At 34.2% G+C, this 112234-nt stretch overlaps 3 protein-coding genes across 6 annotated transcripts; 1 reads left to right on the top strand and 2 right to left on the bottom strand.

Moving 5' to 3' along the window:
- Positions 1-28314: 28314 nt before the first annotated feature.
- LOC128997014 (glucose dehydrogenase [FAD, quinone]-like) lies at positions 28315-38473 on the bottom strand. The gene is made up of 2 exons (XM_054422591.1): positions 38359-38473; positions 28315-30899 (listed from the first exon to the last, which is right to left on the bottom strand). The coding sequence occupies exons 1-2, from the start codon at positions 38400-38402 to the stop codon at positions 29012-29014; spliced, it is 1932 nt and encodes a 643-aa protein (XP_054278566.1). The 5' UTR covers positions 38403-38473; the 3' UTR covers positions 28315-29011.
- A 10232-nt stretch (positions 38474-48705) lies between these two features.
- On the top strand, positions 48706-78474 carry LOC128997085 (trafficking protein particle complex subunit 13-like). The gene is made up of 10 exons (XM_054422663.1): positions 48706-48913; positions 50355-50523; positions 51821-51905; positions 52757-52890; positions 65359-65482; positions 69651-69747; positions 71003-71229; positions 73646-73746; positions 76489-76636; positions 78243-78474. The coding sequence occupies exons 1-10, from the start codon at positions 48871-48873 to the stop codon at positions 78348-78350; spliced, it is 1236 nt and encodes a 411-aa protein (XP_054278638.1). The 5' UTR covers positions 48706-48870; the 3' UTR covers positions 78351-78474.
- A 3606-nt stretch (positions 78475-82080) lies between these two features.
- Positions 82081-100805, bottom strand: LOC128996456 (1-acylglycerol-3-phosphate O-acyltransferase ABHD5-like). 4 transcript variants are annotated; one of them, XM_054421795.1, is made up of 9 exons: positions 100629-100805; positions 99055-99156; positions 96412-96491; positions 94330-94536; positions 93247-93421; positions 89323-89480; positions 88737-88854; positions 88054-88243; positions 82081-84977 (listed from the first exon to the last, which is right to left on the bottom strand). In XM_054421795.1, exons 2-9 carry the CDS (start codon positions 99153-99155, stop codon positions 84723-84725), a joined length of 1284 nt encoding a protein of 427 aa, XP_054277770.1. In that variant the 5' UTR covers position 99156; positions 100629-100805; the 3' UTR covers positions 82081-84722. The 4 variants fall into 4 exon arrangements, with proteins under 4 accessions (XP_054277770.1, XP_054277774.1, XP_054277772.1 ...); XM_054421799.1 differs by lacking the exons at positions 99055-99156; positions 100629-100805 and adding an exon at positions 98566-98588; XM_054421797.1 differs by lacking the exons at positions 99055-99156; positions 100629-100805 and adding an exon at positions 98434-98574.
- Between the last annotated feature and the right edge of the window lie 11429 nt (positions 100806-112234).

Here is a 112234-nt window from a genome sequence, read left to right as displayed (position 1 = left end):
GGTTCCGACTTAAATTACCCAGAGGCATGACCATCCCGAATACAACCCACCGATACTACATAATTCGTGATCGGTCTTCGGGATGGGCATCTGTAACATTATAAATTGGTTTAGTTTCAAATTGATCTTAATTATCCTCTAAATTCTCCTTTAGTATGCAAAAATTGGGAACGCATTTGTTATAGCCTAACAAATGCGTTCCCAATTTTTGCATTTAAAGAGTGACCTTGAGATTTTAGAAATAGATTATTTTAATCAGAGATTTCCATCTAATTTATTCATAAAACATTAGAAACAAATTTGTTATATCCTAACAATGTGTTCGCAAAGTTTCATGTATAATATTTTGATAAAGTTATTTTAGAAAACATATTGATTGTTCAAGTTGTCCAATATTACATCAACATTTTTCTATATTGTAAAATTAACTATTCTAAGGACATTTAAAAGATATATTATGTTTATCTCGTGTTTTGCAAAAAGATCTTCATTGCCATTGTGTATAAATTAAGTGTAACACTTTATGATATAACTCAATATATTTTCATAATCCTCAAAGGCATCTAGGCATACAAACACAAAATTTATTTGCATTAACTGTTTAAGGTTAATTCCTTTACATTTCATCTTTGTTAACAGGTTTACTTGAATAGTAGTTGTACATTTTATACTTAAGTAGTGTTGAACTTTACAAGACATAGAAAACAAACATATAAATGGTTAGCAACCATAATACTTTGTTACCATTCGTTTTTTAGTATGGAAATAAATATGATAGAAGTTTCTATGTTTGGTTTTTCTTATTAAAACCCCTACTGATCCATTTTTAATATTGCAAATTACTAAGACGTAAAGATGTATCGTTTTTATGATCAATACAGTTGCGGAAATTTTATTAGCTTAATAACTTTGTCCAACAATTAGGTCAAGGTTAAACTGAAGAGTTTTTAAAAAATAATAAAATCAGCTACATATCTTCTGATTCACTCTCTGAACTAAAGGATAAACTTCTTCGAAAATTACCACAAAACTTTTTAGTTGTTGTCAAATTTATACTTAAGTAGTGTTGAATTTTATTAGACATAGCCAATGAATATATAAATTATTAGTAGCCATAATACTTTGTCTACATTCGTTTTGTAGCAAGAATAGGAATAAATATACCAGAATTTTATGTTTTTAACATTGCAAATAGTTTGTTCTGCTACGTCACCATGACTTAAAAATTGCTAAGATGTAATATGTAATGATGCTATTAGCTTGATTAACTGTGTCCAACAATTAGGTCAAGGTTAAACTGAAGAGTTTTTAAAAAATGGTAAAAAGCTACATATTTTCAGATTCACTCTCTGAACTAAAGGATAATCTTCTTCGAACATTGCCACAAAACTGTAATACTCGACAAAGTTTATTTTCTCCATTTTCAACTTCATCTGCTTGAACTGGAATCTTTGGTGTTTCACAGTAGTCCGAATGAAATTCATTGTTCGGTGTGGGTTGACCTTGTTCGTTGTTCACATCCTCGTCCAGTTGTTCTTCCTCTAGCATCTCTTGCAAGTCCTCGTCGTTTTCTGTATCACTTTCATTTTGTGCTTCATCAAAATCAGTCTCCCAGATTCGAGGCTCTACTCCAGTAAGGTTCGTGTGGTCCGTAGGAGGCATTGCGAATATGTAAGCTATAATGCTGCTTCCTGCGTTATTATAAAATCCCGCCCACGACCCCCACCACCACCATAAAATACTTATGCCATTGGTGGAAAGGGTTGGGGTCTAATCCCCTCCCCCTTATTGAATAAATAGAGTGGGGGGTTATACACTGTGTTATATATATAAGTCACGCACGCAACTGATATCATTCCTATGAACACAACCATGCAGTGTGTAATGTAGCTAGTTTCCTTAGTAGTGTCTTAAACTACGAAAATGTATCAATGTGAAAATTGTCATGAGTCTTTTGAGGATGAATTTCTCCTCAATATTCATAATGAACTATTACATATGTCTAATGAATCTTCAACACCTATGGAATATGAAGATTTGATTGAAGACCCCTTCTTACAACAGAACAGACCAACAGTTATACAGTATGCACCACCAAACCAACAATTATCAGTAGAAATATTAGCCCAAGCATTTCCTAAAGCCATAGTAAACCATTTCAAAATTTCTAATACAAATTATGATTTGTCAGATTTTATTTTAAAAGCTAAACCCCTTATCATAAAAACACTACAACAGGAACTAACCAGACTTAATTTTATCAAATTTGGCTTGCTCTTGGACACTAGATTTACAAATGTACAAAATGAGGTGTCCCCTCGGGGGTTTATAACACGAAATAAATCCATCATGGTAACCACTGATCTGGAGGCTGAAGTCGACAGTTGCTTGGAAGAAATTGTTGTTAAAATATCTGAACATGAAGGAAGAGGATCTGGGTGGTCTTTGTTAAGCGTAGACAGCTTAGATATACGTGTACATAAACATGGGTATGGTGATAGAGGTAGTAGTTTCATCCCACTGCCCAAAAAGATTGCTAATACAAGAACTTGCATAAATGTTCAAAATGAAGACAATGAGTGTTTTAAGTATGCTGTTTTAGCAAAGTTTGTTGAAGACAGGCACGCCTATAGACCAAGCCGTTATTATAGTGAAGTGGCTCATAAATATAATTTTACAGGTTTGGTTTACCCAGTGTCTTTAAAAGATATCAAGAAATTCGAAAAACAAAATCTTAATTCATCCGTTAATGTGTATGGATTGGATGAGTCTAATAATGTGTTTCCTATTCAGATTACATCTCATGAACGTAGAGACCATACAGATCTTTTACTTCTTACAAATGGTAAAATCTCACATTATGTTTACATAAAAAACTTTTACGCACTTTTATCAAGACAGTTATCCAAAAGGAAGATGAGTCTCACCATTTGCAAACGGTGTTTTTGCTACGCTGCCAAACCATTTCATTTGGGGGGTAAGGAATGGTTACTTGACCACCAACGTCTCTGCAATAGTAAGGACGAAGTAAGGGTTAAATTACCTCACCCTAATAGAGCTTTTATTAAATTCAACAAAACGGCTCAACAATATCGAATACCAATTGTTATATATGCAGACTTTGAGTCATCGTTAGTTCCTTTAGTTTTAGATGAGTGTGATCAAAGCAAAATTAAAAAAATTCAATTTCATGAACCAAACAGCTTTTGTTTAATGCTTAAATCAACTTTGGATGAAGATCATTTACGTCAGTACGGGTTGACAACCCAACCACTTGTATATCGCGGTGAAAATGCTGCTAAGTCATTTGTAGATAACCTTTATGATATAGCTAATAAGGTGGAAAAACTGTATAGTTATGTAGTTCCAATGATTAATCTTACACATGATGAATTGACATTCCATGAAAGTGCGGATAGATGTTACCTTTGTGACTGTAGTTTTACAGAAGACAACAGGCGTGTTCGGGATCATGATCACCTGACTGGTTTTTACAAAGGCCCTGCTTGCAACAGTTGTAACATTAATTTTAAATTACCAAAGTTTATCCCAATAGTGTTCCACAATTTAAGTGGATATGACTCTCATTTCATAATTCCTGAATTAGGTAGAGACAAAGGGGCGATTGATGTTTTAGCTACAAGTACGGAGAAATTTATTAGTTTTTCGAAAAAAGTGGGTAAAATAAAATTAAGGTTTGTAGACTCTTTCAGATTCATGGCTTCTAGTTTAGAGAAATTGACAGCTAATTTGCAAAGAGAACATTTTATTGAAACTCAAAAGATTGTCGCATCTGATCACATGGATTTGGTTCTTCGTAAAGGAGTGTACCCTTATGATTATATTGATAATCCTGAAAGATTTAACGAGACCTCACTACCACCCATTGAGGCATTTTACAGTCAGTTAAATGATTCTAATATTGACCCTGAAGACTATCAACATGCTTGTCAGGTATGGAGTGAGTTAAACATGAACACCTTAGGCGAGTATAGTGACTTTTATGTGAAGTTAGATGTAACACTTCTTTGTGATATAATGGAGGAATTCCGTAACACCTGTATAGCGGCCTACGGATTAGACCCTCTACATTCATACACCTCGCCTGGATTAGCTTGGCAAGCTATGTTAAAAGAAACAAAATGTACATTACAGCTGTTAACAGACATTGATATGGTGCTTATGATTGAATCTAGTATCCGTGGGGGACTTACCCAGAGTGTAACAAGGCATGTCAAAGCAAATAATAAACACATTCCAAACTTCAAGAAGGAGGACCCATCAGTTTATTTAGGGTATTTTGACGCCAATAACTTATATGGGTGGGCAATGTCAAACCCACTTCCATATGGTAATTTTCAATGGATTGATCCAATATTATTAGGTGATGTAACAAGTATCCCAAAAAATGGAGACACCGGATTCATAATGGAGTGTGATTTTGAATACCCATCCACACTTCATGATCATCACTATGATTTACCTCTATTAGCTAAATCTGAAATACCACCAGACGGAAAACATCCTAAGCTGATGATGACGCTTAACGACAAGGAACGCTATGTTGCCCATTTTTGGGTTGTCCAACAAGCCATCGAACTTGGTCTAAAATTAAAAAAGGTTCACCGTGTTTTACAGTTTAATCAATCATGTTGGTTAAAAACATACATTGACTCAAACACAAAAAGAAGAGCTGCAGCATCATCGGCTTTCCAAAAAGACTTTTTTAAGCTGATGAATAATGCAATATTTGGAAAGACCCTAGAAAATAAAAGAAAACATAAAAATGTTAAGTTAGTGTCGGATCCCAAAAAGGTAGAAAAACTTGTAAGACAACCAAATTTTAAATCATCTATTATCATAAATGAAAATCTTGTTTGTGTGTCAATGGACAAAACTACTATTAAAATGGATAGACCTATGTATGTTGGTATGTGTATACTTGACATTTCAAAAACACACATGTACGACTTTCATTATAACAAGATGGTTTCATTTTACGGAAGAGACAATATTGGAATTATATATATGGATACCGACGCATATCTTTATTGGATCAAAACTCATGATATGTATGAAGATTTACGAACATTTATGTATAAAGACGATTTCGACTTTTCCGACTACCCGGTAGATCACCCTAACTATGACAATGGTAAACACAAAAAGGTGTTAGGAAAATTTAAAGACGAAACAAACGGAATCCCATTAGAAGAAGTAGTAGCACTAATGTCAAAACTATACTCATTAAAATTATACACTGAAAGCACCGACAGCGATATTGGTGTAATAAAAAAGGCGAAAGGAATTAAAAGTTCATATTTGAAGAAGAAACTCAAGTTTGAACATTTTAAAAAGTGTTTATTTGAAAACCAAGTTCATATTGCAACTTTCAAAACCATTAGAAGCTTCAACCATAGACTATATACGATTGTGCAAGAGAAGATTGCAATAACATCCAATGATAACAAAAGATACATACTGGAAAATGGTATTGACACACTTCCTTTTGGACATTATTCAATCGTAACTAATTAACCTAATAAATCCAAGCTGTTTCTTAGCTTATCCTATATATCACATTTCTCTGTCCCAATATCCTCCCCGTAAAGAAGAGGGGGGGGGGGTTTATTCCCCCCCCCCTCTTTTTTACACATTTTAAAATGACCTTGACCAATATAAATAATTGATAAATATCAGAGATATCCATTACTCCGACTGAGCCGTACGACGGATGTTATGATTGAATATGGTTTCTAAATGGCAAATTGTATCTGAAATTCATAAACCTGCAAGGAAAAACTTTCCAAGGAGGAATACAGTTCTAAAAGGAATTAATGACTTATACCAAGCAGATCTAATTGAAATGATACCTTACAGTAAATTTAACAAGGGATTTAAATATATACTGACCGTGATAAACTGCTTCACAAAAGTTGCTGATGCCATGCCTTTGAAGGATAAAACCGGAAAAAGTGTGACCAAGGCTATGGAGACTGTTATCCAGAGGGATAATAACGTTATCAAACATTTGCAAACTGACGATGGAAAAGAATATTTCAATAAGGACTTTTCAGTGTTAATGAAAAAATATAATATAAATCATTATTCAACAAAATCTGAAAAAAAGGCCGCAATTATCGAAAGATTTAATAGAACGATAAAAGGAGATTTGTTTAAGGAATTTTCAAATAGAGGTTCTTACGTGTGGATTGATATTCTTGGAAAATTGTTGAACAACTACAACAATAGGTTTCACAGAACGATAGGTATGACCCCAAGTGAAGTAAATGAAAATAATTCAGAACAAGTTTTGAACAACATTAAAAGAAGCACACGTCCAAAGGTTGAAAAGATTTTACCACATAAATTTGTTGAAGGTGACAAAGTCCGTATAAGTAAATATAAGGGGATATTTAGTAAGAAATACCTACCTAACTGGACGAACGAAGTTTTCACTGTTTATAGAGTGCAACCAACGTACCCAGAAACATATATTTTGAAGGACAATAAAGGCCAAATTTTACATGGAGGTTTTTATGGTCATGAGATGTTAAAATCTTCTACAGGAAATATTTACCTTGTTGAAAAAGTTTTAAAACGTAAAAAAGATAAGGTTTTGGTTCGTTGGCTTGGTTTTGATAAAAGTGAAGACTCTTGGGTGTCTAAAGAAAATATTATATAAAAAACGTCATTTATGAAACAACCTTCACAGAGTGATGTCATGGACATTATACACAATGGATATTCTTTTGAAATTGAAAATATAGACAATTTAACTGTGGATAATGTAAAACTCAAAGAAGGTAAACATGGTAAATTATTACCAGACAGTGTAAGGTCTATAGTAAGTGGACCGTCCAATTGTGGGAAAACTAATGTTGTATTTAACTTGTTAACAAACCCACATGGTTTGCGGTTTAATAATGTGTATATATTTTCCAAATCATTGGCTCAACCTAAATACCAGCTACTAGATAAAATAATATCGGACGTTAAAGAGGTATCTTTATTTAAATTCGATGCAAGCAGTGAAATACTACAACCTGGTGAAGCTAAACCTCATTCAGTATTCATATTCGATGATGTGTCATGTGAAAACCATGACACGATAAGAAACTATTTTTCCATGGGGAGACACAACAGTATAGACTGTATATATATTGGTCAAACATATAGCAAAATTCCAAAACAATTAATAAGGGATAATGCAAATGTAATTATAATTTTTAAACAAGATGAGATGAATTTAAAACATATATATAATGACCATGTTGGTGTTGATATGTCATTTGAAATGTTTAAAAAAATATGTTGTAAGGCTTGGGATGAAAAATATGGATTTGTTGTAATTGATAAGGATGAAAGTATTAAAAACGGGCGATACCGAATAGGGTTTGATAGGTTCGTTATAATGCACCAGCAGTAACACATTTTATCTATTAGTAGATTGAATTTCATGATGAGAACATGGGTAGCCAAGAAAAGCTTGTAAAGGAAATAAAAACATTAAGTGATTCCATTAGAAGAAAAAACAGGGCTCTAAGAATGGGTATAAGTGAAAGAGATAGGTATTTAGAAACAACATTTAAACCTATTATTGAACCCATAAAAGACCTGTCACACACGTTTTCTAAATCAATTCAACCTACAGATAGTGAAATGTTACTACCTGTATCGAAATCAGAAGTACAAGATGGTTTAGAACCATTAACGACCTATAATGACTACGAAGATTCAGAAGAATTTGAGGACGCTGAGGAGACTGATGAATCAGATCAAGATTCCAGAGAAGGGGACAAAACTTTGGAAATTCCTCAAGAATATGAAAGTATTAAGAATGCGGATATTAATCCATCTGAAATAAGTAAATTGGGAGAAGATATAACTTCAAAATCTGTGCTTGGAAGGAAGTACTTATTAAAAATGTTACATTCTACAAATGCTAACAGAAAATACCATGTTTATGGTGCTAGACTTGAAGACAACGGGCTAATGATTGGAAATAGTAAGCTAGACATTGATGAAAATGATGTTATACACGTAGGAAACAAAAAATATAAGGGGACACCTGGTTTATTCGAACTTATATTTAAAAACAAGCCTGGTAAATATAATAAAAAAGATTTAGTTTTATTTAAAAACATTTGTGCTAAAACAAACCTTCATAGAAAAGGTTACAACTCAAATTTACCAATACATAGAAACCAATCTGTTAAATACACAACTATCATATCAGAACTATTCCCGTCACAAGTCAGAAGAGTTAAAAGAAGGGCAATCTCATCAATCGACATTGATACAATTCATAAGAGAAAAAGGAAAGATGATATATCAACTTATTCTGGAGAAGGACTATTTAAAGACTGCTCCAACACTAACGTAATATATTACAACAATGCAAACAAATTAATCGATAGAATGAAATTGATACGTGAAGCTATTGAAGCTGGTCATTCAGGTTTAGAAAACGAATGGGTAGCTTTGGTTGATGAACTGCGCAATCGAGGGATAATTGATTAATACTAATAAATGCTATATATTTATTAAAATTACAAAGAAGTATTTGTTGTGTTACTACACTGTATTTTTTGCGTAAGGAGCTTTCATATACAATTACCAGTGTTTATTAAACAAATCGTATAAATTAAAAGGAAAAACTATTTATTAGTCATTCGTTGAAACATATTTATAGAGTGCACTCTTCATTTGTGATTTTACTATAAAAACAAATGTTATACAACAACCGTGCCATTCGCAATCGAGAGACCTTCAAGAGAGGAAGGGGAATAACATCGACGGCACTTTCTATATTGACTAAACCAGTTGGAGCATTAGTCAACAAAGCGATTGATTTACTGCCTGTGGAATTGCATTTAATTGGTGGTTATCAGTACTGTGGTCCTGGAACAAAATTAAAAAAACGCCTTGCTAGAGGAGATCCGGGAATAAATAAGCTCGATCAAGCTTGTAAAGAACACGATATAGCGTATTCAAAATTTGGTAATTTAAAAGACCGATCAGTAGCAGACAAAATACTTGCTGAGAAAGCTTGGCAACGTGTAAAAGCAAGTGATAGTAGTATTGGAGAGAAAGCAGCAGCGTTAGCAGTAGCGGCAGCAATGAAAGGAAAAACAGCTTTTGGTGGAGGAAAAAGGAGAAAAGGAAGACGTAGTAATGTTAAGAAACGTGGAGGAAATATAAGAAGGAAAAAAAACAGAACTTCTCATAGAAAAAAAAAGAACAAACCTACAATTTGGTCTATGATAAAGAACGGAGGAGGGTTATACCTAAAGCCATACCGTGTTTATTAAACAAGAGGAATAAGTTGATAATTCCAGATAAAGCCTTAAGCAATATTGAACTTTTACGATACGCTAGCTGTTTACGCATACCTTTCTTCAGAGGTGTTTTTATGAAGGATGAACTACCATCCGTAGTAAATAATAACGAGACTGGTATAGTGAATCTTGATAATGCTAACGGTCCTGGCACTCATTGGGTTTGTTACAAAAAACTCGGTGAAATAGTTTACTACTTTGACAGTTTTGGAAACTTACCGCCTCCGAAGGAACTTCTTGAATACTTCAAATCTTCAAAAATTGTATACTTTAACTATGATGGACAACAACCAGAAGATACATCAATATGCGGCCATTTGTGTTTAGAATTTTTAAAGAAAAGCATTAGTTGTCTATAAATAAGTGGTAATTAACCTATGAGCATTCAGTTATGTCTCAGACCCTAACACTATCAGGTAGGAGCTCTGTGCTCTCTATCGATTATTTCCCGCCTATTGAGTTGAGTTCTCTTGATGAGTATGAAATCGGTCTTCTCAGTTTTGAATCGTACAACTCAATACCAAACGTTGATGAAACAAACAACCTGTTTCATTTCGATAAAGATAAAGTAATAACTATTCCGAAAGGTGCGTATGAGGTGCAGGACATAAGAGACTATATACAAGAAAAATTCCAAAAAATAACAACAAAGGAAAAGAAATACTATATCCAACTAGGAACCAACAACAATACTTTAAAATCTATGTTAAAGTGTACTGTGGAAGTAGATTTTTCTAAGCCTAATTCCATCGGAAAACTATTAGGATTCGGTAGTATTAAAGCCGAACCTGGAATCAGTTATTACTCAGAAAACGTTGTAGACATCTTTAAAGTAAACACAGTAAGAATAGACTGTAATATAGCCACCGGATCATTCATTAACAACAAACAAGGTCATATGATTTTCCAATTCTTTCCCGCTGTACCACCTGGTTATAAACTGGTAGAGATACCTAATCCTGTAATTTACTTGCCAATCACTACCCGGACAATCAGCAACATTACACTAAAAATCATGGACCAAGACAATAGACTGGTAGATTTCAGAAATGAAAGAATTACAGTTTGTTTACACTTAAAGAAAAATAAGTAGTGTGAAAAAAAACCTTTTTCAATTGTGTTTTAATATATAAGTAAATTTCTTTTGGAAAATCATTATTATGTTTGTACACGTTGAAAGTTGAACACCTGAAATGATAAGGCACCACATAATTGATAAATTCGGCCACTCTTTGTATACACAAAAACGTGAGAGACAAGTAGAGCTAGAAGATGATAACGATGAAGAAGATACTAAAAGATTTAGGGTTGCATCTGATTATGAAACAGCACGTCAACCGGTAACAAAAGGTTATTTAAACCGTTACTATGTTAATAAACTAGATTTAAAAAGTGTGGAAGAAAAACTTGTTCACATAGATGAAAAGTTGGACAAATTGAAAGAATTAAGCGATCGATTTTCCACATTAACACAAAACTTGAAATCTTCTAATGATGGTCTTGAGGAAGCGGTAAAAGAAGTAAAAAAGACAATTTCTCCTCCTGAAGGATGTTGCTTTGATGCTAAAAATAGGAGAATCACTAATGTTGCTCAAGGAATCAACAAAGATGATGTAAGCACTGTTAGCCAAACATTGACATACGATCAGGAAAAAGACATCTTTAAATGCGGTGATAAGGAATTCGACTTGGTTGTAAATAATCCATTAACTCCTGTAATAATAGCTAAAGATAGTAGTATAAGTGGATTTGCATCTTATCGTGGTGGAGATTACAAATTTCGCACACATGTATATCGGGTAAAAGATCGGCTTATAACATACATGGGATCAAAGTTTGTTTGGAATGAAGAAGAACGCATGATCAAACCTGAATATGATGGTCAACAAACTAAAAATATATCGAAATATCATTCTGAACCCTCGATATCAAATTAGGGAAACTCTTGACATATCCTGATAATAAGTAGAAAAAATCAGATACTTTACAGAATGAATAGTAGTTATATTATATCAAACATCTTCATTTATATTTTAGATGAAACCAGGACCCCTTTGACTCTAGAGGGTAAGAAAAACTTCTGTTCATTTTCTTATGTTAACCCAGTTTATGAATAATGGGATTATCCTTTAAAAAGAAGAGCACTGGTGATTTAAGAGTTAGTAGGCCACCTGCATCAGAAGAGTTAACAGTTGAAAACATTAAATTTCTACAGGATATTGGTCTGCATGTAAATAATAATGGATATACTGGATATAACGCACGGTCCAACTTTCGACGAGACTCTATGGGAAAAAGAGTATCACACCCACAACCCCTACGCTTCATCGAAATTAAACAATAACGATGAAATTAGAATTCCAATCCAACAGCAAGATGTCTACACCCTTCCTTCTGAGAGTTGTTTGTACATCGAAGGAACAGTAACAAAAAAGGATGGCACTATTGGAACAACCATTCCTTTCGTTAGTAACCCGATGGCGTTTCTTTTTGATGAAATAAGGTATGAAATTTCAGGAGTTACCATAGACTCTACAAAAAGGGTAGGGATATCTAGTACACTGAAAGGACTATGCTCATTATCACCAAACGCAAGAAATCTACTAGCGGTTGCTGGGTGGGTTAATCCCAGTTCAGATTCCATAAAACCCAATGCAAATGGTAATTTTGATTTTTCTGTGCCGTTAAGGTTGTTACTAGGTTTTGCGGAGGATTACAATAAGATATTGATAAACGTAAAACAAGAATTGGTTCTGTTGCGATCTTCAAATGACAAAGACCTTATTATAGCACCCCAATCAACGACTGAAGAAGCTCTGGAATGGAAATTATACTTGAATAAGATAGTTTGGAGAGTCCCACACTTGAAACTGGCAGATGAACACAGGATTACACTTTTAAGGCAGTTGAAAGCTGATCGTGATATCGTTCTACCATTCAGAAGCTGGGAATTGCATGAATACCCTATTCTACCGGAGACAGAAAGACATACATGGACTGTAAAGACTTCTAATCATTTGGAAAAACCTAGATATGTGATAGTTGGACTGCAAACGGACAGAAGAAGTAACATAACTGCTGATGCAACATTATTCGATCATTGTAAACTTAAAAACTGTAAACTGTACCTTAACTCTCAATTCTTTCCATACGACAATTTAAATGTTTCTTTTGAAAAGAAGCGGTATAGTATTTTATACGACATGTATGCAAGATTTCAATCTTCATATTATGGCAAGGCAAACACACCATTACTATCACCAACTGAATTTAGTTCAAAAGCACCTATCGTGGTTATTGATTGTTCAAAACAAAATGAATCCGTTAAATCTTCTAGCGTGGATATTAAATTAGAAATGGAGTTTGAATCCAACATACCTTCTAATACAAGTGCGTACTGTTTGATTCTTCATGACAAAATTGTAACGTACACACCTTTAACCGGTATAGTAAAGATGGTTTTATAAGCCTCAGCAAGACAAGGTATAAATAGCAGTCACTTAAGCAAGGATTCAGTTTATATTTGTCAGTGGTTGAAGCAACATATGATACTGTAGACATGAATTCTTTAACGGACAAAGATAAAAGCAGTACCAAAGTGGAAGAAGAGGTGGTTGTTAGAGAAGAAGAATATGACGCAAAAGTTAAGCTTTGTGAAGATGAATTATCAGAGTTTCTAAAATTCCATACACAAGATAACAATGATATGGACAGTTGTGAAAACAGTGTTTTTGTAACTAACTCAGCGCTAAAGAGGAAGAAAACCCCCGAAGACGACCTTCCTCTTAATATGTTAACGGATATTTTCCTCCGTATATTTTACCCCATTTCAAGATGTATGTCTAAAGGCATTGCAATCGGATTAGTGAAGGACCTATCATACGCACCTAACGCAATTTTAAATCATGGAGCAAAAATGTTGTTTTTTTCGGAGCATGCTTGGGACTCATTCATAAAACATTTGCACTTAATCGAATGTTATTTGGCTAAAAACATGTTTGGTAAAAAAACGGCTGTTCGGTTATTGGATTGTGACATAGAAATAGATATTTATAAGTATCGTGGAGGACAGCAAATACGTTTCAGAGACCTATCAAAACACGATATTAAGATTCAACTAACAAGAGAAGAATTTTATGTTTTGGGTTGTGCCGCTTCACCTGTAACTAGATACATGAAACAACTAACATTTTCAAGCTCTGTAATAAAAGAATATTTAGTGGATGCTATGGATCAATACCCTGACTCCCAGATTCTACACGGACCGATCGATACATCAATTTTTAATCGAATCCCCTATGAGGTTGAAATGTGGCGGAGTATAAAAGACTACGAGATCAATAAGACTACAACGGATGACGTAAAAGAAAATATTGAAGAAACACAGCCAATCTAAGTGTGTTTTAGTTTGAAATAAAAAAAACTAATTTAAACTCGTGGGGTAGGCCTACTTGGGGATGATGCCCACGTTAAATATACATCAACGCGCCTTAACTGTACGGCCTGGTATAAATATAAAACCTACCGTGGTGTGGAAATCAGTTACTTGACATTCTTACCATGGAGCAGAGGGTATGGTTCTCAGACAAAGTTAAAACAATAGAAGAGAAACCCTGTGTGATTGAGTTCCAAGCTTTTCGTGGAAATACAAATGAATATGTTGTTAAGGAGTTAGTAATTTTAGATTTATTAACGTACGTTGTCTATCCCTTTATGTTTAAACCACCACATTCTTTTAAAAAACTAAATTCTAAAGCCAAGTTAACTAATAAGTGGGTTACTAGGAATTTTCATCACATTGCATGGAATGAAGGATTTTTAGATTACAACACTGTAGATGATGTAATGTATCACTTTTGTGCGAAATTCAACCGTATTTACACTAAAGGTTTGGAAAAACGAAGCTGGATTCAAAAATATACCATTGGTAACGTGATTGATGTAACGATTGACTCAAATTTTAAAGTGTGTTATGACGGTATTTGTCTTGCAGGCAAAAACAAATGTCATCGTCAAGGTCAATGTGCTTTAAAAAATGCATACCGTATAGCATCATTCCTAAACCAAAAGGAGAGCTGCGGTAGTGGGGGAATCGATGGGTATAAATATGAGGAAAGTGTGCAGACAACACATCAGTATTGTTCCAACCTAGGACAGGAAAACACCTACAGCTTGACCAATAAAGATGGCATCTCAACTCCAGAACCTTGTTGATCAGTTCAACACTCATTCAAAGTCAAGTGTTTTAATTACTAAAAAGTGTTCAGAACTTAAGGAACTAAAACATTATATTGTGCATAGAATGAAGAAAATGGAAACATCTATTGGGGACGCTATTCTAGTCTCCTTAAGCGATGCACCTTTTACTCCAGGAGATGAACCAAAGTTCCAAATGTTTCTTCCAAAACGGTTTGTCAGCATGTTACAAAATGAGGATCTACGCAGCATCGAACCGGGCTCTCTCTATTTGGTATCTCATGGAGTTAGTGGGAACAACTCTACAGAACTCTCTTTGCACTGTTGTTAGAATAAGAATATTGTACAAATGATTGTATATAAATAAAATATTATAAATTATCATGTTAGTATTTTGTCTAAAATACTAACATGATATTTTTTAAAAACTGATATGGATGACCTTGACCTAAATCAGAAACAACATTTTTACAATCGATTACAAACTAGCTAACCCCCACCCCTCTTCTTTGCGTATAAAACGTTGCTAACAGTTGGGTTTTAATCATTTGGATTGCAGCGAGCCATCTACTCTCTTAATATGTCCGCAACCATTTTGAAGATTAAAATTGCCTTTCCGAACTATACTCACTTTCAAACTAGGCTAAATTCTTTTGAAAAAAGTTTACATAACTCTGTCGTAAACAATTCCAAATGGGAATTATCCGAAGCAGGGTTTTTTTACACTGGGAAGAATGATGAAACTATATGTTACTACTGTGGAGGAGGATTAAAGGATTGGCAAGAAGAAGATGATCCGTGGCAAGAACATGCACGATGGTTTCCAAGATGCCCCTTTGTGGTTGTTAACAAGGGGCAAGACTTTGTGAACAAATATTCCAAGCGAATAAATAAAAATGTGATAGTTAAAAAGAGAAGCTCAACCAAAGGCGTAGGAACAAACGAACCTGTGCAAAAACAAGGATCGGAGTGCATAGTATGTTTGTCCGCAGAGAGGGAAATTGTGTTTTTACCTTGCAAACATTTTTGCAGCTGCATCATGTGCGGCCTAAGTGTTGACAATTGCGTTTATTGTAGAACCCCTATTATTTCTGTGATGAAAATATTTATGGTGTAATACGAGGCCCTTTAAAAAGATTAGTGGTGGGGGTAGCTAGGAGGGGGGGGGGATGGACTTTACCTATAAATACAAGAAGATAGTCCTATGCCTTCAATCGTTCTGCAGACTTCCTAGAGGCAACTACAGCTCAATACAACAATTATGTCTCTCAAGGTGAAGTTTGTCCAGTACGACGATGTTCAACTTTCAACCTACCATGATATAGATGTTTTTGCTGAAGAGTTGAGAGTTCTACTTGCAAGTGGGTATGCAGTTACAGTAACAACAACAGCCAACAGCACTCTGCTTCCAGACTACGGAGCTTACAAACCACCATGCCCCAATCGAAGAAAATTTGAAACCGACCATTCAGCATTCAACATATATGGAAGCAGCAGCTCTACGACGAAGAACGATTCCAACACTTCTTAGATTTAACTTAGATTTAACTACTTTACATTATTATTACTATTGTTGATTGTAAAAAAAATAAATGAATAAATAAAAAATATTCTGCACTATTTATCCATTAGTGCAGAATATTTTTTAAAAACAGATTCAGATGACCTTGACCTAATAACAATACCAACCAATCCACAACATACATCGCCAGAGTCGCTGCGTAATTCACGCTGCTCCACAATCACAAAATACTTACCAATTACCTAATTATGACGTCACGGGATCACCCCCGTGTTTTATACTACTTACCCTAACCTAACTAACCAAACGATATATCGAATTAAACAAATTTTAAACTTGGTATTGGATAATAGCATCTGTTGGGTGGATTAGGGGGGAAGTAAATAGCTTTAATGTCTACAACACTTTTTTGTTATTTTAAGGATTTCGTCTAATCATGGTGCTTTTTTAATTCAGATGCGCCACGTTGTAGAAATTAATATTTTTGACATAATGAGAATATTAAAAATTATGAATTGAAACACGCACAAAGATTACGCTTTAGATTAAGTTCTTCCATGAAAAAATAGGCTTCTCAGGTGTGGTGAATTTCCTTCAAAAAGTGCTTCCTACACTAACAGCTATCCTACGATCATCTGTGATATATAAGATTATGTTGTTATATATATAAGAGGTAATATATAGATATATAAGATTATGTATAAGAGATGATATATATATATATATATATACAAGATCTACCGTGACACCCGTGTTACAAGTGTTCACCACATTCATGATCACTATCCCTCCTCACATTCAGTTATCATTATGTTAATTTGTAGCCTGTTATTTTATGTTGGATCCATTCCAAGTTTCAGATATTTATGTAAAAGTTAAATTACACTACTAATGAAATTTACTCTCACATAGTTTTAGGGTTATTTTACTTAGCCACAAGATTTATATATCCGAAGATTACCCAAATTCGGAGTTTATTAGCTAATAACGATGTTGTGGAAGTCACGCCTGAAAGAACTTTTAACAAAGTAACAAAGCAGTTAAGGCTCAAAAGTTGATCCTTGAAGACAAATTGAATCACCACAGATGGGGAAGTTTGATGGCTCTGAGGCCTGAGTTGGTTGTTTTGAACATGTCATCTCTTATAACAAAGCTTTAGATAGCAATTACATCTATTTCAGTGACACTTGATTCCTTCTTCATTTCAAGCATATCTGACTTGCTTATGATGCTTATCTTCTGAACTTTATACCGACATATTATTACCATTGTTATTATAACATTTAGAATTTATACAATTAATTAATGAATGTTTTCATAGAGAAATAAGCTAGCTATTAGTTTGAATCACTATCAAAATTCTAAACTGTTACATTTAAGTTACATTTATGGCTACTGGCAACTTCATATCCAAATGTCATAAATATGTTTGTGTATTTGTGGGTTTCCATTGTGATCCCAGACTTCTACGTTCAGACTTTCTTTTTAAAATATCAAGGACAAGTGGTCGAGAAATGATCTAATTGACGTAACATTTCTGACAATATAGGCCCAAATGAAGCTGATAATTTTTTAAGTAGTATACAAACTAATACAAGAACCACAAGATTTTTGAACCGATATTTATTACATTTTGTATACACGCTTGATTCTAACATATGATTTTTTTACTGAATGTCCCATTAGTAAGTGCTGTACTAAATATTCAAAACAAGATTTAATGGGTAAAAGTAAAAATAAAATAAAGTACAAAATCTTTTCATAAAAAGTCTCGTTAGTGAGATATTTGGCGTTTTTTTTTTATATTTTTATTATTAAATTGATACATCAAAAACTATTTAAGCCGTGCGATATTCAAAATCCATAAGCTGTGTGAATAATAAATAATTACTAATAAATATTGTTGGTTTCAAAATTCCGATCATTTTAATGTTGTTAACTTAAATTACCAAGAAATGGCTGATTTTATGGAAATTGTTTGTATCATTACTAATAATTAAGTTTTGAATGTCACCGTGTTTCACAAATTAAAGATGAGTATTTTTTATGTAAATGCATTTGAACGTATGCAAGATAAAATATTGAATATTTATGCTTTCACTAACATCACTTAACTATCACAGGAATATCAATAGGAAGAAATTATGTGCCTCCATCTTGTGAAAATAGGACATTTTTCTAATAATTTATCATTTTAAACATGATTTACCTATAAAATTATTTAAAATTATTATAGTGTATTTAATTAACATTTATGTATGTTTGCTTTGCAATGTAACAATTTATAAATTAATGAATATCTTTGCTAAATCTTAACAAACTAAACAGGTCATAAAAATTCTTACCAAACATTTGCCAATATGGTGGTCATTTTTAAATTGCTAGTAACAAATTGTAGGTGTGCAAAAGTAACCTAACCATTGCAATGAACATTGTGTGTTTAACTAGTTTAAATAATCTAAATGTATTACAAAGTCGTTTAAAGTCATTTTTTTACAAAGTTTAAAATTACAAAGTTAGTTCTTGCCATCACTTATGATATATTTGGGATTGATTAGTGTTATATTTGGATAGAATGAGAGGAGTGTTACCACTCATGCGTTAATGATGATTTCCCCTTAAATCGCAAATAGCCAGTTCTGATTTCGCCTCTGGTGGTGCAAATTCTGATGTTTTTGCCTCTGGGGACATTAAAATGAAAAGTCAATCGATCTAGGTCTTGAGACATGCGGCAATTACTATGGCCTAAATAGGTAATTCGCTAAGATAAAAGCAAATAAAATAAATCTGCCATAAACGCAATAAATACAAATATAAATGTTTACGTTCACTATCAGCCTTGAACAGCTGTATTCTGATTCTCCAGGTTTATTCGCTATTGTTGTGTGTTCAAGGTGTTAACCTTTCAACTTGAGAGTTCCGTGTAGTGTATCAGAAAACCTTCGAACAGTTGGCGACTGTCCCGTAAGTCTAGGAAAACAATGTCTATTCATGCTGGACTCAGGTAGAACCAAACAGTTAGTTACTGCATTGTCAATGTACATGTACAGGTCGAACAACTTTGAACACAACGTTACAGTTTGGACAACTAACTATCATCATTCTTGTGTATAACCGTAGTACAGGTTGTCCCGTATTACGTAATCAGCCAAACACCGGGAAATGGTTCTATGGGTCAAAATTAAGAGAAAATAAAGATTAAACGTTTTCCAAAATCGCTTAGTTGACCAAATATCAATAATTTTGTATTTTTACATAAATATGTTTCAGTTTAAAATTCCCGTGTTATTCATTCAGAAACTAAGTAAACCGTTGTAGTTTGCTTGTTTATAGATATATTTTTATCAAACTGTGGCAACTCTCCTTAACTAAGCAAATGACATTTTACTAAAATAACATACTTTATTACACTCCCTCTACCAGCAAACCTAAGCAATCTTTATCCTTATATTATTTAAATAGAGAATGAATCCGACTGCTTTATTGAAATGCTTTAGTATAATTTCAATCATTCAAATGGAAATTTGCTTGGTCTCTAATTTTGCTGCGGCGTGGTTATTTTATATTGTACTGTAGTTTCATGTTAGTTCTTTACTTCTTAAAATAATTATTCTTCGTAATGAAAAACTTTACAAATATAAAAGCTACACAGATGATTACTTCAATAAACTCAATCTTACTAATATTATAAACTAGGTGAAACCCGTCGAAATCGACGGTTGGGGGCCTCCTCGTTTATATGGTCGTGTGGCTTCATTGGCAACAAATAATGCAAATCAAATAGCAATATGGCATTTCCAAAGAGAAAAACATACTGTAAATTGGCTGTTATGTAAATATTGACGTTTACATGCATTGTTAATCAACTTATAAAGGATAATGTGATCTAGTTTAAAAGAAATATGACCTTTCTGTCATGACAGTAGCTGCTTAAATAGTATTTACTCTCCCAGCCAAAAATATCGTGTTACTTTCAATGATGTTACCAACCCAGTGGGCCACGGTCCGTAATATAGGCCACTGCAAATAATGTGTCAAGATAGGTACCATTTTAGGCAAGGTTTTTGTGTTTGGATGTTATTAGACACCATAAGAGCACACTGAACTTCTTCTGCAGATGAATAACTGTTGGAGAAATATAAGCCAATTCACAAATTAATGTCACAATGCGAGTTTGAGCATTTTGAAAGAATGAATGAATGAATTAAATAATATTTTTATTTTCCACATAATATACAGAATACAAAATACATACTTATGAAAGTTACAATTACAAAATATAAACTAAAACTAAAATATAAAGAACAATTTCTGTACTACATAATTGATTTTGTTTTTAGGAAATCAGCAGACATAGGCAAGTGCTGTCTGTGCGTCCGCTGGGTTGCTATAAAAAATAGTAAATTGTAAAAATAGTAATTTGTAACTATATGAGAAAGTTGCATAGTATTTTTTAGACTGCTGCTCAGTGCACTTTAAGAATATGTTTTTTAGAGATAAATTAAATTATTTTTGTTGCTGAGTAGCGCTAGTAAACATGCACAACGCTTTTTCGTTAGCCTAATAACATTCAAAGGCTCTCTAAGAGTTCAAGAAAATAACATTGCAAATACTTCCTGGACAATTCAGTAACTCTCAATAAATGTGTGTTAAATACTATTTAAAAATGAACAGCTGTTTAATTAAAAAGTATTATTACCACCATGGCCAAAATGTAAACAGATCTGTGGAGGTATCTTTTAAAGGCTTCTGGGGCAGAGCCCTAAGGAAATTTACTTCGTTTTTCTTTTGATTACTCATCTACAGACCAAGGCATTTCTTTTGACACCTCTACTAAGTTTCTACGCCCAGTCGTTCTCTTAAATTAGTGGAGACAAAGTTTCCAATTAAATATTTAGATTCCCCCATGTTAATCTTATGGGAGAAACCCCAACTTTGATGGAAGATCCAGCCCGAACTAATAAAGATTTCCAAAAAATAAAAACACTTTGCATAACTACAGATCAGGGCCATTCTTTTGACACTTTAATCATAAAAATCGGTCCAAAAATGAGGGAGGAGTTATGTTTACCAAAAACCGGCTTAGCGTATTATATATACTAGTGGAACCCCGTCGAAATCGACGGTTAATCTTGAGGTTTTATGTAAATTCAGCTAACTGCGTTGGATAGAGTGAAGTCATTAAAATCTTAGTTATAAGAAGGGAGGATAAGCAATAATAAGTATGACGGTTGTGTTCCCTAAAAAACGTGATTGATGAATTCGTTTAACACAATATTTCCTACCTTTCTTTTTATCGGCTTTAGGTTGCCCAAAAGATTTTTTAGGAGTCTTATAATTGTTTGTTCATGAGTTTGTTTCATACCAAAGCCACTTTCACTATATGGGAGAATGAGTTCATATAATTAGTCTATCATGTTACGGAAAGAGTCAATATTTATTACTAACCACTAATTCCATCTGCTTTAGGAAAATCATTCAGATTGTATCCGGATTTATAAATAAATCTTCATCTTTTTTTGATAAAAATATCTGATTCTCCAGAAAGCAGTAACATTCTTACTTCGATCTCAGCAATTTTAAATCCTTCTCTTGCCACATCGACCCATGTATTTAATCATCCTGTTCTTACTTGATAATTCATTAACTTATGGGGTAGTTTTGCCTTGGCCACATAGATCACATAAAGCTGTGCATGTATTTCGTGGATTGGAATGAACCATAATTGTAGGAAATTTTATCACAAATCTTGAACATTTGCGGAACCAAATCCATAACCTAGTCCAGCATTGGTAACAAATTATGCAAATGCGATGAGATGTGATGACACTGTTGTGTTCCGAATGTTTTGTATGTTATAGGTTTAGATGTGTTGTTCAACCTAGCTACATGTGTACATCAAAGTAAAAACTGTGTACACATTTTTTTTAAATACCTGAATTGACATTAGTTCACCTACTTTACCAAAACCATAGACTCCGTAGTTAGTCTATTCCAAAACTTGAACACAGCTCTCATCCTTTAACGTACTCATCTATGACACAATTTTCAACCCGATTATCAAAAACTGTTATACCAATAAATGAATCTCAGGTGTTCTTTCTTGAATTTAAAAATAAATGGTGATTGAAAGTAGGAAAAAAAGGCAAGTGCCAACCTTACAATATGTATAAGCTAACCCGATAAGGAATAGTTATATGTTCCTTTGAAATTGATAAGTCACACTTATTTCATAATTTAAAATTTTCTAAGAGCAATAAAGCATAGATTTTTGAACAAAACATTTCAAATGTATCATATATTCATCATTTTGTTGAAACTATAAATAACTTGCCATGCAGTGGAGAATCCATTTAAAATCATAAATAATAATGTAAACATTTAATTTTGACAGTTTCAATAGACCTTTGAATACAATTTTAATATTAACAGCTGGTTCATTAAAAGTAGTGTAAAATTATCCATATGGTCGAAATGTAAACAAAATTGCAAAGTGAACTTTAAAGGCCTCTGGGGCAGAGCCCCAAGGAAATTTACATCGTTTCTCTTTTGAGGGCTCACCTACAGACCAATACCTTTCTTTAGACACCCCTACCAAGTTTCTACGCCCAGCCGTTCTCTCAAATTAGCTGTGACAAAAACCTCGTTTTCCTCCATAAGAATAACATGGGATGGGAATTTAAAGGCCATTGGGGCAGAGCCCCGAGGGAATTCTTCATGTTTCTCTTTTGATGGCTCATCTACAGACCAGGACCTTTCTTTAGACACCCCTACCGAGTTTCTACGCCCAGCCGTTCTCTCAAAATAGCTGTCACAAAGAAAAACAGTTTCAAATTAATATATAGATAGATGTGAAAGTTTGTGTGTTTGTTTGTGTTTAAAGTTTAATCACGCATAAACCACTGGACGGATTGGGCTGAAATTTGGCATGATGATAGTTTACATTCCCGATTAACATATAGGCATATTCTTATCTCAAAAATCCTTTCGGGCTCCACCCCAGTGGCTCTATAATTCCCCATGTTAACCTTATGAGTATTCATATTTAAAGGGAATTAAAGAACTTAGTCAGCTGTTTCAACTAAAAAAGATGGTTCTATGATATGGAAAAGCAATAAAAAGTTATAAGATTTACCAACAGGGTGCAGAACTATATTTTTTTGCATTTATGAAAACGGCTAATTTGAACTACGCAGCAACAAAAAACTGTGATACGCAATGAGAACTGTCAAAGTAGGATTGCTTACAGTTATGTTTATGTTTTTTATTTCATAAATAATTTGTGATAGCCTATTTTGCGAATTGTTGATAGGCTAATTTATTTTTCTCTATTGTTTAGGTGAAGTGGTAGAACATTATGGCTATGGTAGATGTGTAATACTATAGAATACTGTAAATTTAAAATACCCCCGCCGCAGCAAACCTGCCGACTAAGCGAATTTCCATTTGTCTGAATTATTTTCAGTTAAATATATTTTAATAACGTTAGGTTTAACGAGTACCTAGGTTTGCTGCTATAAGGAACCTAATAAAGTGTGTTTTTGAGTAAAATATTGATAGCTTAGTACAAAATAAATAAATTTGCCAAGTTTGATCAAAATATATCCATAAACAAGCAAACTACAACATTTGACAATATTCTCCATAAGACATGGGAATTTTAAATTTACAATTTTTTAATTTTCTCCGTTACTAATAATCGAACAAAAATACTTTTATATACTAAATTATTTGTTTTTTAAGCTCTTTAAAAAGGTCTAAAGAGAAATTGGGAAATTTTGTGTTTTGAGGGTCAAAAGTGAGAAAAACCAATTTTTACCCCATAAAACCCCCCCTAAAGCCCCGTTTCTATGGTCCGATCATGCTGGTTCGCGAACTCATTCAAGTTTATCTCGCTTTACACCTTTAAACCAAATTTCATCAAAATCGGACCAAAATTACTCAAGTTATCGCGTTCACGGACGTATATATATATATATATATATATATATAAATCTATATATATATATACATATATAAAAATTTGAACGAATGGTGTTTTTGGCCTCTGGGGACATCAAAATGAAAAAGTAAATCGGTCCCGGGTCTAGGTCTTACCGTGCCACCTACGGTAATAGCTACTTCCCTATAGGGAAATTCGCTAAAAGCAAATTTTATCAAACTGTGTCCTCCCTTATTGCAATCGCAAAGTTTGAGTATAACTGCAATAAGCATTTTATACTTATATTCCAACCCCGTACGAAGGACGGGTACTCTGCTAGTAACAAATAAAGGAAAGGTTAGCCTACACAAGATTTAAAATTAATCAAAACCAAAATGGTGGTATCCACTACTTACCAGTTTTAAAAGTAATAACTTAAACGTTTCTGTTAAGGCCATAACAGTTTAATATCGTTTCTAAAAGCGTTGGCGGATGTGTAACTATTATATGCAACAGATGTAAAAATTAATATGTTTCTATCTTGTGTCCTCTTCCCGTTGCAAAGCACGGGTACAACAGCTAGTAACAAATAAAGGAAAGGTTAAGCTGCACTCAATGAATTCAAATGAGCAAACCTTTATAATAATCACAAATGATTTATCAGTCATCATCATTCTCCATTCAAAGATACCACTCTACTGATTTTCTTTCTTGTACCTGTAATAAGATTTATCCTATTAGGTTACATCAGATTTTCAAATTCTATTACTGTATATGTTATAGCAGTAGTTGCAACACAAGTATAACCTTGGTCTTGACCTTTTGTTCAGGTCTGTAGAGCCCGAACAGAGATCAACAAAACAACAATGCGAGCGGCTGACTAGTTGAGATAATTATGGAAGGCAAACAACCCATCAATAGTGTAAAAATCCCACTAAAATAGATTAATCAGTGTGGTGCAAAAATCTTAACTTCTTCGAATCCGACGACATATTACGTGCAATTTGGCCAAATTTTTTAAACATGTTATATTTTTATTCATCTTAGGAAATCGGATTCATATACGATAAAATATATATTTTCAAACCCTATAGAACCGCAAGACTAACCATAACATTTTAACTATGTTGAGAAAAGATTGCTAGCAAGTAAGACTATCTATAAATACTCAGGTTTAGACTTTTGAATCTTCTATTTAGACCAGCTGTAGTCTGTATTCGGTAAAAAAAGAATATGGTTGTTTTAAACTCTTAGAGTATGTAATGTTAGTCTTTTTTATTTATTATTTATTTATTGCCTTCCCAGTAACGATAAACTTAAGTGCGTGTTAAACCTAATTGCGGAAAAAACGTTAATAAAGATATAATCAGACAAAGGGGAATTCACTTAGTCCGCAGGATTGCTGCAGCAGAGATATTTTTATAAGATAGAATATAGTACTGTAAAATTAATTTAAGCACTAATAGGTATAATTAATATAATTTTAAAAACAATTAAAAACTGTACTTCCATGATCAGTTATTTTCTTGTAATGTCACAATCGACAGCAGCTACTCTATATATATATATATACACTCGGAGACAATTCAAACCAATAATCGAATAGTATTTTGGACATTCTTTGAGGAATCAGGTGTGTCACAACAACTCAAAATTCACCTGAGGACTTTGTTTTTTCTGTTCCCTAGGCTCTATATCAACGATTTAGCATTGCTTAGTCATTGTTTAAGGACACTGGTTCAAAGATTTGTTCAAAGACTCGTTCAAGGACTTGTTCATTGAGTCATTCAAGGACTTGTGCTCTCATATCATAATCTCTCCGTTTTCCAATCTAAGAAACTTTAAAAATCAAACGCACCTACTCTAGATAAATATGCATGTACATAAAATGTTTATCAGTCGTTGAAACATTTAAGCTATTTTTTAAGCCTATCATGTTTGAATTGTGGTAATCTATAAATATATATAATACTTAATAATACTAATACTAATAATACTAATACTACTATATACAGGGTGAGTTTTAAATGAGTTCCCCCCCTACGTTTTTCTACATTTCTTAAGATATCAACTCCGGACCACGTCAGATCATTGTACAGTAGTAAGTGCTTCATTTTGACTGGGTATAAATTTTTGGCCGCCATCTTGGATCCGCCATATTGGATACAAAGTTTTTTTTCAAATGTAAAGGTAGGGTTGTGACCCATTGTTTTAAACTAGATTTTTATGCTAAATACGATGCTGCAATTCGTTTTTAAAAATCTTGATCCATTCTAAAGTTATGAGAACATTTATAACATTATTTTTAGCCGATTTTAACATTGTGCATTTAGAAACTAAGAGCATAATAGCAAAATAGTGCTAGATAAAGATTTATGTATATTATGTGGTGTATACTTATCTTTATCTAGCACTATTTTGCGATTATGTTCTTAGTTTCTAAATGCAAAATGTTAAAATGGGCTAAACTAATGTTCTAAAAAGTTCTCATAACTTTAGAATGGATCAAGATTTTTAAAAACGAATTGCAGCATCGTATTTAGCATAAAAATCTAGTTTAAAACAATGGGTCACAACCCTACCTTTACATTTGAAAAAAAACTTTGTATCCAATATGGCGGATCCAAGATGGCGGCCAAAAATTTATACCCAGTCAAAATGAAGCACTTACTACTCTACAATGATCTGACGTGGTCCGGAGTTGATATCTTAAGAAATGTAGAAAAAAGTAGGGGGGGAACTCATTTAAAAATCACCCTGTATAATACTAATAATAATACTAATAATAATACTAATAATACTATATATAATACTTGAAGCCGAATTTGTTAACGCAACTCCTCCCTTAATTTGTGGACCAATGTCAACGTTTAAGGTGTCAAAAGATTTGTCTGAATATGTAGTTTAGCAATAAGGTTTTAGAATTTTAAAATTCCTACTCTTAAAGGCGTGAGACCCTCTCAAAGGTCGGGGTTTCCCCATAAGATTTGTGTAGGTCTTATTGAGTTTGGCATGGGTCAGTATTTGGTCACATTGCACGTAAATGTCGTCGGACTCGAAGGACTTAAGATTTTTGCACCACTCAATTTTAAAATACCACCAAATGGTTTTTTAAGCTAAAGATTTATAGTGACAACTATAAAATATATTAAAAATAAGGGAGGTATCCTTTAGTATACTTTAGTGTGTTGATTATAATCAGACATGAATCACACCAGATCTAGCGTCAGATATTACTATGATAATAAATCTAGTTGTAGTATCCAAACTCAATTACCACACATAGCTAATATTTGTTATTATACTTATTATTATTTTGTTTTTTATTTTCGAAAAATAAATGTTTAATCGTTATTTTCGTGGGCTATTTATTTCTATACTTATATAAGAAAAAGCCAATTATTGTAAATCTTCCCAAAGTACAAAAATTTATTTAATTTGTTCGAACTATTGGATATTTTTATTTATAATAAACACATTTATAATATTAGTAAGATATTTAAGCAAAAACTTTCCCGATTATTTTCGGGTTTTATTTCCCGATAATCGTTGAACAGGTCACCATGAATGATAATCGATTTTCTATCATGACGTCACTTGTTAATATCCATTAATGTTATTGTTATGTATAATGAAATGTCTTGTTTCAGAATACAAGATGTGACGATGTCTTGGGATTTGTTTCATTTGAAGAATTCTCGCAAAGTTCAGTGCCACGTCCATTTCTTGAAACAAGTTGAAGAGTTTTTCAGAGGCCGCGCCATGCAATTTGGCTAACATGAAAGGTTCCTAAATATGAGAATTGTAAAGTGTGTTGCGGCGTAGCGGCAGTATTAATTTTAGAACTTAGTTTATTGTATAAGTTTTGTACCGATAGTTTGTATGTAATAACTGCATTGTATGATAAATTATTCCTTTAAAAAAATGAATTCGTTATTACCCAACCAGTACACGATACATTTTTAGAAAAGGCATTGAAAAATATGCATTTTTAGAAAAGGCATTGAAAAATATGTATGCCTATTTTAAATGTTTATACTTTATAAAATAGTGTTAAAATGTAGAAGGTTGAGTATAAATAGAAATATTTTTAGATTTTTTGTAAAATGTGAAGAAAAAAAAGGAAAACATTTACTGGCAGAAACAATATGATTAAATATAGTTGTCCTTTTGCCTAGCAAAGTAAAAAAATATATATTTGTTATTGTTCTGTTACACTGTTAGGCCTATATAATATTGTTATTCGTCTGAAATAACAATAATTAATGAGGATATATTCTACAAAGAGTAATAGGTGTTTACAGATGATATGGGTTCATTAAATCATTTTATAATCACATTTTGTGTACTTTATATTTATACAAAAGTAAAAGTAAAATTATTCACAATTTTACACATCATAAATAATACAAAACTTCCCATAATGTTTTTTTTTCGTGTAATTATGATCAAAAGATTAATTAGTTTTTAAACTGCGGTTCACATAAACGCTTGAAGGAACTGAACAACATTCGTGGCTCTGCAGTATTATAAGAGAAGCCTTATGGCAATGTAAAATAGCTTTATAACCTGCAAATAAACCAAAAGGAAGACTTTGTCAAAGGCACTTTCCCCGTTTATTTTACGGGTAAGCATAAAGAAAACAGTTATATAATTTACGTGTTTTAGAGTTTTTTTATTTTTTTATTTATGTAAACAAAGAACCCTGATTGTCTAAAGTTAAACAAATTAAAATGGTTAATCATAATTTACATTTACCCAGTCAAAATGTGTTCGTAAAATACTGATAGTCTTCATGTTGTTTTGTAAGAACATAATTTATACAACAGAGCCAATTATAGCATATGCAATAAGCAATAAGACCCAACAAAGATTTAACAGTAGTTTATGTTGCAAAGTAAAACACGTATAAACCTCTACTTTTCTACAGTACTAGCCTAAGCATAATGTCAACTGTCAAGATAAATGGTAAATACTTAAATTACTTTTAATCTCTAGAACCAAACACGGCTTATCACTAGTTATCACAGCTCAGTGCGGGAAGGGCGGGAGATGGTGATCATTGACAGTTCTGTGATGATTGATATCATCATGATGTTCCCAGTCCTCCTTGATCATGTCTGCCGCTTTCTCCCCGATCATGATGGCAGCGATGTTGGTGTTCCCTGAGATACCGTTGGGAGCGATACTCATGTCAGCCACTCGGAGATGTTTGAGTCCGTAAACCTTCAGCCTTGGACTGACCACAGCGTGATCGTCAGACTCCGGTCCCATCTTGCAGGTTCCGCTGGGATGATGAGAAGTGAGAGCGATGTGCTTCAAGGCACACACGAGGTACTCGGGAGTCGGAGGTTTGTGGTCATGACACGCAGGAATGTCCGCGTAGTGTAGCTTAGCACCCAGATCTGTCATTCCTTTAGTCTCTGAGAGCTTAGCTGCAAACGCGATACCGTTCAAGAGCTTTTCAACGTCCTCCTCATGGTTCAGGATGTTCGGAAGGATTTCAACGTCATCTTTCGGGTGAGCACTGTGAAGTTCAACTTTACCTCGGCCTTTCGGACGAAGGAGAGCTGCTGTGATGATTAGAACCGGGGAGTGAGAGTTGACTTTTAAGTAATACTCTTGAATTTCTGGGATGATTCTTCTTGAGTTTAAAAACCCGTGGATTGCAGAAGAGTTCCTTCCGAAAAAGGCAGGTAGGAGCGCGATGTCGGGCCAGTCGTCTTTGTCGGCGTTTATGAATCCAATAGTTCTAACCGGGCCGGAGTGGGAGAGCGGTCCTGTGAAGTGTGTTAGGTACTCAACCAGGTTCTTCGTCATATGAGGATCTTCGTCATGGGCGTGTGGAAAAGAGTAGAAAATTCCAGGGTATTGGATATGGTTTTGAAGATTCTTACCGACTTCTAAAAGACAAATGGGCTCGATAACATGTTTCTGTAAGGCTTCTTGCTCTCCAATACCTGAAAGAAGAAGTAGTTTCGGTGTGTTTATAGCTCCAGCAGCCAATATAACTTCCCTGTTGGCTCTTACTCGAATATGCTCTCCATCGTGTCGAAGAAGTTCCACACCATAAGCTGATTTATTCCGGTTTTGAATCAATATTTGAGTAACCAAAGTATGCTTTGCAATTTTGAGATTAGGTTTTTTCTCTGAAAGAAACGCTTTGGCAGCGCTGCATCTTCTCTTGTGACGAAGAGTGCCTTGAATCACAAACAACCCATCGTGAGCGTCAGCGTTCACATCGGTGTGAGTGTGATAACCCAGCTCGTCCATGGCTTTAGACAAAGCTGCTTCTAAGGTCGACAGACCGTCGTCTCTGATAGATTCTACAGTCAGTGGACCGTCCTTACCGTGATACTTCGCTACTTTAGGATCACTAACGATTTCTTTGGCTCTGATTCCTTCAGACCTTTTAAAGTAAGGAAGAACGTCGTGGTAGCCCCATCCTTCATTTCCTTCCTCCTTCCAATGGTCATAGTCCTTCGGACTCCCTCTGACGTAGTCGTAGTACTGCAGAGTGTTTGAACCACCCAAGACCTTTCCACGTGATATCGCACTCCTCTTGTCTGCCAAACCTTGGAACATGCCGTCCTGAGGGTGTGTCTTGAACTGCCAGTCGATCTCGGTGTCCTGGGAGGCGCCGAAGAGTCCTGGTATCTCAGAGGTCATGGTGGGGTCTCCGCCCGCCTCCACCAGTAGGATGTTCCAGTGAGGATTCTCGGCTAGACGACTCGCCACCACGGAACCTGAGGACCCTCCACCGACTACGATGAAGTCGAAGGCTTCTCCCTTGCCCGGGACATAGCTGTCGTAGTGGGTCTGGTGGGCCAAGTCACATTCTCCCTGATGTATCTCATCATACAGCTGTTTTACAAGGTGGGATCCTACGTCCTTACCTTCGCCAGAGCACGGGCCATGCCTGGAACGTACAAAAACTTGATTAGAACATGTGTTTTGTATTATGAGTCATTTTTTCTTCAATTATAATCACTAGATAATTAGACCAATTCGTATATACCAAGGAAAAAATGTGGTTCGGATTCCACTATAAACTGTAGGTCCCTTAGTTGCCATTAGCTGTTTGGGCTATTAATTAACAGCTGTGTCTAAGGAATGTCGGCCTTAGTCACTAACAAGACTACAAGATCGCGCCACTCATCCTACACTCATCTCCATTCATACTTGGCTTAAAATACCTACATTGTATGGTCGCCATTTCATAAGAAAGTATTAAAAGTATTAAAATATTACAATGGTTGTTGTCTGCCAGTGGTGTAATAATTATTTCTTTCTGTTCTATTTATGTATGATAGTAGTTAAGAAATTAGAATAAGTTACATACAGAAATGTGTCATACAATGATTACAATCAATACGCTTTTTTTCTCCTGGCAGGTGTGATGTAATTGATAACTAGACTCTTAATGTGAGGTCCTTTTGAAAATATTTCTGTGACTTTTCAGCCTATGAACGAAATACAAAATAATATTCACTTAGCGAGAGTGTGGCACGACATTGTTACGATTTATACAACGTCATAGAATGTTGAGGTTTCCACCACACACTAATTTAGATGAATACTATGGTTTTTTAGGGCTTTGTACGAATCTTATTTTAAAGTTTATATAGTTTGACCATTGCATTTATGTGTCAAATTTGTAACTGTATCATGAATGCAGTTTTTAAATCGAAAGGAAGCGTGGTTATTTTCAAGCTGTATACCAAATGTTGCTATAACGTCACTATTTTTATAATACATTGATATAAAAATTGATATCTCCATGATATCATTATGGGTATAACAATGTTCATATTAATATCAAATTTTATATATTCGTGCCAATGCTACAAAAAATATTACTTGAGTAAAATTTAAATTTTTAAATATTTTAAATTTGCCAAACAATTAAAAGCGAATCAATTAAATGTAATTAGTAATGTAATAGTAAATACATATCAATGTACATGAAAATAGAAAGAGCCACGAGTATTTTATCTAGAGTTATTTAACCTCTCGATGTAATTTAAAGCTTACAAAAATCTGTTTTACTTTCTTCAACCGGTGAATTAAATCAAATAAGGGTAATACGAAACAAGAACGTAACCTCACAAATAGTCGTAGGTAAAATTCCACACACAAGAAACCTTCATTATCATAACCAGGTTCCTTTTAGGTTCAGGAAATGTGTTGGAATATCACACCTGGATGTCCGTATATGGCTTAATCAGCCAGTGCCAACATAATCGCTGGATCTGCAATCGCCAATGATATCAAGTCACCTTGGACGTTGTGCTGTACCGTCATAGTCCACCGGTCCCTGTCCACTACATTGCAAGTCCAGTGTTCCGTTCCAAGGTCCAAACAACGCCATTGCCAGTCCGTAATGGCAGCATCATGAAGAATGTAACGTGTTAATGGTAAATAGATGTGACATTGCTTTCCTTGCTGATGGGAAATAAATGTACCTCCATTTGTGCCTGTTCCAATAAAATGTTACGCGAGTGTTACTCACACTGCATTAGGTTGCAGTAGACATTTCAATGTGCATCTGATGTAGAAATAACGCCGTAAACCTCTTATTATTAACAAGATTTCCCAATTTCTCTCTAGATCTTTTTAAGGAGCTTAAAAACAAATAATTCCGTTTTGTTCAAAGTGTTTTTGTATGGTTATTATACGGAGAAAAAAATTTTTGTGTTTATGGATACATTTTTATCATACTTGGCAATTTTATTTATTTTAAACTAAGATATTAAAATTTTACCAAAAACACTCTTTATAAGTTTCCCTGTAACAGCAAACCTAGGTACTCGTTAAACCTTTATTTAAATAGATTTATTGAAAATCAATTCAGGCAAATGGAAATTCGCTTAGACGGCAGGTTTGCTGCGGCGGAGGTATTTTTGTAGCATCGTCGTTTGTTAAATCAAAAGAGCTTAGACCTTCGGATGAACTAACTCAAGCATTACCCAATTTGAAAGACATAGTTTGAAATTGCGTTTGAAAGAATCAATCTGTACAACATTATTTTTAAAACTTTTCCAAGAAATTGTAGCAGTTTTGTTAAAACCACGATGCTTCACTAACTTATGCTGACATTTGTTTTTACTTGGGTTTACTTTTGACAGTGTATTGCAGGCTGGGCTTTAAAGTATAAATAGTTATCAGTAAAGGTTCCAACTGAAGAGCTTATACAAACTTTATATACAACCGTTTTTCCTTAATCAGTTTCTGTACATATTTTATTTGTGTATGTTTTACATTCAACCTGTTTAGCCTACAATAGTTTATATTTTTATAGTATCTTAATCTGTTATAAGTATAAAAAAATTAGAAAGAGGTCACTAACCTCCATTTAAATCAAACAATCTTTAAAAATTATTAAGATCGGCTAGCATTTAAAATTAGAAACAAGATTTTAAAATAATCAAGGTTTAAACAACACCCACTCCTAATATAAATAAGAATATGCTCTATGACCACTTGGGTTTTCTGCCAAGCGACAATAAAAAGAGTATTAAAAGTCTACTGTGATTTAGCGTAATTTAACAAACGTTATGTTAGAATTTCCTTAAACTACCAATCTTTTTACAATATTAATATTTTTCGGTTGTTGTTTAATTAGGGATTCAGTGAAGCAACTAATATAATGGACAGTAGAAGCACTAATGGCTTTATTGCCTGTATCAATTGTAGTACAGCCTTTGATGTAAATTACTAAATTTAAAATAATTAATTATTTAACAACCCTAATTAAACATCTAGTATTACTTTTTTTTATCCGTTTATCTCCCCCTAATATTACATAATGTTAAAACTGTATTACTTAAAGTATAGTGATTCAATTGTTCATTTTCGACGTCTTTGAGAAATAACTAAACTAACTTTAGTTTTTTTTTCGTTGGATGTTACAATATAATGTTTAAGGTATAAATATTATATTAATTCTAGAAGAAAAAGTTAAATTAAATTTCCGCTTTAAGGCAGTTGAAATTGGAAAATCCATATTTAACTGTTAAGAGGTTATTCCCCGGGATTTAATCTCCATTCATTCATTTATCATTTTACGGAGCAGAAAATAACTATTTTTTTATTTATTGTTTATTCATAATATTAGTTATGAATCAAGATTAGGAGTGTTGCCAAGTAAAATATTAAATACCCCGCTGCAGCAAGCCTGCAGACTAAGCGAATTTTCATTTGTCCGAATTCATTTGCAATTAAATCTATTTAAATAACATTAGGTTAAACAAGTACCTAGGTTTTGATGATACAAGGAAACTAATAAAACGTGTTTTAGTAAAATATTAATAGCTTAGCATAAAATAAATAAATTTGCCAAGTTTTATAAAAATATATCCATAAACAAGCAAACTATAACATTTTACAATATTCTCACTAAGAATAACATGTTATTTTTTATTTACAATTTTTCTCTATCACCACTAACCGTACAAAAACACTTTTATGTACTAAATGAATTGTTTTTTGAAGTTCTTTAAAAAGGTCTAAAGATAAATTGGGGAATTTTGTGTTTTGAGGGTAAAAATGAGAAAACCCATTTTTTTACCCATAAAACCCCTCGTAAAACCCCGTTCCCATGGTCCGATCACGCTGGTTCGCAAACTCATTTAACGTTATCCCACCTTACTAACTTTAACCATACACCTTTAAACCAAATTTCATAAAAATCGGACAAAAATTACTCAAGTTCACGGACCATGCCTACGGTAATAGCTACTTCACTATAGGGAAATTCGCTAAAAGAGATTAAGTAGATCCCTTATAAGAAGCATTAGGTTTATAGTTTTACGCGTTTACTTTGTATTATGCGTGTTTATTTTTTACCATAAAAATGTTATATTTTTGCAAGAGAAATTTAAATAGTTTTATGGCACACTGTTAGATACTGTTACTGTTAGACACTGTTCAATGAAATGGCGACCATACATAGTAGGTATTTTAAGCCAAGTATGAATGAAGATGAGTGTAGGATGAGTGGCGCGATCTTGTAGTCTTGTTAGTAAGACCGACATTCCTTAGACACAGCTGTTAATTAATAGCACATACAGCTAATGGCAAGTAAGGGACCTACAGTTTATAGTGGAATCCGAACCACATTTTTCCTTGGTATATACGAATTGGTCTAATTATCAGGATAGTACTGCGGATAGTCGTAGTACTCACCCGTGCGGACGTTAATCCACACCAGGGAGTATCGCACACATGCTTAAGAGCAATCCCCTCAAAATGATGCAGTTATATTTGTACATAGTGTTTCAGATTCCACAACTAAACATTTAACGTACACAGTCAAGCCCAAGCATTTTAGTATGTGATAAGTATACGTTATAACTTACCTTAACTTCACAAAGATTATCTCGTTCGCATGGCTCAATCACGTCCTGGTTGAAGTTTGTTCGCTACGCTCACTCACCTCTTATTTAAATCTCAATAAACGCTGGTTTGTTTACATTATAACATGGCTTTAGAGACTTTGAGAATATATTTCGTCTAATTCAATAACAATGGTTCGAACTATGTCTACGGGATATATTGTGCAAATTAAAACTTAACGTTGATCATAGTCGGAATAAATGTTTGAAATGTGTTAATATGTATGTTTTGAACAATTTGCCGTTCATGGCATGAGGGATTTCTAAGAGGACTCTTTAGTATATATTACACACTTAGAATCGCAAGGAAAGAGGTACTCTTAACCTCAAACTTAGATTTGTCATTATACAACCGATAAATATTACACGTCATAGACTTATTTCTACTATTTATCTCATGACTAGTAGATCAGATGAATCGTTTTGAAATTGCATCCTCTTTAACCAACTATGAATTATTTTAGGTTTAATTGTATTTTAATTTTAAAATTTAACTTTTTCACAGAAAATACTGTCAGTTATTATTTATGTGCAATCAAACGCCCGATTTGTATGACTATTGTTGTTGTTAAACATTTTACAAAAAAAGTTAACTGTTGTACTTGCATTACATGCGCTACAAGTTGTTAAGACAGATTCAAGTTAAGTTGTTAATCCCGGGCTATATAAGTTGGCAAAGGTTTAGGAGTTCATGACTTATATTGTCTTCTGTCAACATTGTGGAGTTTCTGAGGATTATGTTGACAGTTTTGCAAATCAATCGTTCACCATTAAAGCAAGTTCAACTCATAACTGCATTCATTTAGGTAACTCATTAAATTTTTGTAATCAGGTTAAGATGATCATTCAACTAATCCGTTCGTGCAGTTATAGATAGTTTTCGAATATACACATTTATACGGACCATTCATATTTAATTGAATACAATCAACCAACTAGTTGTAAGGCTACTTTGTGTTTTTTTTAATGATGCCAACTACGGTTTTCGGGGTTAAAAAAGTGTTTCTTTTGCTCCAGTTATTTGTGCGTAAAGTGTTGTGTGTGATGTTGTAAATTTAAAAATTATTAAAAACCAACCCCACTTCAAATTGCACAAATAGGGTTTCAGAGAAAATACATGTTTTAACAACAATATGGTTTTTTTTATAAATACTTTCAATGGTTTCAAGAGTGTCATATGTAACAAATGAAGTTTTGCAAAAGAACCGAAAGATCAAGAAATTGATAAACAAATTCCTTTTTTTTATTTATCTGCTTGATTGTTAAAGGTAGATTTTATGAAATCATTTAGTTGAGTTATTGTGAAAGTACAGTATAATATTTTGATACAGTATAACAATACCCTAGAATTTGTTTTCAGTGACGGAAATATCGAATATCTTGTAGTCAAATCAATAACGAAAACATTGAATTAAACTACGCCTAGTTTATAACCGTCATCTTTTCAATAGTTAATTATTATAGTTATTATTGTAAAATATACAGTATATGTTTGAAAAAAGCTTAATTAAACAGTCTAAAACTCTACACGTTACTTGAAAACGATTAAAATACTTTATTTAAAAAACAATTCCAAATAAATGTATTGTGAATTTCAACGCAACCAAAACTATTAGTTGGGATATAGATTAGTTCTTTATTAAATACATGCTGTTTTTAGTATGTATAGGCCTACATTATTGTGTTTATGATGTTATCTATAATGCAATAACTGTGTACTGTGCATAATGTCTGCCATATTGGCACGGCTTTTATTTAATATTAGCCCCAGATAGCTCTCTAGTTAGAGCACTGCAAACAAACCCCAAAATAAATCTCTAGTTAGAGCACTACAATCAGACCCCAAATAACTCTCTAGTTAGAGCACTACTGTACAAACAAACCCCAAATAACACTCTAGTTAGAGCACTACAATCAGACCCCAAATTACTCTCTAGTTAGAGCACTACAATCAGACCACAAATAAATCTCTAGTTAGAGCACTACAATCAGACCACAAATTAGTCTCTAGTTAGGGCACTACAAACAAACACGAAATAAATCTCTAGTTAGAGCACTACAATCAGACCCCAAATTAGTCTCTAGTTAGAGCATTACAAACAAACCCCAAATAACACATTAGTTAGAGCACTACAAACAAACCCCAAAATAAATCTCTAGTTAGAGCACTACAAACAAACCCCAAATAACACCCTAGTTAGAGCACTACAAACAAACCCCAAATAACACCCTAGTTAGAGCACTACAAACAAACCCCAAATAACACCCTAGTTAGAGCACTACAAACAAACCCCAAATAACTCTCTAGAGCACTACAAGCAAACCCCAAATAACTCTCTAGTTAGAGCACTACAAACAAACCCCAAATAACACTCTAGTTAGAGCACTACAAACAAATCCCAAATAACACTCTAGTTAGAGCACTACAAACAAACCCCAAATAACACTCTAGTTAGAGCACTACAAACAAACCCCAAATAACTCTCTAGTTAGAGCACTACAAACAAACCCCAAATAACACTCTAGTTAGAGCACTACAAACAAACACCATATAAATCTCTAGTTAGAGCACTACAAACAAACAAACCCCAAATAACATTCTAGTTAGAGCACTACAAACAAACACCAAATAACACTCTAGTTAGAGCACTACAAACAAACAACAGAATTCGTATTTGAGTTTATTATAATCTATTTTCAACCCAGCCGTAAGCATAACACGTCAGCCTAGTAAAAGATAATTAATTATATTTCGTAGCAAAATTTTATTAACTAAATCAATTGAAATCTTTAATGTTTCGGTAAAAAATAAGTAAACCATTCTACAGTCTTACATTTAACATTTAAAGTTTTTATTCCTTAATTTTCTATTTATTTATTCAGGTATATTCAAATCTTTAAGGATGTATTAGTTAGATACCGTGTTTTGACGGACAGTTGAAATAGGCTAGTTGAGAACAAAAGCAAACAAACATAACCTACCCGTTCACAAGGGACGACAGGAGCAAGGGCCACAGCAGGATCATATCCAGAGAACGAGTGAGACCAGAACCAGGATCAGTGAAAGTTAAACCCTAAGTTCAAGGTTGTCCCAAGGTTTGCAGACTTCCTTCATCCTTCGTTAATTGCCCTTTATTCCCCACACTCGTTCCAGCGCTTTGGGCACTTGTGTCGGTGGTGTAATCAACCAATTTTCGATTGTTCGAGAATAATCATGCAATTACGAAGAAGCGTTAGGTAATTGGAGGTAATTATTAACATACGAGGGTACCCATGCGCAAATGGTGCATTAATAGGGTTTAAAACTTAAATTCAGAAATAAATATGCAATACCCTTGTACTTTTCAAACACTTGTAAATTTGTAATCCGTCCTTACATTTTTTTTATTCCCTTGTGCTCTGCTCCAGTTGCTTTTAAAGGTCTCATGTTATCCTCATGAAGAACATATTTGTTTACAAGATCAGCTGGATAATTTAATTGCTGTTAATATTTTAGTTGCAATTTAAGGAAACATGTGCTACAAACATTTAATGGCTCGGTTGAAATGAAATATGTACTGGGTTGGTGTCAATCCTACTAATCCTACTAATATTATAAATGAGAAAGTTTGGATGTATGGATGGATGTATGGATGTATGGATGTATGTTTGTGACAAGTGAACGCGAAAAATACTGGTCGGATTGGGCTGAAATTTGGCATGATGATAGCTCACATTCCCGATTAACATATAGGCATATTCTTATTTCAAAAATCCTTTCGGGCTCCGCCCCAGTGGCTCTGGAGTTTCCCATGTTAACCTTATGAGAAATGAAATTATTGAATCTTAACAGCTGTTTCAATTAAACAAGTTGGTTCTGTTCTGTGATGTTCAATAGCATTAAAGTTACAAAAATTACCAACAGGGTGCAGCACTATTATTTCTTTTACATTTTATGACAACAGCTAATTTGCAACCAAAAGGTGAGTGAGCGTAGCGAACGAACTTCAACCTGGAGGCGAGTTAGCGTAGCGAACGAGCTAACCTGAAGGCAAGTGAGCGCAGCGAACGAGCTCCAACCTAAAGGTGAGTGAGCGTAGCGAACGAGCTCCAACCTAAAGGTGACTGAGCGTAGCGAACAAACTTCAACCAGGACGTGATTGAGCCATGCGAACGAGATAATCTTGAAAATTAAGAAGTTAAACGGGGCAAAGCCCGCGGGTTACAGCTAGTAATACAATAAATAAACGGTATCAGCATTCTGACACATACTTTCTCCCATAAGTTTGTCAACAACCTTTATCATATGTAAGCGGTGAGAGTAAATATACGGAAATGGGATTAGTACAATTTTGATCAGAATTTAAATGACTATAACATACTAAATTTTATCAAAATCGTTTGGGCCATTTTTGTGAACAATAAGAAAGCGATAAAGCATGGACAATTTGATATACTAAAAATAAAACTGAATTAACACTGTGCTGCATTTCTTGAGCAATCATTGAAAGAGTCGATTTGCAAACTATAGAAACATAGGAAAGTCATAGAACACTACCAACGAGAAGAAATAGAAAATATGTCTTTTCTAGAATTTATATTCGTTATTATGGACAACCTAATGCGGCCATGTTTGGGAAATATTTGTAGAAAACACTTAAAAACAAGATCAGCTTTTGAAAAATTATAGGATGTTTACAAGAAATGTTTATTATATAGGTTATGTAGGTACATCGTGAGATTTCCATAATCTCTTTTTAAAAGTCATCGGAAATTATGCCTGTTATTGTTTTAAAATAACGCCTGTAATACTTCGCAATTGCTCGAATTCGAGCAACAGGTGCACTTGTAAACTTAAGAATGACACCTCAATCGTGAACATTGGTTAAGTAAGACAGCAGAAAAGGGATAGAGAAAGTCGCTACTGTGTTAAGTACTGTACATGTAGATAATTCTAGGAAATCGTCAAATGTTCATTCCTGATTCATGTTGTATCTTAGGGAATAAGCAAAACCAGGCAGTGGGTTGAGACTTCGTGGATTGTAAGCAACTTTTAGTGGTTTGTAATCATCCAGTGTTTTTTAATTAAAATACTAGCTGTAACCCGCGGGCTTTGCCCCGTTTAACTTCTTAATTTTCAAGATTATCTCGTTCGCATGGCTCAATCACGTCCTGGTTGAAGTTTGTTCGCTACGCTCACTCACCTTTAGGTTGGAGATCGTTCGCTACGCTCACTCACCTTTAGGTTGGAGCTCGTTCGCTACGCTCACTCACCTTTAGGTTTGAGCTCGTTCGCTGCGCTCACTTGCCTTCAGGTTAGCTCGTTCGCTACGCTCACTCACCTTTTGGTTGCAAATTAGCTGTTGTCATAAATGTAAAAGAAATAATAGTGCTGCACCCTGTTGGTAATCCTTGTAACTTTAATGCTATTGAACATCATAGAACAGAACCAACTTGTTTAATTGAAACAGCTGTTAAGATTCAATAATTCCATTTCTCACTAGCTGTGTGCCCGTTCTACGCACGGGGATCTTATTGTAGTCAGTTATTGAAACCTTTTTATTAAGAACAGAATTTGGTTTGCATATTTTCAGATATGCTGGCAAAACTATTATATAAATAACTTCTTGATCAGCATTAAGAACAATTTATACACAAAGAATCTCTGGTTCCTGAACTGGATGATGACTAGTTATTTAATTTCATTTACACGGTTACACTAATACACTATATTATTGCACTTTCGATTAATTAAATCCGTTATGTAAGAAAAACGTTTTTAATCACTTGGGATTTACATTCAAAATGTGATTGAAAAAGGTTGCGGTATTTGTAAACAACATTTGTAAACATATCAGTGACAGCTAGGAAAAATAATCTTGATCCGAACAGCTGTTCATTATTTCATAGATGATTATGCAATAAAAATTGGACGAAAACTTGACATAAATCGCACAAAACTACATTTTTGAACGTTCGTAATATTATTTACAAAGTAGTGAGGCCATATTTTAATGGCTAAAGACAATCTCGCCAATCCAGTGAATACATTAAAATGACTTGGATCTTGATAGGTACTCTCGTTTTCCAGGAGAAGATAGCGTAAAATAACAATTTGAGTGTTACAGGCAAAGGGAAAGACAGACAGACAGACAGACAGACAGAAATTGAGATAAGACTCGTTTCTGCTTATTTAATGTATAAGACGTAAAAATAACCTAAACATATATAATTCTGAGCAATGTACAGACAAAACTCTAATTTTATTTATATAGATAAGGTTAACATGGGAAACTCCAGAGCCACTGGGGCGGAGCCCGAAAGGATTTTTGAAATAAGAATATGCCTATATGTTAATCGGGAATGTGAGCTATCATCATGCCAAATTTCAGCCCAATCCGACCAGTATTTTTCGAGTTTACTTTTCCCATACACACATACACACATACAGCAACCACCTCTTTTTTATAATATTATAGATAATCATGTGATTACGAAGAAGCGTTAGGTAATTTAAGGTTATTAACGTATTATTCCCGGAAAATGTCAATATTGTACTACTGGTTCAGCTTTAACTTTGGGTATTTAAAAAAAATCACAATAACGATTAATCGACGTTCCATGCAATAATTTTAACAGTGAATTATACGTTAATACAGTAAATTACAATGTAATTGTTGAAACTACTGTATTTTAATAATCTATGCTACATGGATATTACATTTTTGCTTACTATTTGAGAATATTGCATCTATGCTTAACGATGATTACATTTGCACTCCATAATAATAAATTATTTCATTAGTTTGTTGTTTCTTAATGATCAATTTGAATTTCATTTTCAGTAATAATCGATCTTAAAGTAAAATAAACTAAAATGTAAAATAATGAATTTCAATCGTACACGCGAAGTAGAACGAGATGGAGACTATATTTTCAGGTGAATAGGGCCTAATTAGGACGCCTGTGCGCTGGCATGAATAATTAAACAGGATCGGATTCCGGTTTTAATCATGCTTTAACAATCTTTTGGAAATTATTTTTAATCTATTTTGTTAAGCTCAACGCAATAATTTTACACGTAATGTTTAATTTTCAGCATGATATAAATCGTTTGTATGAGTTGTATCACCTTTTTGTTTTTTGTTGATTTAGTGCTAATTTTTATGAAAACATGTATCTTTAAGTTATATATGTATGTATGGATGTTATACAGGGTGATCAACTCAAGGAGGCCACCATTGGGATATCGGAAACGGTAAGAATTAGAGAAAACTTTAAATGGGGGACATTCCTTTATTTTTTGTGGCAGTTAAAAATATGATTTCATTTTTTTGAAATTCAGCCGCCATTTTCCAAAATGGCGGCCAACTTTGAAAGTTCTTATGGAACACCCTATATTTTATCACGTTTTCGGATAGAACAGGCAATTTAAAAACTTTTTTATTCTTGACATTTTTTCGATAAACCCACTCGTTTAGGAGTTACAGCCTATGGAAAAACTACTTCCGGTGTACATTTTACATCATGTAGCTCCTAAACAAGTAGGTTTATAGCGAAAATGCGAAGAGTAAATCAGGGGTGCCCACAAGGGGGGGCTGTGACGCAGACTGCGTCATTGAAATTCTTGGGGGGGGGGCTCAAAAAACTCAAATGGGGGGGGGGGGGGGTGAATAAAGTTAGTTGCAACAGTGTTCAACGTGACGACTATATTACGAAGTCGCCAGATAGAAAGTCGATTAATGACAATAGTTATATTAATGAATTCAATTAGTTAAAATAGGATTTTAGGATAGTTTAGGATTCGAGTATGAAATTATTATTCAAGATTAGCAAGATGTGAGATATAAGAGGGAGGGCACGGGATGGCTCAACTACTGTGATAGATACAGATGACAAACCCATTAAAACGTTGTAAACAGCCATTAACGTCACGATTTGCATTTTTATAAACGAAATTCAATATTGCACAATCATTATTATTGTGCAATAACATTATTATTGTACATTTCAAATAATTTATCTTGGTTCAGTTGTACAAACGGCAACGTTTAAAATTATAGCTAATCCAAACTCAATTAATAACCATGCCAAACACTGGATTGCTATAAATAACGTTAATATTAAAGGAATCTTTAAAAGTATTACAGTATAAGGTACTGCTATGATAGACAGATAGGCTACCGGTAGGTGCTGTACACAGCATAGGAATTGATAGATAAGTAATAAAAAAGTGTAAAATTATATTTAGAGATAATAAAAACACTCTTAAAAAAGAATGTAACGAGAACAATCTTTATTGGGTTTATCTTCAATTCATACACAAATTCAACAAGTCGCCATATTTAGGCCGACTCATTGGCCAATCACAGCCTTACTAAAGTTACCATGGTTACTTATCACTCAATCACAGTTTACTAAGCATTTATATCGTCATCATTCCCCAGCTGTTTTATCTGAAATTTGTTGTAACATAGCGCCTTTGTTTCCCCTTGTCTGTGATAGCGCACAGCAGACAGTGAAGTGTAAAACGGAGCAGACGATTGTTGGCGCAAGCGTCGTTTCATTTTCATCAAAGGAGCTGTGATGTTTCCAAAGGGAGGGAGAGGGGATCGTTATATCAAGAGAAAGGCTGACAATTCGTTAAGCAGAGGTTACATACGCTATATAGATATTCTAGCATTAAAAATTCCTTAAATTGAGGTGACTTATAAAACTCTAATTTTATTTATATAGAAAGATAAGTTTTCCAGTCCTGTACAACACTGATTCACGGTCTTTTCCCGGTAACCAAAACTCAAGTACAACTTGATACACACAGAATCTCCGGTTCCCGACCTGGATGATGGCTAGTTATTTAATTTAATTTACAGTTACATATTAGTACCCCGTGGTAAATCAAACCCGTTATGTAAGCCAAAGCCACACGGTTATTAATCTCACTTGGTTTTGGATTTGCTTACAAACGTGATCGGAAGTGGTTAGAGCCTAAACAGTATTCGTAAACAACATTTAAACGATGTTCCTAGTGCAACCTTTCATCTTGGTGAAGCAACTGAGAACAGGAGGCTACGTCGAAGGCTCCTTCAAGATCTATTCGAGGAATGATGCCTAAAGAAGATTAAATTATTCTCTAAATTAATTATGTTACAGGGTGACTCAGGTTTGGGCGAACCCACGATGTTAATTATAGTTCATTTCTTATTAATTTTGTTAACACTTCTGTGTATAATGTCTACATTGAACCAGAAATAAATTATGCTGTAAAAAAAATGTAAACATACCAGTGACAGCTAGAAAAAGGAATCTTTATAAAAACAGCTGTTCGTAATTTCATATAATGACGTGTTCTCTTAACAGATTATTAGTATTTCATAAATGACGTATGTAGTAAACATGGAGAAAAAACTAGAAAAATCACACAAAATTGGGTTTTTGATCGTCCGTTATTTTATTTCCAAAATAGTGAGGCCATATTTTAATGGCTATAAGGACACTCTCGCCAATCTTGTGAATACAATTAAACCATTAGAATCATAATCGGTACTCTAGTTTTCTTTAGAGTAGGCTGCGTAAAATGCCTTCTGGGCCGTGACAGACAGACGTAAATTGAGATAAGACATGTTTCAACTTCTTCAATGTATAAAACGTAAAAATAACCCAAAATATGTATAGTTCTGAGCAATGTACAGACAAAACTATAACTTTATTTATATAGATTAACTGGGTTTGAATTTTAAATATCTAAGAAAAATGTATAAAACTTCTTTTAGTTTTACAAATCGTACTGGGTGGGGGAATAATGTTTCTCATTTGTTGTGTACCTCATTTATGGTGGTGGGGGGCTGTTGCTCAATTGGCGGGGGGGGGGGTGCGTCATGAGTCTAGGGGGGGATGGGCACCCCTGAGTAAATAAGTCAAAGAAGTCTTAATATTGCATCCACATTCCATAAAGACCATAAAATACACAGTTTTTCTCTTTTCTGGTTTGCCGCCATTTTGGAAAATGGCCGCCATTTTTGAAATAATAGATTTAATAGTTTTAACAAATTTTATGGTCTTTTTGGAATGTGGATGCAATTTTAAGACTTATTTACTTTTCGCATTTTCGCTATAAACCTACTTGTTTAAGAGCTACATGATGTAAAATGTACACCGGAAGTAGTTTTTCCATAGGCTGTAACTCCTAAACGAGTGGGTTTATCGAAAAAATGTCAAGAATAAAAAAGTTTTTAAATTGCCTGTTCTATCCGAAAACGTGATAAAATATAGGGTGTTCCATAAGAACTTTCAAAGTTGGCCGCCATTTTGGAAAATGGCGGCTGAATTTCAAAAAAATGAAATCATATTTTTAACTGCTACAAAAAATAAAGGAATGTCCCCCATTTAAAGTTTTCTCTAATTCTTACCGTTTCCGATATCCCAATGGTGGCCTCCTTGAGTTGATCACCCTGTATATGTTATATATATATATATATATATATATATATATATATATATATATATATTAATGTCCGTTAGCTCGGACACGATAACTCGAGCAAAAATGATCCGATTTTGATTAAATGTTGTATAAACGTGTAAACCTGCATTTATTCTAACGAGTTCGCAAACCAGCATGATCGGGCTATGGGAACGGGGCTTTATGGGGTAAAAATGGGTATTCCTTATTTTTAACAAAAAAAAAACATAAAATGTAGCAATTTCTTTTCACATCATTTCATAGAGCTTAAACACAAATAATTTAGTATATTGAAGCTTTATTATGCGCCAAATGGTTACGGGGAAAATTCCAAAAAAATTTTAAATTAAAAATTCCTATGTTACCATATTCTTATGGAGAATAAGTAAACTGTTGTAGTTTGCTTGTTTATGCACGTATTTTTATCAAATTTAGAAGATGTATTTATTTCTTACTAAACTATTAACATTTTACAAAAAGAACACTTTTACCCTCCCTGTTGCTGCAAACCTAAGTACTCGTTAAACTAATTCTATTTAAATGGGGAATAAATTTGACATTTTTAAGGCGAAATGCTAGTGTAAATCCAATCAGACAAAATGGAAATTCGCTTAGTCTGCAGGTTTGCTACGGTGGGGGTGTTTTTAATACATGACTGCTATCAGTAACTAAATGTCTAATATGACAACGGTCCTAATTTGTCTGTGTGTTCCATTAGCCTTAAAAAATATTATTGAGCGGAGCGAAGCTTATGAGTTGTAATTTATCAGATATTATGAATTTTGTGTACTAGCCTACACTCCTGATTTGGTTTTACAAATTAATACTCCTCCTGAACGGCTGAAGTGATCTGCACGAAATTTAGCACAATCATAGTAACCAACCATGGGAAGGCTGGGAAGGTAAAAAGACGTACCTTTGACTTTGGATATTGCAAGTAGACTTCTCATTTGTGTGAAACAGGTGTACCATTGATTAAGGATACTGCAAGTAGACTATTCATTTACCTGAACCGCTGAACCAAATGTACTATTAAGTTTGGATACTGCAAATAAACAATTCGTTTACGTGAACCAGACGTACCATTCACTTTAGAACCTGTAAATAGGCATTCCGAGGCGTTGCAAATATGCATTGCATTTTATGTATGCGAACCAAATATAACATTGACTCATTGACGATACTGCAAGTAGACATTTAATTTATTAGAACCAGATGCAAATAGACTTTGGTTCCATCAAGTACACAATTAATTCATTTACGTGAACCAGACTTATAATAATTAACTTTGAATACTGCAAATAGACATTCCATTTGCGTGAACGAAATATGCAATTGACATTGGATACTCCAAGTATATACATATATCATTTACGAGAAACATATGTACCGGTAGCATTGACTTTAGAAAATTGTTGGATTAATATTCTAGCTCCGCTCAATATTGCAAGCAGACAATTGCATTGTACAGTTATGTATGTCTAGTTTATTGTTAAGTAAGTGTCTAGGCTATTGTCTTCGTCTGACAATATCCAGTGACTTAAAATGGCAGAATCAAGTGAATGCCACAGCAGCAAGACTGAAAGCTGTGTGCCACATGGTACGTAGGCTGCAACTGATAGTTGATCAAGCTGTACTGTTGAAAGTTTATTTTGGATGCTTCCATAGCATAATGAATTATGGTGTGATATTTTGGGGGAATAATAGTCCTTTGGTGGAGCGTATATTTTTGCTTAAAAAACGCATAGTAAGAACAATTGTGAGAGAACCTTACTTATCACATTGTAAACCAATTTTTATACAACTGAAAATACTCACACTGCATGCTCTGATCATCCTTAAGTCTGCAGTGACAGTTAAAAGGAAGCCAGAACATTTTCCGAAAAATCAAATCCATAACTATTCAACGAGGCAGAAGGAAATTTTACATGTACCACAAGTTTCATCGAGTTTAGTGAGAGATGGACCAAGACCTGCAGTACATGCATAGAAATATACAATAAAATTCCAGCAGGCTTATGGGAAATTGAAGATACGGAGAAGTTTAAATCCAAGCTTAAAGAATATTTAACAACTAGGCCTTACAACTCAGTAGAAGAGTTTTTAGAATACGCCAAAACTTTGACGACCATGGCACACCCGTGCTACTAATGGGATACCTACAAGTATCAACAAATCAAGTCTCTAAAACCACGCCCCACCCCCTCACCATGGTACGGCGGCGGTGCACGGCCGGGCTGGGATGGCTTCAACCTTTACCTTTACCGGTCCTTCATCGTTGCCCAGCAGCCATAGCTGGATAAATTGCGCTATAAACCACATTTAAAACACTTTATACTCTATATACAAGGTGGTGGATCGCCAAACTGAGTAAGGTGTTTCAAAAACATCCGTGATGGAGATGGAGTAAAGGGGCCTAGTCGTCTTCTACTCCCTAGACATGTGCGCTACGAACGCTTCAACTATTCAAGTCACTTGAAAGCCTGAATAACAAACTATTATCCTTCCATTGGTTATGGGTTACCACCATAACAATAACCAAAGCTCACAACTGGAGTTGTATGATAATGTCAGTCAAATGTGACTATTTTAGTTTCGGTGTGACTATTTCAGTTTCGGTCATTTGAGATGTCGATCACATTGGACCCTACAATCACAGACAAGGGAAACAAAGTTACAGAACATTAGGAATTCAGTGGGGCTTCGGGTTCGGCTCCCTGGACTTAAAACATCTCAAAACTAACTATACTCAATGCTAACTCTACCTGTCCGTGACCACTGCCCAAGCCTAACCACTGGATTCAGCGATTCAGTAGCAGGACAGCTGTTTTTCTTGGTTTTACGTTTGACGTTTCGTGTTGTTTTGTTTTGTTTGTTTGTCGTCTTCATCTTCTGTCTATGTCAACATATTTAACCTGCCTTAACTCTGCCTAATATTTGTATAATAATTATTGAGTTGGTAGCCTAAAACAAATGATCAAAGAAGTTGTAGAGTGTGAAATTGTGCATATTTTTTAATTTCTTATTTACAACAATAAATACAATCTTGCAAAATGGAAGGAAGAGAAAAACCTGAACACTTGTTAGCACTCAAAGGTTAGTCCTAGTTTACATTATTCTTCTAGTAAAGATTTACATTTTCAATAAAACATAATCTCGTTTTAAGTAAAACTAATATCATACCAATGCATCAGTGTTATTTAGTCACTAGCACACCCCATCTGTGGCTTCACTAACGAAAATGTATATTTAAAAGTTAAATGTTTAATATCTCATGAGGGACTTACTATTTTTATAATTCATGATGTAGCCCCTGAACTGTTGAATTAGACAAATATAAGGTACATACCTTTACGTCGACAGTTCAAATGTTGTTGTAGATAAACTCACAACATGTTTTGCCTATTCAGGTATCGTCAGGTGATTTCCTACCAAGAATGTTTGATCTTCATCCATTATAGAGTCGTTAAAAAAACATTCAAACAAATAGGCCTACATAAACATAGGTAACGCAAAAAAAACAGTTAGGCCTAAGTTAAAGGTTTTTTGTGCGTTAACTTATGTTTGTCTTTTATAGCCACTTTATTCTGCTATGTCATCATAACCTAAAAACAAAATCACCATCCAAAATTTTCCGACCAGAATATTAACAAGACATAATACTAGGCCTAATGAGGAAATAGACCTTCCCTCCCTTTTGCAGTCTCTCCAAGACCAAAAATGCTTTCCCGACCATAGTGCTTAAGATTTATATAACAATTTGCCCCAAGACATAAAAAACCTGGAAACAAGGAAATTTAACACTGCCTTGACGACATGGCTAGTTAGAAAGCCACTCTATAGCCTGAACAAGTTTTTCAAAAGACTAAACTAAATTGAGGTTAGATACACCACCATGTAAAATGTAAATGTACATAATATGTAAATAAGATAGGTACAAAAGTATCAGTAGCCTAAGTATTTTTATCTTTATTTAATTCCAAACGACACAACCTATCCGGCATATCTGGGCTTGGTGAAGAAGAAAGGAATGAGGTAGGCCTAATCAAGATAAACTAAGAGAAAACTTCTTCATTTACAATTAATTAACTGTCCTTCCACCAAGAGGTTCTAATGGAATTTGTTGATGTATTCCATTAGCCTAGCCTTAAAAGCTTTATTATTTATGCCTCTAAACACCATGCCCCCCCCCCTTCCATGGCAGTACACGGTCGGGTTGCGCTGGATTCAACCTCTACCGGTTATAAATATCAATTTTTATATCAATATGCATATTTCATTTAATAACTTGTATAGGCCTACTAAATATAGATTTTTTGTGTGTCATCTCAAGAAGAGAACCTTCTGCTAACCATTCATAACGCAACTACATTCCAACCTCATTGTGTTTTAAAATGCTGTTCTCCTAGCTTGTTTTTCAATATACTTTCAAATAAGTAGGCTGGATTACTAAATATAATTTTTCTCTTGGTTTAGCCTATCTATTATTGGAAGGCTACTTTTCTATGACATGAAATGCAGTTTTAATTTTTTTTAGTTATGCGACTAACAAGACCAACATTAGCAAGTCCAGTTTGTGTACAAACAGAGTCTACTGATCTCCTTGGAATGGTTTTGAACAACCAGTTAAAAAACGACATAACTGCAGTTCCTGGAGCTGAGTCATTTGCCATAGGACAATTCTTACTACTACCACAAAGTTTTGGGTAGGTTTATCGTTTAAAACACTCTTTTCTTAATTCATCCTCATGCTTGTACAATTTTTACCATTATAATGCTATTTTCATCACAACAGTTTGAGAATAGGCCTCAACCTGTTTCATAGGGATTTTCATGTTTAAAATATTTATACATGAAAACTCCTATCATAAGACATACACAAACATGATAAGATATTACATTGGAGGACAAACAGGCAGACAAATCAAGATCTACCGGTAATTTGTGGAACCTCGATAACGAGACCCTCCAAAACAAATCACCCTTGATAACAAGTGCCATTTGTAAATTCCCTTGAATTCATTTTACCCCTGATCACATGTTGTTGTAAATCTCGATAAGAAGTAAATCTTGATTTAACAAGTCTTATAATACCCATGAGAGTCTTGTTATCGAGGTTCTAATTTACTGTAGACTACTTACATGACGACCAACACCACTGCTGAGGAAATAACTTTTTAACAAAGTTATTTATATATATTTCTATTTACTCGTAATTTCATATCTTTAATTTAGAAAAAGCCAGTTATGTGGCCTGACAACAAAGTAATTTGTTGAGCAACAGATCGGCCCTTGTTACAAAGGCCTTTACCTCAAGAAATAATACAGATGTTTTTGTACTTACGTATTATACCAATAACATCACCAATAAATTGATTTCCAAATTTTAAGATTTATGAAATGCCAAGATTTCAATAATTTTGTTTTAAATCAAAAATCCTCCTAACCTAACCTAACCACCCTTAGGTTAGGTTACGTTACATTATTAGATGTGGTCGGTATAATTTGTAAGTACCGATTTTTCTAGGTTACATTCTCATTCCTCAAATATAGAAGCTGGTTTTACTCTGTTTACACTTTAAATTACCATTAGACTCAGGCTGTTGATATAATTAAATTTAGGATATTTTACAGGGGGCGGCATATTATTTCTGCCTAAATCTAATTGGTCGCTCTACTATTATGCTCATCCATCTGATTGGACGACCTACTGGCTATGTGAGGTCTTACCTCTTATCTTTTTAACCAATGTTGTCGAATTGTAACTTGTGTCACAGAAAACATACTATAGTTCGGCCGCTTAGAAAACGACCTGCGTGCTAATGCTAAACAAATGCTGGAGGAGGTCGCTTTCTAAGCGGCCGAACTATACTATCTCTGTGACAAGTTTTCCATCAGAGATTTGTCTTGTTATCAGATGTAATATTGTTTTTTTTATTTAATATTTTACTTATTTTAAAAATGTGTTGGCTAAAAGTGATGTAATGCTGTCTTTGATTTCAGAAACATTTACTTGGGTGAGACATTCTCAAGCTATATTTGTGTACACAACGATAGCACTCAATCTGCCAAAGATGTTACATTGAAGGTAATAAAGGATTATCTATTATGTTGTAGAAAAATAAAATATAGCAAAGTGGTACTTGGAATCATACACATCAAAATTATTAACCCTTTCGCTTTTTGAGTAAAAGGATGGTATGACAAGGCATGTATTGTTTGGTTTGAAGACGTGGGTTTTCTATAAATACTAAAGTTTAGTTTACTATTATCCTTCTCAATAGTCATATCTAGAAAATTTAAATATCTTCTTGATTCATCATCAGACCCAATAGGCGAATTCGCCCTTTCGCCTATTGGGTCTGATGATGATTGGAGTGTCCAATCAAAATCGATCATCACTTACCATCTTGTGAGTATCAGTATAAGCGTAAATATATGTTTTAGGTGTTATAAGAGGTTTCTTTTATTTACTTTCCGCTAGAAAATGTATCTTATTATTGACTTATGTTTCTACTGTAAACTGAAAGTTTAGATTGTAAGCTGCAAGTTGTGTCATTCTGTTCATAAATGATGCCAGAAAGTGGTGAGGAACCTCGTTGCGACTTACAAGCAAACTTACTTAAATGGCCCTTACTTAAAAAACACTACGCAATGGCGTACAAACTGCCACCGACAAAAGCCGTCAGGAACCGGAAATTAAACTGGAACAGAGTCATAAGGGTGCACATGGTCATAGTAGACAAATAGTTATTCTTGTAGACATTTGAGTAGCGGACATTAAATTTGTGATTGCCACCCGATTTAATTTGTTTAATTCTCTCTTCCTTTTTGTTATCTGTTGTTTCGGATGGATAATTGGATAATTCATGCTCTACTGTATTATTTTACATTAGATTAGTAAGGTTGATATTAAAGTTAAAAATGTTTTGCTGGCAGGCTGATCTTCAGACAAGTTCTCTCCGTATCCCACTTACTGGACACCAAGGAGACTCAGTAGCCAGAGACTTGGAGCCTGGTCACAATCTGGACGAGGTCATACATCACGAAGTCAAGGAGATCGGAACTCACATGTAAGTCACTTAACACAGTAGATGTATGGAGAAAGTATTATTTCCCTTTGAATTTTAGTTTTGGTACCCTAACCCTAAATAGTGTTTTTCTGGGGCGATGTCTACTTGTACCGGCGTCTAGTTGTACCTGCTGCATTTTGGTGACAGGCGTCTAGTTGTACCCCGTCCAAAGCTGTAGAGACAACTTGACGATGGTGCGGACGTCTAGTTGTCTCTACGTCTAGTTGTACCTCTTAAAAATCTACAGGTACAACTAGTCGGGAACGTCACCGTCTACTTGTACCTCATACGTCTGCGTCTACTTGTACCTACGACTACTTGTACCTACGACTACTTGTACCTACGACTACTTGTACCTACGACTACTTGTACCTACGACTACTTGTACCTACGACTAGTTGTACCTACGCCCACTTGTACCTACGTCTAGTTGTACCTGCGGCTAGTTGTATCTCCCCTTCAACTTGTCACCGGTTTAAGAGATTTATTTTATTTCTTTAAAAATCATACAATCTTACAACAATTTATTATAAACAACTTGCTACAAAAGCCAGGAAAGTTTTGGCTTGTCTGCAGCTCATTGAGAAACAGTTTGTTATTAGTCTTTCTTTGCTTTTGTTGACGTTATTTTTAATAAATAATTTATATCACTCCAGAGGTTTAACTCTACTACTAAAGGCAGCAAACATGTTTGTGAATAAATATTGGTTTACTAAGGTAGCTTTGGTCTTGTGTTTGATGATAATGATAATAAAAAGGCTTCCCTGATTGAAAGATTGGAAATCGTCTTCGTCAAAAATGAAAAGGCAAATAAAGGTGTGTTGAGATAAGCTTAGTTCTTGGTCAAAACCGCTAAATTAGCATCCCTACGAAGTTATTATTTCTACGTTTATGCTCCTTTTGGAAAGGTTTAACAAAATTAGTGTAAAGTAAAAGCATCCCATTGACCAAACGTATCGCTAGATTTGTTTCTGATCAACATAAAAACTACTATTAGCCTAGTGTAAGATTATGTGGTGGTATTCCTCCTAAAGGTGCGATTGATTTTAAATATTCTATCAAAAAGGGGTCTATTCAACGGCTGATTCCTAACTATTTTGCGACTGGTTAGGTTTCCATTACCCAGTTAAAAAACAATTAATTACTTTTCATCAGAATCTTCGACATGCATATTTTTGGTTGGTTTTAAGAAACGGAAACTACCTCTAGGTTTTACTGTTATATATGGATGCTTCCTTTAAAACCGTACATGCTGGGCTATATTATTTGAACCTTTTTTGGAGTACCTGGTTAAAATCTCCTCTAAAAAATTATGTGTTTCCGCCCATTGGAACTTGTCATAGTACTTACTTGATGATTAATGAACAAATATATTGCCTGTCCTGAACGAACCTATTTCATCTTTATTCCCAGGTTGATTTCCAAGAGTGGCCGTTGAGGTTTATCCCTTTATACAATAATTGATTAAACACCACAATAAATTAATCTAAAATTAAAATTGGTAAAATAAAATATAAAAATAAACGGTATCAGCATTCTGACACATACTTTCTCCCGTAAGTTTGTCAACAACCTTTATCATGTGTAAGCGGTGAGAGTAAATATACGGAAATGGGATTTGTACAATTTTGTTCAGAATTTAAAGGAGTATGACATGCTAAATTTGTATCAAAATCGTTCGGGCCATTTTTGGGAAAATCCGATTTTTCTGTTATTTTATGGAGGTTTTATGGGAAAATGACATAATTTATAATAACTTTTGAACCGTAATTTTTACAGAAATGGGATTTGTACCATTTTGTTCAGAATATAAAGGACTATAACATACTAAATTTTTATAAAAATCGGTCGGGCCATTTTTGGGAAAATCATATTTTCTGTTATTTTATGGGGTTTTATGGGAAAATCCCCATTAAAAATAAAAATTTCTAAAAAATTAAAAAAAGACTATCAAAACTGTAAGGACTATAACATACAATGTTAAATCAAAGCTGGATTTTTTTCTGTAATCCTATTTTTCATTTTTTATGGGGTTTTATGGGAAAATCCCCATAAAAAATCAAAATTAAAAAAAATGAAAAAAACGCCTGGAGATACCATGGATTAGAACCTACATACCAAATTTCATCGAAATCGGACCACAGGTGTAGTCTCTAGCTCTGTACACATCCAGACACACAGACACACACACACACACACACACACACACACACACACACACACACACACACATACACACAGACATCACTTCGAAAACCACTTTTTTGGGTCCAGGGGGACCCAAAACGAATATATCCACTCAAAACTCAAACTCGAAAATTTTGATGAAAACAATACTTTCTCCATATACTATGGTATAGGGGGAGAAAGTAAAATTGAATAAATCTTGAACATATGTTTTGAAATTAAAACAAAGCAAAAGTTTTCCATTAAATCCTGAATCATTTATTTTTTAATTATAATTATCAATACATTTTCAAAGGAGAAACAAACGTCCGATTATTTCTAGGCAGCCACAACAGATGCCACAATCGTTCTACGATTTCCCAGTCTCTCACCACAATTTTGACGCAAAGAATCGGCTTACGTAATTAATATATAGATAGAATAGATAGAGTGTAGATGTAACAGTCGCTCATACATTACTAGACAAATTTTACTTAAGCCAAATTCAAGTCTGGAAATGTATGAAGCAGCCTTTTGGTCTTTTCAGTTGTATTCCTATATGCTGTTCTTACCATGTACATTCTTAGCGGCCACTATTTACATCAACGTTATTAGTAATGTACAATATTTACAGTTTCTTAATTACAATTAATTATTTATCGCTCAGTTCTGTTAGGGTTGAAGGTTTAACTAACCTGTTTTACATGGCTAAATGTAGTAACCATCCAACGCGGAATACAACGTCCCAATCCCTTGTTAAATATCTTTAACTGTAAAAGTTATAGTAACATATAAATACTATTTTTAACATACACAAATCTGGGTTTCAATCAATGTTGCTTCAGATAATAACGTTGAGCTACCATTAAACATTATTAGTTTTAGGAGACACTTTATTTTGGCTACGTTATGATTTCTGGTCACTATCTTATGCTGGACCAAAGGATCGAAAGAATACGCAAACAATACCGGTATTATTACAATAGAGACATAGCTCCGTGTTTAAAGCGATATTATACCTCCACAAACTTGGGCAGTAACTATATTTAACTATATATAAGTTTGTTAAGACCAAAAGAACTGACTAATGTAAATAGTTTTAATTTAGAAACTGTACTATTGTAGATTACTAATAACGTTAATTGTAATAGTAGCCGCTAAGTATTTACATAATCAGAACTGTAAATATGAATAAAACCGTCAAGGCCGAAAGACCGCTTATACATTTCCATACGTGACAATTCTGTCTAGTGTATGAGCGGCTGTTACATCCAACAATCACATAAGACCAAGTTACATATACATTTATTTATCTAGATAGTAATTTAAAAGCGGTATATTTTTATTACTACTTAATATAGTTAGTAAGTTTTATTTGATCAGTGAGAACTGATTGGTTGCTTTAGTCAAATAGTCAACACCTAGCCGTGGTTCTTGGTGGTGTACGCAAACTTCGCTTGTCAAATTCCACTGACACAAAGGCCAGGCCTTGTAGTCCAGGAGCTGAGGGGGTTTGAGCATGCATAAAGGAGTACGCAATGTTATTGCTGATTATTGTAATATGGACTGTGGTGATCAAAATTACGTATGTCACCTATTTAAGAAACTGACATCCCCCATGTCAAGAAATTCCAGCTTCAACAGTAACCTCAAAATAAATTTCTCAAAAGTAAGCTAGAGGGTGCATTCGTTGGCACAGAAGTAAGATATGAACTGACGCGACGTGACGAAGGAAAAATCAAACTTACACTGTAACGGATATACCTCCCTTTGAATATGTCTTCCCAAAAAAAGTTTTCTTTTCAAATAAAATCATATTACACTGATGAAATCACGGAAGTGTTTAACTACAAAAGATCCACCAATACGATTTTAATACTATTTAAAGGTTCTTCCAAAGGAAGAGATACCAGATAACATACTAATAATAACTCCGATGACGTATGGTAAGGGACGTATGGTAATGTTCCAGATTTTATTCATTGAATGATCAACCGAATTTGGCGACTAACGCAATTAATATCAATATTGTTTTTACACTTATTATTCTTTAAACAATGCTAAATGCTCAAAATATGTAGCCTATATTTCATCCAATTTATCGCAGTTAGGTGAATTAACGTAATCCTTGAAAGTAACCGTCGATTTCTACGGGTTTCACCTAGTTACTATTAAATAGTATTAGTTAATATATCGATGTTCACATGACCGGATGTGTCATCAGCTCTATCCCTAGTCCGTCGGTCATTACCCCTCGAGGCACCGGCCGATGGACCAGGGAACAGCTATGATTTACACTATCACCCTCTACTACGACATTTTTTTTAGGTAAACATTCCAACGCTCATGATGACATCGAACACTCATGCATATTTGTATATAGGCCTAGCCAGTCCAAAACCTGAATACACTGTAGGTATGAATCAGACCGCTTATATCATAAACAACTAAATATTAAGGCTAGTTTCCTAACCAGAGAACACACAAGAATGGCACTTTACAAGACTTTTTATACCAAGCCTTCATAAACTAAGAGTATTTCATAAGTTACGTTGCCTGTGTAGATTTAGACTTAAAATCAGTATAAAATCAGTAATGGATTGAAAATCTAAGTGTTATTTACGTTTTGTTTGCACTATAATGTAGTGTACCTGTTTCTCGAAATCGACTAATTTTTAAGCTATGTGTATTACCAGGAATTATTTCAAAACTAATAAATAAATAACGTCTTTGTTGGGCAGCGTACATCAGATTATAGATCTGTTTTACATTAAAACTTTTGTCATTCAAGGAGTTTAAAATACTCAACTAAAAGCTTATGTTATTAATAAAAAAATCACACTGTTCATAACAGTTTGATATAATCAACATTTTTTTGAAAATGTTTAATACTGTGAGTGAAAGAGTTTTTTTTTAGCAACTACCACAGTACTACGTAAAATCAAAACAATATTTAGGTTGATTGGAGGTCAATCACTTTCTCGCAACTACGCGATAGAGGGCTGACCCAACACCCCAATAACTGGAATGGATTGTTGTGAAAGGAAACTCTAAGAATTTGCAAATGAAGTCCATTCTGAGTAACGTGTGGGGATTAACGGGACATTCTGTACGCTGTTTACAAAATATTTCCTTTGCCTTTCCAAGTACTGAATCTATATGGTTTTGCTTATATTAAACAATAAGTCAAATACGTTGTAGCAGATGTCTTTGGCTGCATTTTACAACAGGTATTTCGTTCACCTTTCTCAGAAATAGCTGTTCATGGCGTGTTCCTGAATCAACAATAAGGTATATTGTGTTATTGTCCTAATAAACACGAGAGACATTCGCCAATCTTTATGGTCGTATTATATAAATAACATTGAACTGATTAATTTAACAAATGATCATTGTTAATTTATTGTAACACTTAGGATATTTATGTACTGTACATTTATGTTTTATGTTTTACATTTATGTTTGTTTTGTACTGTATTTATGTTTTAGTATATTAGATCAGGCCCATAATTATAAAATCCCTCTCTATAACGTGCAAGAAGCATTTCATGTAACAATTGGGGAAACAACGGTTTTAGGGTATTTCGACCCTGCTGAGTACGAATCTGCCTGTTGCCAACGCGAAATTTGAACCGGAAGTGCGGTATCCAAGATGGCGGCCAAAACTCTTTTTGCCCCATATCTCCCTTGTTAGTTGGCCTAAAATAATGGTTTAAACGTGTATATAGGGGTTTTTTAGATGCCAAACACATTACAACACTCAAAATTGACTTAAATTAAGTTTTGAGGGCATATCTTCCAAAATGGCGCCCAAGATGGCCACCAAAAACTCTAATTTCCGCATATCTCCCTTGTTTTTTTGGCTGAAAATAATTATTTAGACATAGGGCATAGGGGTTTTCTCTGATGCCAAACACATTGCAACACCCAAAATTTACTTACATTAAGTTTTAGGGGCATATATTCCAAGATGGCACCCGAGATGGCCGCCAAACACTCTTATTTCCGTATATATATATATCCCTTGTTTGTTTGTTTAAATTAATTATTTAAACGTCTACAACGGTATTTTCTTCGGATTTTAATCACATTGCAACACTCATTATTTACTTCCTTTGAGTTTAGATGACATATGTTTCTAAGATGGCAATAAAAACTTTATTGTGCTTACGTGAGCTCCGTGCGTATTATTGTATTTATTGTTTAAAACCAGTCAGGTATCTATTAGTATGGCTGAATATGTGCTACTATTTTTTAAATACCAATTGAAATTTAGCAATGTTAAAGTAGAAGGCAAATTGTTTAATGTAGGCTACTCTGGTGGCACCGTAGATAACGCTAGTACAACAGAACCGTTAATTAACGATTTTTTAGAATTAAGTGTGTATGATGTTGACGAATTTATCACTTATTTAAGGTGTCCAGTTATGTAAATAGATATTTATTGTAAAATATGACGATACCATACGTATTTTTTTATGTTTTACAGCAATAAATAATTTCATTTGATCTGAACGTGTAGTCCATCAGAACCTGTAAAAATTATTTTTTAGACCATCCCTAAAATCTGCAAGAGGTGGTGCATGTAAATTAAATTAAACAAAGGTACTTTATAACACATTAATAAATAATAATAAACAATTTGGTTATAATATTAACAATGATACTGTACTGTTATATTGCATTGATCTTGTGGTACCACCCATCAATGGAGGTTTGTTTACCATGGGTCTCAATGGATAAAATATATTGTTAAAGGGTTTTTTTATGGCAGCATGTTGGCCAAGCGTATATAAAAGTTAGTTTATGAAGAGTAAGTAAACAATTGTATACATGTGTACAAAATAATTGTTAATAAGTTTAAACCTTTTGTTTTCCAACCGTCTATAAAAGTTTGTTTGTAAAGAGAAAGTAAACATTTATATGCATTTCTACGAAATAATTATTTAAGGTAAGTACAATTTGTATTAAATCCTTAGTTTATTCAAACTTAGCAATAGGGACGCAATACGTTATTTTCACATTTAACAAACGAGAAAACATAACAAATAGCGTTTACCGTGATTATTTAACGAATTGTTCAAACACTCTCTATTTGCTAAGTTTAAATAAATTAAGAATTACATACAATTTGTACTTACCTTAAATAATTATTTCGTAGAAATGCATATAAATGTTTACTTTCTCTTTACAAACAAACTTTTATAGACGGTTGGAAAACAAAAGGTTTAAACTTATTAACAATTATTTTGTACACATGTATACAATTGTTTACTTACTCTTCATAAACTAACTTTTATATACGCTTGGCCAACATGCTGCCATAAAAAAACCCTTTAACAATATATTTTATCCATTGAGACCCATGGTAAACAAACCTCCATTGATGGGTGGTACCACAAGATCAATGCAATATAACAGTACAGTATCATTGTTAATATTATAACCAAATTGTTTATTATTATTTATTAATGTGTTATAAAGTACCTTTGTTTAATTTAATTTACATGCACCACCTCTTGCAGATTTTAGGGATGGTCTAAAAAATAATTTTTACAGGTTCTGATGGACTACACGTTCAGATCAAATGAAATTATTTATTGCTGTAAAACATAAAAAAATACGTATGGTATCGTCATATTTTACAATAAATATCTATTTACATAACTGGACACCTTAAATAAGTGATAAATTCGTCAACATCATACACACTTAATTCTAAAAAATCGTTAATTAACGGTTCTGTTGTACTAGCGTTATCTACGGTGCCACCAGAGTAGCCTACATTAAACAATTTGCCTTCTACTTTAACATTGCTAAATTTCAATTGGTATTTAAAAAATAGTAGCACATATTCAGCCATACTAATAGATACCTGACTGGTTTTAAACAATAAATACAATAATACGCACGGAGCTCACGTAAGCACAATAAAGTTTTTATTGCCATCTTAGAAACATATGTCATCTAAACTCAAAGGAAGTAAATAATGAGTGTTGCAATGTGATTAAAATCCGAAGAAAATACCGTTGTAGACGTTTAAATAATTAATTTAAACAAACAAACAAGGGATATATATATATACGGAAATAAGAGTGTTTGGCGGCCATCTCGGGTGCCATCTTGGAATATATGCCCCTAAAACTTAATGTAAGTAAATTTTGGGTGTTGCAATGTGTTTGGCATCAGAGAAAACCCCTATGCCCTATGTCTAAATAATTATTTTCAGCCAAAAAAACAAGGGAGATATGCGGAAATTAGAGTTTTTGGTGGCCATCTTGGGCGCCATTTTGGAAGATATGCCCTCAAAACTTAATTTAAGTCAATTTTGAGTGTTGTAATGTGTTTGGCATCTAAAAAACCCCTATATACACGTTTAAACCATTATTTTAGGCCAACTAACAAGGGAGATATGGGGCAAAAAGAGTTTTGGCCGCCATCTTGGATACCGCACTTCCGGTTCAAATTTCGCGTTGGCAACAGGCAGATTCGTACTCAGCAGGGTCGAAATACCCTAAAAACGTTGTTTCCCCAATTGTTACATGAAATGCTTCTTGCATTGCCTTTTTTTGAAAACGGGCCTAGTCTATATATACTGTTTAAATATTTATTTATTCAATCAATGTCCTGACTAATCAATACACAACCTAAACGATATTAAATAGAGATTTGATCATATTGTCATAGCATCTCTTTATAAGAAATCTGTCCGGAGTATGTGCAATTTTGGTTTATTAAACTTATTGGTAAATTGGTGTAAGATTGTTTTAGGTTTATTCGTAATCCGGACGCATACGAAGTTGAAGCTTTTGCTTTGGTATTAACAGTCAAGTAAAATAAATAAATAATTAAAATAAATAAATAATTAAATAATCTTATAAATTTAAGAAAATGGGTTATTCGTTTGGCTCTGCTACCCGACCATTTTTATTATTGAGGTCTCAAATTAAAGGTATGCACGCACAGATTTGCCATCAAGCATCGGCGTATATTTTTCTATTATCTCACTCGGCTTATACGTAAACGAAATTGCTCCCCATGTTTTTCTTATGGGAGTTAAATTTGGTTTTCATGATTTTCTTCGTTAGGCTAAACAAATCATGTTAACAATTTAATTTTTGAGTTGTTCTAATTCTTATAACGTAGTTTTCTAAAGTTATCTGTTGTGGCTGCCTAGAAATAATCGGACGTTTGTTTCTCCTTTGAAAATGTATTGATAATTATAGTAGTGGTAGTTAATTATGTTACAAGACTATGACAAATTGCCAATTATTGAGTCAACTTGGTCCCCACGCACAGGCTTCGCATATGTGGGCCCTGTCGATTTTCAGAAATTACGTTCATTCTGTATCTATTATTCTTTTGTTATGAATTGCTTTTGATTTTATTTATTTGATTTAATTTTACTATGGTATTTTTCCGGACAAACTCCATTAAACATATAGCACGGGTCGAGGTTAATTTAACAACTTAAAACTAATTCATTCAACAATAGTTTACCTGAAAACTATTTTACTAATATTTGTTTAAAGTTTTACAGAATACACTTACACATGATGCTATTGTATGTTTTTATTTATACATGATATAGGTACTTACAACAGAACTTGTGAATTTTTGTGTTTATTTATACATTTATTGTATGGCAACAACGTAAACTTAAAGATAGGAGCGAGTGTATGCAATTCCAAGATAGAGTTTAGTATTCACCGATCCTACGATAGTTTAAGAGTATATTTCGTACCTAGGGCCGAAAATGACTTTTTTCAGCTCGGGATCATTTTTAAGTTCGAGACGAAGATGAAATCGGTCCGTGGTACGATTGCTGTTTTTCACCAAACTATACAAAACTGAGAAAATATATCAATAATGTAGGCAAGCATGTTTCTTTACAACCTTTTTATCAGCTCGTGAACATCACAGAGAAAATATCCGCATTTCGGTGGAAATGTATTTTCCTGTCGATCTACAGAATGCCTTTATAAATTAAAATAGGCTAAAAAGACATAAAAAAAAGAATTACAAATGTTTAAAACTAACATGGGTTTAACGGGTTGCTATGCTGGTGACGAAATAACAACTAATTATGAAAATAAAATCAAAACAAATGGAACATATTCCAATCACATTTATTATTTACAGTGTATGTTAATACCCCCGCCGCAGCAAACCTGCAGACTTAGCGAATTTCCATTTGCCTGATTGGATTTAAACTAAAATGTCTCCTTAAAAATATCACATTTATTCCCTATTTAAACAGAATTAGTTTAATGAGTACTTAGGTTTGCTGCAACAGGGAGGGTAAACAAGTTTTTTTTATGTAAAATGTTAAAAGGTACTGTGGTTTAGTAAGAAGTTAATGTATTTTCCAAATTTGATTAAAATATTTTCATAAACAAGCAAACTACAACAGTTGACTTCTGCTCCATAAGAATAACATGGGAATTTTAAAATTACAATTTTTTTGAATTTTCTCCGTAACAATTAGGCGCATAATAACGCTTCAATATACTAAATTATTTGTTTTTTTAAGCTCTACAAAATGGTTTGAAAAGAAATTTAGAAATTTGGTGTTTTTAGAGTCAAAAATGGGAAAAACCTATTTTTACCCCATAAAACCCCCCATAAACCCCCGTTCCCATAGTCCGATCATGCTGGTTCGCGAACTCATTCAAGTTTATCCCGCCTTACACCTTCAAACCAAATTTCATCAAAATCGGACAAAAATTACTCAAGTTATCGTGCGGATGGACACACACACACACATATATATATATATATATATATATATATCTATATATAGATATATAAAAATTTGAACGAATGGTGTTTTTGGCCTCTGGGGACATCAAAATGAAAAAGTAAATCGGTCCCGGGCTTAGGTCTTACCATGAGACCTACGGTAATAGCTACTTCCCTATAGGGGAATTCGCTAAAAGGAGAAGTATGTGTAGTACATTGCATAGTTTTTGTCGAGTTTTCAACCGCTGGACCTCAACTTCATTGTACACTTCATTGTTCATTGATCACTGGGAAATCCATTGTAAACTATAAGATATGCACACTAAACAATGCAAATACTTTAAGGTTATGTGAAAAAATATTTAAAGGAATCAGCAAAAATAGTAATACATAATTGCTGGGCAGCGGTCTATTGCAATTCATTAGGGATATACTGCTTGTATATTTAATGATATATATATAAATGTTTTAATTAAATAAGCGATTTTCGGTACTAGGGCTGGAAAATTTTAATCACAACTATAGCTGCCATTTCGACCCTGGACAGCAATGCGTAGCTTTCAGCCTCCAATTAACGTCTGTAAAACTACTAAAACATCGTATTGCGGTGAAAAATATTTGCCAATCATACTCAATCGACTGCAGTTCCTGATTTAATTAAGGGTATTATTAAAAAGTACTCGTGCAGTAATCAATTAAACAGGGTAACGAATTGAAGGATGGGTACAACTAGACTATAAGGACGCAAAACACGCTTAGGTACAACTAGACGTAGGGACTACTAGACGGAGGGACCACTAGTCGTAGAGACTACTAGTCGTAGAGACTACTAGTCGTAGGGACAACTGGTCGCATCCGTACAAGCTAGGTGATACTACTTGTCGGTGGGATACACGTCTAGTTGTACCTACGTCTACTTGTACCTACGTCTAGTTGTACCTCCTAAAAATCTGCAGGTACAACTAGTCGGGTGAGCCACCGTCTACTTGTACCTACGTCTAGTTGTACCTACGACTAGTTGTCCCTAGGCCTCGAGGTACAAGTAGACGGAGGGACAACGAGACGGAGGGACAACGAGACGCGGTCCCGTTTTTCTAATGGATATCTGTTGTGTGTGGATGTGTACAGAGTTACAGACCGTACCTGTGGTCCGATTTAGATGACATTTGGTAATTGAGTAGGGTACTAATCCATTATATCTCCAGTTTTTTTTTTGTTTTTTTTCATTATGATTTTATATGACTTTTATACAACCCCCATTGCTTTAAAAATTTGGGTTCAAAACTAATTGCAACTTTTGTGATTTTCCCCATAACATATCATAGTTGCTCCTGCCGCTTACCCATGATAGGGGTTGTTGACATGTTATTGGTAGAAAGTATGTATCAGATTAATGATACTGTTTATTTTATTAGGTTCTAAACTCTATTTTCTACATGGAGTTTGGGAGTTTCAGTATTAGAGTATGAGGAGGGATGGTAGTTATTGGAATGGTTCAATTATGGTTCCTCTAATTAACTTTTCGTTACCAAAGAATGAATTACTTTGTCGTGTTTACAGACTTGTGTGTGAAGTGAGCTACTCTCCCCAATCCCTGACCAGTAACAGACTCTCGTTTAGAAAGTTCTTCAAGTTTCAAGTTGTCAAGCCATTAGATGTGAAAACAAAGTTTTACACTGCAGAGGTGAGCTACTGATTGTTAACCTCACAGGACTATTTACAAGCCAAGTGGGGAAGTAATTTCAATTTTCAACAGATTAATTTTGTTAGCTGCAAATTAGATAGAATGAGTTTACAAGCTCATTCTACTGACATCAATAAACCAACTGAATATCCTGGTTGAGGTACCATAGTAGTTTGGTTAATTTCTTGATTGCTCTGTATCTTAAACAAAATAGTTGCCGCATAGAATTTAACTCTAACAAAAAAGGTTGAAAGTATTATTATAATTAATCAATTTCCTTGCTTAAAGGTGAAGGTAGTGTTGATATTGTGTATGTGTAACATTAAGTTTCACAGAAAATAATTTATAGTTTTTCTATCTATAACACAGCGATCTTCTTTAAATATGGTGGACATATTTTTCAGAAATCATGCCGAAAGAATGAATGTGGGTTGGTAGAACTATCTTTTATAAGATTTTTTCTGATAACGTCAAACAAATTAATTTATCAGGATCAATAGTAACAAGACTGTTGGGTTTAGAATTAAACTGGAAACAATTTTTCCTACAACCGTTTTTGGATGTTTTTCAAACTAGCCTTTTCAATTCAGTTCTTAGAATTGAAAGATTCACTTCACAGCATTGTTACTTACTTTGGTACTTTCCTGTTAAAGAAAACATTCATAATTATCAATAATTTTCGAATATATCGATATTTTATTATTCGATCCAATATATCACTATAAACTAATTGAAACATATCAGCTGACAACTACGATAAATAAATACTTATTATTTAGTATCAACAAACAATAAAAAAAATATATTGAAATGAAACTGTTCTAACTAACCATACAGGATGTAACATTTCATGAGTGGTTAGTACAATGAGTCGTTGCATCACTATCAGTAGCAATGAGAGGTTATGAATAAAAACATAACCTCTCTTGGAAGTTATGAGTAGTGTTTGTTAGTATTTTAACCCTCCGAGTGTCACGTGTTTTGGCCTTAATGTCAGCCTATTTTTTGCTCATTTGCAAGGTTTTATTAAAACTGATCTGAGAAGCTTAAAAACAATGTTAATTATACTGTTCTATATACCATTTTGTTTGGAAAATCTTGGGCTTCAATATTATATATAAAACATAAGGAAGATTAAAAAAAAAAAAAAATTTTTAGGTAAAAAAATGTATAATTTCGAAAATTTTCAAAAAAAAATAAGTTTGCGCTCAATGAAATTGTATAAATTATAGGCCTATAAATATTTGAAAATAGCCACTTTGTTCTAAATTTTATGAGGATTACAAATCTATAATAATATAAGGAAGTAGATTTGCAAATAAAAAAGTTATGGGCAAAAAACAGATTTCAGTACATAGCGTTTAGCTAAGAATGCATAGCCCAACCATAGCTAGGAATCTGGCTGATAATTTACATCAATATCACTACCTACTTCTTCAGGATCATCAACCAGCACTTCAAAACCACTTAAATCTTCTTATAATGCACCACGTATATCACTACTTTTGATTTTTAACACTAAAACAATGATAAACGTAATAAAACACATCAGTCATCGGTCCGAGGGTAACCTAGCTGCTTACAAATACACGCACGTCAGCTCAGTCAGCTGTCTGCTACAATATTTTCGGAACTAAAATGAATAGTGCTTAGAGACAGACCTCTGCAGAAAGCTTAGAATATTACGGACAGAACGATACCTAACTCAATCCAGTACAGTCCGATTCAGTTAGTCATAGAGCCTTCGCCGTAAACAGTGTTCGCGAGTCGCTGCAGCGACGCACGGCACTATACAAAGTGCGTTACGCGTCGCTGCAGCGACGCATGACACTCGGAGGGTTAAAAAGAGTCGTGTACGCAACGCTCGTAAATAGTCTTTACGACACTCTTAGAAGTTTTTAATGCACGACCCTTCTTCTACGAGTGTCGTAAAGACTATCTTCACGTGATTGTTGCGTAAACTGCTATTTCAACCTTATAAATTTGTGTAGTTACCTGCATTTATGCGATCTGAAAGGTATGGCAACTATTTATTTCAACTCACATACGAGTCATCTTAAGGCCAGTACTAGGATGTCTTCTTATTGCTTCATTTGAATGACTTTAATAATGAAGCAACAAGAAGACATCTTAGTTTTGGTCTAAGGATGATCTGTATGTGAGTTAAAGTTATTTGCCATACCGCAACGTTTTAGATCGCAAAAATACAGGTAATTACACCAATTCATAGTGTTTTAATGTGATTAGAAGGCTAAAATTCAATCAAATACATTTTTCAACACTTAGACATACAAACTGGTGTTCAAGTTTTGCAGCTTGCTTTAGTATTACTTTCAATAAGTACATTTTGCTCAATGGTATAGATAGGTCTACTACTAGCCACTTTTATTGTCCTCTTTATAATTTTTTTAGTTTATATTTCTAGTCACACTTATCTTTTGGCACACATTTTTGATTTTTGTTTGCATGCCCAATTGCTGTATGGTGACCTTCTGCATGTATCTTTTAAGGAGCTGATTGTAAGTCACATTCTTTTCCATTTTAGTTTGATTTTAAGTTTGTATTTTAACATTTTACTTATCGATTTTATGTAGGTAGCCTATATATTATTAATAAAATAATGTTTTCTGTAATATTATGTATGACCAGTGCAATTGATACTTAACTGCAGACTGGAATAAAATTATATATTCTTTCTTTAGGCTATTTTTATTTTATATTTTAAAATGGATACATTTTGTTAAATATTTGCCATAATAGCCATGTAATAATTTATGTTTTTACTGTCTTGAAATTGAACCAATTATTTTTTCATTTGTTTTGTAAATACATAGAGATATTTGGTGAATGTGTTAATTAATTAGTATTTAAGATTCTAAATTTCACATCTTCTTGCTTTCAAGCACGTATTTCAATATTGTAATTAACTTGTTTCCTCACATCTGCTTTACTTATTGATTTCACCATGGAGGTGTTCAAATGTTGTAATTAATTTTAATTTTATCTTGTTTGATTACTTGGGAAAAAATCAGGAAAATCTGTGAATTTTGTATGGTACGGGGATTTTAGATTTTGAATAATCGCTAGTTAAAACAGTTAAAATAATTGTTGTTTGTTCTCTTTTCACGTAGTTGTGTCAAGTAAGAATTAAAATCGCAAAAAATGAGTGATCATAATAACTTATCGCAGATGTTGCTGCAATCGCGGTAGACTGTCACGGATGTTCCTGCGGTTAGAAAAATCATAACAGTTATTGCTATAACTGTGTGAAGTGATCACGGGTTTCTAACAACATGGTGTCATTAAATAGATTTTAATCTTCTTGAATTGAGATTGATATAGGTCCATTGAACACTTTATAATGTAGGTACAAATAAGTGGTTTTTTTTAAGCAATGTTTTTATTTGAACATTTTTATTTTTGAACCTGGAAAACCTGGGAGTCGTCTTTGAATTTGACTTTCATGCAACACTGAACACAATGGTGTTAAGTCTGTCACCATTAATAATACCAAATTAACTAACTGCTTCCATGCCAGGATGTAATTTACATGTCCAATTTCTTACGCTAACATAGTTTATTGAATGAATGAGACACAAAAACAGGGTTGGTACGGTCAGGGAAAACCTGGAAAAGTCAGGGAATGATGAAAAGATTCTGGAATTTCTCCTAAAATACTACCTTTTTACAGATATTCTACATTTTTCTCTTAACATGTTTTTTTTCAGAGATGACCAATGTCAAAAAGAACGACATAAGCAAATACTGATGCACATTTTTATATCGAAAATTAGTTATCAGTATGAGAGACGAATCGATATGTATATAGTTTGAAACAAGTTTTGTATTTGCAAGTAATTTAATGAGTAAAAAGATATTTACATTTTTTTGAATATTTCTTGATTTTGATTAGTCAATTTCGACTTACGGTATACCTGAAAAAAAGTATAATATCAGTCTGGAAAACCTGGAAAAGTCAGAGAATTTGATTTTCCAAATTTAGTACCAACCCTGAAAAAAATGTGTCTCGTCTTAATAACACAGTGTCCATAGACACTGAGTGTAGAAAGAATATTTCTGACAGACACTACAACCCTCGTGTCAAAAGCCAAATTCTAGTGACAGTTATATTTAAAATTCTTAAAATTTTTCCTCACTTTGATTTCAGTCAGATGAAGTTTACCTAGAAGCCCAAGTGCAGAACATCACTTCTGGACCAATCAGTTTGGAGAAGGTCACCTTGGAATCATCTCATCTGTTTAATGGTATCTTTTAAATATTATTTGTAACTTTACACTTTATATAATCGTACACAGTTGAATGAGCCACCCACAGTCTTAGATTATATTTTCTCCCTTAGTTTCAGCAAATTTCCCGTGTAAGAAATAAGCTATTAGGGCTGCCGTGGGTCTCATAGTAAGACCTGGACCCAGGACCGATATATTTTTTTGTTTTGTTCCAAGAGGCCAAAAACATCTGTTCAAATTCATATACATCAAAAATCATCTTATTTTGATGAAATTTGATACAAACTTGTAAACCTGCGTTTATTTGAACAAGTTCGCGAACCAGCATAATATTTTACTATAAAAACACTTTATTACCTTTCCTTAGCAGCAATCCGAAGTACTGTACTCGTTAAACCTAATGTTGTTTAAGTATGGAATTATTCTGACATGACTATGGAAATTTTACAGTGAAAATCCAATCAAGCTGTTGGAAATTCGCTTAGTTGGCAGGTTTGTTGCATGGGTGGTATTTTTTACTGTGATAGTTCGTGAATTTTGATAACCAGAAAAATGTCTGTGAATTGTACGTAGATTTTTTATGGAACCAGGAAATTTGGAATAATCCCTAATAGTCTATGGTCCAATCTGACAATTCAATTCAATTTAAAACTTCTTTATTCTTTAACATGTAAATTGTTTACAAAGAATAGAGTCAAACCTAACCTAAATTATACATATTAATAATATCTAAAAATACATCCCACATTTTTGATTTTTCATCTCTTAGGATAATATAATTATACAACATCAGTTACACACATCACTCCAAGAAATTATAGAACAACATTTAAAAAAAAATAACTACAATTGAGTCTTACAAATTAATTAAAGCAATACTTAAAATAAGGATTATGATTTTATACATACAGTATTTACTATATCCTAGAATAACCACGTCCAGCAAAGATTTTTCTTATTATAATTTTCAGTTAAATCTTAATTATATTCCGTTGGTTCTCTTTCAAGGTCTTTGTTTAGTAAGAAAAATTAGATCTCGGTGATAATAAAGGATATTTATGTGATTGGGAAAGATGATCCATGGTACCGCTGTGACTATTGTTTTATTTTATCTTGTGTTAAATTTTACTGAATTTCTGGCTAATTTGAACAATTTTGAAATCTGAATAACAACCTGGACCCTTAACATCACAACCCTGATGTTTTTGGTCTGGCTTGTAAACTATCTAAATCAAAATAAATATTTTTAGGATAATAACTGACAATTTTGCAGTAACGGCTTTAAACACCAAGACGAATGGCGAGTCCGTGTTTGGCCCGGTGAACTGTGTTCCGGCCAACGCCAGTAGACAGTTCCTGTATTGTCTGCGGCCTCAGGCCTCCTTGACTGAGGACCTGAAGCTACTGAGCGGGGCGACCAACATCGGCAAACTAGACATTGTGTGGCGCTCCAACCTGGGCGAGCGTGGTCGACTGCAGACCTCTCAGCTGCAGAGAATGGTACAGTAGCATTCAAATGTAGACTTGAAGGGTGCAGGAGTTTGAAATGCCATTGGGAAATATCCCCACTGCAGCAAACCTGCTGACTGAGGGAATTTCAATTTGCCTGATACTCTCACTAAAATAATTCCTCAAACTTGCCAGATTTATTCACTATATGAATAACATTAGATTCAATAAGTACTTAGGTTTGCTGCTACAAGAAATGTTATGATTAAAGTATGTTATGATCAAGTTTACTATTCATGTATTTTTTTACTCCTTCTACAGAGTAAAAATGTGAAATTAAACTACTTATACCCGCAACACATGCATTAAAAACGCTGTTTTTGCTGCAGTATGACGAAAATACATTAATTTAACTTGTTATAGAATAAACATATTTTTTATGAAATAACTATGAAATGGACTGAATAGTGCTTCTATCATCAGGTATACATAACTCAATGTCTGCAAGCAGCTCTAGCTCCAATTGAAGGAAGAAATGGACCGTAAAACTATTGAATCTAGGTGTTTTGTAGTTTGCTGCTTGTTTTGGTCGCGATAAAGTTTTTTTGTGACAAAAGTTACAAACACTTTACAGGTTTGCTCAGTTCTAAACTGTTTCTTGCTGGAATTGCTTTAAAACTGCTTAGTTATCGAGTGTCAAGTTCGCCTGGCTGTACTGTACAGTTTATGTAGGAGTCTGCCGGTCCCCAAAATTTTCTTATTGGGCAGGGCCAACAGTCGGGTTACTTAAATTAGAGTTTTACAAGTGACTAAACTATAGATCCAAACTTTTATTCTTCCGGTAGCAGAAAGCATATGCGAAGATTGGGCAATCAAAGAATCTCTATTTTGCTACAAACGTGAATGACGATGATGTCTCCGTGATTACAAGAGATATTCAGAATTTTACAGCAACCTTGGAAGATTTAGCAATTGTACGGTTTAGCAATAAATTAGTATATTTGATAAAGCAACCCAATTTTTGCCAGAGACCCAAATGTCAACATTTTGACCCCATGTAAAAAAGCCTGGCCATCAGACCTCTAATTTTATGGTTAGTCCAACGTGACACTTTCTGGTGCATTCAAGGTTCTTGTGTGAGGCAAAGCCAAACCTTTTACAACCCTCCAAAAAAATACCGTCTTTGCCAAAAATAAACCTTCTAAATGGTGGACAGGCACTATGACCACTCAGCCTGACATAAATATTATACCTGCAACTGCATCCTTCTAAATAGTGGACAGGCACTATGACCACTCAGTCTGACATGAATATTATACCTGCAACTGCATCCTTCTAAATAGTGGACAGGCACTATGACCACTCAGTCTGACATGAATATTATACCTGCAACTGCATCCTTCTAAATAGTGGACAGGCACTATGACCACTCAGTCTGACATGAATATTATACCTGCAACTGCATCCTTCTAAATAGTGGACAGGCACTATGACCACTCAGTCTGACATGAATATTATACCTGCAACTGCAACCTTCTAAATGGTGGACAGGCACTATGACCACTCAATAAATATTATACCTGCAACTGCAACCTTCTAAATGGTGGACAGGCACTATGACCACTCAGCCTGACATGAATATTATACCTGCAACTGCATCCTTCTAAATAGTGGACAGGCACTATGACCACTCAGTCTGACATGAATATTATACCTGCAACTGCATCCTTCTAAATAGTGGACAGGCACTATGACCACTCAGTCTTACATGAATATTATACCTGCAACTGCATCCTTCTAAATAGTGGACAGGCACTATGACCACTCAGTCTTACATGAATATTATACCTGCAACTGCATCCTTCTAAATAGTGGACAGGCACTAAGACCACCCAGTCTGACATGAATATTATACCTGCAACTGCAACCTTCTAAATAGTGGACAGGCACTATGACCACTCAGCCTGACATGAATATTATACCTGCAACTGCAACCTTCTAAATAGTGGACAGGCACTATGACCACTCAGTCTTACATGAATATTATACCTGCAACTGCATCCTTCTAAATAGTGGACAGGCACTATGACCACTCAGCCTGACATGAATATTATACCTGCAACTGCATCCTTCTAAATAGTGGACAGGCACTATGGCCACTCAGTTTGACATGAATATTATACCTGCAACTGCAACCTTCTAAATAGTGGACAGGCACTATGACCACTCAGTCTGACATGAATATTATACCTGCAACTGCAACCTTCTAAATAGTGGACAGGCACTATGACCACTCAGTCTAACATGAATAGCTATAATAGTGAGTGTCATTGGTTCTCAAATGCTCAAAGTCATCTTACCTCTGTTACATTGGATCTGCAATTTTAGACTGAAGTAAATTTACTATGATTCTAATGTTGAAATATTTCAGTAGTGGTTGTAATGTTTAACTAGAACATGTTGACAGGCCCCAGAGTACGGCGACATGCGTTTGTCTGTACAAGAACTGCCCAACATTGTACAATTGGAAGAACCTTTTGACTTCCAGTGTCGAATCATCAACACTTGGTAATAATTAAGTTAATTTTTTTATTTTAGCTTCCGTATTATGTTGCATATAAAAACTGGTTTGAATAGCTGTTTCTGCTTAATCCATTTGTTATGCGTCATAACTAGTTTTGACATGTCATAAAGTCATCTTCAGGTTTTGAAGGATCATATAATCAAATCACTTCATGACCTGTGAATCGATGACCGACCATCTGACGAGTGCTTATGACATCCTTCAATACCTGAAGATGACTTAATGACAAATAAAAACTAGTTGCAACACAAGTACCTAACATTTTGATTAGGCTTTGCAGAAACAGGTATCCCATAAACCAATTTTAATACTGTAATAATTAAGATCATGTTTCGAGTTCCTTGCAGCTAAGTATAATTGGAAATTGATTGATGGAATATTTATTCACAAAGAACTGTTAGTCCAGCAGCTGACAATACTTTAGTGTGCAAACTTGCGTATACTAAATATTCTTGCATAACCTTTTAGTTCAATGTCTAGGGAGTTTGAAAAACTTGGGTGTTTACCTCCTACCTCCCCTCCTCCCACGTTTTCCTGCTATGGGGTTACCAATATGGCAAAGATTCACAAAGAACTACAGCATAACTTATCATTACAGTAACAAAAGTCAAATAAATTTATTGTTCAGCCATGTTTCTCAGCTAAGCTTATAAGAGTGAAAATTTAAAAACGTACGTTTTCAGGAAAAGCACTTTGCAAATTTTTTTCCCCTTTTTTCAAAACTTTTATTATTTTGTTTATTTAATTAACATTTGAAGTTTCATAAAATGTCCATGGTAACGCAATATCTTTGGTAGTTTTTTTTAAAAGAGCATCTTTAGTGGAAAAACACAAAATCCTGTCACGACCATAACAGACGTTTAGATGAATATTAAAAATAGTTAATATTATTTTTATAACTATGTTTTGCTATAAACTAATTTACTTTTATGACCATTATACAATAAAAAGGTCACTGAGCTTTTGGTATATTTGGTCTTTTCTAGAAAAAAATAAAAAAACTCAAAAAATTGAAAAAAAGCCAATAAAATATTTTTAAGTTTGTATAACTCCGAAAAAACTTACCTAAGACCCGAAAAATCGTTATGTTTGTATAAAGGTGTGCTTCTTTTGTGTATAAAACATGGAAATATGACGATATTTTAATTTTTGAAATTTTGATGATAGAAATCGTAAACGTGATGGTGAGGGACAAGCGGTACGGTCGTGAATTTTCTGAAATAATCTAAATCTTTCTAAACAATCCTTCAATTATACTGTTAGTTATAATAAAAATATGTGTTTCAATTGAACTAAACTGTTCAATTTACAATTATATTAAAGTTATTGTCACGACCAAACACACCATAATCCATAAGGCTGGAATGGTCGTGAAAAAACCCGTGATGGTCGTGAAACTTTGGTCGTGAAATTACGTGTCATTTGGCTCTGTTCTGGCGGTAGCCCTGCACCTCATGTTCGAGGATACAAAGTGGACTTCTAGGTTAATCTAGCAATTGAAATATCTTATAAAAAAAAATTAACACCACATCTACTTCATCGAATGACTACGTACGGTCATGGACACACCAAAATTACAAAAGACACAATCTTTCCTTTATTAATCTTGTAATTCCTCCTTTCAACTCGAAACGACCGGCACTACAATCCTGACGTACACCCCGAACTAGTCTCTAAAACCAACTGACTCCATCGACGCCAGGCTTGCCACTGTCGTGCTCCAAAGTTGAAAATTTTTCCCAAATGGTCGTGACGCTAAATCGAGGGACAGACTTATTTTGTCATGGTAGTCAGTTTGCAATGACAATAAAATTCTAATATGCTCCTTTTTTGCAAGTTTAATAACCATTGATGACATAAAAATATGGCTTTATATATTTCGGCATGAATAATTAGTCTAAAAACAGCGTGAAAGTTGGAAAATGTACCCTAGGGACACGTCATGGTCGTGAATTTTGAGACTTTAAAAATACGAAAAAAATACCTAGAACCTATTTAAAACCAAATAAATGTGTGTAACATGTTGCCCCCGTCCCAAAAAAATATTAAAACACATAATAATAAACTACAAATCCAGTATCTACGAAGTAAAAGGCCAGGGACATGAAAACGTACGTTTTTAAATTTTCACTCATAACTAAAAAAAGAAATACCAATCTGGGGTCTGTATCAGAAAAGAATTCAAATCATACAGAAAACATTCCACAGTACTATAATCAGACTTTTTAGTTTTGTATGTAATAATATTAATGAAGAAAAAAAGAGTGATAAATAAAAAGTAAGAAAAAAGGAGATAAGATAAATAAAGAAGTATATAAATTAGATAAAAAAACTTTATGAAGATAACAAAATTAAAAGATATTTTTGTTAAACTTTTGCTTATTCTTTTTGGTAGCTTATTAATGTAGATTTCCAAATCATTTGGACTGGCTTTATAGAAATAAATTGGACTCTCTATGGTATTGCAATTTGAATTTAAATAAGTATCAATGATGTAAGAATCTTGTTTTTTTTTCTAAGATAATTTCACAATTTTTAATATCAATATAAACTTGTTACATGTAAAAACCCATAATCCTTAAATAACCTACAGTTGTTCTTTTGGAAACCTTTGCCATTGCACTACTGATTTCTATGTTGAAATTGGTTTTGTTTTTACTATACTTAACTCTTCACTAACAATGATCGTATACAATCTATGATTCTAATTGAAACATTTGCCTCAGTGAAAGAACTCTGGACATATCACTGAGACTGGAGTCGTGTCCCGGCTTGGCGTGGTGCGCTGTGTCTGGGCAACAGCTGGGCAAGTTGGAGCCTGGACAGTCGACATACCTAACACTGACTGTGGTGCCTCTACTGCCGGGACTACAGGTTAGTCTTAGTTAGACTAGGTTAGACTACTAGCTTAAGTTGTTCACGGCGGCATACATCAAACAGGCACACGCCAATGGCGGCGAGGCCCGGAATCACCAAATCAGTGAACGCTTTTGTCATTCAAATATTTCAGTCTGACGAGTCCCAAAAGAGCAGCGGTGATTGAGCTGCTTTACCCCAAGAGCGGACGTAGTTCACTGAAATACCCAAGGGTAGCAGCACTGACTGGATCCGTAGCCAGTGTCTAGATGTAATGTGGCTCGAAGAGAGAAAATCCGGGAAACCAGGATAAAACATTGTCAGACGGGATTTTACGAGAAATTTTGGTACCAACCTACACCAAAATAAAGCTCGCATTCTAGCTGACAACGATTATAATGTTCCGCGTTCAATAGCTGAGTTCACACTGATTGTTCAAAGTTAAATCATGGGAACAGCCGATTACGACCGTGCAGCACCTGGCACTCAGCCGGCACCGGTCTAATTTGACCCCACCGCAGCGAACGTGTTAACATGGTCTAACGCACAATATAAGAACACAAAATTTAACACTGATATTCCATCCTAAGGTCTTCTTCAGAGGTTGAAAAGAATAGTTCATAACTGGAGTGATCTTCATAATATTAGTATAGCTTTGTAAAAATGTAAATTTTTTATATATTTGACCCTAAAAAACAATACTTAGGTAAAAAAATAAATATATTTGAGATCATTAACAGGTTTTATACATACTTTTTCTACAAGAAAATTCTTTTTCCTACAGTTACCTAACAATGTACATGTTCTCTCACTGATTTGAGAAAGCAAAGTGGCCAATTCGCTCATCAGTGAGACAATGTTAACATTGTCTCACTCTATACTTTGTCTCACTCCAGATTTGCAACGTGAAGGCACGAAATAGTGAGCGCGTAACATGCAGGCAACGTCGTATGTGCGCGAAATATGTTGGCAGCACTGGCTGTAAATCAGCTGGTCAGCTGTTGTACTGTTGTATTTGTCACTTCACATTAAATATTAAAAGTTCACTTCTGTGTAAAAATAGGTTATGTTTCTTCACCAATTTATTTGTTTTATGGTAACTGTAGGAAAAGTATAATGTGCAGCTCAAGTTCAAAGTACAATTGCCTCACTCGAGAAACCATTCCTCACTCGCCTACGGCTCGTGAGTAAGGATTTCTCTCGAGTGAGTCAATTGCTCACTTTTCTCACTAGTTGCACAAATAACTATTTCCTAATTAAGACTCAAAAACAGGTAAGTAAAAAGACATGTTTTGCCCTTTTATTATAATGAAGACTCTTTATTAATTCTTAACACAAACACAACTAAAGTACAACCATTGACTTTCTACACTGAAGTAGACATACAATCTACTGTATGTGGTTTCAATTTCTTTAGTTGAGTGAACTAGTCACAGATTGCACTAGTGTCTAATATTCTATTTTCTCCCTTATTTTTGTTACTGAGTTAGTTGATGTGACCAACAATGAGAATCCTAAAACCAAGGCCCCAACATGGTAATACATTTTATTTAATCAATAAACAACATCAATATTACTTCACTGTATAAATTTATGATAGGCCTAAAGTACCATTTTGTTACAGAATATTTCTGGTATTCGCTTGGTGGATACGTTCCTAAAGCGGACCTATGACTACGATGAGCTCGCTCAAGTTTACGTCACAGAAGGAGTCGGATTTGTTGCTGCGTAAAGATCACCTACTTACACATCCATTCCAGCAGTGTTATGATTGAAAAGCTTTACCGATTATTGTAAGAAAAAATAGCTGAGCTGTTGTTAATGTTTAATTTATATTAAATTATTATGATTTGTTATTTTTGCTGTTTTATTTTCCACACAAGGAATACATTTTCTGGCTTATTGTTAAACAGCTAGAACACACATCATTAAAATAGTTTGTTGATAATTGACACAATGTTGCTAAATTTCTGTAGATTTCAACACATGTATAAAATTGCCGTTACAATTTCTATGGATTGTGTGCTGTCAATGTATTAAGTAAGGTATTTACTTTTCTGCTGTATGATGTCCATCAGTTTCGTTTTAAACTATTTGTTACTCATTGCAGTTAAATATAACTGATACAGTGATAGTGATACAGTTGATACCTTGCACTTGTTGTTGTTGTTGTTATTACATTAACAAATGTTACTCAAACATAAACATTACAGATCCAACCGTTACAAACATTTACGCCTTCAATACATCTTATTGAAATGGATTGTGTAACCAATCCCTGTTACAACAGGTTAAAGCAATACTCACCAAATACATGTACTTGTGTAGCAGCACAGCCACCTCTAATACAAGGACGCGGCGAGCGAAAAGTGGCAACATTGCATCCGTGTCTTGGTGCGCGGTCGTCCTAACATTACAGTGAATATATATTATATATATTATATATTATATATTTGTTGTCATGAGAGCCGAAGCCCCCTGACTGCATACCCGGTACCTATCCTTCAGGACATACCCGGGCCCCATGATGTAGGCCGAAGCTTACGCATCAACCTTTAGCACATCATGGGCGGATGACTTAAGGTCATCAGGCTCGCCGGCTGCCGGAGCAGACCCTTCGGAAAGAGGGTTGCCCCTCAATCCTAACCAGGGATTCCGGCTGCTTGTTTAAGCGTCACTCCACCTGGGTTCCACTAGGTCGGAACCTAGAGGTCCATAGTAGAGCGCCCCGACGCATTTAGTGCAAGCAACACTCGGGACCTATCTAATCCCTGACAGGCAGAACCCGCCATCGATAGCCAGGAGGAAGGGGACCATCAGCACGCTGACGGGGGGAACCCCAACCTCCCATTTACACCGCTGCCCGATCGAGGCCTTACCCATTGCTGGGAAACCAGAGATAACCAGAGCGATAGATCCCCAGATACCCCTGGCGGGCTCGGACCCAGCACCCGATCTACTTCGTTTGCCCGTCAGACCCAACATCACTGCCAGGCCATCAGGGTTTCCCAAAAGGAGGCAGGTATAGAAGTGGGACCCACCCGGATGAACCTATCCACCAGAGGTGGCGACACCCTTGACTCAATTGAGGTTCCGGGAAGAACCCCCCACACTCAAGATAACCATACCGTCCGTGCTCAGAGACAGGGATTGGTTTGCATAAGTACCTACAAACCGTTGCCCTCACACTGCGGAAAGTTACGTTGCCCTTGAGTGTCCCCGTGAGCTGCGGGTACTTGCCCGTTTTCACCTCCAGGAAAGGTTACTTCCAAAGTCGAGGATTTGCCCACTGAATGCTGGTCGCACACAACAAGCAGGCCGAAGCCCAAAGAACCACAGACACAGGTAGGTTAGAGATTATGATGTACTTCCATCTCTCCTAGAGCTAAACCCCTCCATCCTGGATAAAGGAATGTCACTGGGACCCGATGCCCAGTCGACCATGTCTGTGGCCAACTTGAAAATGCCGATACCAACACGGAGCATTTACCTCCCCTCTGGGGGCTAGGCATTTCACCTCCCAGGACGAGGCTACTTCCAAAGTCGAGGATATGCCTCACAAAATGTCAGTCGTACACGACAGGTAGGACTCAGTCACAACCACAAGCTACAGGCAGGTGAAAGATCTATGAACTTAATCAACACTAGCAGAGCTGAACACCCCCACCACCCTGAATGGAGGGAATGTCACTGGGTACTCTCACTTTGGGTAAACCCAAAGAGGCTGGCTTGTCCAGTCGTCCATAGCTTGTGGTCTACCTGAAGTGCCGGTTCCAACACCGGGCAATTACCTCCCCTCTGGGAGAGCTAGGGTCCGCGTGGTCGCCCAGGCCACGAACCCACGCAAGCGTGAGCCCCCTGCGGTTCAAAAAATTACAGTGAATGGAGGAGTCGCGTACTCTACGTACATAATCGCGTTTCTACTACCCTTAATCATTAGTAATGACATTGAACTTGTTAATACAGCATGCCAGATAGATGTGATGTGCCTGGATGCAAGAATAATTACGAAAGCTCCATTAAAAATTAATAATACATACAGTGTTCTAAGATTCTAAGTGATCCGCCCCGTAAGCAACAATAGCTTCCTGATATTCTTCGGTCAAATTAGACATCTTAAAACAATTCTCGTTTTTGTGTGAAACATTTTCACGAATATGAACTTAGATTTGTAAAAAATTGTAAGAATAAGACAATGATTTGTGTAAATATAGACGCGAGAAGCAAGTTTTAGGTATGACAATGCCGTACTATTTCCTTATTTATTTGTCTATCTTATTGATAAAAGCTGTTGTTAAGTGATTAAAATAACTTAAATAACTAGCACTTCGAAGAAATAAACCGGAGTTTCTGTTAAGTAGGCCTACTAGTAAAAAATATCTACTACACCATCTAACAATAAAAGCATCATAGTCTCCGACTCCAGTCTGAATGTTGATCAACATTTTTATTACATCGATGTGATAAAACAATTCTATTAATATTGTGGAAAGCCATATGGAGGCCTAGCTTCTGAAATCGTTTACAAAATGAAAAACGTTTTGCTTAGTAATTATTCAAAGAAAATAAATTATTTATAGTCAGTATGCCTTCAAAATGAAAACTTCAAATGTTGTTGTTGCTAACTAATGGTTCTCTCAAGTAGACTAAAACATTACTCCTATTGAAAAATGATTTTATTTGAACAAATTGTTAGATGTTAGTCTCTACAAATTCCAAATTCTCTACAAATATTAAAGCGGCAATAAGTTAGTCCTACTGTATTACCATTCTTGGTATAGAAGCTATATTTTGTAAAATTTAAGCCCAAAAAAAAATTTAAAATTTAAATTTAAAATTATTAAATTTAATTTAAAATTTAAGTCTAGTAGTTTTTACTATGTTGAATAACACACATATATACAGACACCATGAGATTGTTATATAGTAGTATAGATTATCAAATTAACAAAGGAAATATGTAAAGTCCATCTATTTCCACATTTATCGTACTTACAATACATCATTTATCATTTCTCATTTATTTCATTTCTCATTTATGTTTGGTTTATTAATGCAACCAAAAACATTATTTTTGTATTTTAGTTTTAGACATATTGAGGTATGTTGCAGTTTTTCACTAAATAAAAAACCTAGATTCGAATTTGTCTATTTTACCATACCCTAAAATCCACTAAAATATGTAATTTAAATACTTTCATTCATTGATACAGAGCAGCAATACTCTCATTGATGTTTATAGCCTAGCACGAGTGCCAGACCCAGACGGCGGGTGAGTGCGGCGTTGGCAGTTCGAACGTCGCGGCCTTGTATTAGAGGTGGCTGTGGTAGCAGTCATTACACATTTGTTACATTTAAAAATAAAGAGAATAATTGAATAATATAATTACCAGGAATATATAAGAACACAAGATAGAATAAATATCACATTTATTCAATTGTATAACACTATCAGTTAAATAAAAAACACAAAACTATAAGCTCTTGGTTCAACAACAAAATCTTAAATTCAAAACTAAACACGCTTCTAACTAATCCTTTATAACTTTCCATGCAACAATGCAATATCGGATTTTGTACTTTTCAACAGTGATGAATATAACGCAAGTTGGTTCTTGATGTGTCCATCAGAAAACCTCATAATCTAAAGAAAGCTATATTGTAATGTATTAACACTTTGTGGACACAAGTCAATCATAGAGTTTCATATTTGTAACACGATGAAACTATGTTCTTACCTAACCTAACCAACATATATTTGTATAGGGAAAATAACAAAACTAATTTAGTAATAGAATAGAATCCGCCAAAATTCCATTTGCTCTCTATTCTTATACTATAAAATTCCGTTGTGCAACTCAAACTACCTATAAGGTGGTTTACTTTAGGAAAATAGGTGTTATCTAGTGCCAAGAGTTACAAACACAAAATATGGTACAAGTGTATTACTAAACGTATTGCTTTTTAATTGATGTGATATGTCATTTAACACATAGATAGGATTTACCCTTTTTATTTTTTTAAGATATAGTATACTCTTATGAATACGTATTGAAAGTTGTACTGGGGTGTGACCTGATTGGTACCAAAATATCAATAAATATTATTTTTAAATTGATGTAGATAGTCAATAAACCACCATTGCATGAAGAAGATTATAACATACAAATCCTTCTCACTCTATTCAATTCTCTTGTTAAAACCCAATAATAACTGTGTCCTATCTTTTGAAAATGCAAAAAAAAATCATTATTTTTTTTATACGATATACATAATGGTTTTTGACATTTATTTTTGGCTCGTTATGTAAACCTATAGTTATAATATCATAGGCCTATTTTAATAAAAAAATTTAGTTGCATGGCACACTATTTCCATTCTTTCACTAAATACTACACATCTCAGGACATTTTTTGACAAGGTCTTACAAATGAATATGATTCATAAAAGAATCACATAATCACCAAACAATGTTGTTTGATAGTCAAAACCTATAAAATGCCCAACTTTATAGGTATAGGTAATAGTAAAGAATTGCCGAAAGGTAAATGATAAATACATGATTCCTAAAGATAATAAACGCAAATCTGGCTGCCTACTAATGATTATTAAAATGCTAATCATATGCAAAAATACTACTAGTATGTGCTGGCTTGATGAGAGTTCAGTTTTATCATTCAATCATGCAAAGTACAGTTGTTCATTGCAGTAAAATTAATAGTTTACCTGAAGTGTAAATAGTTACAATCAATTTGTCAGAAGGAAGGAGTGCTATCAATCCAAATTTTAAAAAATATTTTAAGTGTCCACTACAAATTTATTGACTATTGAAAATAAATTCTCCAATGACTTCTTGTGAAATAACAAATCTTTCAGCTAATCTCTCACTTATTTTGTTTCAGATTGTCAAATGTTTATATTTATTTAATATTCTTGAAACTAATACTAAGTCTAATAAAGGCGGTTTTAGGGGAAGAAACCTATCCCCTCCACTTGACCCTTACCTTTAAAAATATACATTAAATACAAAAAATTGGTGGGGGTGAATTACTCTCAAACCACCTAAAAATAGTGAACAAAATATAAGAGTGTAGTTTACTGGCCAATTATTTAATTGAATTGAATTTATGCTTTAGGTTTTAGAACACATAAGAAAATTGCATTGAATAAGTCTGGCTAAATTTTACAGTGTAATGCAAGTATTTGTATTTGCAACTTAAAGCTTTATTCTAAGTCCAAGCTTAGTTTTTTTTAGATTAAATTTAAATTGTTTTGTACATACAATAAAGTACCTGATGAGTTTTGGGGAGCTTAATTTTGATAAAATCTGGACTCGACAAGTTTGCAGCTCACAAAATTTTATAAGAGAACTCGACTTATAAATTCATTACTCACACACCCCGAGATAGTTAACGACAAATTTAAAAAAAGGACAGAATTTACAAAAAAATAATGAATCTAAGCCCTCAGCATGTCAATAAATCTACAACATAATATAGTGTACTAACACACTTAAAGTTCCGAAGCAATTACATTTTTTAACTTAATATTTAGAAAAAGAAGTAAGACAAATAATCATTTTAAAAACACAGGTTTTATTGTGCGCTTCTTAAATACACTAATAATTTTTCCTTGCATTTCTTACTTCTTCTTATATCTAAGAAACATCACAACTACAGATGAAAGACTTAAAGCAATTATTGACATTTTGTTTCCAAAATTGATCTTGACCCAAGTTCAAACAATATATATTGTCTCTTGTTATCATCAACAAATATTTTATCAAGGAAACAATGATACTCTGTCCCAACTCTTTGTATTAGGCCATGGGAACATTTTTCAATCATTCCAAGATGGTTATAACTATTACTAACACAACAAATCTTACCAAATCAGTAATCATTTTTCTAAAAGCATAAAATTGTTGAATTTTTTATTTGGTAAACATAATAATAAATTAAACCTTTTAATTAATGTGCAAGCTGTTGGGCGGACAACAACTAACAATGCAAACAATAAATAAACTTCTAATACTTATAAACACTTTTTTATCACAATTTAAAAACTTGCATAGAAAATTATATCTATTTACCAAGTATCAACTTCAACTGAGTTTTTCTTTCCTTTCAACTGTATCGTCAACGGAGTTCCCACTCGGCAAACTCCTCGTTGGACTAAAATCTTGCACTTTGTCTTCACTCTTCTGTTTCTTTAAAGCAAGACCCTCGTCTGGTTGTGAACTAGCTACGTTGTCTTCAGTGTCACTACAATCGTCCGCAAACTGACAAATTTCATTCACCGTTTCATTGAAAACTTCGCTTTTGTCTGCATAAACGTGGTGACCAGCTCCCATGATGGTCTGAAAATAATTTTAAGTACAAATTTCTGTTGAATGTTTGATAGGAAAATTAAAAATTTTTAGAACAATTAACATTCAAGTGTTTTTAAGAGAAAAATACCATTAAAGATATGTCGCTGCTATGGTTGTATTGTGACTCAACTTATGGGCTCGGGAATATCTATTCTACTGTGAGCAGTTCAAACAGGGACTCAGGGCCGGATTTAGCATTTTGGCGCCACTAGGCCCAAATAATTTTCCGCCCCTTAGTCTGGTCACAGTTACTTTCCTTCAAACCTTTATTAAGGCCCGGTTTCCCCAAAATGGTGTAAACTACGTTTATAATAAACTAGTTTATTTTTAAACTCCGTTTAAAATGTGTGTTCGGTTTCTCCAACATTTTACTGGCTTCGTTTAAGATAAACGGCAATTCGAGCGGTTGGCAATCCTGAATGTGTATTTGTAAGGAATTTTCGGTGGGCTTTGGGCTAGTGTTTCCTATAACCACCACAGCGCTACGCTACAACTCAGTAGAGCAGACAGCAATGTGCGAATGCAGCTAGAATAACATCACTGTTTAAGGTTATGTTATCAAGTTATTATAAGTTGTTGTCAAATTCAGATTCATTCCATTTATTGAAATGGTCAATTCTGTCCCTTATTTTAGTAGGCCCTCTTGTTCTAGGTAGACTACTAAAGTGTCATAATCTTCATCTTCTACTTCTTCGGAAATGTGTATTAACTCTTCCGTTTGAGGGGGTAAATAAGTTACTGCAATTAATTAATAGTGGCCTAACTTGAAATAAAATCTAATTTACTAAAAAAAGAACTTAATAAACAATAAATTCAAATATAAATAAAACTTAACTTAAAGCTACCCCTAAACCAAGCCTAATTTCGTCCAAATGAATTCGTAGTTGCTTCAATTATTATTGTTTTAACACCTACTTTTTGTTTTGATTTGAGGTTATGTTACTGTTGTAATTTACTAATTTGAACTTAGTTTATTTTATCCCCAGTGGTTAAACCAAGTCAGGAGGTGGTTTAGTTTGAACTTAGTTACCTAAGCCTAAGTTAGTTAGTTAGTTAGTTGGTACCTAGTTAGTATTGTAGTATTGTAGTTGGTATTGTAGTTAGTAGTTAGGTTGGTGGTTAGTTGGTAGGTAGTTGGTTAGTTAGTTGATACCTAGTTTAAATTTGGGGAAACACAAATCAAAGTTAAACTAAGTTTAAATCGCCGTTTAACTTAAAACTAAGTTTAAATGAGTTGGGGAAACCGGGCCTAAAAGCTATATTGTGCCCATAGGCCTAAGTTAGTTGCTTGAATACCACTCCTCGTCGGAATTTTATCATTTCAAGTTTTTTTTTTTATTTACTTGTTTAGCCTTAACAAAATTCTGTCTTAAACACTTTTAGGAATTTTATGCTTTTAGTAAATGCTCACGTTTGTGGGACTGAAACAAAAATACTCAACCGACCGAGCATTCTTGCAAAAACATGGCCATTGATTCCAATTTCAGGCCCAAAAACATTAACTCCAAACAGTACGTGATACCATAGATTAAACCAACTCCTTTAGTTATAGTTAGTTATAGTGATTTGTCATCATTATGGATTAACTGAAAACAATTCTTGTTAATTTAAACCTAGTTTATCAAAAATAAAACGATCTAATCATAAACAATAGGTCGTCTCCTGGTTATATTACAAGAAATTAAAACACACATCATAGAACTAACCCTTAAATGATAGAAACAAAATTACGTCAAAACTAACGCCCAGTGTCACCCACATGAACTAGACATGAAAAAACTTTGGAATTAACAATGTGATAAGAAGTCAACTTAAGAGTTATATTTAATCTATGGTATGCTTATGGTATTAGGGGAAGTTGTTGACTGATAACAACAAAGGATAGGAGGGGAGGGGAAGGACACGGCGACGGTCAGTCTAGACCTACACCCTGAACCCGCAGCCGCGCCGTGAGTTATATGGCCATACTTTATTCGTTAAAATGTGTGTACGTGTTCGTTTTTGTTATTTGTTAATTTTAACTTGATACTGCAGATTGTTGTAAACTAATCAAAAGATTAGTTAATGACTTTTGTTTTGTGAGGTGAGGGTGGTAAAACAGTGTCTAGCACACATGTGCCCCTAATCACTCCGATCAGTAGCGCCGAGCTAGCAAAGTGGAAATACGATGCGTACCGCTCAGGCGCTCGTCAACATCCCTACAGCCTACCCGTATAACCAATGTTCGTTACCAATGTTGTAATGAAATTGATGCGTAATTCAGAAAAATAGTTAAAATTTTCTAACAATTATTATTTACTATGAACTTGAGAAATAGAATGCTTTATTAGCCAGAGTTTTTTTATCACCTATTTACTTTTATTTTTAGATATTTAAACAAATGTCCTCTCGGCCGTGCGCCCCTTGGGAGCTCGCGCCCATAGGCCGGGCCTATTGGGAAATCCGGCCCTGCAGGGACTATAATGCTCTACAGTAATATGTTCAAACAAGGTCTATAATGTTCTACTGTAATAGGTTCAAACAAGGTCTATAATGTTCTACAGTCATAGGTTCAAACAAGGTCTATAATGTTCTACAGTACAGTAATTAATAGGTGCGAACAAGGTTTATGATGTTCAACTGTAATAGGTTCAAACAAGGTCTATATTAATGTTCTAAAGTAATAGGTTCAAACAAGGTTTATTATGTTCTACTGTAATAGGTTCAAACAAGGTCTATATTAATGTTCTAAAGTAATAGGTTCAAACAAGGTTTATTATGTTCTACTGTAATAGGTTCAAACAAGGTCTATATTAATGTTCTAAAGTAATAGGTTCAAACAAGGTTTATTATGTTCTACTGTAATAGGTTCAAACAAGGTCTATAATGTTTAATTTTTTTTTAATTCTTGTTGTCTAGTATGTTTAAATTATTATTTTTAGGATCCAATGGGGGGCTTTAGCCCCTATACTATACCCCCCCTTCTAGGAACCACCACTGCAGTACGCCCAACACAGATTTATTGTATATGATAACTAAAACTTTAGCAAAGTGGTAGAATCTTCATAAATATCTGCTATGATACCTTGATAGCCGTGTAGCTGGTAGAAGACCTCTCTTTCATGATCATAGTGCCGGCCCTACTGTCCATCCAAGACCGTGAGCCGTACATTATGGTGATGGGGAGATTGTCACTGAACTGTTCTATCCTGTTGACCAGAGGGTTCTTTGCCCATCCAAGGCCAGAGTTGAGGGCATGAAAAGCGCTTTCACCCCTGCAAAACGTCACAAATGTAAATTATCACTTGTGGTCAATAGTTAATTTTATTTCACACAATTATATCAGGCTAGCATAGCCATAGATTTCTATATTTTATATTTATGTAGGGTACCTATTTATATTTTTAATATTTATATAGCCTATTGTAAATATAAAAATATATGTTTAAATTTTTTTAAGATTTTTTTACTCATAAAAATTATAGGCTATATAAGTAAGAAAATTATTCTTATAACTTATAAATAAAAAGGTCATACATTTTGGTTAAGTTTTATTGCTATAAAAATAACATAATAATACTCTTTGTTTCTTTCTAAAACAAATAATATATAGTCTAGTATATCTTAAAAATATTTTTTATTAATTTCATTTTTAATTTTAGTTTTAACGATGCAAAATGCTGAAAAATGTCCTGGCATTTTATCGAATCCAACAGTCGGTTCCAGAGTTAAATAACCATGTAAATAAAAGGGTTGAAACACACTTACGAAGGTCTTTGTGCGTTACACTGGAAAATGTACTGCGATACAGCTTGTGTGTCGCCATCCACAGCAATCGAGAACTTGTTCAACAGATCAGGCCTCATCTTTTCCACCAGTTTTTGACCTGAAACACCATTAATTTAGGGCCGAAGAGATTCCTATTAATGATTTGTTGACAAATCAGCATTTTGTTTTTGACTCTTCTCCTGGCTACTCAGTGAGCCGAATTTGTTAAGTGACAAATAAAATGCTAAGCATCTCAAATTGTCATTGTCACACTCTGGCAGAGTTTTGGTGCTTTTAGAGTGGAAAAAAGGAGAAAACCACCATTTTCGTAAACATAGCTTTTGTGTTTTTTTTTACAAAATTTTATTTGGAATGAGCTAAGCAAAATATTAGTACATCCATTACCAAGACTTATTGTTACAGAGTAGACTGCTCAGATAAACAGGTTAAGCGAATTTCCCATTTTAACATTCTAATGATTTTAAGCATGATGGTGGTAAACTATAAAATGGTTTAGCGAATTTCCCATTTTAACATTCTAATGATTTTAAGCATGATGGTGGTAAACTATAAAATGGTAGCTTACCAAAAGGCCCCGCCACCCTTATGGCCCACAGAGGGTTGAGGGGCTCCAACGTAAACAGCAGGGCCCGGGCCCACCATGGCAGCTTAGAACGCTTGCTCTCCTCAGCGGGGGGACGGGGGGGCAGCCCCCACGGGTCTGCCAATATCAGGTGCTTCACCCTATAAATAACAAAATACTTTATATTTGTTATCAGTAATGATTACAATAACCAATTTAATAGTTAACACGTTCGCTGCTGAAATTGCTGTAATAGACATTGGTATATGCTGAAATATATTTTTTTTTATTTTACTTACCAAACGATGTTATATGGTGAATATCAACTGGAAAAGAGATCCCGATGCTCAAAACATATGTTTCCGCCATTTTGGATGTTTGACGTTCTGGAACGTCGGCAGCTCCTGGGGATGGTGTTCCAAGTTTCAAGACGTTCTGGAACGTTTGTAGCTCCCAGAGACGTATTTTTTCATGGGTCATTGCTTAGCACGATAATTAGTTATACTATATAAAAGGTGTGTGAAAAACTATGTACAACCCCTCCAACCCACCCTAAAGAATACTCAATGGAACAAAAGTGGTTTTATTCAATTCTACAAATAAAAAAAAACTACATTTACACGAATAAAATATTTCTCAAATTCACATTTACACAAATTCAAATTCACATTTACACAAATTCAAATTCACATTTACACTAATTCAAATTCACACGCAAAAAGTAGATAAATATGTCATGTTACACTTCCCAATGTACATTACTGATGAAAGTCGTCGAAGCACTTAGGGACGCAAAATCCCGGGCTGCCTTCGCACTCTAAGCAGTGCCAGGTTACGTCCTTTCTTCTTCCGTTGGAGGAGCAGACCTTGCAGCGCTTCTGCTTTAGCCGTTTGCCATCTGGCTTCAGCTCAGTGATGCGCGTTGGCGTGTGCATCACTGACTTCCTCTTCAGGGGGCGCTCAGGCGGTGCTGTGTCTGGCAGCATTGCGTCGACGACTCTCAGGCGGAAATCGTAGAGGGGCATTTTCTTTCCCCCGGCTGCTACTTCAACTTCATTATACAGATAGTGGGCGTTGGACAGCAGCATCTGTAAGACATGTATAAATATCTTTTTGTACCACCTGATCGTTTTTCGCTCACAGGGGTAGTATGCCATCATTTGATCGGCACGATCCACTCCCTTCATAAAATGATTGTACTGGACGATGGGGAGTGGTTTCGTCCTCTCAAGCCTAACTCTGTTGAGGGAGGTGACCATTTCATTGGTAAATTCAGTGGAAATGTAGGACACAACTCTTTTATCTTTCCACTTACCCACCATGACCCCCTCAGAATACTGGCAAACTGTTTCACCCTTTTTCAGCTTCTTGTTCTTGACTGCAGTTGGATTGTACTTTCTGTCAAGTCTTAGTGTACCTGTACAGTACGTGTTCTTACGCAACAGCGCAGACGCAAGGGAGAAGCTGTTATAGAAATTGTCCAGGAATAAGCTGTGTCCACAGTTCAGCTTGTTTTGCATCAAATGAAGCACTACATTTGCTGCGTGCCCTTTCCCTCCAAAATCATCCAAAACACCACAGTACATAAAGAACTTCACTATCAATCCATGGGGGTCACACAAGGTGTACAGTTTGATTCCGTACTTATGTCTTTTACCCTTGATGTACTGCCTAAAGTATAGGCGCCCACGCCACAAAACCATTGACTCGTCAACACATAGTTTCTTTTGAGGGTAATACACCTGGTTCATTTTGTTGTTGAAGTAGTCCACAAGAAACTGCACTTTGCTGGCACGATTACTTGGATCAGGTCGAACTTCAAAGTTTATGCATCGCATAATGATTAGAAAACGATCCCTGCTCATGAAGGACGAAAAACAAGATTTGAACAGTTTGTTATTTTTCCAATAGTCCTGGATTTTGGGCAACTCAATAACTCCCATATGGATAACTAGAGCAATAAAAATCTTCAGTTCTTCCACAGTTAAGTCTTTGAACTTCGTGATTCTTGATCTTGGGAGGGTCGACGGTCCACAAAATAAACCTAATGCATAGGCGTTTGTGGCCTTTACAATGTTCTCATAAAAAAGGTCGTCCACCAGTAGATTAAAAAAACTCACCGGCGATTTTTCTTCTGGTAATGGCACCAGAAAACCTTCCTCTTTTGTGAAAGGAATTTCTTTCATCCCAATGGCACAATGATTGCTCCAGTTTGGAGGGTTTTCTTCGTAATTTGGGTCCTCGTCTTCAGACACCAAACCAAACTCCAAATCATCCAGATTGTCGTTGTCTGGATCGCCCGGGTCGTCTGGGTCGTCTGGATCCAAGTCCAAGTCACTGTCATCATCCAATGTGCGTGTTCGAATTGGATAAACCACCCCACTGGGACCTGGACGTTGATCCATATTGTACCAAACAAAATAAAATGAAACAACACTCTCCGAAAGGTAAGTTGTACGTCGATAAAAAGTTTTAGGTTACGCCAAAATGGCCTTTCACACCCACAAGTTTATGAACTTCACACGTAAGTTAGGCCTACTAATGAAATGAGTTCAAAACATTATGGTGGTTATGAGTATATAACGAGCAATTAACTTTTCACTAAAACCAAATAAAAACTAACTAACTAACTAACTCAACTTATGTAAATAAACAACTTGGAACAAAATGTAAATAAACATGAAAAACAATGGTTGCGATCAGCGCGCCCTCTGTTGTCAGCTAATTTTTCAACCACCCGTACCCACAATTCAACCACTCGTAGTTACGGAGATTTCCGCAGATACTAGATAGCAGCACTAATCAGGTCAAGAAGATTCCTATTTTATGGTAGCGGCAAACAGCGAAATATTCGGGGGTGCGATTTGCGCGCCATCTGTTGTCAGCTAATTCTTCAACCACCTGGACGTGGTTACGGAGATTACCGTAGATAGCAGCACTAATCAGGTCAATAAGATTACTAATTTTGTTTCTGTAGCGACAAACAGCGAAATATTCGGGTGTAAACAATTTCTCAAAATAGTAACGTGCGTTACGTAAACTTGTTATTTATATATTTATTTGACAAATGTAAAAAAAATGCTATCTAAAAACTGACATTGCAAAAAATGCGGGAAAAGTACGTCCCCACAAGCGGCAACAATATTGTGTGTGTTCCTGATATGCTGTGTTGTCCATAGCAACTTTAATAGAACGTTGCTAGGGAACGTTCCAGAACGTCGCCCGCTCCTGGCGCTCTGTCACGGTGACGTTCCGGAACGTCGGCCGCAGCGAACGTGTTAAAAATTAAATTATACACAGAGAATTAAGAACAGACGGTAAACTTCATGGTAAACTTAAGTGGTGTCTAGCACTAGTGCTCGTGTCTAGGGCAAAGTCCAACACTACACCAGCAGCACCGCTCACCTTCATGTATTACAACGCTCACGTTGGAGGAAATATTTATAATAGTATAAGTAGTATATAATAGAAATAGTATGTATAATAGTGTATATTAGTAATTAGTATTGGGTATGTTGATGTTGTTCTATTGCATTATTTTGTTTACGAATGTTGAGATTTTCAATTTTAAATAGATACAACTACTGTGCTTACATTTCAGCCCAAGCCACACTAATGATAGTATTTTTCATCAAGATTTTGTTTGATATTTACTGGTTTATGGACTCACTGAGATTATTGCAGGTAAAGGAAGAGTTGTAACAATGAATACAGCACTATTATCATCGTTTCCTGTTATCATGGCAAAATTTTGCACATATCTTGCAATTGTCACGATTAAATCGCATGACCGCGACAAAATTAAAGTCATTTCCTAGGGATATTATCATCTTATATCCTGCTTTCGTAGAAAAATGTTGAACATATCCTGCAATCACGAGAACACCACCACCCTTGCAAACAAGTGACAATATAAACCATTCTTACCTCTCAGGGTAGGCTAATGCGTACGCACCAGCCAGAAATCCACCCATACTGTGACCTAACAATATCATCTTGGGCAGTTTCATCTCCCGTCGCCATTCCTCCACTGACTGTACCAGCTGGCGCTCCACCTCCATGGCATCATTGCTGAAGTCTGGTCGAGAGCTGCGGCCGAACCCTGACACAGAATCCCACCTTAAAACTTGTACACGCAAAACTTTTATTTACCTGGTTGAGGTAACAAAAAATACAGATGATAATTAAATGTTTATTGACCAATCAAAAATGGAATGAATTGGACTCACGATATCAGATCAATTCAAATATCTATTAAGTACTCAATATGTGTTATAAGTTTATGACATAAACTTTAATCAGGGAAAAGGGACAAAAAATTAAAACTGATGTATACGGTAGTGAACGTTTTAAATTTTTGATAGTGGTTTACAGCACAACAATGAAACATGTCAATTTAAATTGAAAAAGAAAATAAATAACTTAAGAGATTTTTCTAAAAACATTATGGTTGTTGGTCATGGTCAAACTGATAGACGAGTTATCAGGTGCCAAGTTTACAGTACTTTCCTTACTACCATGTAAACCTGAAATGATAATGATCCATTGCATGTCTAAATCAACAAAAACTTCTTTGGATAGGCGAATTGTAAACTACTAAAATTGTACTATTGTAGGCCTATAAATAACTATGCAAAACATCCAAGCTAGAACAGTTGTAGCTGGTCTATTTTAGGGATTGATCAATTCACATTAGATTTTTTTAACTGCATTCCAAACCCATATGTTATAATTTAGCAATCTAAAACTGGCACTTTGGTATTATACGGAGGCCACCCTTATGTTAGGTTGGGTCATAAATAGAACATATGACTCACTTAATATCATTTGATTAAAAAAGAAACGAGGAAATTCCTACAAAAATATTCATGACTACCCAACCTAACAAAACCGCAGCAGCATGCTGTAAAATATGTGGCCTCCGTATAATAGCAAAGTGACCTAAAACTTTTAAGAGCCTAAATTATAATAAATTGTATGTATTTGGTACGCTAGGATTGTTTGGCTTACCCAGCACATCAATGGCGTAGACTGGTCTGTGAACAGCAAAAGCATCCAAGTTGAGGCACCACAGCCCCACCCCAGCGCCTAGTCCATGCAGCAGCACCAATGGCATCCGTTGAGACTCCGTGTTGAGTGCAATGGTCCATATCTTGTCTGACGTTCCCACCACCGAGCCTATGTCAACGTACCACCCTCGATATGGTGTCTTTAAGTCTGTGGGACACGATACAGTTACTTGGCTTCTAGGTAAAACCATCTGACGCTTATTTTTGACAGATGAAAAATCTCAGGTGCAGATTCAGGAATACAGTAGACTCCCTCTTATCCGAACTCCTCGGGACCGAGGCCAGTTCAGATAATGGGTTTTGGGGTTAAACCGACGTCCCCAAAAATGTGTTAAAACGGACTGTTTACTGAGATATTCGACTTAAATTTAGGAGAGCATTGTATTTAGACACGTGATCACTGGTCTCAAATCTTTCCCACGAGAACAGTCGTTAAAGTACTGCCGACCTAGTCCGGTTAAACCAATGTGCTGATTAAAATTGTCTGGTTAAAGAGTGTATTCCGGTTAAAAGGTGAGTCTACTGGTAAAGGTGAGTCCGGATAAGAGGGAGTCTACTGTACAGGGATGTAGCAATGCAGTCTACAGTTCACATTTGGGACCACTTATACTTTTTGAAAGGTCTCCAGAAGTTTAGAATTCATTTAGATCTTCTACATATAATATTTAACAGTCATGGCTCTTGCACAAATGTCAAGGTTTAAATTAGCCTAAATATGGAGTTCATAAATCATAAGAATTAGTATTCTAATTGTACTCTAGAAATAAGTTTATTATAACTCTTTCCCTTTCCAAACAAATTTTACAGTTTGTTCAACATTTGTAAAAGGAGTAATTGTCAAATTTCAATACCTGGGAAAATAAAATGTAACACTCTTAACTACAGTTGAATTAAATTGAATAATTGTAATTTATTTAGTGTAAATAAATGGTCAATTGCAACAGTAGGTGGGAAACCCCACCCATCAAGGGACCTGCCAACTTCATGGTGTAGATCCTATACCATATAAGCAAGGCCGGATTTAGAGAAAAAGGATCCCTAGGCTCTACTTGTGGTGGGGGCCCTGGGCTTGCTGTTTTTAGGAGTATACAATTCTACATCCCCCTCCAATGAAATAGTGGTCCAGAGATCTCCCCAGGAAAAATGGAAAATTAGGTACCACCTCAAACGATGGACCCACACTGAAAAAAAATGTAAAACTACACACCAATTCAAACTATATTTACGATGATAAAACATGATCAGTGAAATTTTTTAGATTATAATTGTAGCGCAGGCCTCTAGGCCTATATTGTCTATGCTAAAATCCAGTCCTGCATATATTGGGCTTTAAATAAATGATCCTGGCTAAAGTAAAAGCTGATCTTGGTCAGTAACAGAGCTGCACGGATCATCAAACTCCATTATACACTCATCATTCACTCATGTTTGAGATAATATATGCACCTATGGTGTCCCGATCCCAATTGGTTATAATAATAATAAGATGCAAATTTACCACTTAGGCATAAGTTTACTTTACCTTATTACCATGTCTTCATCTTTTACCCAATAAGGGATTGATAATGCAAATCCACTTTGTAATATGACACTTTGTAATATGATGTAAATATGTAGGCCTATATAAAATTAAGGCATTCGATTAAGTTTTTGCTGAAAAATTGTATAATGTACTTATATTTTGCTTTTAGTTTTTAAGATGTCACCTGTTTAGCTGCTTGTGACGAATAAAGAAACTGAAATCTGAATCTGATGGCGTCAGAATTTCGATCAATATATATACTGTATCACAAACCTCATGTTTAGAGATGAATTTTGTAGTTTGTTGTAGCTTTGACTATTAATACCAACAACAAGCTAGTTAATTAATATGACTTTACAGCAACAATGGTCATAGTTCAATAAAATCTAACCCAAACTTTACCACAAATAATGTAGCAATCCAAAAGATAAACAAACCGGTAATTTAGAGATTTTTGTTTAAATAAATAAGTTGACTAATTCAAACAAAACTATAGCTTACAAGAGAGAAGTTTCTTCTCTGCAACTCGAAGAACATTGGCAGACATTGGACACCACCAACTCCAACACCAACTGAGGATACTAAAAAAATAATTATTTATTAACAGCTGATAAAAGGCCTATAAAGATAATGAGGTTATAGAAATGTGTATGCTAACTGCTTATAATAACTTCATCTACACAGAAACATCATGTACCACTTTTTAAATCCTTTCCCGTTAACCATCCAGGTCAAATCTTCAAGATGACTGAACCGTTGGGTTCTAATTGAACTAGTGTCAAAACTGATATATGCCTGATTTAACAGTAAACTTTCAATTACAGTTAGTTCCTAACCTAGGTAAATTTTGAATTATTGTGTTTCTACAATTATAAGATGCTTAACAAAATATTTAATTTGTTTAGACACAAAGTTATTCCGAAATTCAATTCTACCACTAGAACTTTGTTCAGCAAAGAAGCTTTGAGAAACATTGGAATGTCAGTAGTCCTAGCAGGGACTGGTGATTTGGTTGTGCAAAATTTTGAACTTTCGAGGAACAATAAAAGAACTTGGGATAGATCCAGGACAAATCACATGGCAATATCTGGATTAACAACAGGTTTTGTTTGTCATCACTGGTACAAAATTTTAGACAAGAAGTTGCCAGGAAGAACTCCGTCGGTCATTGTTAAAAAGGTAATCGCTGATCAACTCATTTGTTCTCCAATATGTATAACAGTATTTTTTATGACAATCGGATATTTAGAAAACTGTTGCTGGAAGCAATTGAAGAGAGAAATTGTGAACAAAGGTATAAAACTATACATCTTTGAATGCATTACCTGGCCTCCTTTACAAGTAATAAATTTTTATTTTGTACCAGGCAGACATAGAATGTTATATGATAATACAGTATCATTTTTTCATGATATATATTCTTCATTTATCAAGTATGAGGAAGAGGAAGATGATATATGCCCAGAGGACTGTGCAGACAATAAGTGAAACAATAGAAATCATGATTCTTGCATTTCATTGACTTAAATTTTGTACTAGGCTATAGTCTCTTAGTCAATTCTAGAGCTGACTTTTGAATGTTTATGACTTTAAACTAACAATATTAAGTTACTAAAACTACGGAACTAGGTAACAAGACCTGAAATCATAGACATCATTCTATATCTCACTTAATTTATTCATATTAGATGCACCTAAATGCTAATAAAAATTGTGATTTTACTTAAAGAGGTTTTAGTGGGTTTTCTTAAGCCTAACTATCAATAAGTTAACATTCATTTCCAATTTAGTGCTACAGCTACCGGTTTAGCATTAATGCCATCATTCACAGGGCCGCGTTAAGGGTCAGTGGAGCCCTGGGCAAACCCAAGAGCAGCGCCCCCCTTTTTTCCTAGTGCTGGCAGGCGGTGGTTTTGGGGGCACCCAGCGGGCGCCCCAAAACCACAGGCACCCCTGGGCATATGCCCAGTCTGCCCATTTATAAAAGTGGGCCTGATCATTCATAGAATTAGAGAGCTAAGCTAATTAATAAACAATTTTTGAGATTTTATATAGTTGAAAATCCTATTTTAATGTTGAAATTGACAACATGGCAATCATTACCTCAGCACTAGGCTATGTATAAACAGTTGATTGTAGCTTCTTATCGCAAGAAAAAATAACCAACTATGTTAGGCCATGGCCAAACTTGGTTTATCCAGATTTTTTCAAGATTTTAAATGTCATTTTACATATATATATATATATTGATATAAAACCTAAACCTAACTTACACTGTGAAAAATTACATAGGGCTAAGTCCAAAGATATTTAGATCTAGGCCTAGGCTATTTAGGTTTACCAACCTTTGCCGTTGAATGATTATGTCACTGTCCTCAGCAGCCATAGCTCACCGTACACTTAAAACACCAAATCTTAACTAAAATGGTACAAGATCTACAATATCAGTTAGTTAAGTAACACTATGAGCCTAATTTGGTCTACTTTGTAGTCAGTTGCTAGAATGATATATAAGACTCCAACCTGTTTACATAATTGAAGACACTCGATAAACTCCTTGGCATGTCTCACTGTCTGTCAAACTAATAAACAGATAAATGCCGTGTAAAATCGACCCTGAATAAATGACAAGTCATTGCTAAACTCAGAACTAACCTTGAACTCGCCAAGTGACATAATCTTCCTCAAGAAAACAAACAAACAAAAGCATAGCAGACAGGGCAGTAGTGTTGAGATAACAGCTGATGATGTACATCGAAAACAGCCGATATTGAAAGAGCATCTGGTAGAATGGTGGTGAATAGATTACTGTAATACTATATAAAATACACATATCTATAAGTGTTTATATTACTATCCTCTCTTCTCACCGTATTTTCCCTTTTATGATTTGCATAAATAATTGTATCATTAAGTATGCACATGTTTTGTAACCAAAACACAAAGTACTGAGGCACGAAAATTGTTTCACTTTAGGGACGTTGTTGTTAGGGAATTTTTCTTGAATTAAACATTATGCAAGTTTATTTTTCACTAAAGTTTTATTTATAACCCGGGAACCAAAATAAAGCTAGCCCTAGCATTTAAAGTCAACCAATTATAAGATGTACCGGTTTAACATTAAAAGTATATCTTTATACTTACATATTTAGTATGAGAGCATACAGTGGCAACATTATCCTCAGCATCAGCCTCATTGGATAGATCATCAGTGACAAGAGCCGTACAAGAATATGAGCTGCCATTCTGCAATTAATTATATTTAATTAATAATGTTAAAATACGTAAGTTATATGAATATAAAGGTCTGCTTAAACCGATTACATATAACAGCAGATAAAACATACTTGAGGAGTGTTTTATCTATGATAAAAGCATAAATTAGGGCAATTATAGTCACTGAATGTAAATACTGCATATCAAAAACGTGCTTACTTTCTTTGAATTCCATGGTTTCCAACCAATCCAAAATATTATACTATATTCAAATGAAACTAGGTGTACCTCACCTGTGCAACTGACTTAGCACGCATTAACAATTTTAATTTTTCCCGTTCCCATACAAAACGGTGGTATACGGAGGTTTGAGACCACTTATTTTACAGTGCGCTGCGGCGGTTATGTTTAGGTAGGAATATCATAAATAAGTTTGTAGGATTTTCCAAGTTTCGTTATGAATCAAACGTCTTTAAACTTAATAACATATAACGCTAATCAAGAAGTTATTTACTACTGTATAGATATTTCATACAAAATTGGTTTGAAATAAATAAGTGTATTATTAATTTCCTTTAAATTTCCTTTTGAATTTATCATGCCGTCTCAGCCGATAAAATTTCATAAGTTTAGAAATAAAACCAAAGATAAAACAATCCCTTAGACATACTATTAGTGTTGGTTGGTCTATATAATAAAACGTCGTAATAGCATAGACTCAACCAAACTTAAGTTTAATCTATTAGGTATACTGATTCTTATCTTTTAAAACCAAACAAATTCTTCTGTAACTTCAAATTATTCTCCCTCATTTGTGTTAAAATACGTCCATATCAGATTATATTTTAAAAGACGCAAGATTTGGGGGTTCATATCTAACACTTCATTTACAAACTTATTCCAAATTAAATCAGTCAAAGAAGTTATTTCTGACCAATGACCGTGGTAGAAAAGAAAAACATGAAGATCCCCGAGAAGAGTTAAAAATATTAATATCCATAATTATTGACATATCTCTTTATCATTATTAATACCATAAACTTTATGGTATTAATAATGATAAATCTTGAATACCTTATGATACCTTAATACTGTACCTTAATTGGTATAATATTGTAGCATCTTTTAGCTTCGTGGTATAAGGAATGCACGGTTTTTATTACCAGGAATTAAGACATATTTTACTGCCATTTAATTTTCGTAAAGAGTACTCACACTGATTATTTTCTATTACATGATTGGGGACAAACAATAATTAGTCATTTATTCATGTTTATAAGCGAGTCAATCGTACCGGTACGTTTTTTTATATTTAAACAGCTTTGTACTGTATTTTAGTAGTTGAATCAACGTACAATATCGGCTACATTATAATCAATCCAAATCTCAATAAAAGATTAGTGTTTCATTATCTTTTTTTATAAAAATAAAAAATGCATGAGATAGCAAATAAAAGTTGCTTTCCAATCCTTACAAATATAAATGTCATCTCAGTTACTCACCCTTAATCGTCATACAGGAAAAACCCCACTCATAAAAGAGCAAAGTCAAATTGGAGTTAACCTAATATTGTTGATATCCGAATCAAACACAACCAAAGTGAAACTCGTTGAAAATTGCACCTGATCAAATTGGGAGTGCAATTGTACGGGACACACATGTTGTCAAGTGATTGAGGTTATCTTTAGGTTTTGGATCTGGAAATGTAGATTGAGCTGGTGGGAGTGAGATGGAAACTGTACGGGGTTTTCTTATCAGCAAGGCTTTTATCACAAACAAAGTAGTCTGAATAGCCAAAGCTTGACCTTTGGGCTTCAGATTTGGAGTTCTCACGGACTATGACGCACACTTGCGCTTTCTGACGTCCTTATCAGCCATTGTTTGCCGCGGTAGCAAGCAGCCATTTACAGTTACTCCAGATATAATTTTTCCTGTAAATGCAATAGTATTTGTTGAATTTAGAACGGGAATAGTATTGTGTTTTACTATCGTAGCCAGGAGGAAATATGGTGTAGGGCTCTAACTTCTTGATTTTGTAATCATTACCACTAAGACCTCTATTTCTTTTTATGCAAAACATGTTTTCGTTTTAATCTAATTTTGAAGGTTTGTTTCTGTTTGCTCAAATTAAATGCTATAGTGCGATTTTTTTACTATGTTTTTTTTTTAAATTGAAATAAACTAATTTGTTTGTTAATTCATTAATTTATCAATAATTAATTTATTCATTTGATTGTTATATTATTATTCGCTAATCTTATTAAAAACTCTTGCAAAACTTATGACAGCTATAGCCTCTCTGATCATACTACTGGACCAAATTACACGCGGGTTGTACCAAAAGAAAGGTTTAGTCCAGGCGCTAAACGGGTTGAGTATGCACTGAAAGTCTGACAAAATTTGACTTTTGATTATTGTTGGGGACATCTAGTAGATGAAAAAAATCGATGATGTCGCATTTCTAGGGTGGTCACAACTCGGGGGGGAGGGGGGGAAGTTGCGCGGGTCATCGGTTTACGTTTCTGCGTCTAACTCACAAACGGTTAATGATAGAAAGGTGAATTAAGCGTCTATCTACGCCTAAATATATTGTCTTTTAAAAAGGTTATTACAACCTTTCTTCTACCTCTTATACTTTAGGCGCTGATCAACATTTATTGCAAAAAATAAAATTTAAAAATACTTAAAAATGAAATATCGGAAATATTGCGCTTGTTTAGGGCATGTTACAAACTATTTATGGTTAGAAAAACTAACAAGTAGTACAACAACACCAAGTTTAAAAAAATCCGTGCAAAAACAACAGAGCTACGTTGATTTCAGTAAGAGTAAACGTGGAAAATTCGTAGTAGTACCGAGGCGCGCATGGACGGTACGTAGCCCACAGTCGATATAGGTTTGATGTTGTAAGTAACTATGGGAAAGCTGAATTTTTCTATGCTGTTAGACCATGTTGCGATTATCATTTTCCCGAAAGTCAACACTCCTCCCCCCTTGTGCTTTCCTCTAACCCCCCTTTTTAGATAAATTTACAGCCTCTTAGCAATTAAGCTATAACTTTAAAACCGGTAAGGATAATAATGCAATATTCTATTAATCATTTTGCGTTACGATAATCTACAAAAAGAATTATTAGATGAATAAATGATGAAGAAGATAGATGATGAAGAAGAAGAAAATGTGTTCATTGTAATAAAATATCAATACAGTGTTTTTTATTTAAATGCAAAGAACAATGGTCAAAGACCGTCTGTTTTGTGTTAGACACACTGATTTTAAAATATTTTAAAACCGTTTAAAAAAATACCATGAATCACATACAATTATTCATAAAATAAACTGATTTCCACTACAGAACATACACAAATAGCACTACATACTAATAAAGATCAGATAACAATTGAATGAATAATAAAATTTAAATGTAGCCTACTGAAAATCTGAATTTTTCCTACAAACAGTTAATAATTCATAAAACAAACCTGTTACTTTTATAATTTACTTTGATAGATACTTAACAAACAATATTTTATAAATTTTTTAAATTACATAGATTTTTCCAATTTTTGTATCGATATCTCAATTCTTAAATTTAATAATTATACTCCATTATCAATTCCCACCCTTTACTCCACGCCTCTTTAAGAAAATTTCCAAGTGCCCGCCAATCTTTGCCATTTAAAAATTCAAAAAAACTCATATTCATTTAAATATAACTTGTTAGACCAAAATTGACGTATCTTTTTTAAATTGGAGATTCTGCTATAAAAGGGTACACGTTTCATCCCGGTTGAGATTACATAGTGAACATACACAAATTTTATTTTCCATATAGAGTTAACTTTTTATTAGACGACCCCTTTTAATTGTAAAAAATGTTTTTAGGGATGGTTACGAATAAAAAATATATATCCACAATTTTCCAATATGGCCAACAACTTTGTTATTTCTTTAGGAATACGCTGTATTTTAGTATTCTTTTACAATTTAAAAGCTATTTTCTTATTCGTGACATTTTTTCTCTAAACCTACCCCATTTAGGAGTTACAGCGTGTTATATCTAAAAGAAAGGCTTGTGGTGTACATTCGGCATCCTGTAGCTCATAAACGAGTAAGTTGAGAGAGAAAGTGCAAAGAATAAATAAGTCACATATAAGTCCTCGTTCAAAAAAATATATAAAATACGTTTAAAAAATACTGATTTTGTTGTTTTAAAAATGGCCACCATTTTCAAAAATGCTAGCTTACTTTGATATTGGAACAATTTATTTTATGGTTTCTTTTAAATGTAGATGTGATTTGAAAACTTGTTTATTCTTTGTATTTCCGCTCTTAAACTTACGTTTATGAGCTGTGAGGATGCAGGATGTACTCACAAACCATTTCTTTTTCGATGTAACTCCTAAACAAGTAGCTTTAGATAAAAATGTCAAGAATAAAAAGGTTTAAAAGTTGTGCGTTTACATTCTAAAACAATCATAAAATACAGGGTATTCCATAGGACTAACAAAGTTGTCAGCCATATTGGAAAATGGCGAACATATTTAAAAAATTCGAAACCACTAAAAAAAAATCTTAAAATAAAGGGTAGTGTCCCATAAGAAGTTAACTCTATATCTCATAATAAAAAAGTTATCTATTGGTTCACTTTAGGTGAGACACCCTGTATAATAAAATGAGGCTCTGGCGTACAGCAGCAAATGCACGATATTCATTCAATATGTATCCACTACAGTCTGTATATGTACTGAATGAGCTACATAACGTTAATATAATCTATATAAAGCGGCAAATTCAAATACAAAAACCATAATATACGTAATTTTTGTCATTGTTGCGGTGCACAAAAAAGCCTGAATCCTGTAAAATCAATATACTGTACTATCTATAGCTACTATATGCAAACAAACTGTTAATAACTATGTATCATTTTCAAATGTAAACTATGCACCCCAAATTTTGTATCAAACATTTTGTTGTGCGACCTCGTGTAAAAAATCTACAAAGAAAAGTTTCATAAATTAATCCGTAAAAAATATTTTTAATGTTTATGATATTTTTTAACTATGACTATTTAGGATACCATGGTAAACACTTGTTGTGGAATATCGTAACGCAAAATGATTAATAAAAGATTGCGTTATTATCCTTACCCGTTTTAAAGTTATAGCTTAATTTCTAAGAGACTGTAAATTTATCTAAAGGGGGGGGGGTAGAGGAAAGCACAAAATGGTAGGAGTGGGGACTTTTGGGAAAATGCTCATCTCAACATGGTCTAATAGCATAGAAAAATTCAGCTTTCCCATAGTTACTTACAACATCAAACCTATATCGACTGTGGGCTACGTACCGTCCATGCGCGCCTCGGTACTACTACGAATTTTCCACGTTTACCTTTACTGAAATCAACGTAGCTCTGTTGTTTTTGCACGGATTTCTTTAAACTTGGTGTTGTTGTACTACTTGTTAGTTTTTCTAACCATAAATAGTTTGTAACATGCCCTAAACAAGCGCAATATTTCCGATATTTCATTTTTAAGTATTTTTAAATTTTATTTTTTGCAATAAATGTTGATTAGCGCCTAAAGTATAAGAGATAGAAGAAAGGTTGTAATAACCTTTTTAAAAGACAATATATTTAGGCGTAGAAAGACGCTTAATTCACCTTTCTATCATTAACCGTTTGTGAGTTAGACGCGGAAACGTAAACCGATGACCCGCGCAACTTCCCCCCCTCCCCCCCGAGTTGTGACCACCCTAGAAATGCGACATCATCGATTTTTTCATCTACTAGATGTCCCCAACAATAATCAAAAGTCAAATTTTGTCAGACTTTCAGTGCATACTCAACCCGTTTAGCGCCTGGACTAGTTATATCGACCAGATATGTGCAGGTTTTATTTGTATTTTGAAAATATATATGTTAAATTGGTCAACAATGGAAATTAAACTTATATGGAGATTTATCATGGACCACATTTTTAAGCTTACGACAGCCCACCCTGGCCATACTACTGGACCGATTTACACGCGGGTTGTACAAAAAGAAAAGTTAGTGGTCCTATATGTGCAGGTTTATTTGTATTTTGAGAATATCTCCGTCAATCAGGTCAAAAATGGAAATTCAACTTTTTCAACTGATGGAGATTTAACATGTGGCTAATTATATATTAATAGAGAAGCATGTTTAGTGAAAATCTTTTTCTTGAGCTCCTGTGCATCACAAAGAAAATCTACGGATACTGTTAGTTGCATGTAGATGTGCAGAATCTCATTATAAATTAAATTAAGCTAAAAAATAAGCACAAAAAATGAATTTAAAATTTTAGAAGAATTAACATGGACTTTATGGGTTGCCATATTGGTGACGAAATAACAACAAATTAACAGAAAATCTAAACAAATGGATGAAATTCCAATAACATGTTTTATTTACAGAGGGTGGGGTGAAAATAGAGAGCTTTGCACAATACATATACTTTTGGTCAAGTTCTCAACCGCAGGGCGAGCTCTAGTTAATTTATTATTTTTATTCATTTTATATTTTTTTATTCAATTATTCATTTATTTGATAATTATTTAGTTAGCATTTGATGTAGAATGAGGTTTTTTAGAATTCCGTAAACAATCTTTTAGCTCTATTCACTACGACTACACATTCGCTGGATTAGGTAAGACTCCTGTTACAGTACCTGAATACAGACACAACGTTAGGACCCAGTCAAACTTCATACTACAACAACTCATGATATTTTGCTGGTGTTGTGCGCGGCCACGATTTAATATACAGCAGCCGCTATAACATATTGACGGTGCACTAGAATAATCCCCCTGCAAACCATCACCTATATTTTTTCCATTTAAAATCAAAATTCAACATCAATATGTGTACTGTGTGTTCTAATAAAATTACTTGCTTACAACAATCTTCCTATGTACCGTTGTGCATATCTTGACAGGAAATTATATTAACATGTTTTCCCTTTAGAAAGATTAGTTTTTACTTTGTTGGTGCTCCTGATCTAAACTTTTTACAATCGAAATCGAAACTCAACACGCTCATCCCAACCGGATAGCCTAGGGTTCACTACGATACTCGGACAGAATACGATTGAATCGATCTATCGTGATTCTGCGATATTTCTTTCTTACTGAAATCGAATCGGTTCTATGACGACGGAATCATCGTAACTCGTATCGTATCCTAGGTTTGTTTACGTTTACGTGTTGTTTATTGTTGACATTGTCTTCTGTCTTGTGTGACTTAGTTAATAGTTGTTGGAGGTGGCCAGGTACACGATACACGTAAATTAGATTTTAAAATGGAATTAATTTTTTAAAAGAGATGGAAGCTTAACAGATTTAAACTGTTATACGTCAAGGAAATTTCGAGCTATGTAAGGTCAAAGGAAGAATTTGACCAATTAGGTAACTTATGTTTGTTTGGCATCAAGATCAAATGGATTTGCTATTTCCACGAGAAGTACAGGTAGAAATATGTGGCTTTTAAGTATTCGTGGCTATTACCTAATAAATCCATTCATGTTATTGTCTCCTTGATTTGATAATTGACTAAAATTAAATAGATTAGATTATTAACCTCTAAGCCTACAAAGTATTAATCAGAAGATTCTGAGGGGTGGCGGTAAGGTAATTGTACCTAATAAGGTTTTAGGGACTTGATGAAGTTTGAAACCATTTTTAGGATTATCAGTAAGAGTTAATTGGTTTCTTAAGAACATTAAAGTTATGAAAGCTTAAGTCGCTTCCTAAGATGCTGGTTAGTTGCAATTTTTTGCAGTTGTTAGAGCGATTGAATTGATAGGTAGCCTACAAGTCTGTATAGAACCTAACTTATAGCCTAGGCCTAACCTATAGGCTTAACTTGCTAAATCAAATCAAATCAAATTATCCTTTATTCATTTAGTATACAATATACATAAATAGCGTCAATACAATAATCGTGATAAAACAAATATCTTAAAACTAATGTACAAGAGTCAGTGGAAAAAATCTTTTACCTTATAACAGCATTTGCTACATAAAAACTTAAATAACTGTTTCTTAAACGACTTAAGGGAAGCTGCAGATTTAATCGAATCAGGCAGGTTATTGTAAAACTTAACACCAGAGTAGTGGGGAGAAGATTCTAAAGTTGAGGATTTATGTTTAGGGTATAAAAGGCAGCTTTTGTGTCGGGTATTATAATTATGATTGTCCGAATTAACAGAAAATTTAGAACTATTTTGTTTCATAAAAATTAATAAATTGTAGATATACAGACTGGGGAAAGTAAGAATATTATTGTTTTTAAATGTATTTTTACAAGAACCCCTAGCTTTGATAGAATAAATTGTTCTAATTATTCTTTTTTGCAATTTAAAAACTTTTTTATTTTTGTCGGAATTTCCCCAAAAAATAATTCCGTAATTGAGAATAGGATAAACATAGCCATAGTATACCATCATAAGAGTAGAAATATCAACTGATCTAGAAAGAATGAGAGTTACAAAATGAATATGCTATCAGATGAAAATTTAGTTTGATATTTCTATCGTAGGCCAATCATTAGAAGTTTTCACTTGATATGACTTAAATAACTTATTTATTTAAGTTACTTATGCTTTTCAAGAAGACTCGTATAAGTTACACGTGCTGTGGGGTTAACTTGGGTACGGTACTTTGGTATTATCCGGAGGCCACCCTTACACAGCGCAGTTATGTTAGGTAGGGTTTTCTTACAATACCAGATGAGTCATAAATTACTTTTGCACGCCATATCCCCTCAAGTACTTAGCCAGGTCATTGACCGGAGCATGCATCACCTGTTACCACCTGTATCTGGGGTATTTGGCGGGCGAAAGTAAGTTATGACTCAATTGGTACTTATAGTTCAATTCATAACGAAACGGGGAAAGTTTTATAAACATATTTGATAATCCAACCTAACATGACGCAGCGTGCTGTATACCTAAGTTACTTGGCGGAGTATAGCGGCAGCGACGCATTTAACTCAATCCTCCCCGACATCGCTGCCTTTTTTTCTGGGAGACAGAACTCAAAGGCCGCTAATTGTAATCATGTCAAATTTGGACAGTCAGTCAATTAAAGCAGGTTTTTTCCTATTACAGTATGTAGTTATTTTTGGACTCTCCAGTAAAAAATCTCTCTAAAATAATTGGCCTCCGCATAATACCAAAGTACCCTAACATTTCGCTGTGGCTTAGCTTTTTAAGTTACCGGTACGGTAGTTAAAGATAATTACAAACAAGGCCTACTGTATGTAAATTGTATACACAAGAGTTGATAAGTAGGCTATATCTAGTAATTGTTTTTAAACAAATAAATTTACACTTGGACCTCAATTTGTAATTGTATCCTTTTTTTGTAAGTTTTGTTAGCCACTTAGGCTAACCTAAGTTAAGTTAAGTTCATTTTAAAGCTACAGCACACTGTTATAGATTGGTGGGCGATAACATTGACTAAGTTATATATACCTACTATATACAAGTTACCTGTAATGGTGATAATCTACTTAAGAATCCTCATAAGCTAACATGTAAAATCAATATTGAAATTCAATAACTTATAGGCCTACATAACTTAATGAGCTAGCCTATTGATTAAACTTACTATATTTTAAGTTTATTCGATAGCTTAGGCTATATTATGTAGTAAGTTTATTCCATTATGTAATACCGTAAGTAACTTAATAAGTTATTCCATCGATAATATCTTAGCTTTTCTCTTTGGAATTGTAGATTGATGTTTTAAAATTGATTGACTTAATGCTTTTTAATGTTTTTGCAGGTTCATACCCTGATCAACCGACTCTAGGCCTAGTCAGATTTCAAGTTTGCATACCTCTAACCAACATTCGTAAAATGCATTGGAGTGTGGTCACAGATCTCTCTATTACGTAATAAATAAATCCAGCGGTGAACAGGTAAGACATTTATTTGTTTAAATTGTTTATTTATAGTAGTAACATTTTCTATACAGCCTCTGATCCCATGTAGGGGTTGTCATATTAGTGGTGGTTCTAGATTAGAACGTTGTGAAGGGCTAACAGGGGTGATTAACATTAGGAGGGGGTTTCATGGGTTCCCCTTAAGAAAATCTGTTATTTTTATTTTTTTAACTGTGTTTACGTCTAGAACTGTGTTCCAAAACCTCTGTCACCTATTTATGACAAAATTTATGTTTAAACTTATATTTCCAGAGTCAGATTCTAATGGGGAGGGCTCTTGCTTCTATAGCCCTTCACCCCTTGGAACCGCCCACTGCATTATAGTATTTTTTATGTGGGAAAAATTGAGAATTAATTTAGTTGGAAGATAAGATATAACGGGACAGCAAAATTGGTAGAATAGGCATATAAGCTTTAACGAATTTCATGCAAATATATTTGATTAAGGTAATGTGATCATAAATAAAAGCATCTGCCACTATTTAAAATTAAAATTAGGCTTAGGCCTAATACAGATAAACCATTGCTGTTGCTAAAAGCCTAATACAGATAAACCATTGCTGTTGCTAAAATAAACCTGCATTAGTCTTGATTTTAAAATAGGTATGGGTTATATTTTTTGTAAACCATAAGCTGTCGTTGTTCATAAAAAAATGAAGTTGAAACTGTTAATTAGGTACTGAGAAAACCATGATTTGAGGTAGAAATTAATCTGGTCAAAAGGTACATTTTAATTAAATTATGTTAATTTATATTACTGCTATCTAACTCGTACTTAAATACAAGTGAATAAAATGTTGTGGATGTTCAATGAATTTTAGCATTAGTTTGTCTGCAAATGTTAATTTCTCGAGAACATGCTCCATTCAACCCAAATAGACACGTTAAAGTTTTAACATTGCATTCTAGCCGAGGAGAATTTATTGTTCATTCATCCTACACTAGCCTCCTTATTTAAATAACATGTAAAGTTTCTCTGTTCTAGAAAACTGAAGAAGGAACATCACAGGGGCTGTTACTTAGACCTTTCTACAGCATTGATGAATAATTGTCTTGGCAGCAACTAGAGTGACTACGTTACAAGTTAAATCATCTTTCTACTGCAAGGATTCCAATCAACAAAGATTTTTAATCGATAACATATTGTATTGATGCCTTATTCAATCTTAAAAATTGTAAAATAAAGTACTCTTGTATTCTTGTATTGCATTCTTGTGTTCTTGTCCTCTCTGTAGAGGTTATAGAGAAACTTAAAATGTAAATAAGTGAACACAAATGATAGAAAAACAATTTTATATAATAATAAAAACTAAATAATTAATTGAGAGCCCTCTCGATTGGGATAACCCAATTGATATTTTACTTCTTCTATCAAAACAAATACTAAAATACTCTCTTATTGTTTTGTGTTAACTATATATAATTTAAATTATTTACAAAAACATCTTAGTTATATATTTTATTTATCTTTTATATATATTCTATTATAAATTACCACACAGTCAAGTATAAAGTTGAAGCTCGATTATAAAGTGCACTAATCATAGTAGGCCTATCCAGTCAACAAAACTTAAATTGTTCACATCAAGTGGGAATATAATTATTTGAAATAAGTCTTTCCTTCAATAAAATCTTTAAAGAATATTTAATTGCCATGTAAGCTTGGTAGGTACTGAAAAGTGTAGTATACTCATCACCCACTTCAATCAATGTAAGATTTGTTTTCGTTTTAAAATTTGTATGTTTGCTGATATAGCGTTATAAGATACAGGGAAGAACACACTTCACCTTGATTACCTTCGTCAAAATAACAAGTTATTTTCACGTTTTTTTATTTTTCAACTTACTGGTAACCATTTAGCTATCTGCAATATAGGTTGATAATTTTTTTTTTTTTTTTTACATCCAATGAATTATTTACAAAGATGTTTGAAGTTTTTATAAGGTCAAACATGAGGAAACCCCATTTTTACCTCTACTCATAGTCCGATCATGCTGGTTCATGAACGGAACGCTACAACAAACGTTGTTTTACACGTTTGTTAAAAATTTCATCATAATTGGATTATTTTGACTCTTAATTTTGACTTTGAATTATATGTGTATAGGCATAGACTAAACTAAGCAGCACAAGTCTAAGGGAGTATGTTTTATCTACGGTATAGGCTATAATTTACAGTAGAACCTTGATAACAAGACTCTTATAAGGATTATAAAATAAGACTTGTTATCTAGGTTGACTTCTTATCGAGGTTTGCAATAACATATGATTAGGGGTAAAATAATTTCAAGGGGATTTGAAAATAACCCTTGTTATCAAGGTCGACTTGTTATCAAGGTCGACTTTGTTATCAAGGTTCTACTGTCATGAATTGAACAGATGGTGCTAAAGGCTTTTTACTTGAACTGCAACTGTTACAGCAATTACAAATTAAAATTCAAACCAACAATGGGGGTTGTATTATTTTGTTTAGAATTATTATAGGCCTACACCTTATTTTCATATTTTTAGGACCACAACAGACCAAATTTTATTAGAACCGGTTGTTTTTTTAAAAATCTGATTTTTTGTTATGTAATGGGAAAGTAATTGTAACTTTTACAGGTATGGGAGTTGTACCATTTTGTTCAAAATTTAAAACACTAGGTACAGGGGCATTTGCCCCCCCCCTGGATCCTGGGCTAGAGAAAAAAATATGCTGTACTAGCCAATATACAAATATTTTCTCCTGTCAAATCCTAAAAAAATCACAGCAGACAAAAATCTGTATATTCTTGTACATTAATTTGAAACAATAATTATTATTGTTTTATTGTCTTAGATACCGGACGGTAGCACATTTTGAGTTTACATAAAGTCAGCAGAAACTACTGTACGTACGTAGGCTAGGCATACAGTTAGTTTGTAGAGGAGGATTGAGTAGATGATTTGAATCCGATTGAAATTGAAAACTCAATACTCAGACTCAGATCCAACAACAAACTCGAATCCGATTTTCCGATATCGATAGTGTACACAATTCAATATCGATAGTGTAATTGCAGACTCTCGATAGATCGATTCAATCGTATTCTGTCCGAGTATCGTAGTGAACCCTAGGCTATCCAACACAACCGACAGCAACAGCTGATGAGTCC

The sequence above is a fragment of the Macrosteles quadrilineatus genome, unplaced genomic scaffold (assembly GCF_028750875.1).
Source record: "Macrosteles quadrilineatus isolate MER2022 unplaced genomic scaffold, UCM_ALF_1.0 Scaffold_6__1_contigs__length_79288215, whole genome shotgun sequence".
In the NCBI taxonomy this organism is placed as follows: domain Eukaryota; kingdom Metazoa; phylum Arthropoda; class Insecta; order Hemiptera; family Cicadellidae; genus Macrosteles; species Macrosteles quadrilineatus.
The sequence above is the reverse complement of the archived record's forward strand: the minus strand, read 5'-3'. Positions and strand labels throughout refer to the sequence as shown.

Excerpts from the sequence above, each read along its gene's own strand:
- LOC128997014 (XM_054422591.1), bottom strand. The coding sequence starts at position 38,402 with ATGATCCTGCTGTGGCCCTTGCTCCTGTCGTCCCTTGTGAACGG. Across the intron at positions 30,900-38,358 it reads CTGTCGTCCCTTGTGAACGG|GCATGGCCCGTGCTCTGGCG; the intron begins GTAGGTTATGTT and ends TGTACGTTCCAG.
- LOC128997085 (XM_054422663.1), top strand. The coding sequence starts at position 48,871 with ATGGAAGGAAGAGAAAAACCTGAACACTTGTTAGCACTCAAAG. Across the intron at positions 50,524-51,820 it reads CTACTACCACAAAGTTTTGG|AAACATTTACTTGGGTGAGA; the intron begins GTAGGTTTATCG and ends CTTTGATTTCAG. Across the intron at positions 69,748-71,002 it reads ATCATCTCATCTGTTTAATG|TAACGGCTTTAAACACCAAG; the intron begins GTATCTTTTAAA and ends ACAATTTTGCAG.
- LOC128996456 (XM_054421795.1), bottom strand. The coding sequence starts at position 99,155 with ATGGCAGCTCATATTCTTGTACGGCTCTTGTCACTGATGATCTATCCA. Across the intron at positions 89,481-93,246 it reads GCATTAGCCTACCCTGAGAG|GGTGAAGCACCTGATATTGG; the intron begins GTAAGAATGGTT and ends TGTTATTTATAG. Across the intron at positions 88,244-88,736 it reads TGTAACGCACAAAGACCTTC|GGGTGAAAGCGCTTTTCATG; the intron begins GTAAGTGTGTTT and ends GACGTTTTGCAG.